The sequence below is a fragment of the Euleptes europaea genome, chromosome 7 (assembly GCF_029931775.1).
Source record: "Euleptes europaea isolate rEulEur1 chromosome 7, rEulEur1.hap1, whole genome shotgun sequence".
Lineage (NCBI taxonomy): Eukaryota > Metazoa > Chordata > Lepidosauria > Squamata > Sphaerodactylidae > Euleptes > Euleptes europaea.
The window spans coordinates 86,457,039-86,584,650 of NC_079318.1; the positions used below are offsets into that span (position 1 = coordinate 86,457,039).

The window sequence follows — 127,612 nt, forward strand, 5'->3', positions numbered from 1 at the left end:
GATGTGAAAGTAAGTATTGCATATATTTCAATCTTTTCCAAAATCTCCTCCCCCAGCGTTGTGTAGTGGTTAAGAGAGGTGGACTCTAATCTGGAGAACCGGTTTGGTTTTCCCACTCCTTCACATGAAGCCAGCTGGGTGACCTTGGGCTAGTCACAGTTCTCTCGGAACTCTCATAGCCCCACCTGCCTCACGTGGTTTCTGTTGTGGGGAGAGGAAAGGAATGTGATTGTAAGCCGCTTTGAGATTCCTTAAAGTAGAGAAAAGCCAGGTATAAAAACCAACTCCTCTTCTTTAAAACTATTGGTTTTTTTCCTGTAACTTCGAAATTTCCCTAAAATTTTACATCTCTGTGCACAGCTCTGAGGAAGCCCCTTGCCTGGCCCCAGTGACATCTTTTCCCTTCTGTCGTGTGGGTGGGGAACATTGGCTAAAGTGGGCTGGGTGTTCCTTTTTGGCATATGCCAAAAAGAGTGGGAGGGACCGATGTGTTGAGGTCATGACAGCCTCCGGCAGGGCTGCAACCAGCTCGTCCCAGCTGTACCCACATTCTAATATTCCCATTTTACAAATGGAGGATGGGGGACAGGAGCTTGGCCAGTGCGCCCCCCGCTCCACCAGTGGTATAGCTGGGATTCGAACTCTTTTCTCAGCTCAGGCTTGCTTCCTCCCCTCTCACCCACTTTCATAGAATCAGAGTTGGAAGGGACCACCAGGGTCATCTAGTCCAACCCCCTGCACAATGCAGGAGATTCACAACTACCTCCCCCCCACACCCCCAGTGACCCCTACTCCATGCCCAGAAGATGGGCCAAGATGCCCTCCCTCTCATGAACTGTGTAAGGTCATAGAATCAGCATTGCTGATTGATGGCCATCTAACCTCTTCTTAAAAACCTCCAGGGAAGGAGCGCTCACCACCTCCCGAGGAAGCCTGTTCCACTGAGGAACCGCTCTGTTAGAAAATTCTTCCTAATGTCTAGACGGAAACTCTTTTGATTTAATTTCAAACCATTGTTTCTGGTCCGACCTGGGGCAACAGAAAAAAAACTCGGCACCCTCCTCTATATGACAGCCCTTTGAGTACTTGAAGATGGTTATCATACCCCCTCTGTCTTCTCCTCTGCTGCTGATTCTCAAGCCTGTCAATTCAGAGCCACCACTGCCAGTCTCCAGCTCACCCCCAAGGACTCCGTAACCGTCCCAACGTGTAGCGTATTTCTCCAGCCTGTTAACTTTTGTCAGCTGCCTCACTGCCAAAGACGCGCTGTCTAAAGTAAAAAAAAACAAAGCACCAAGAGCGTCTGTCTGCTCTGTTTCCTGATGTATGTTTTTTTCTTCTGTGTGTTTGTATATGTTTGCAATATAAATTTAAATCCGAGACAACTTTTACTTGACAATGCAGCATGGATCTAACCACCCTGTCTTAAATTTTAGAACTGTGGCTCACGAAAGCTCATACCCTGCCAGAAATTGTGTTAATCTTTAAGGTGCTACTGGACTCTTGCTCTTTCCTACTGTCCATGATTATATCAAGGTTGTGGAGATACAAGGGTTCTGCCTCTGAGGCTGGATCAACATTTGGCAGCTGTGTGAAGTGGTAGAATACCACTGTCAAGTGTTAGCCAATAATACGCCATGCAAGTAGAAAGCTTTACGCAGAGAGGATCTAATCACCCTGTCTTCTGCCCCACTAGAGTTCAACTTTTAGGGAATGTTTAACATGGGGAAGCACTTATTTTTTTAGCCCCCAGCATTATATGGAATTGTGAAGACCTTAGAAGATTAACAGAAGTCTGACTTGTAAGTCTCACTCCAGCCTCACTCACTTGTAAGCCTCACTCCAGGAGCCAGCATAGCATAGTGGTTAAGAGCGGTGGACTCTTAACCTGGAGAACCGGGCTGGTTTCCCCACTCCTACACATGAAGCCTGCTGGGTGGCCTTGGGCTAGTCACAATTCTCTTGGAACTCTCTCCGCCCCACCTACCTCACAAGGTGTCTGTTGTGGGGAGAGGAAGGGAAGGCAATCGTAAGCCAGTTTGAGTCTCCTTAAAGGTAGAGAAAATCAGGGTATAAAAACCAACTCCTTCAGATACACAACAGCTGGTTCAGGTTCAATGGGTGGGGAGAGAAATCCTACACACTCAGAGGTACTCTGGTTCTTAAGTGGGCTACATTATAAGAAGATTACATTATACATATGTCATATTGTTCTAATATTGCATGTGTTTGTGGTAGGGGAGTGGTGCATAGGGCATATAATAGTCACTTGGCTCTTTCGGCAGATGGGGATTGCAGATGTGGCTTTCTGTGAATGAGAACCACAGGCATACAGCTTTCTGAATTTTTTAGAAGCCAACAAGTCTGAAAGCATTTAATCAAATTCACTGCCATGCAGCGATTGTCAAAGACAGGCATTAATCTGACTTTAAAGTATGTGTGTTTGGGGAGGGGAGAAATCAACCAAGTCGATCAAGATATTGCCAACTACACACTAGGCACCATTGAGAGAGTAGAGACATACTCCTGCAGCAGCCTCAGAGGGAAAAAAGAATCAAAGAATGCATTTGTGAAGCTAGCCTCCATTTTTGTAGGGATGGTGTGGAAAAACATCCCTGTGAATTTTCCCTTATTGTACACCCGTTGTTCTTCACCGCCCTCAACGCTGCTTTCTCTCCTCTTACTTGGAATATGCCTCCTTCTGGCTTATCACTTCCCTCGCCCAAGAAAAGAAAACATGAGCCATAAAGTTTGCAAAAACAGCTCTTTATCGGACAAAGTGGCTTAGTACCCATAATGCATTTCAGCCTGATGACACCCAAATGCAGCCAACTGTCCGTCTCTTCAGCCTTCCCAAGATGTTAGAAGGGCCCTCAACAGACTCTAAGCTGACCCCAACACTTTTAGCTTTCTCTTGAGAGGGAACAACTCCACAACCATCTTCCCTTAAAACATGCTTGTGCTGAGGGGCCAAAGCAAGATGCCGGGAGCTCTGGTTCAAGCCCTCTAAGCACTTCCTCCTCCATTAAGAAGCGTGAGGGAGGGGGCTTTAAAATTTTACACCCCTTCCATACCACCTTGCTGTTTCCTTCCACTGAAACAGCCCCACAGAGCCACTATTTGCTCAGCTGAAGCAAATACAGGTAACATACAGCAGGCCTTACCATTACCTCAATGGAGCATACAGCAAGGACAAAAACCAGCACAGGCGAAAAGGTTAACCCCACCTCTCCCCAATACCATGGCCTGAATCCAAATTGCCCAGCTATTAATTACAAAGAAAAACACTTTGTGAACAGCAGCAAGGGGACTTCCCATCACCACATCTGACTGCAAGAATGCCCATTCACTCACTGTGTTAGGTCATCAAAATGGGGGCAATTCCCACCCCAAGTGAGCCAGAAGGGCTTTTCTTCCAGACTAACCCCACTAGCGGCAGAGGACTGTCCTTCTGTGGCAGACAGCTCATCCCAAGTTTCAGTTATAGGTTGGTCCAGAAGGAGAAGCATCTCTTTAAGCTTCCCGTTTCTGGCCATGCACCCAGGTACTTTGTACCACCGCCTCCTCCTGATGCTACGCTAAAGACCAAGTGTGCGGTTTCTAACTGATACTGTAGTAAGCCAGATATTTCCAAGTACATTAAAACCAACCACACACACAAAAAAGCAATGCAAATCTTAAAATCCCAGTGAATAGTGTTGGGACTAGCCAAAAGACTGGAAATGTAGAACAGCGGTGTTTACTATGCCTGTAAAAGAGTCAAAATCTTCCAAAGAGCTCCGCTGTAGACCAGCAGCCGATGTTCTGAAAGGCTTATTTTAAAGACACTGGCTTCCAAGGGCCCCGCTACGCTCCCTCAAGCTTAGACCCTGAACAGCATACATTGCTGCCAGTAACACTGTTTTAAGACACGCTACAAAAAGAACGTGTCCACAATGGCAAACTCAGGAAAAGAGATTTCACAGTGCAAAGACCAGCTTTAAAAATGTGCGTTTTCTACTCAAAAGTGGCCATGTTACAATTGTTTTTTTCCTTAAAAAGTGGATGACAAAAGCAAGTCTTTCCATTATAGAAAATACGTGTACACTATCCTTGCTTTTTAAACCAATCCATTAATTCCCTCTTCAAAGTGAGGATGCCCTCTAAACTCCTATTCTTGATCTGCAGTGAAGCATCCTCTCCTCCACCCCCACCCCCCATGTAGGATGTGCACCTTTAAAAGGAAAGAAAGCACCCACCACCCATGAGAATCGTGGCAGCTTGCAAGAAACCATCACTTAGCCCAGGGAGGAGGCAGGTTTTTGAAAGGTGCATTGATACTGTAGAGGAGTATAATGTAAGAAGGGCTCTTTCTCTAATGAGTGAGAATCACCACCCATAACAAGCCTCCCCTCGAATCCGCTCCTGGTTGAGTCAATGAAAAGCTATTATCTAAAGCCAGCTCAACCCATGCTACTTGAGAGGCTCATAACTACAGCCCCCTCAACAACTGTGTCCAAGTGACTCCTTGACGTATCAGGTCGTGGATCATTGCAGGAAGACTTCAGAGAGCCTAGAAAGGGCTTTGAATGGAAATGTGATGGTTACAGAATGTGGCATCCCCTCCCTAATACCCATCACCCAAGAGGCAACCCAACATATGCACTTTGCCCACTGTCGAGACAAGCCTCCCCCTTCAGAAAGATCCCCAGGGGTTTACATGCAACATAGCAGAGGAGAAGTAGATCCACTCAGGCAATCCAGTTTTTAAGAGAAGATGGGTGGTATGGTCAGAGAGGCAGAAACCGATTTCAACCAGATCATATCCCAGGCACACCTCGGGGCGGTCAGCCAAACATCTCCTGTGAGGCGTAGGTCATGTACAGGAAGCCGTCTTCATCTTTGTAAGTTGAATACACTTCAAACATTGTGGATGACATGTTAACCATACTGCGGTTATTATCAGCCAGGAAGTAGAAGGCTTGTGTGGGGCCGATGGACATTCTGTTTCTGGGGAGGAAGAGGAGCAAGAAATATCATCATGTCTTATGCTACGAGAGTACGTTGTTTTTCTTCTGTAATATGCCTAGAGTCTCAATGAGAAAGGCAGGCTATAAATATATAAAACAAGGCTTGTAATCATACCAGTTCTCTTACCCCACCCTGTGTGTGATGAGATTCTTCCTCTCCACCAAACTAGAGTCTTTTAAATCCCATTAATAAACCTGCAGCTTATACCAGGCCCCACATACAGTGTGGAAATACTTGCAGCCTACCAGATACTTAACCCCCTGGGTTCTACAACCTGTTGGGGCCATCTGGACATCCCATTTCTTCAGGATAAAATCACAGCGCCCAAAGCAACATGCCCAAGTGAATGCAGATTTTCAAAAGGAAAACGCAGAAACACTTGGAGTTTGTGGACACAAAAATAAGCACTATTCATTATAAGTTATCCTTCCTACCATCCCACATAGCAGGCTGATGTTCTGTTCATAATAGGATGGGAGAGGTGCAGTTTTGGAGAATAGCACCTTGGCTAAGACCACCCAACATGTTAACTGCAGAGGAGAAATTAGAGTTGGATCTGAGATGTCTTGACCTGGATAGCCCAGGCTAGCCTGATCTCATCAGATCTAGGAACATAAACAGGATTGGACCTGGTCAGTATTTGGATGGGAGACCACCAAGGAATACCATGGTGGCAACACAGAGCCAGGCAACAGCAAACCACCTCTGAACATCTCTTGCCTTCCAAAACCCAACAGGGTTTCCATAAATCGGCTGCAACTAATTTTGTGCACGTACCAGGTACTCAGGTCCAACTCGAATTACAATACTGTAAGCCACCATTATTTTCTAAAGGAAGTTTTTGCCTATTTTATTATGTGCTGTGGAACAGAGGCAGGATAATGCTGCTGCAGTGGTCTTGTTTGTGGGCTTCCTAGAGGCCCCTGGTTGGCCACTGTGTAAACAGACTGCTGGACTTGATGGGCCTTGGTCTGATCCATCAGGGCCTTTCTTATGAAGTGGAGATCTTGAGGTAACTGCCATGGAATCGCCAAAGCCCACAGAAAGGAAAAGTGAATCAAGAAGAAGAAGAGTTGGTTTTTATATGCCGACTTTCTCTAGCACGTAAGAAGAATCAAACCGGCTTACAATCACCTTTCTTTCCCCACAACTGACACCCTGTAAGAGCCATTGTGGTGTAGTTATCCTTCCTACAATCCCACATAGCAGTGTGATGTAGTGGTTAAGAGCAGTGATTTGGACTCTGATCTGGAGAACCGGGTTTGATTCTCCACTCCTCCACATGAGCAGGGGAGGCTAATCTGGTGAACTGTATTTATTTCCCCACTCCTCCACATGAAGCCAGCTGGGTGACCTTGGCTAGTCATGCTCTCTCAGCCTCACCTACCTCACAGGGTGTCTGTTGTGGGGAGGGAATGGAAAGGTGATTGTAAACCGGTTTGATTCTTCCTTAAGTGGTAGAGAAAGTCAGCATATAAAAACCTACTCTTCTTCTTCTACTACTAAGGTAGGTGGGGCTGAGAGAGCTCTAAGAGAGCTGTAACTAGCCCAGGGTCACCCAGCTGGCTTCATGTGTAGGTGTGGGGAAACAAATCCAATTCGCCAGATTAGCCTCCGCCACTCATGTGGAGGATTGGGGAATCAAACCCGGTTCTCCAGATCAGAGTCCACCGCTCCAAACCACTACACCACACTGGCTCAGGAGGATTTCTCACCAATACAAGAGGCTTAGGTTTATAGCCTACCTTGGGATCTAATGCAGTTTCGCAAAGCCTGTAAAACCGAGATGTTATGCCAGCCTATGGTTGAGGGCAGCGACAGTATGTAAGACAACAGGCTGCCTCCCCCCCTTTCACTATTCAGTACCAACTTTGATTCTGATTGGGGTATTGATTGCCTCCCCAGACTTGTGGCAAACCTAAGTGCCAATGATAGGTGCCAACTAGTTTTAGTATTGGGATTTTATTGGAACATTATATGTTTATCATTTTATATTTTACTGTAATGTATTTTAAGTGTTGTGAGCCGTTCTGGACCCAGTCTTAGCTGGGGAAAGAGAATGGTATAAGTTTAATAAAATAAATATTCAGCTCTCAGGGGGGCTAAGTGAAGGGTAAGGCTGGAGGGGTGCAAAATTCAAAATAACTCAGATCATCTAAATGCAGCATTAGGATTCGTGCTACGTCAATCTACAAAATGAGACAACTGCAAGGTTCTATGAACACCTGTTAAAGCAACAACAGCAGATGTCAGCACTGCTGGACCAGATGATGACCAAATTTGATATCTCCACCCTGCCAGCAACTCAAAACAGGAATGAAGTCATAGAAGAGTCTGAAGATGTATTCCCAAATATTGCAATGCTAGAGAGCTCTCTAGCTGAGGAACAAGAGAAAGAATACACAACAGACCAAACTCCAATAGCTTTGTTGATACCAATGGAGCTGAATGTAACTGATCTCTTCAATTTGCTTGACGGATGGTTCAATACCTACTTGGACAGGAGACCTGTTGGGATCTTCCTTTAAGAACTGGATGCGGAAAACACAGCAACTAAGACACGCCTCGAAGACTTCTCACTTTTGGAAGAGAGCTTGCTAACAACCCTTAAGGACCATCTTCGGTGTTTAATGACAATGATGAAAAGAAGGAGACATTGGAAAACTCGGATGAAGGAACTAGCTTAACTGACTTTAGTGTCTTATGTGGTGAAGATTAACAAATGGAATTGGTTAAAAGGACAGGCCTTATGGATATGGATTGTATTTGATAATAAATTTACTAGTAATATTTTATTGAATTGGTGTTAGGGAGGATGGGAGAATTCAAAATGAATTAAATTTCTTAATGGAAGTAATTAATGTTACTTTGTTTTACTAATCCTTTCATTATTATATTCTTTTCTTTGATTTTATTATATTATAAGATACAATTAATTTCTAACCCTTTTTTCTTGTTTTCTTGTTTCTTTTTGTTTTCTTTTTTGTTACAGTAAGGGATAGATAAATAATGGAAATAAATATTAGGATTAGAAGTTTTATGCAAAAGATGATACAAATATATTTTCAGATAGAGGAGGGTGTAGGGGAAGTCAACTTATGTTTGAATGTAACAATCTTGGCAAATGTTTTTTATCTATTCTGCTCTTTACTGTTTGTTTGTATTGTTGACATATGTTTTTAATAGTTTAGAAAAAAATAAAAAAATTGTATTCAAAAAAAAAAGGATTCGTGCTACGGATAAACCGGTCTTACCGGATAATTGAGACAAACTGGCCCATAGTGAGCTCTTCCGGAACAAGAAATTTGACCTTGTTAATGACCGGCAATATTTTCTCCTTGGGATAGCGCTCAAGGATCACCTATAAAATAAGAAGGATCACAGAGATGGCTTGTTCAATAAACCCAGCAGTCCAGCTCACCCAATACTTTGGCTCCAGCAGTGGAGAACCTCATGCCTCTAGGATGCTCAAGCAAACAGAGAATGGAATGAGTCTTCTGTTTGCCCCCACCATGACCCACAGGTATATTGTTAGCAAAGAAAACACCAATTCCCCCCCCCAAATATTCAGCAATTATCTCCCCATATTTGCCTGGCCCAGTAGTTGTACCAGTTACTGCAACTGGGTTTTAGGAACCAGCAACAGTCACAAACAATTGGTTTCAGAGTGCCCAGGTACAGCTGTCAAGCTTCTGGGTGGGTTTTTCATCACCCATCCCTACCTACAGGTTATCTGTAATATTTCACTTATCAGATAAAACACCCCAATTCAATCTAGACTGAAAGGTGAACAGAACACAGAGATGAGGGTTGAAGGGAATAAATCCCATTGAAACGTCTCCTGGAAGCATCTGGAGAGCTTAAGACACAAGACAGTACCTTAAAAGGGAGTCTCCACCTGTGTTATGAAGGTCAACAGAAGCACGGTTTTAGTAAGGGGTGGGGAGAAATGCCCCCTTCCCAAGTATCCACCCCCAATATTTCAGTAATTGTGACTCTCTGTACGCTCAGGAACCCACCTGCCCTGCACATATGGCAGAAAGGAGGGGGTTGGAGGAAGGAAGCATCCACCCCAAAGCCGACAGCACTCAAGCTCTTTCTTAGAATCATAGAATAGAATCATAGAGTTGGAAGGGACCACCAGGGTCATCTAGTCCAACCCCCTGCACAATGCAAGGAATTCTGAACTACCTTTCCCCCCCACACCCCCAGTGACCCGTACTTCATGCCCAGAAGATGGCCAAGGTGCCCTCCCTCTCATGATCTGCCTAAGGTCATAGAATCAGCATTGCTGACAGATGGCCGCCTAGCCTCTGCTTAGAAACCTCCAGGGAAGGAGAGCTCACCACCTCCCAAGGAAGCCTGTTCCACTGAGGAACTGCTCTGTTAGAAAATTCTTCCTAGTGTCCAGACAGAAACTTTTTTGATTTAATTTCAACCCGTTGGTTCTGGACTTGGTTATGCTAATAGCTCTGGCTAAAGCAGGACAATAGTTTACCATCTCACACCCTACTGGAAGGTGACAGCCAAAGGGACAAAGAGGGGAACAGCATAATCGCTATAATATATTTTCTTCTTCCTGAAGCAGGAAGATCAACATGACCTCCCCAACCCCAAGTAGGATGGGCTCCCCAGGGTAGTCTACGAATTTTCAGGACACAGGATCAGAGGAACATGCCTCTTTTATTAGCTTCTTTGGAACACAGGCAGGACAATGCTGCTGGTCTTGCTTGTGGGCTTCCTGGAGGCACCTGGTTGGCCACTGTGTGAACAGACTGCTGGACTTGATGGGCCTTGGTCTGATCCAGCAGGGCCTTTCTTATGTTCATGGACAGGCATACAGGCAATATAGGACTGAACTTTGATTCAGGGACTCCATCATGTCCATGTGGCAAGGGTCAAAGGGGAGAGGTCCCAACCTTGACAACTAAGGTAGCGATCACCTTTAAAATGCTGCAGCTACAAATAATACTAACCTGTCCTACTTAAACATCACTTTGTGGAAGCACTGTGTGTAGAGAAAGGGGACTCTTTGTTTTCACCTGTTTCTTTGTCCTTTTGCTCACCCTGAATGCCTTCCCTGGAGCATAGTCCCTTGAAATTCCAAAGCTGCAATAGCTTATAAGAGCAAAGTGGACAGGTGCAGCAACTAGGTACAGTTTCTAACTGACAAGGCAGGTACAGAGTGCAAGACATGCAACTCTATACAGCCAGAGATATTCTCAGAGTCAGTGGTGGCAGCAGGAGTTACCCAGTTTGTTTTTGGCACCCCTGAGAGTGAAGGAAAGGGGTGGCAGCATCAAACAGTTGCTTGGGATGTTTGCAGGGTTTTCCAACTTAAGAGGGACCAACCTGGAAGAACAGGGGGTTTTGTGAGCCCATTTCTTCACAAGGGGGTCAGAGTACAGAGTAATCTTAGGGGGAAAACCCTGACTTGTCTGTTAATTGCACCACTCTCTGGATTTAAGCATCCACGGCTTTGGCCATGTTGAAGACAAGATCTATTAATAACAACAATTCCTCAACACAGAGAGTTAGTAAAGAAGACGAGGAAGAAGAAGAGTTGGTTTTTATATGCCGACTTTCCCTACCACTTAAGAGAGACCACTTACAATCACCTTCCCCACAACAGACACTCTGTGAGGTAGGTGAGGCTGAGAGAGAGTGACTTGCCCAAGGTCACCCAGCTGGCTTCATGTGTAGGAGTGGGAAAACAAATCCAGTTCACCAGATTAGCCTCTGCTACTCATGTGGAAGACTGGGGAATCAAACTCGGTTCTCCAGATCAGACTCCACCGCTCCTAACCACTATACTATGCTGGCTCTAAATCTTACACTGTTCATAGGAACAGTCCCCTATGAACAGACATGGGGAGGGGGAGTTGTCCAGTGCAACTTGAGTGAAAAGTTCTATTTAATAGCCTTTTATATTGGGTCTCCTACCACCAGAGCAGGTTTTCAACTCCCACCCCCAGTCTACAACTAAATAGAGTAGACCCAAACCCACATACCGGTAGTTTGTTGGGAAACTTGATCCGAATAGAAGCCACTTCACTCTTCCTAGCGGCTGGAATACAAAAAGTAAAGCTTTATCAAGGGGGGGGGGGAGAACCTCCCTCCTTCAGGTTAATTTTCTATCCGCAAGCAAAAAGGCCACAGAAAACTTATCACAACCCCCACCCCATAGTTCACTGCAGCCTCTTTAACCAGCAGGGAGCGCTCCCAGCTGGAAGAAAACCCAGTCTATTTAAAATTAGGAGCGTTTACACTGGCGGGGGGATTCCTTACCAAAGCATTTTCTGTGTTTGAATGAAGGGCGCGGGTCCATCTTACCTAGAAAAGGGGAGACCAAAGAAGCCCCCCCCCTTTCTGGGAGGAGAACAGGAAGGAAAACAACAAACGCTAAATACAACTTCGCCAACAACTTTACTGTCGCTTAAACAGCGCAAGAGGCGACATGGGAGGCGGCGATTCCCAAATCGGGACCTCGAAAGTTGCGTTGCCGGCGGGCGGAGGCAGAGCGCGCGGGGGGGGGATTTTCCGCCAGGTTTGTTTTATAGTCCTCAATGCAACTGATGGCATTAGATCCACACCTGGTATAAGGAGGCGGCCTTTCTTCCGCCATCGCACGATTAACTGTTGGAACGCACTGCCGCAATATGTAATGACGGGTGCTAAAGTAAGTGGGTGAAAAGAGAAATAGACAGATGCCTGAAGGGGAGCTCTCTCGACGGCTATTGATCGTGATAAATAGAATCGTCTGAGCTCCCGGTCGGTATAATAACTGAGACACCAACTTGCAACTCGGGAAGTCTCTGGTTTGAATTGTCTCTGCGGTTTACTCATTTGGCTTTGGGCAAGCTATTGGCTATCAATCGCAGGCACTCCATCTGCAATATGGGACTACTAGCGCTGACCTACCTTACAGGGGTGTTGTAAGGATTACACTTGTGACCATTCAGAAGTGCTCTATAAATGCTAAACTGGAGAAGGAAGAGGAGGTCGTGCTATGAGGGAGGGCAATAGTGTTCTGATCCAGAAAGGAAATTTTAGGTTCTCCTGGAGGTTAGATGTATTAAGGGCCAAGGAACGTCCGTAGTCAGAGGCAGTGTACCTGAGGAAGTGTCTGGCCGATTGTTAGAATGCCAGATGGATACTCTTGAACTCTGGTAACATCACGTTGAAAGGAGTTCCTCTGGCCAATCCTGTGATGCCTGAGAACTGGGAGGGATAGAAATATATTAACTAAATAATTGTGATCTCTGCTAACACTTGTGCCAGTGTGGTGTAAGGGTTAGAGTATCCGACTAGGATCTGGGAGTCCCAGGTTTGAATCTTCACTCTGCCATGAAAGTTCACTGGGTGACCCTGGACCACTCACTTTCTCTCTCTTTCAGTCTAACCTACCTTGCAGGGTTGTTGTCAGGATAGTCTGGAGAAAAGTGGGTATAAAGGAAGAGCAGGCCATCAAAGGCACGGTTGCCAACTGTCCCTTTAACAGAGGCTTAAAGGTATGTGATTTACCAGGTTATTTTATTTATCTCCCCTTCATGAAAAGCTTCAGCTGCCCAATTCAACACATTAAACCTCTATTAAAGGGACAGGACATTTTTCCTCCAGGCCTGTTGGCAACCCTAACCCATCCCTTACTGGCGATCAACTTTATCATCATGGAGGTTCCGTTAGCTACCCTTAGCAAAGGACCACCGCAGGTTCTTCATTCTATGATGCTGGAGAAATTCTAATCTTGAAGACATATGAACATATGAAGCTGCCTTATACTGAATCAGATCCTTGGTCCATCAAAGTCAGTATTGTCAGACCTGCAGCGGCTCTCCAGGGTCTCAGGCAGAGAGATCTTTCACATCACCTACTTGCCTAGTCCCTTTAAGTGGAGATGCCGGGGATCGAACCTGGGACCTTTTGCATGCCAAGCGGATGCTCTGCCACTGAGCCACAGCCCAAAATATAATGTACACATGAAGCTGCCTTATCCTGAATTAGACCCTCAGTTCATCAAAGTCAGTATTGTCTACTCAGACTGGCAGCGGCTCTCCAGGGTCTCAGGAGGAGGTCTTTCACATCACCTACTCGCCTGGTCCCTTGAACTGGAGATGCTGGGGATTGAGCCTGGGACCTTTGGCAAGCCAAGCAGATGCTCTACCACCGAGCCACGGCCCTTGGATTTTTTTTTTTTTAATAAAGCCCCTTTTTTTTTTGAAAGGGGTCCAAGAAAACGACCCTGGCATTTCAAGGCCATCTGGCGTATTAGGCTCGCCGGCTCTCTTTTTGCAGGGGAAACTTTTCTTCTTCTTTTTCTTTTTTGACTCTTTAAGAATGTTTCGTTTTATCTCGTCGGAGCCAATGAGAAGCCCGGAAAGCGGGGAGGGGGGGGAAAGAGAACCTGTCTCCACGTGACGCTTTCAAACCCGTCCCCTTTGTCTGAGCTGCTGTTTTCCCCTTGGCCGCGCTCGCCGCAAGACGCGGAGTCGCAGGAGCGGCGGGCCGGGGCTTCTCCTCGGGGCCGGCGGGGCGACCCTAGCGGACCGGCCGAGCTGCCCCCACGCCCCTGGCCGGCTTCCCCTCCCTTGCCTCCCCGCGGAGAGCCCTCCGAGGGTCGTGGCCGGCAGCTGCCGCCTCCCGCCCGCGCTCCTCCGGGGCGCACGCCGCCGCCGCCTCCCCTGGCCGGGGTGGGGGAGCCATGGCCCGCCGGGCCGTGCCTCCCTCGCTGTGGTCCGGCAGCGAGCGGCTGCGCATCGGCGAGCGCCTCCAAGCCAGCCTGGCGGGGCTTTTGGAGCTGGAGCTGCTGCGCGAGACGCAGAGGCGGGTGGTGGAGCGCGCCCTGCAGGGAGGCCGGCAACAGGTGAGGCCGGGGGGGGGAGGGGGGGCGGTCAAGTGTGGCCCGAAGGGAGGCAGTGGCCAGTGTCTGGGGGGTCGGGGTTCTTGCAAAGCGAGGGGCTCCCTGGGTCTTGGTCCGATCCAGCAGAAGAGTTGGTTTTTATATGCCGACTTTCTCTGCCGCTTAAGGGAGATGATGCACAGTGGGGAGCCGTGTTAGTCTGTCTGCAGCAGCAGAAAAGAGCAAGAGTCCAGTAGCACCTGAAAGACTAACACAAATATTTTCTGGCAGGGGATGAGCTTTCGTGAGCCACAGAAAAGGGCAAGAGTCCGGTAGCACCTTAAAGACTAACACAAATATTTTCTGGCAGGGGATGAGCTTTCGTGAGCCACAGCTCACTTCTTCAGATACAGCTAGAATGTGAATCCATCTGTCTTTAAGTAGAGGGGAGTGAATTCAGACAAGCGTTAGTATGTAAACGTTAACAGTATGTAGATGTAATTCACCGTGGGTCGCCATGTTAGTCTGTCTGCAGTAGTAGAAAAGAGCAAGAGTCCAGGAGCACCTGAAAGACTTAACAAAAATATTTTCTGGCAGGGTATGAGCTTCCGTGAGCCACGGCTCACTACTTCAGATACAGTATCTGAAGAAGTGAGCTGTGGCTCACGAAAGCTCATACCCTGCCAGAAAATATTTCTGTTAGTCTTTAAGGTGCTACTGGACTCTTGCTCTTTTCTACTACTTAAGGGAGAATCAGACTGGCTTACAATCCCCTTCCCCTCCCCACATCAGACACCCTGTGGGGTAGGTGGGGCCGAGAGAGCGGTGGCTAGCCCAAGGTCACCCAGCTGGCTTCATGTGGAGGAGCGGGGAAAACAACCCGGTTCGCCAGATTGGCATCCGCCGCTCATGTGGAGGAGTGGGGAATCGAACCCGGTTCTCCAGCTCAGTCCACCGCTCCAAACCACCGCTCTTAACCACTACACCACGCTGGCAAGGTACTTCCTATGATTTCTGGCTCAAGAATGTACTCCGGGTCGCATTATAGAGACAAGTTGTGTTTTAACTTCTGTCTCCGCCAGGGAAGTGAGCTATAAATGACTTAAAATGCTAACAGTACAAAACAGCAAGAGTCCAGTAGCACCTTAGAGACTAACACAATTTTTGGCAGGGTATGAGCTCATACTCTGACAGAAATTGTGTTAGTCTTGAAGGCGCTACTGGACTCTTGCTCTTTTCTACTGCCAGTGACGGACTAACGCGGCTACCTGGCGTTAAAATACTAAATAGTTCTTCAGAGATCTCAAGAAGGAATCCTTGGTTTGCTTTCACTTCACTTCACTGGGCCCCTGAGGGGGTTTGTAGGCTTTTCCACACATGAGTGCACCGAGCAAAACTGAGATCAGCCCACCCTTAGCCTAGAGCAGAAAATAAAGAGTGTGGTGTAGTGGTTAGTATCTGGCTAGGATTTATAAAACCCTGGTTCAAAGCTCCTTTCTGCCCACGGAAGCTTGCAAGTCACATACTCTCAGCCTAACCTGCCTCTCAGGATAAAGGGGAAGGTGAGAATGTTGTAAACCGCTTTCGGGAACCCATTGGGAAGAAAAGTGGGGCATCTATAGAGTAAATAAAGACTGCGGTTTTAGCAGCGAGCCGCTAATCCCAAGTGAGCTCTTACAGAAGCTCATGTTGGAATAAACTTGCAGCAAAGAAATATAGTTCTGTGTTGAGTTATGGGTTGGGTAGGGTGCCTTGCGGCATAACAAGGAAAGCAGTCCCTGCCCCAAGGAAATTACAAGCTGAGGTTTCTCACTGGGGTGGTGGAGAGCTAACCGCAGCAGGAGGGAGATGAGGAAGGTAAACAGCGGTCAGCAGAGGAATGTGCAGAATGTGCGTTCGTTTCAGAAGTTTTGCTGGGGAGGGAGGAATAAGCGGTTGGAATGGTGGACTGGCTGGACATTGCCTTGGTTTGGCCGAGGCCCTTGTGTTTGGAAGCGAGATCGCTTAACGCAGGCTAGTTAAGTCTCATCTGTTATAAGATCTTGGGGCTGCATTCTTAGTTGGTAAATATAAAATGAAGCAGGGAGTCTAGTTTAAAAAAACCCAACCTAAGTAGATCACACAAGATCAGACTTCGTGGATCCCAGGTTTAAAGTGTTTGTTTGGGTTTGTGTATGTATGTCAGTAGGTGATCAATGTGGGGAGAGGAAGGGGCTTTAGAGGGGCTGCAAGAGAGATTGGGGAGAGGGTCAGCGGGGTGCAGCATTCCCCAGGAGTAGTAGGATTTCGGATGCGATGATGAAGACGAAGAGTTGGTTTTTATATGCCGACTTTCTCTACCACGTAAGGCAGAATCAAACTGGCTTACAATTACCTTCCCCTCCCCACAACAGACACCCTGTGAGGTAGGTGAGGCTGAGAGAGCTCTTAAGAGAACTGTGACGCCCAAGGTCACCCAGCTGGCTTCACGTGTTGGAGTGGGAAAACCAACCCAGTTCACCAGATTTGCATCCACCGCTGGCATCTATGGACACCAGGCTGGCATCTAGGGACTCAAGCAGAGAAGAATAGCCTCTAGGGTGCTGCAAATGAGACAGTGGGAATGTAAGTGGCGGAATGCGGAGGCTACAGATGAGAAGGGTGATATGGGGTGGTGGAAAGAGGGTCTGATTTTACGATGGGGGGAATTCGGTTGGGGACAGAAGGGTCTGGTTTGTAGAACTGGGGCATAGCGAGCACCTGAGCGAGGGCTGGAATGAAAACCAGGAAGATGAGACAGGTGTTTGGAGTGGGGGAAAAGAGGTTGTGAATGCCAGCGTGGCAGATGGGTAATTAATATGCGAGACAAGCTTTGGGGAGGAGGGGGGACGGTGCAGGAATCGGGATTGTCAGAGCAGTGTAGTATGAGAGGGACAGAAAAGGAGGAAATGTGGGGGGGCTCAGCTGTCATGGTTCTCAATGACAGTCCTTCCCAACCTTTTCAGTATGGTGAAAGTACAAATTTACATGGCATGGTGACCCATCCAGGGCCAGCCTGAGTTTTTTTGCCCCCCAAGGCAAACTCTGACTTTGTCAGGGGAAGGGCTGTGGCTCAGTGGTAGAGCATCTGCTTGGCATGCAGAAGGTCCCAGGTTCAATCCCTGCCATCGCCAGTTAAAGGGACTAGGCAAGTAGGAGATGTGAAAGACCCCTGCCTGAGACCCTGGAGAGCCGCTACCGGTCTGAGTAGACAATACTGACTTTGGTTCTTGTAGGTTATCCGGGCTGTGTGACCGTGGTCTTGGTATTTTATTTCCTGACGTTTCGCCAGCAGCTGTGGCAGGCATCTTCAGAGGAGTAACACTGAAGGACTGTGTTACTCCTCTGAAGATGCCTGCCACAGCTGCTGGCGAAACGTCAGGAAATAAAATACCAAGACCACGGTCACACAGCCCGGATAACCTACAAGAACCAATGAACTCTGACCATGAAAGCCTTCGACAATACTGACTTTGTTGGACCCAGGGTCTCTTTCAGTATAAGGCAGCTTCATGTGTTCATGTGTTCACTCATCTAGCCCAGCACTGTATTTTTCTACAGTGGCCGACCAGGTGTCATTGAGAAACCCACAAACGTGGCGCAAAGGGTGCAGCTGCCCCCAAGCAAGTGGCATTCCATTTCCCCCTCCTTCCACCTACTACTGGAAATTTACTAGTTGGCCGTACAGATTTCCCCCACTCGTAGTTGCAAGGGGAGGTGGAAGGTCAGAATGTGAGATGTTAACAAGGAGGATGGGGGAGAGAAAGAATGACGCAAAGGACAGGAGTAGCCACTAGGGAGGGCTGGCCTCTGATCCACTTTCAGAGGCTTCACGACCCACTTTTGGGTCCTGACCCAGAGGTTGGGAAACGCTGCTCAGTGACATCAGAACGATTCCATCAAATACCCGCAAGTCCATGCTGTTGCTGGCTCATCTGGGACAATTCCTGCCCCTAGATACTGTAGTGGCAGCCCGAAATGTGTTAGAAGGCACTCCAAAAAAGTAGGGGGAAATTGGCCCTTAGCACCTATCTTAGAGGTGGGCCCTTGGAGTTTGGTCGGGTTGCTTTTTTCAGCAGTGCAGTGTAACAGACAGCTGGAATAGCTCGTGAAAGAGTGTGTGCCTGACAAAGATCCATGTGTTACTCGAAAGTTTGCAGAACTGACCCAAGAGTCTAGTGGCTCCTTGAAAACTAACATGTTTTATTCTAGCATAAATTTCTGTAGGACTAGAACAAAGACGGCTGAAGTCCCTGAAAGCTTAGCCTTTCAGATGTCACCAGGCTCTTGTTTATTTTTGTTGCAACAGATGAACACAGCTGTGTGTGTTAAGTGCCATCAAGCCTCTTCCGACTCATGGTGACCCTATGAATCAGTGTCCTCCAAAATGTCCTATCTTTGACAGCCTTGCTCAGGTCTTGCAAATTGACGGCCGTGGCTTCCTTTATAGAGTGAATCTATCTCTTGTTGGGTCTTCCTCTTTTCCTGCTGCCCTCCACTTTTCCTAGCATGACTGTCTTTTCCAGTGACTCTTGTCTTCTCATAATGTGACCAAAGTACGACAGCCTCAGTTTAGTCATTTTAGCTTCTAGGGTCAGTTCAGGCTTGATTTGATCTATAACCCACTGATTTGTTTTTTGGGCAGTCCACGGTATCCGTAACGCTCTCCTCCAACACCACATTTCAAAGGAGTCTACTTTCTTCCTGTCAGCTTTCTTCATTGTCCAGCTTTCACACCCATACATAGTAATAGGGAATACGATGGCATGAACTAAATCTTGGTGGCCAGTGACACACAGCTACTCTGGAATTATTTCAGTTGAAATACTAGTAGAATTCTTCAGATTTTGTTTGTTTGGTTCAGAGCTGCTTCCATCAAATCAGTACGTTTATCGCATTCATTTTCCAGTATTAGTTGGATGAAAGAGACATTGAAGGAATTTATTTGGGATTCTCCCAGGGAGAAGAAAATGATGCGTTAGGAATTTGCAAGTGTTTGAGTTGCACAGAATTCATAAAGGTCATCCTGATGAAGTGTTCTGTGTCACCTGAAAATGTGTCCCTGTGCACAAGATGAACTTTTGTTTGTCTTCAGCTTAGGGGCTGGTGCACTTACTTGTTAGGCATTGCCAGTGTGAGGTTGAAGAAATACCTGTAATTGATCCTGAGATACCATTTTTATTACCCGTCTGTTCTCTCTCTCTCTCCTCTCCCCCCCACCCCATCTTATCTTGCTATTCTCCTTTGGCCATATCATGTTGGAAGGAGATCTTCTGGCTATATAATGTGGTCTCTGAGAACAGGGAATTCTGTTCCATTTTGGCAGTTGTGAGTATAAAAACAAGGGAGGGGGGAGTTCTGGATTAATTAACACAGAATCCCTTTTTGAAGGAAAGGTGGCAGGAACCGGCTATAGCTTGTGGTCACAAAACACACAAGTCCTTTTTATTCTTCACTTAAACCTGAATCTCCCTTGGTCTCAGGGAGATGCCAGGAAAATTTCTGGCCTTTGTCATTTCAATGAAGAGAGACAATTTCTTTTCTTTTTCTTGCTCACAGAAACCAAGGTGCAACCTGACACCAACAGTACCCCTTTCTATTTACTTGCCTGAGAGAATTAAGCCCAGGAATTCTGGCAAGAACAGGCCTTAAAACCCCCACCTGAAACATATTTATTTTTTCTCCCCTCCCCACCTCCTTTTCTATTTTGTAATATCCAACCTGATGAAACTTCTGGTGAATTCAAAAGCTTGTGCACTGTTTTGTGTTCTTTTGGCTGGGCCTAATAAGAGGTATTTTTAATTTATTTATTATTTTAATTTACATTATTTATAGTCCCCCTTTCTCACAGTGACTTGAGGCGGATTGCACATAGTGCCAGTACAATCACATAGTGCCAGTACAATCACAAAAAATGGGATATACAATAACCATTGCATTAGCGATTGTAGAAGAACTGAAGCATAGCAGAAGTAATCACACAACACAAGTGGTACAGAAATTACATATAGGATCCTACTTACAACAAGCTACACACAGCAGTATAGACCACAGTCCTTAATCATTTATCGAAGCAAGTTTGTAAAACTATTTTGGGCAGTGCAATATTTATCACCTGCGCAGAAGGGTAGTGGCCAGCGTGGTGTAGCGGTTAAGAGCAGTGGACTCTGATCTGGAGAACCGGGTTTGATTCCCCACTCCTCCACATGAGTGGCAGAGGCTAATCTGGTGAACTGGGTTGGTTTCCCCACTCCTACACACGAAGCCAGCTGGGTGACCTTGGGCTAATCACAGCTCTCTCAGCTCCACCTACCCCACAGGGTGTCTGTTGTGGGGAAGGGAAGGTGACTGTAAGCTGGTTTGATTCTTCCTTAAGTGATAGAGAAAGTCAGTATATAAAAAGCAACTCTTCTTCTCTTGAATAGTTCGGTGTTGCATGGTTTGCGGAAGGCCGGGGAGTGTTTTTAGGATTCTTATTTTACAAGAGCCAGGGATGATGTCATAACAATTTAAAAGGGCACATGGAGAAGCTTTCTTACACTTATTGAACTTGGGACTTTCTGCATGCCGTCAGTGCTGAGCTATGAACCTTCTCCAGTTCTCCAAGAGCCTGAGGCAGGGGCTTTTTCCAGTCCTGTTATTTGATCTTCTTTAGAAGAAGATGTTACAGATGGAAGCCGGGGCTTTCTGCATGCCAAGCATGTGCTATGCCACTGGGTGATGTGCCTTTAATTCTTAGAGGGTCCCGAGATCCTTGGGGATCAACCTGGGCTTCTGCAGAGATGATCTTTCTCCTGACCCTTTCCCTAGCTTCCACATACCAGGCGCTTACTGGACCGTTTGCATTTCTCTTCCCAGCTGTGTCAGAGTTCCTTTTGGAAATAAAATCTCTTCTCTTGTACAATCCCCCCCCCCCAAGCAGGGAATACTAGAAGAAAGGCATTTTGGGGAATTACTTTGGCTTCCAGGCTGCTGTTTGAAGTCTGGGAGTCAGAGGCTGGGTCCTTTGCCCTATGGCTTGGCTTGTAAGATGTGGGCGTTGGCTGGCCGGTCCCCCATGCTCAGCCAGGGAGAACAGAGCAAAACAAAACACCTGTTGTTCATCATATGCACTTCCTTCTTGGCACCTCTCCTGCCTTCAACTCGGTCATGGGGGAATGAGCCACCTGCTGACGCGGGCACTCTGTTGTGCGCCAAACGGTAGGGAGAGAGAGATGCAAACTCTTGGAGAAGAATGCCCCATACTCATGTTCAATGTACCTGCCCCTTGAATGTCTTGCTTTTTCATACTCTCCGGTCTTCCGGGAACCCTTCTCAGATTACCTGTTAAGAAACCCTTGAATGCTTGGCTTGTAGGGTTGCCAGCTCTGGGTTGGGAAATATCTGGAGATTTTGGGGGTGGAGTCTGAGGAGGGCGGGGTTTGGGGAGGGACTTCAGTGCCATAGGGCCCAATTGCCAAAACAGCTATTTTCTCCAGGGGAACTGATTTCTATTGCCTGGAGATAAGTTGTAATAGCGGGAGATCTCCAGCCACCACCTGGAGGTTGGCAACCAAACAAAAGGGCAACTCAAGCTCTTTAAACATGCATGGACTTATATTGCAAAAGTTACCAATTCTCCAGAGTTACGCAGTGTTTGCAACTAAGATTCACATGAAACAAACAACAATATTACATACAGAATTACAAATATCCATTATGGTTTGTTTCGTGAGAATCTTAGTTGCAAACACTGTGAGTAACTTTGGAGAATTGGAAACTTTTGCAATGTAAGTTCATGTATGTTTAAACACAGTCTGAGTTGCCCTTTTGTTTGGTTGTCATTACGAGTAGTGCAACTATAGTTCCACCCATTTATTTTTGTGAATAGGGAGGGGCCGTGACTCAGTGGTAGAGCACCTGCTTGGCATGCAGAAGGTCCCAGGTTCAATCCCCGGCATCTCTAGTTCAAGGGATTAGGCGAGTAGGTGATGTGAAAGACCTCTACCTGAGACCCTGGAGAACTGCTGCTGGTCTGAGTAGACAATACTGACTTTGATGGACCAGGGGTCTGGTTCAGTATAAGGCAGGTTCATGTGTTCATGTGTGAATAACCATCTGGAAGTTGGCAACCCTAATGCCTTGGGATCCCTTACACATCACAGAGGATTCTGGGTCCCATTCCACAGTATGGTTCTTGATCCAAGCAAGTCCTAATGGGGCCTTGCTGTCTCACTGCAGGATCTGCGCATAGCAGAGAGAGCTTGCTAATGATGGGCACGTTTGTGCTCTCACTGAGAAGCCCTGAAGGGTTTCCTTTGAGCCTCAGGGTTCCCCAGAGCACGGTGGGAACACCAGCACGTTACGGTTAGCGTCAGGAGGCTCAGAGGGGAGGCAGGTTTCCTGGCGCAAGGCAGTTGGCGTTGTGCTGGGCAGCTTGTACAAATCCAGCATGGAGCTCCCACCTGTCGCACGGGTTCAAAGGGAGCAATTACCATAAACAGCTGCCTGTCTGCCAATTGCTTGTTGCAAAAGCAGACGCAGGGGCCTGCTTTGGACTACAGTAAGGGGCTGGTTTGCACGGGGCAGCTCTTGCAAGGCTGGACCCCTTGCAGTTGTAGGTGGAAGAAGGCTTTGCCTGTTGAAGGGCCCCATTGCATATATTTTAAAAACAAAACCCACAGCCCCCTGAATGTAGAAAGTTTGGCGTGTCAGGGAACGGTCTTTTCCTTGACACACTAGATTTCTATGCTGTGGGGTGGAGGTCATATTTTATAATTTTATTCATTTCCCTGATGGAGACCCAAACCAGCTTACATCGTTCTCCTCTCCTCCATTTTATCCTCACAACAAAAACCCTGTGAGGTAGGGTTAGGCTCAGCGTATGTCACTAGCCCCTTGTCGCCCAGCAAGCTTCCGTGGCAGATAGGGTTGCCAGGTCCCTCTTCGCCACTGGCGGAAGGTTTTTGGGGCGGAACCTGAGGAGGGCAGGGTTTGGGGAGGGGAGGGACTTCAGTGCCATAGAGTCCAATTGCCAAAGTGGCCATTGTCTCCAGGTGAATTAATCTCTCTCGGCTGGAGATCCGTTGTAATAACAGGAGATTTCCAGATAGTACCTGGAGGCTGGCAACCCTGGCAGCAGAGTGGGGATTTGAATCTGGGCCTCCCAGATCCTAGTCCAACACTCTAACCACCACACTGGTCTTGACTATGGCACACTTACATGGGGGAAGTATGCTGTTTTGGGATCCCTGCCTTGCAGTCTGACATGGTACAGTTCAGCAGGAGCTGAGTGGCTTGATCATTCTGTTTGTATAGCTCTGTTCTGATGCCGCCTGTCTGTGACGAGGTAGCCGTGGGGAAAGCTTTGCTTATGTGGCTCCTAGCCCATGACAAGCTAGCTGTGGCATGAATGAGACTTTTGATGTTGTGGTTATGCGGCTGCACAGGCGGGTCTTGAATCTTTCGTTGTTACTTTCTTTGTAGTCCACCTTTCTTGTTGAGACTCAAGGTGGATTACAAAACTAGAAAACAATGCAATAAAAGTCAGCGTAAGACCTACCATGTTAGGCTGTGGCCAATAAAGCCATACCTTGAAGAAGAAGACCTACCATGTTGCAGTAAGCAGTGTGCCTTCCTTAAAAATATGGAGTTGACTTTTACAAGTCCTCTCCCTCCCCCGCCTTCTCCCATTCTGTGCTGTTTGGTAATACATGGATGATAAATGCTGTGCATTTATTGCACAAGAGAAAACAGAATATTCTTAAATAATGAGTCTTGCCCTCCCCAGGTGGGCCCTCTTCTTTCCCCCCTCCCCTCTTAAACTGAACAGCTTTTATGGGGAAAATGAATGCTTGGACAGATGGTGGCTGCCATAAAGATCTCCTCCCTGGGAGGGGAGAGGCCGTGCACACCCGCGAACCTAATCATGTATAAACAACTTTATCTTCCAGTCTGGCAAAGCAGGGTGGTGTTTCTGCAGTCCGGGGAATGTGTGAGTTTAACATTAGGGAGGGTTCCAGGGTTGTTTGCTTTGGGGGGGGGAGAGGATTGTTCCAACAACTTGGCTTAGGAGGACCTTTTATCTGTTTGAAGGTGGAAAGACTGGAGGCATGGCCGGTGGGATAGCTTGCACTATTAGAAGCAACCGCAGGCTTCGTTCTCCAGGGTTTTGACCCATTGTGTGGCTAGGGTTGCCAACCACCAGGTACTAGCTGGAGATCTCCTGCTATTGCAACTGATCTCCAGCCGATAAGAGTTCACCTGGAGAAAATGGCCGCTTTGGCAGTTGGACTCTATAGCATTGAAGCCCCTCCCCAAACCCTGCCCTCCTCAGGCTCCGCCCCAAAAACCTCCTGCTGATTACGAAGAGGGACCTGGCAACCCTATCTGTGGCCTTTATGGATTCAAGGAATGTAAAAAGAGCCCTAGCGGATCGGACCCAGGGACAAGGGGCTCCAGCATCCTGCTTCTGGGAAGTTTTCAGGAAGGCAGATGGAGTCCATCCTGAGCACCAGGTATCCGGCTTCCATCAAGGTTCCATTTAGCTATTGTGAATCATGGCTACTGATAGACAAATTCACGAATGGTCTAATGACATTCTACCCTGCCTGTCCTCCAAGGACCTCAAGGCAGCAAGCATGATTCTCTCTTCATTTTATCTTCACAACAACCCTGCAAATTAGTTTTAGAGGGTAGCCATGTTGGTCTGCAGTAGCCCCTTTGTTGTGCCTAAAAAAAGTTACCCCAGGTAGATCTGATCAAGGATAACGCACTGGAGATCAGGAAGTACCTGTACTTTTTACAGCTTACTATTTAAAGTTACCAAGTTTAAACAGTACAAGCTGGGATCAAAATCTCTCCAGCCGAAACCCAAAGAGTCAGACTGCAGAAAGAATCACATTGCTGTTTAGAATTGCTCAAGCTTTATAGACTTCTAACAATAAGGATACTTTTCTGTTTTTCCCATGGCATCATTCTTGGCTACTGAGATCAACAAGCATTTCTGCAAAGCAAAGTCTTTTGCCGGGACACGAAGGTCTTTGTAATACATAACGCGCTAGCAAAGTAGAGGAAGCCACTGTGTTTTGGGAGGTTGCAACATTGAGGAATGTTAGTGTATTATGTGCTTTATGCAAACTAACTAGAGAGAAAGAGAAAAGAAAGGAAGGAGTGGTGGTTCTTGACACGCATTTATCTACACGGGTGTCATGTCTAAAAGGAGGATTCCTGCACCTGTTTATGTACACAGGGGCAGTTAATAGTGCCACAGGTAAAATACCTTTATTTGGGGCACTTCACCTTAGAGACCAAAAGGGAGCTTTGACTCTCGAAAGCTCATACCCTTAAAATCTTGTTGGTCTGTAAGGTGCTACTGGGCTTGAATCTATCTGTGAAATAGGTTAGGCTGGAAGTTTGTGGCTGGCCCAAAGACACCCAGTGATAGCGTTGCCAACCTCCAGGTACCAGCTGGAGATCTCCTGCTATTACAACTGATCTCCAGCCGATAAGACGATAGAGATCAGTTCACCTGGAGAAAATGGCCGCTTTGGCAATTGGACTCTATGGCATTGAAGTCCCTCCCCAAACCCCACCCTCCTCAGGCTCCACCCCAAAAACCTGCTGGTGGCAAAGGGGGACCTGGCAACCCTACCCAGTGAGCTTCCATGACTTGGGTTGCCAACTCTGGGTTGGGAAATACCTGAAGATTGAGACCTCAGTGGACCATAGTGTCTACCCTCCAAAGCCACCATTTTCTCTAAGAGATCTGATTTCTGTCACCTGGAAATCAGTTCTAATTGTGAAAGATCTTGAGGCCCCATCTGGAGGTTGGCAGCCCTATCCGTGACAGATTAAGAATTTGAGCCTGAGTCTTCTGAGTCCTGGTGCAATGTTCTCACCACTATACTACACTGGCAATCCCTTTAAAACCCATCTCCTTGTCAATAGGGAGCTTATCTGGCAGCCGCGAATCTCCGTTGGTAGTTCTAGTGGGGTAGTTGTGTTAGTAGGATTGCCAGGTTTTTAGGGTGGAGCCTGAGGAGGATGAGGTTTGGAGAGGGGAGGGACTTCAATGCTATAGAGTCCAGTTGCCAAAGCAGCCATTTTCTCCAGGTGAACTGATCTCTGTCGGCTGGAGATCAGTTGTAATAGCAGGAGATCTCCAGCTAGTACCTGGAGGTTGGCAACCCTATATGTTAGTTGTGGCAAAACCCAACTAAAGTCCTGTGGCACTTTAAAGACGGAGCTTTCATGAGGTAGAGCTTAATTCTTCAGCTACAATAGGAGAAATAAGCCACCTAACCTCATGAAAGCTCCTACTAGAATGAATGTCATTAGTCTTTAAGGTGCCAGTAGACTTGTGTCTCAGTTGGTGGGCCTGTTGATGGTTCTGAGCCCCAGTGCCTACCCTGGCAGTATCAGTCATGAATCATGATTAACATGGCCTCTTTATTCCTGATGTGAGAACGTCAGGCTAAGTTTGCTGCTCAGAATTGGAAGCCAGTCTGTCCTGGTCTTTATGTCCTGTTTGGGTGACTGACGCTACCTGATTTAAAAATTGGGCCTAGGGCCCAAAGTGCTATTTTAAGTGTGGCCAAATAGGATCTTTGACTTTAACAACAGACTCTTTTCCTCCTCCCTAGAAGAAGAAAGAATCTCGACTAAATTCTCTCTCCCACCGTTTCAAAAATGGTTGCATGTTTTGATGTGGCTAAATGATGGGAGGTTACTGGTTGAGAAACACATACCAACCGTGGTGCCCTCCAGTGCATGGAACCCACTGCATGTCTCTTCTGGATCTTGGCCTTTAAAACCGAAGCCATCCTGTAAGGCGAACATATATAGTAGCTAAGTTGTTATTAAACAGCCTTAACAGGCCAGGTTCCTGCTGAACTACGCACCCTACACTGGTGTTTGTGGACTGCACCAACACATTTTCTGGCTATGCTACGAATTTGTGCATTTGGCCCTTACAATTGATATAATTTATGCAATTAAGATTCGAGGTTTGGCTTGATTGTACGGTATTTTTATACTCATTTTTGTATTACAGTCCAGATTGGTTTCCAGTTCCTGCTTTTCAATTTAGGGGGTTCCCTTACCATTTTTTAGTTCCAATTACAAATATGTAGAACCAAGGTTGTTGGAACTGGAGTTGAGTTACACTGGAGGCCCACATTTTAATAATCCTGTAACCTTTTTCTCTCCACTCAGCCTTGGCTCTCCTTATCTGTAAAGTGGGAACAATAATTGATCAAGTTCACAAAGTTGTTGTAAAGGCAAACAAGTTAGGAGATAATCGTAAAGCAATTTGTCTGTTAAAAAAAGCCATGAAGTAAAACTGCTTGTCTGTAGGTCCCCAAGGAAGTGTTTCTGTTCACCCAACGTGTAATTAACTTATGGAATGTATTGCCGCAAGACAGGATACTGGCAGCCGGCTTTAGATGGCTTTTAGAATTGGATTAGACAAATCCATGGAGGATGTGTCTGTCGGCTATTAGCCTAGAGTTGCCAGCCTCCAGGTACCAGCTGGAGATCTCCTATTATTACAGCTGATCTCCAATATAGATCAGTTCACCTGGAGAAAATGGCCACTTTGGCCATTGGACTCTATGGCATTGAAGTCTCTCCCCAACCCTGCCCTCCTCAGGCTCTGCCCCCAAAACCTCCCGCTGGTGGCAAAGAGGGACCTGGCAGCCCTATATTAGCTATGAGAGTTAGGAATGGATCCTCCATGTACAGAGGCAATGTATTACTCTAGCGGCTGGGCTATGCATCAGCCCTCAATTGGAATCTTGCAGCTTCTGTGAACTCCCTGGGAGACCTTAAGCAGGAGAGAAATCTCTCAATCTCATGGTGACTGACAACAGGGAAGGCTGTTTTCTTTGCGCACTGCTTGTGGGCTTCCTGGAAGCATCTCACTGGGGCGATGTCAGACACTAGATACTAGACAAGGTACACCTTTGGTCTGATCCAGCAAGGAGTACTTTGATCCCTTTACCAGGAGGAACAGATAACGGCGTGGGGATGGCTGCTGCCTTCATGCCTGGGTAGTGGGCTTCCCAGGAGCATTTGGACAGCTTGGTGAGATTTAGCAAGGCTTCTTTCATTCTGACCTGCTGTGTGGTGGTTAAGAGAGCCAGCATGGTGCAGTGGTTAAGAGCGGTGGACTCCAATCTGGAGAACCAGGTTCGATTCCCCACTCCTCCACATGAGCGGCGGACACTAATCTGGAGAACCGGGTTGGTTTCCCCACTCCTCCACATGAAGCCTGCTGGGTGACCTTGGGCTAGTCACAGCTCTCTCAGCCCCACCTATCTGACAGGGTGTCTGTTGTGGGGAGGGGAAGGGAAGGTGATTGTAAGCTGGTTCGATTCTTCCTTAAGTGGTAGAGAAAGTCAGCATATAAAAACCAACTCTTATTATTATTATTCGTAGTGTTCATGAAACGATGGTGGTATCTTTATGATCACGTTCTTCAAACAGTGGTTCTTGCAGGCAGCTGGATCACTGGCTGTTTTTGGTGCTGCCAATTCTTTAAAAACAAAATGCCGCAGTGGAATACATTCGAGAGAAGTTCAGTCCCGCTGTCCTATTTGGGGATCGTGGCTTTTGAGGGAGACCCATGCCGCCAGCACAGAAGTCAAACGTCGCAGGTTGACAAAACGGCAGTGCTTGAAACAAAATACTGGAAATATTAGCTTGGGGGGGGGGCGCGGAGGCCCGGCTGAATGGCCGCTTGGCCTCCTCGCACACGCGTGGCCCGCCGGCCACATGGCACGTGCGTCTGCCGGGCTCTCTCGGCGCTTGAATGCCTAACCAGGAGCCCCCCAAACAATGGCAACAGCTGCCTGGCTTAAGAGAATAAAGAATGGCCTAGAGAAAGGAGAGGCCCTGGGGGTTCGTATTTCACTCCTGCTGCCTCAGCACATGTGCCTTTCTTCCCCCCCCCCCTCGCTCTTGTTGAGGCAGCTGCCTTGGCTGGTTGTAGGGGGAAGGGAACCCTCCATAGGCATGTTGTAACCGCTGCCCCTTCACCGCCCCATAGAGATCAATAAATCTTGCAAGCTGGGCCAAGCTGCTTCTTGGAGACCAGGTGCAGTTAGGAAGGAGGGGTGCCGGCGTGCATGGAGATAAGTTTCGGCATGTCTGCTCTCTGAAGTTCTGCAGCCACTAATGCCTGGGATTTTGGGATCTCTCGCATCTCTGTGTGGCTTAAGAGATCTGGATAGGTTTGGGGCTTGTTTCACTCCTGGATTCTCGCCAAACCTCAGTGTGAGCTAACCTCGAATGAAATCAGAATTGTTTGGGCTGTTCATTACAAAAGCTGTACGTTTATGTAGAAAGAATAGATTAGCAACAACCTGTGGCGCATGGATGATGGCAGTAAGGGTTGGATCCCGCCCCACAAAGAAGAGGGCCAGTGTGGGGTGGTTAGGAGCGGTGGACTCTAATCTGGAGAACTGGCCTTGATTCACAACTCCTACACATGAGCAGCAGACTCTAATCTGTAGAATTGGGTTGGTTTCCCCACTCCTCTACATGCAGCCTGCTGGGTGACCTTGGGCCAGTCACAGTTCTCTCTGAACTCTCTCAGCCTCACCTGCCTCACAAGGTGCCTGTTGTGGAGTGGTGAAGGGAAGGTGATTGTAAGCCGCTTTGAGACTCCTTAAAGGTAGAGAAAAGCGGGGTATAAAACCCAACAAATCTTTTCAACTGGTAGTGGCGCCTGGCACCCAGCACAAAGAGCCTTTTTGAGTCAGGGGACCAGGCTGCTTGGGCCAGGAACAAATGTTGCCATTAGCCAAATAGATCTGTGAGTATGTTTTTGCGTCATGCTGACTGCCATCATATAACTCAGTGACATATTCTCCAACTATCCCTGGTAAATCACTATTCTTCTGTGGTCCCTGTTTTTGTTTTTGGGATGAACATCTTACTAAAATGTTGCTTGGGTGAGTGGCTGGAGAACATAAGAAAGGCCATGCTGGATCAGACTAAGGTCCATCAAGTCCTTATGGAGAAGAATAGGCATGCATCATGATGACTAGTATCCATTTTTACTAGTAGCCATGGACTGTCCTCTCCTCCATGAATGTGTCCACTCCCCTCTTAAAGCCTTCCAAGTTGGCAGCCATCAGATCCTGGGGCAGGGAGTTCTACAATTTAACTATGGAGGTTTAGGGTTCAGCTCCCTCTCCAGGGTCTCTAGGGTTCCCCAACATTGTGCCCATGGGGACCATGGTGCCTGCCAGTACTTCTGGTGTCCACCAAGCTTTTTAGAAACTAGATGGGGTCTTTGTAAGGCAGGGCTTGTTGTTGGATGCCCTCCACCTCCTGTGGCAAAGACTTTGGACCACACATAAAGTTAGGGTTGCCAAGTGTGGGTCGGAAAATTCCTGCAGATCAAGGGGTGATGCCCAGGGATGGTGGGGTTTCAGCAAGGGAGGGACCTTGGTGGGGTATAATGCCAGAGAGCCCCACCCTCCAAAGGAACCATTCTCTCCAGGGGAACTGATTTCTGTAGTCTGGAGCTCAGGTGTAATTGGTGTGGGAGATTCCTGGAGATTTGGGAATGGTGCCTGAGGAGGGAAGTGAGCACAGCAGGATGTGATGCCAGAGAATTCACCTTCTGAAGCTGCCGTTTCCTCCAGGGGGACTGACCTCTGTGGTGTAGGGTTGCATCGTGCTACTTTGTCCCCCCCCCCGTTTTGCTCCCGCCACTCCACTGAGTAAAGGTGGGAGCCAGAATTGTGGGTGTGGGTGGTTGCAACAACATGGGGGGCAACTTGGTAAGTCTACTGTGGTCTGGAGATGAGGTATAATTCTGGGAGAACTCCAGGCCCCATCCTGAGGTGTGTGTGCGTGTGTGAAGTGCCTTCAAGTCGCTTTCGACTCATGGTGACCCTATGAATCAATGTCCTCCAAAATGTCCTGTCTTTGACAGCCTTGCTCAGGTCTTGCAAAGTGTGGGCCGTGGCTTCCTTTATTGAGCCAATCCATCTCTTGTTGGGTCTTCCTATTTTCCTGCTGCCCTCAACTTTTCCTAGCATGACTGTCTTTTCTAGTGACTCTTGCATTCTCATAATGTGCCTGAGGTGGGTAACCCTAATCATATGTGCTATGGGAGTTCTGTGCTTCCAAGATGTGTGTAGCCCCCCTTCAGATTTGGTCTGTGATGTGCATGGTAAAGGGGCTTTGGCTTATACCATTTCTCTGACTGGCACAGCTAGGCTTGCCAACCTCCAGGTACTATAAACACGATGTGTACTGATATAAGGTATGCAATCCTAAAGGAAATAATACTCAGTACACAGCCACTGATAATATTCACTACTGTAATGACAACATAAACATCAATGTGTATACAAGTTACCAACTTTTCACATTCAATAACCTATCTTTGGTTGTCAATTCAGTTCACGGTGATCCTGGAATCAGAAAACACTGTTGGTAATAAGTGAAGCGTTCCGGAGGGATGGTTAATGTATGTTCAAGCAAAAATTGCCCTGTTGCAATGGAAAGATGCACACGGAGTTGCAATCAGCTGGTTGGTCTAGCCAATCACGTAGCTGAAATCTCGCTTGCTGGATCGGGTAGCTAGCCTGGATCTCTCATCTGCTGTATAAGCTAGCGTTGGATTTTTGAGTTGCTGGTGCTGTGCATCCCAGACAATGATAGTTGCACGTAGATATTACAAAATTCCGGTATATACTTGTTTCACATTGACTTGCTTCCTCAGACTGTGCAATTAAATCTACAATATCAATAAACATATTAGCATGCTAATCCACCCATTTAGTTTACACCCATTAAGTTTAAATGTGAACAAAACTTCTTACCTGACTGCAATATTGCAGTTCATAACATGACTCCTAGTCCTTATGATTAGTAACTAAGTTTAACATGCTCTTAAACACATTTACAGGTGTAAATGTTTAAGGCTACAATTGCTAGTCTGTGTACTGTGTACAATAATACACAGTATTATTATATCAGTGGCTGTGTACTGAGTATTATTTCCTTTAGGATTGTAAACCTCCAGGTACTAGCTGGAGATCTCCTACTATTACAACTGACCGCCAGCCGATAAAGATCAGTTCACCTGGAGAAAATGGCCGCTTTGGCAATTGGACTCTATGGCATTGAAGTCCCTCCTCAAACCCCGCCCTACTCAGGCTGTGCCCCAAAAACCTCCCGCCGGGGGTGAAGAGGGACCTGGCAACCTTAGGCACAGCTGCTGTTACCCCACTGGAGATTTACATATAATTATAGCTACATGTAGGTTTCCCCAGTGGTAGAAATAGTGGTTCCATGGGGCTGGAGTTTGAGAAAATGGTTTGCTTAAGCCCACTTGAGGAATTCACAACAGAAGCAAGGTCTGAACCAGGGACCTCTTGACTTATAGCTCAGCCTTGTAGCCACTTCACTGGCTGTAACCTGCTATGTTTACCTATTTGGTAACTTGCCACTTGGAAATCAGCTGGCACATGTGGAATTTTTGAACGTATATGTTTAATGTGTGTTTTTGCATCTCCTCTGAACAAAAAAAAAATTCTTAAGAGGGCTTGCAGTAGAACACAAACATTATAAAGACAGTTTGTAACCAGTAAAGATGAAAGTGCATAAGATTGCTACAGTTTTTTAAGAATTCCAAACAAACCAATAAATCCGGCGGTTTGGCAGTATGACCACAGTACTCAAAAACAGCGAGTAAAGAGGTGAGGAACGAACTGTTAGTTTGGGGAGAAGAAGAATCTTTCCAGCAGAGCACGTTTGGCTCTTTGATTCCTACTCTGAATAAGTACATAATGTACTAAAAAGTAATGAATTTGTACTGATGAAGGGCTCACAGGCTTTTTATCAGTCGAAATTTACGTCAAGGGAACAGCAGGTTTCTTTCTCATCTCAGATAGGGGCAGGACATCTAGGGTACAGTTCCTTTGCATGTACAGTAATACCTCTTATTCTAGTGCTGCGTTTAGTTGGGCTGGCTATGGTGGTAGGCTAGGGAGGACGAAGCAGCCAGCTTCCGGGTTGTGCGGGAGCCTTCTTTAGGTGGGAGGAAGAGTGCTGTGTGGCACCAAAAGCTTGTCAAGTTTTTGTTTATCCAGTCAAAGTAATTGCATTATTTTGAGCTGTAACTTAACGTGGGTGTCTCTTGAAAAATTCTGAATTGTATACCTCTAGGCTATAATTTTTTCCAAGCCACTTCAATATATGCAAGTCTGAGCAGCAAAGATTGGACACAGGCCAAGGGTATCCTCTTCCTTTGGAGAATATAAAGAAGAGCAAGAGCTGGGCTGGTTGGTTGCAGTCCAGGTGCACAGTTCAATGACTTGTTAACACTGATCTCCTTGCTCTTTTCCCCCTACTTCTTCCATTTCACCCCTACCTAGGGTTGCCAGGTCCCTCTTCACCATTGGCAGGAGGTTTTTGGGGTGGAGCCTGAGGAGGGTGGGGTTTGGGGAGGGGAGGGACTTCAATGCCATAGAGTCCAGTTGACAAAGTGGCCATTGATCTCTATTGGCTGGAGATCAGTTGTAACAGTGGGAGATCTCCAGCCACCACCTGGATGTTGGCAACCCTACCCCAACCCCAAGAGTGCTAGGCACAAAGGTTGTATATTTGATAGAACTGAACCAAACATTGGGCTCGATCCCACGGATCTGTTTCACCATTAGTAGAACATATCTGTGGGATCCAACCTGTTCTACCGAACCATGCCTTGTGCTGATGATAGCTTAGAACCAAAACATGGTTTGAGTTTCCAAACACAGAAGCAAACTGTCATGTCATCTTTTATTTTCTTCATGCGCGAACCTCTGCAAATTGATGGCACTTATTCTGGGTTGGCAATTTAATGATCACTATTCTGGCCTTTGCCATAAATAAATTTATTCATTCAATTTAGTGATCACATAAAACCATACATAGCCTGCAGGCCCCCTTCAAACTATGGCTTCTGATTCTGGCCTGCCAGCCATTTGTAAACCATGGTTGGTCAGTTGGGACATTGCCCCTAACCATGGTTAAGCATCCTTGGCTATGGCTTGGCAGTGCCTGAACCGAGTCTGTGTTTTGTTAGGCAATTTGATCCATCCTTTGCCTCCTCACATCAGTCCCTGACTATGGTATTATATGACTGTAAGGTACCTGTGCACTTGTTGGGTATATTAACCCATCCATTCCCCTTACTTATGACTTTTGGTGTTCACTGTCTCTTACAATCAAGCCATGCTGCTTCTGCTAAACTCCCTTTCCTTGAAGTGATCATCACCCCTTTGCTTAAATCTTTATTCTGGTTCCCATTAACTCTGACCCAATATTAAGCATCTATTCCTCATTTTTAAAGTTCTGAACTTACCTTGCCCCACCTGTGACTTTGTCTTCTGCCTTCTTTTCTCTCTCTTGTGCACAAGTTCAACTGTCTTGATCACAAAATGGACACTCTAAGATTGATCCAAGAGCCAGCATGGTGTAGTGGTTAAGAGCGGAGGGCTCTAATCTGGAGTACCGGGTTCGATTCCCCACTCCTCCACATGGAGCCTGCTGGGTGACCTTGGGCCATTCACAGTTCTCTCAGAACTCTCTCAGTTCACATGGAGGCAGCCAATGGCAAACCCCCTCCGAACGTCTCTTGCCTTAAAAATCCTGTGGGGTTGCCACAATTCAGCTGTGGATTGACTGCACACATACACACAAGATCGATCCAGCTAGAACAAGTATTTTAAGCAGTATTAATTTTCAGTGGAAGAGGTTTGTAACCTTGTGTTTACTCAGAAGTAAGTTTCACAATATTACCTCCAAAATAAGTGTACATTGAACTAGAGATATAACATTTCTGGAAATTTTGAAGCCAAGAGCTTTTGGAGTAAAACTTTGGGGTAAATTTAAATATATGCAATATTTACTTTCCTATCAAACCTAAACCTCTTATTGATTTAACAACATACAACATGCATAATTTATAACTTAGTTTGCATATAAATTTGTACTATATGGCATCTTGATAGAATTTAAAAGTGTAAATGTCTTTGTTTACTATAAGAAAAAAAGTCAGATGTACCCAGTACTTGAGAGGATGTGGCAAACGGCTGTACCCTGTGCTCCCATAAAACATGTACCTTTATTTTTTGCCATTTGAGAGGTAAGAGGAAAAAGCTCAACGGTAGAAAAAATTTCTATAATACTTTGGACAGAAATTCTCTCATACAGTAAAAATGTGTAGGAATCCTAGCATATTTGGATATTGTTATAACATTAAAATTGTTAAACACATTATAGCATAGTAATTGATGTCACATTTATTATTCACATTTAAACAATAAACATATTCTTGAAAGTATGTTGCCTATATCTACTGCACTCATAGGAATTATCTAATGCTGTAGACTGTCTTATATAAAAATATTCATACGACACATTTTGAGTACAATCTTGCCATAAAAACCATTTCAGTAATAGGCTTTGCTTGGTTGAGAAAGCCGTTCCAACAGAGCTTGCTTGGGTCAGTAGCATGAAATGTAGATCCTTTTAGCCTTTCCTTACCACTCAATCTGATGCAAAGTTTGCTTGTGTGATCCTGCCGAACAGGAAGACGGAAACCTCCTGGGGAGCAGTGACCTGCCGCCTGCCGTCAAGCTGGACCGCAGCAAATCCGAGGACCTTCTCGGGACGCCCAAGAAACCCTGCGTTTCCTACAACTCATCGGAGAACATTGAGGTAGCTTCCAGAGCACTTCGCGTTCACACAGGAGAGAGATCTGACACGGGCTGCCTCGGGTTACGGATGGTCAGCGAACAGCTTTTCTTCCCCAAGAAAGCTGGGGTCAACGGAGGAGATGCCCAGGAGATCATGGAGGCAGACTCCCGGCCCAGCTCAGGTATGTCTGTCGCAGGTTTGGAACCCAGTGGCCGAAAGGATAACTTCTTTCTTCCTCTTGGAGCAGGCTTAGGATGACATGGATGCGGGAGTCTTGGTTCTGGCTGTGGATCCTTGAGCTTTTGCTGTCTGGAGCTCTAAGTTGTTGATATTTTTAATGTTTGCTTTTAAATTGGTGAATGCAATTTATTGTCCCCCTCATGCAGTCAAATTGCTAGCACAGAGAGTAGGCGTGTCTGGGGACATCCTTCACTTATTATTAGTAGAAGTGGTTTATGTGATGCTTTTAAAATGCCCCACATGCGTTGTCTTGTAATCCTTCTGTCAACCCTGTCAGCAGGGCTGTGGCACCACAGGAGAGCATCTGCTTTGCATGCAGAGGGTCCCAATTTCAATTCCTGGCATCTCCCGTTAAAATCATCAGGTAGGAGGTGATACAAAAAACTTCCTCGTAAGATCTTGGAGAGCTACTGCCAGTCAGAGGAGACAATCCGGACCTCGGTAGACCAGTGGTCTGACTCAATATAAGACCACTTCATGTGTGAGAAAAGTCAGAATTATTGTCTGTGCATTGATGCTGATAAGGTGTGGCTTGCATAGCTCCTTTTGGTCCCCCTTTGGTGGGAAAAGCAGAATATAAATATTTAGGTAAATAAAAATGAGACCACCAAGTCAATTCTTATTGAGAATTGAACCAGGCATTCCTGATTAGTAGATCATTCATAGCCAGTGTGCTACACTTTCTGTCTGGCATAGTAGTAGTTGGATCATAACAAGTCACAGCCCTCTTCCTTTCTTTGTCCCCAGCATCCTATATTCAGAGGTAGATTGCTCCTATACATGGAGGTTGTATTTCACCACCATTGCTAAATAGTCATTGGCAGACATCTGCCAGATGATTTTCTTCTAAAAGCCGTCAAATCTAGGTTCCACCTCACCATATCTTGTCATCCCAACTCTCCACAATTTTCAGGGTTTTATGAGACCAGCGAGATGGGCTCCCTTTCGGACTCCTGTGCCTCCGTTCACAGCGATGGGCCCGGGGACTCACGCTGCAGTGTCGGCTCCCTCTCTCACCTGCCAGGCCTTCGGGAGAGCAGCTTTATCCGGCCGCGCTCTACAGATGAGGCTGCTGTCCGTCTCCTGGACCTCCAACTGCAGCGATTCACGTTGGCAAATGCTCCCGGGGCTGACAGTAGGAGGCCCGTCTCGACAGGTGAGGCCATGTTTGCGTAAACAGCTAGCTGAGCTGTCCTCTTTCAGCCTCTGCTCTGTTCTCACTAAGAGGAGTTAGATGTGAGGCGTGAATAACGGTATGGACTTCTGTTAAACAGGAACATAATCAGGCCTCAACATGGGCCACAATTCTTCAGGAATGTAGGGAGAAAACAGAATATTATCCTTGGACTTCAGCTTCCTGACAGGCTCAGGTTTTTAGTCCTTGTAGCTGTCGAGATGTTTCTTGGAAGGGGTCCCCAACATGGTGCCTCGGGGTGCCATGGCACCCAACAAGCGTTTTGGAAACTGGGTGGGGCTGAGTGGAACTTTTGCCCAGCTGGGCATCTGATTGGCCATTGGAGATCATTATTGGCTGTGCAGGTTCAAAAATAAACATTGTGTTGGCAGCAGCTGCCACCACAACACAGGGACCTTCATTGCAGGACTGAAGGCAAGATGTGTGTGAGAAAGAAAATACTTTTGAACAATACGTTCATTTTAAAAGGCGAACTGTTAAGCACAGCTTCTGCCTGAAATGTTGAAGAGTTTTGTGGTTGTACCAGGGTTGCCAGGTCCATTTTGTGGTTGTACCAGGGTTGCCAGGTCCTTCTTCCCTACTGGTGGGAGGTTTTTGGGGTGGAGCCTGAGGAGGGCAGGGTTTGGGGAGGGGAGGGACTTCAATGCCATAGAGTCCAATTGCCAAAGTAGCTATTTTCTCCAGGTGAACTGAACTCTGTTGGCTGGAGATCAATTGTAATAGCGGGAGATCTCCAGCTAGGACCTGGAGGTTGGCAACCTTAGGTTGCAGCAACCACCTTTTGTCGAAGGTGCCTGGAGGCTCAGAAAGTTTGAGGACCTCTAATGTAGACAATCCCTAGTGAAATATTAACAACTGATTTAGTATTAGTTATTTCTTTAAATATGTTCTTTCTCTGATTTTATGCTATGTTGCTGCTGTGAAATTTCCAGGCCGAACTTTTTCCTGCAGTTCATAGTTCTTTCTACCTGGAAGTTTATTTTTTTTGCGGGGGGGCATACCTGGTTATTTTATCCTCCAGTTTATTTTAACAACAACCGTGTTAGGTAGGTTAGTCTGAGAAGAGAGTGACTGGCTCAAGATTTCCCAGTGAGTTTCATGGTTGAGTGGCAATTTGAACCTAGTCTGACACACTAACCACTACACCACGCTGGCACATGTAGTCCTGAGTCTAAGGTTTCCCGCTGTCACTTTCTCCCAAGCAGGGCTTTTAACAGCTGAGTGACGAGGCAGAAATTCTGCAGGTGAAGCTTTTACTGCCAAAGGGATTCAGTGACAGAATGGGGAAGAATTAGGGTCTCCATCATGTTTTAATTTTTACCTGATTATCCGTTGCCTTGATTCTGAGGCTAGTACATTGCTGTACACAATGAAGTATTGGCAAAATCACAGCAACGTTGGCCCGACAAGAAGGATGTAAAGTTTACAGCATATATAAGACAATGAAGGTTAAATACTAATATGCTATATTGTCAACAAAAAGAAATGGCTGTATACAGGGTTTGTGGCACAATCCAAAATACACAATGCAGATATGATTGTAATACTTACAGTCCATGAAATACAATGTCTATTAGTCCATCAAATGTAATTCCCAGAACAAAAGTCACTGGAACGATGGTATGCAATCATTGGCAACGCGATCCCATTGCAGAATAAATCTCAGGTGCGATCTAACAGGAATCTGGTATTTCCGTGTTTCGCTGTCCCTTCTTGTGCCACGAACCTTACATATATAGCCATTTCTTTTTGTTGACAATATAGCATATTAGTATTTAACCTTCATTGTCTTATATATGTTGTAAACTTTACATCCTTCTGGTCGGGCCAACGTTGCTGTGATTTTGCCAATACTTGATTCTGAGGCTGGAGCTGGGTTTGCGTCCAATTTGCCGTCGCCCGTTCTTGTCCTCACCGCTTTTTTTATCATCTTTGGCTTGCAGGTGACCTCGAGTTCCTCTTGGGCCTTGGGGACTTGTCCCTGCCGTTTTCGAAGAACCCGAGCCTTCAGCTGCCGCAGTACAAGTCAGACCTCGTCTCGCGGAACACCAACGAAATCTACCACTACCCCAGCCCTTTGCATGCCGTGGCTTTGCAGAGCCCCCTGTTCACCAGCAGCCTCTCCCAGAGCTCCTCTCAGGAGGAACTCGATGAGGGTCCCATGGAGCTTGCCCAGGTCACCTCCCCAGAGAGAGAGCCCTCTTCCTCCAAGGAGCAGCAGAGGGCTCAGCTGGACCGCTACATTGCCAAACTGGTGTTGCGGTTCAAGTGCCGTTCGGCGGTGAATAGGACAGAAGTGGGATTCCTTGCCGGAAACCAGAAGAGTTTATCAATGTTGTCTGTCTGCAGTTCTGTGCTGGGTGCCGGTCAACTCCTTGCCTCGGCACCAGGGTGGAAGATCAGGCGGCGCATCTCTACCTGCTCCCATTTTCGCTCCCCGGAAGGCTCGGAGGGGGCGCGGGATTCTCAGGTCTTGGATGGCCAAGGAGACTTTGCCACGTTTCCAGAGATCAGCTCCATCCAGTCCAGCACCACCAACCTCTCCAAGGCTAGTGAGCCTTCAGTAATGTCCCTCCCCGATCCACTCCCACTATACCGGGAGCCATCTGTAACCTCCTGTCCAAAGAAGCCGCCTGGTGGAGTGGAAAGAGGGGTTCTTGGTTGGGTTGATCGTACTCAACGTTACATCGTGCAAGTGGAATCTCCTGCCCGAAAGGTTCTGTCATTGCCCCAGGCCACCATGGACTTGGACAAGCTATACAAAGGTAAGCATGCTTCCCGAGAATTGGTGAAGACAGCAGAGAGGCCGGAGAAGCCTACAGAGCGGAGCTGGCTAAATCCTCGGGAACTCCTGCGCAAGCTTAGCCTCCGTCGTAAGCCATCCAATCGGGTGGGGAACAGGACCCGAGCCAGCTCAGAAATCAACGTCCATGCTGCAGCGGGGCTGGTATGTCACGGTGACCCTCAGGTCGGCAAAAGCAAAGCGGTCAAGACAAAATGGGCATCTGTCCTAGAGATCTCCAACAAGGCCCCTGGGCGTCATCGGCTAAAAGCTGGTGCCTTCCACCCTCCTCATCCACTGAACCCCCATCTTGCCTTCTCTGCTGACTCTCCGGCATCCTTTTGCTTCCTGGGGGGCAGTCATCTGGACCTGCCGCCCCGGCAGCGGGCTGGCTTCGCCGGCAATGGCTCTGGTCTTGGCGAGGCGGATGCCACGAGCACCATCAGCCTGAATGGTGACTGGATCCTCCATCATCTTGGGGATAGATGGCCCCACGTCTCCACCACCATAGACTCTGCCGACCTTCCAGTGGGCAGCTTCAAGCTTCGTCGCAGTCGCTCATTTAAGGAGCTCAAAAGGATGATGTCCCGCTCCATCAAGGGTACCAGAGCCCCAAGTGATCGCAAGTGATCCCTCTGTCCTCTGGTAATGCTAGAACGAGGCTGGAAGACTGGGTGGGAGGTGGTTGTTTCTTATCCTGTTACGACACTCCTGAAAGGACATCTTGTTTACTGTCACCTGGCAAAGGTTCTTCTTGACTTGGGCAAATGGAGTTGCCTCTTGGGCCGCTTCCTTTCACCCAATACCCAGATTTTTATATCTCCTCCCCTCTTTCTGCTGCATATGTTCTTGCATTGAGACATTGATTCTGATCTATCCGGATACCTGGCTGGCCTAGATGACTGAAACACTGGAGTTCACCTTCAGATATTTCTCAAAAGGATACTCGATGGAAGGAGGGAAGGTCCTGTGACAGCCCTTTCTTAACCTTTCCTCCTACAATGTTTTCAAGTGTTTGCAGCGTATCATGTTCAAGGGCAGAAAGAGACTGGTACAACTATACCCGTTCCTCTTAAAAAGAAATTGTTCTGTCCTACAGTTCTCTTTGCAAAAGGTTACTCTTGGCAGAAGAGATGGCAGAAGAAGGGCTGAGGCCTACACAATTTGTAATCTACAAAGCGCAGTGTGGTTCTCCCCACCCCCTATTTTTCAGTCCAAGAAAGTTAACCAAAAAAAAAGATTTGTCAAACATCCAGCCAGCCAATGTACATGGTGGGCGTCAGGCCACATTTGACTTTGTGATTTACAGATCGAGGAAGCCCGATAGCCGTATCAAAGAATGTACATTTTGTTCTGGAAGCTTTGCAGGAGTTCAGTGTCTTGGCTTCCTGATTGGTGCTTCGAGACTGAAATTGACGCGGCCTTTCCTTGCGCTGTTAATATACCTCCCTTTTCCAATATGAGTATTAATTTGTGTTAGAAAAGCAAACCTCATAATTGCCCCCAATGAATAGCGGCCTTTTTTTGCTTTTACTACTTCTGCCCTTAACAGGCTTTGTCAAGGAACACCGAACCATCTTTGGAAAACTTTCTCTTTGGTATTCCAACCATGTTTAAAGGAAGGGGGTGCTAGATTACCCAAATCCTTATAGCAAAAAGCACCAATTTAACCTTTGTTTAAAAAAAAAAAATCTCTTGCTGTCTAAAACTGTGGGCCTCAATTTTTTTCTAAATGTTAATGTATACTGTTGAGGTTAGACTTTTGTTAAAAAAAAATCAAACCTGGTGTTTCTCCCTCATTGCTGTGAGAAACTGCTAGGAATGTAACAGTGGGAGATTTAAGCCCCTCAGTCTGATGAAGTTCCCAGATGGAGGAGTTATTTTCAGGTGTCATTTAAAGTCCACACCCGACACGAGGGCTTTGTGTATGGTGAGCAATAAATAAAAATTTTGTGCTGCGGTAACCCACGTTTTGGGACAAGAACCTGCTGAATTTGACTTTTTAAGAAATTTAGATTCTGTTGTTTTCAGTTGAAGCCCTGCCAGAAGGGTCAGACTAATCTGAGGCTAAAGCTGAAGGCAGAAGACACAGCCCCAGATTAGTCAAGGGTAGAATGGGCCCACCAGGACTTCTCCCAGTAAATGGCCAGTCTGCCCCAGTAAGGGGCTTTTTAAAATAACCACCACTGTGTTAGGGTTGCCAGCTCCGGGTTGGGAAATACCTGGAGATTTTTGGGGCGGAGCCTGAGGAGGGCAGGGTTTGGGAATGGGAGGGACTTCAATGCCATAGAGTCCAATTGCCAAGGCGACTATTTTCTCCAGGTGAACTGATACCTTATTGGCGGGAGATGAGTTGTTATAGCAGGAGCTAGTACCTGGAGGCTGGCAACCCCAACCACTGTAGCCATCACAGGATTACAGTCTAGCTAGATCAGGGGGCCCTATCAAGTATTCTTAGAAAGTGGGTGTGGCCAGGTGTGACTTTTGCCCAGCAAGGCTTCTGATTGGTCACTGAAGATTTGATTGACTGTGCACATTTTGAAAAACATTGCTTTGGCAGCAGCTTTCAACCACAGCTACAAGGATCTTCACTCTGTATCAGAATTCCAAAAGTACCTGTAGGCTGAAAAAGGTTGGAGACCCCTGAACTATGGAGAAGTGGGATAGTCTTCTGGGTACTGGAGAAACTGTGCAGGTAAACTTTGCACGGGAAGTAGGGGAGAAAGACCTTTTTGCACACCCATTCAGTAGTAGACCCTGTAATGTGATTTTTCATCCCACAATGCCTCAGGGATCCCACTCCCAAAGATAGCTAGTGTTAAGTATCGCTGCCCTAGGAATAACATCATATTTTGCAAGATCTATATCATGCAACAATTAGCCGAAGATCAAGGGGGTGCGTGGGTTTGCCCGCCCACCTGCCTCTCTCTTATATGCTTTCTTATAACTAAAACCACGTTTAGAATACAGACCCTGTTCTGTTCCTAGAAGCAGGTGAGAGGATATTGCAGCCTGGCCTCCTTGCGCCTTCTGAGAACGGTTCTGCATTCCAGCCACCTCTGCTGCTGCTACTGATGGCTTGAAGGGCTAAGCAAATTGCTGTTTACGGCGCGATGCCTGGCACCATGTGGGTAATAATAGTAATTAGGGAGCCTGCAAGATGGTAGTGGGGATGGGATCTGCAAGTCTAAGCCTGTTGTACGGAGGGAGGGGGTTGACTCTCCACTCAAGGAGGTGTTCTAGCTCAGAAGGCTGTTTTCTTTATAGAGTTTGAAGCTCCCATTCACAATTCTGAAGGTGACAATTCATAGCCGAGGCTGCTGTTTCTCTGCATGGGTGGACTGTGCAGAAATTACTCCCGAAAGCCTTGGTGCTCTAATTTTGCTGAATGCTAATTTCTAGTCCCTGTTTCTGACTAAACTGAGGCTGTCGTATTTTGATCACATTATGAGAAGACAAGAGTCATTGGAAAAGACAGTCATGCTAGGAAGAGTTGAGGGCAGCAGGAAAAGAGGAAGACCCAACAAGAGATGGATTGACTCTATCAAGGAAACCACAGCCCTCAGTTTGCAAGATCTGAGCAAGGCTGTGAAAGAGGGCATTTTGTAGGACACTGATTCATAGGGTCACCATGAGTCAGAAGCAACTTGACGGCACTTAACACACACACATTTCTGCTGAGGGTTTTTTAAAAACAAACAGGTGGCTTTCAAAAATGTCCTAAGCTAGAGAATGTATTTCCTGTGTCCTGACTGCATCTTTGTCTCCCCACAGGGTTGCCAACCTCCAGGTACTCGCTGGAGATCTCCTGCTATTACAACTGATCTCCAGCAGATAGAGATCCGTTCACCTGGAGAAAATGGCTGCTTTGGACTCTATGGCACTGAAGTCCCTCCCCTCCCTAAACCCCACCCTCCTCAGGTTCTGCCCCCAAAACCTTCCACCAGTGGCAAAGAGGGACCTGACCACCCTGCCACCCCAGTGTTGGCCCCATGATTTGGGGAGGAGGGAGATCAGCCATATCATCCCAAGTAGGCTACTTAATCTTCAGGTGTAGAAGCGTACAAATTAATTTCAGAGGGGTAGCCGTGTCGATCTGCAGTAGAACTATATTTGAGTCCAGTAACACTTAAAAAAAGGTAAAGGTCCCCTGTGCAAGCATTGGGTCATTCCTGACCCATAGGGTGAGTAACACTTGAGGGAACCACAAAATTTTTGGAGTGTAAGTTTTCGAGAGTCAAAGCTCTTTGTCAGATACTTGACAAAAGGAGTTGACTCTCAAAAGCTTATACCCTGAAAATCTTGTGGATCTCTAAGGTGCTACTGTACAAACGAAGAATGCTTTCCACCACCTTAGGTGTCCCTTACAATATCAGTATAATGGCGCAGTTAAGGACCTTTTGCTGACACATGGCTTCTAGACGTTTCTGTGCTTTTCTTTCCTATTGTTTGCCCCTGAATCTCTTCCAGGAGGGAATTCCCAAAGCCACAGAAACAGCACACTTTTTAACATCCAAAGAACAATGATGATCTCCATTAATTTGAGGGTTCATACCAGAAAAGATGGTCCTCTGATCAAAGGATTTCATGCGCATTATCTTATAAGCCTAGCAGCTACCATGTAGGGTATTCTCTCTGTTGTAGCTGAGGCCCGAGACTACTTAAAGATCTCATGGCAGATGTGAGAGTGAATTCCTTCCCAAATTGCTGCTCAGTTTCTTAAAATTGCACCACAGAGTCTTTGTAAGGTGTGAATTCTGGCATGGAAGACTTCCTGAGGCCAAGAAGCTGGGCATGTTCCAGACCAAGGCGACCCAAGCTTTGGGGGGGGGGGCAGGCTGTGGGGTACTGTTAAAGGGTGGTGGATTGCCTATTATCTGTGTTTGATGAATCACGGCAGAGGGGCGGGAAACGCCGCACGGATATTCTGGGCCAGCCTCGTGTCTGAACACAGCCACTCTTCAAGAAATGGAATCTGTTAATGACATGTCCCTCATCCACCGAGGAATGTCATAATTACTTCAGGCCCAAATGGCTTTAAGGCAGCCTTTATGCTAATTAGGCCCTTTGAGGAAGGAGGGGGAGCCAAGGGCATGTCAAGGTGTCATTAAGAAACCGTTCCATCTTGAAGCCGATTGTAGGGAAACATTCTGAGGAGACATTTTCCTGCTGTGATTCAATATGGCTCCTCCTTTGGACATTTATCTCTGATTTGGTTTTAATCAACGGAATGTTTTTTTTTTTTTTTTTGGCGTTACCTCAGTCTTGTGAGGAAAAAGAGTTCTGTCAGAAAATCACTCTGAACAGACAGTAATGTGGGGGGGGGGACAGCTGGGATTGAAGCTAGAGCCACAGAATGGTTGCTCTTACGGTTTAGGTGATATTGCTAATGGTTGTCGACAGACTTAGGTGTTGAGTTTATCCAGTTTGATTAACAAAGGGCCTCTTGTGGCAGCGAGTTCCACGTGGCCTTAGGAACTGCCAGGCTGGTGCTAGTGTGTTGAAAGCTACATTTACGGGGCAGTAGGCGAAGTCCAAACGGCATACACAGCATTGGCCTTGTGGTCATCCTCTTATGCCTATATACACATGAACACATGAAGCTGCCTTATACGGAATCAGACCCTCGGTCCATCAAAGTCTGCATTGTCTACTGTGACCGGCAGCAGCTCTCCAGGGTCTCAGGCAGAGGTCTTGCACATCACCTACCTGCCTAGACCCTTTAACTAGAGATGCTGGGGATCGAACCTGGGACCTTCTGCATGCCAACCAGATGCTCTACCGCTGAGCCACAGCCCTTCCCCGAATATATAGCCAGTCAGAGCCCAAATAGCTACTCCTAGGGTCCATTTGCTGCGTTACCCGAAACTGGGGCATTCTGGAAGATGCTGTAGGCCAGAGCCGCCACCTAGCGTGCCTCTCCTCCTACACCTATAATTGCATCTACAATCTGTGCACAGTGTATGCTTGAATTTTCTTTATAGTTGCACTGAGTCACTCATGTTACAGTCAATGTATGATTGAAACCCTGGATGTGTCCAGGTAGTGGTTCCTGGTTTCATTTGTAAAGGGGACGCTTGTGAGCACTTTCTTTCAAACAGGTGTATGCCTGCATGTGAGCTTGCTGTAACATGTGAATGGGTCCACACAGGCAGCTGCCAGTAAGCTTAAGAGGACAAAGGCAATATTTATTCCCCAGACCTTGTTGCCTGAAACAAGTGGCGTCAGTAGAAGAGTTGGTTTTTATATGCTGATTTTCTCAACCTTTTTTTTTTTTTTTACAGAGAATCAAACCAGCTTACGATCTCCTTCCCTTCCTCTCCCCACAGCAGACACCTTGTGAGATAGGTTGGGCTGAAAGAGTTCCCAGAGAACTGTGACTAGCCCAAGCAGGCTTCATGTGGAGAGTGGGGGAACAAACCCTGTTCTCCAGATTAGAGTCCACCGCTCTTAGCCACTACACGTCACTGGCTGCACCACGCTTACCATTCCTGATCCAGGCATAGATCTCTGGATCACCTTTTTTTCACAAGTCTGGAGGTTCAAGCATTGAATTCCATCAGCAAATTCTTGGCTGAATGCCCTGATGGTATGCCGACCTGTTCCCCAAACTTAAATGCCTTCTGGTGCACGTGAGTTTAATGCTACTTGCAATAAGAGACTCATTCTGAACAGGTCCTGGCGTGCAACAAAATTGGTGTTTCCCTCTTTGTAGCTGCTGCTTTAAGGGCAATCTGATCTGCAGCCATTCACAGGGTGACCCGTGTTCAGCTTTGTTCCGTGAAAAGCTTCACTTATTGATTTCTGCAGATCAAACCTCTTGGTTGGAAGGGGGAGGAACAGGTCTGGCTGGTTTGTTCCTGACCATCCAGCAGCCTCACTTGAATCACTTGCTCTGTATGCATCTCTCCTGGGAGCACACTGTACTCTGGCCTGGACTGTGTAGCCTGATTTGGGTGAGATACCATTACAGTCTTTTAGGGCACTGGATAGAAATCTGACATTTTATTAAGCACATGATGTTATAGGAGTAGAACAGGGATCGTTAATGAGGTGTGTGTGCTCTGAACCAAACCTCTTTGGCTGCTGTTCTCACTTGCAGAGACTGTCACCATGAGGGCTAGAACCTTGTTTGGGGGATTGAAAAACAGATTCACAAGCAGGCAAATGCCTGTTGTGTTTCAGACTGCTGCACTTGCACTATCCATATATACTAGCAGGCAGGAAAGGGATTACAGGAACGTGCACTTGAACATACAGCACACACCCACAGCAAAACCTTGCTGGTGTCTTATGTGTTTGCAAAGGGAAGGTCACAGAGGGTAGCTGAGAAAAGCAAACAGCCCCCTTTCTCAGCTGCTGCCAAGGGAGAGAAGTATTTGCTTAAGAGCCAGGCGGGAGACAGTGCGTGGCAGGAATGAAGGATGTTTGCTGGGATGCTGCAGCTGGAGAAGGACAGCCAATAAAGAACTGAGAGTCCTGCCTTTACAGAAATGCCAGCTGATACCAGGAGAGGCTATTGTAAAAACTCCCACCAGCTTGTGAAGGCAAAGCTCAGCTTTAGAACCGCCCTCTTTTTTCTCATGGCCCAGTCTCCCACTCCTCTTCCTCTCATGCCTGCCCGCAAACTCTCTTGGGGCCTACACCATTTTCTTCTCCAAGAATCACGCCTTCTTGCAGGGACAGAATTTCTCTGGAGGGGCTATGTGTATTATGGTCCATTCTTTGGCATGTATACTTTGAAAGTACCTATGAATTCAGGAGGATGTAGTCCCCAGTGTACACAACCTGAGTCTGGTAGGAATGTTACCAACCACTCTTCTACTTAAGCCCTACAGAGGGAAGCAACCACCATTTTTGCATGAGGTGGAAGGAGTGGGGGGAAACTCATTTAAGTACAAGCATGCAGTAGAACACAGAGGTGGCCATTCCTATTTTTGCACAATCCAAGGTATCTGCTTCCCAACTAGGTTGCCAAAGAGGTCATGGCCAAGCCAAGCCAACACTCTAGGAAACCGTTGCCAGGAGGGACAAACCACAGGCAAGGCCTAGCCATGGCCACTATGGCAACAGGGCACCAAAAATATAAAGCATCCCAGATTGACCCTCCAGAGCCAAATGGTGGGAGGGGGCACACTAAAAAAATCAGATCCAACGATTTCCTACTAGAAGAAAAACAAGGAAAAAATTCTACTCCCCACTAGGACAGGAACCCAAAATCAGGACACAGGGCCTGTCTTCAGTGGTCTACATGGCCGCAGGCCTTTAGGGTTTTTTTTAACCAAAAGGAATCAAAAGACCGACAGCCAAAATGGAATTCCCAAAACAATTTATGAACCAATGAAGGCAATAACCATCAGGCTGACCCGCTGTGGTTCTTGCTTTAGCTGTAGTGGAGGGAGGGGGCTTTTACAGGATTGCACAATCCATTCCCAATCCATTTCAAAATGGTGATAGTGGAGAAAGTTATCGAGTCCCCCCCTCTCTTCACATCCTCCAAGTCTGAATTGGTTATTAAGCACATTTTTTTCAAGGCATGACATGTCTGAAACCTTCAGAACCAACAACCAGATATAGTCCGTAAGAAAAATGGGATCCAGCCGACACTACATCCAGGTACATCTAGGCAGGAACCATTGCCTCTACCCAAACATTCCCATATAAAGCTGCTTCTCCTTTTGGTGGTAGCTGTTCAGCTGGGACTCCGTCAGCTGCAAGTAACGCTTCACGTTGGCATCTTTCATGGCAAAAGGAGAAAAAGAAAACAACGAAGACTGCTGTTAAAGTGGTTTTGGTCAAACATTTAGAAGGGCAGTTGGGTCGTAAGGAAGTTATCTTGTGTCTCAAGCCCTTAAGTTGCCAGTTGACCACACCTGCTCAAGAAGGGCGAAAACTGGGCCACAAATCCCCCCAGAAGGCGAAAAGGAGGAGGGAGGGTGCAACAGGGCTTACGCACAACTCTAAGAAGTGCAGAACGCCATGGGGTCAGATCCTGCGCACCACCCTGGGTAAATTGCCGGCAGTTTTTCCTACCTCCCGTCCTCCATCATTCCCCTGCAAGTACCAAAAAGGTGATACTGTGCACCTGTATGGGGGAAAAGGTCATGCAATACAGGTGGCTGCAGTGACTAAGGAAAAACAGATTCTCATTCACCAGTGGTGCTACCCCTATGGCAGGGTTCCCCCACTATGGTGCACATAGGTACATTTCCTGGCATACACCAAGTGCTTTTAGAAAGTGGGCAGAGCCAGATGGGACTTTCGCCAGGCAGCGCTACTGATTGGCCATTGGCTGTCCAGATTTTTAAGACATTGCAGCAGCTGCCAAGACAGCACAAGGGCCTTCACTGTACGGCTGGAGATAAGCTGTGTGTATGCAAGGAAATAATAGTAACTCTTCAACATTTCAGGCAGAAGCTCTGCTCGACAGGATGCATTTTTAAATGAGCATAGTGTTTTAAAATTACTATTAGAGATATGTATGCGCTCACTCCCTGAGATCTTATAGTTGGCTCCGCCCCTTTGTGGCAGCCATTTTGCGGCTGGGCCCACCATCCACTCCCAAAATTCTAAAGGTGCCCCCAGGATGAAAAAAGGTTGCCGACCACAGCCTCAGGCATGAGATTCAGGGCAGATGAAGCAGATGGGGTGGTTTTGCTAATCCAGTTCCTCAAGCCTACTACTGCATATAGCCAAAATATAAACCGTACATCACAGGTAAGGTTTTTTTCCCCCCTTTTAAAAACCGTGCCTTATTAGAGTTCAGTAGAGTTTCCACAGGCCAAAAATGTTTGTTTAGTAAATGGATATGCTGCCTCCTGATAGAAGCATTGTTTTTTATATGCCGACTTTCTCTACCACTTAAGGGAGACTCAAACTGGCTTACAATCACCTTCCCTTCCCCGCCCCATAACAGACACTCTGTGAGGTAGGTGGGGCTGAGAGTGACTTGCTCAAGGTCACCCAGCTAGCTTCGTGTGTAGGAGTGGGGAAACAAATCCAGTTCACCAGATTAGCATCCGCCACTCATGTGGAGGTGTGGGGAATCAATCCCAGATCAGAGTCCACCACTCCAAACCACCGCTCTTAACCACTACACCACACTGGAGATGTGAGAAAATCATAGTCCTGCTCGAGGTTGCTTAGGTGAGGCTCAAGGGTAAAGGCATTCTAAAGGCGAGGTGCCACCATTGAAAAGTCCAAGTCTCTGGCTACTTGCTGCCTCACTTCCACAGGCGGAAGAAGAGTTGGTTTTTATATGCCGACTTTCTCTACCACTTAATACTGTCCACCGCTCATGTGGGGGAGTGGGGAATGAAACCCGGTTCTCCAGATTAGAGTCCACCACTCTTAACCACTAGGGAGGGGCTGTGGCTCAGTGGCAGAGCATCTGCTTGGCATGCAGAAGGTCCCAGGTTCAATCCCTGGCATCTCCAGTTAAAGGGACTAGGCAGGTAGGTGATGTGAAAGACCCCTGCCTGAAACCCTGGAGAGCCGCGGCCAGTCTGAGTAGACAATACTGACTTTGATAGGCTGTCTGATTCAGTATAAGGCAGCTTCATGTGTTCATGAGTTCACTACACCACGCTGGATCTTAACTGACTGCCGTTGAGTCTTCTCAAGATGCCATCATGGACTGGGGTTCCCTTATGTTCTTTAACAGCCCCTTTTTAACAAAAGCAGTTTTGCAAGACAGGACCACAGGTTTGTCTGATCAAACGTCCTCCTTCTAGTGCCTCCAAGAAGCCTTTGAGTTCAGTTGTCACTGGTCCCCGGTGATATTTAGAGGCTGTATAATGCAGAATATAGTTTAACATTTTTTCCCTTACCATTTCCATGCTCAGTCTGAAAATAATCATATCCAATCCAATACAAAGCCCCAGATGTGGATCATTAAGTCTGCAGATTAGGGCAACGTTTACATAAATGATAGCTTTCTACAAAGTCAAGGGAAAACCCAGATTTGCAGAAAAATCTAAATATGAAAAAAATAAAGCTAAGGGGACTTCTAAACAGCCCACAAGCCTCAACTTATGAGGGAGAAAACACTGACCACCATTTTGAGGATTGCTTAGCCACCTGATAAACAGCAAATGGCAGCAGTAGAGATGTGAGAAGAGTAGAGAATAAACAAAGCAGCAGCATAGACAAGCAACTAACCGAGGAAGCAAACATAAGAGGTGCCCCTGTGGGATCGGACCGGTGGTCCTTCTAGTCCAGCATCCTGTTTCACGCTGCAGTCAACCAGTTGCTCTGGAGGGCCAAACAGGGCACAGAGGGCAAGGCCCTCCCCGATATTGCCCCCTAGCACTAGTTTCCCTTTAGTCATAATGTTCCCTTTAGTAGCCATTGATGGACCTCTCCTCCGTGAATCACGGAGGAAAGGAGAGAAGACCTGGCTGAGCCAGGCAGGCATGAGCAGCTGTAGAAGCAGCTGTGCCAAAGAGAGGAGCTGGCAGGAGCACAGGTGGGCAGGCCGGTGACTGAGACGATGGGGAAGGGAGGAGGTGGCTGGGAGCCAGCAACAACACAACAGGCAACCGCGGGGTGGGGGGGAGAGGAAGAACAGGTGGCAATATAGGCAGGTAAGCAAAGAAGGAGGAGGGGGCAAAACGGCATTGGTGGAGATAGCAGAGAGGCCATGGAGAGAAAGGCAGCGTGGAGGGCAGAAAGAAGCAGCAGAAGGAAGACAGAACCATCGGGGTAGGATTTCCTCCTCCACCGCAATTTTTGCAGGCCCCCAGCTCGTCAATTCATATGAACAATTTTTCAGTACCAGACCATTCAGCAGTAGTTCCTGTGGGATGATTCATCCAGAGCAAAAGGCCTCAAATATAACCACGATTTCAGAACTCCACAATGGCTGCCTCAAGCTTTGTCCCAACATCTCGCGGTGAATCCTGAAGCCTTTCTCACCTTTGGGCTGTTTGCCGATAGCTTCCAAGAGATAGTGGCGTGCTTTGTCGTAATCCCGCAGGTGGTAGAATGCCACTCCGGCACGATACAGGGCCTTCGTGTTCTCCGGCTGCCTTTCCAGGACCTTTAGACTGTAGTCTTTCACTCGCTCATAGTTCACAGGTTCCATGTGGAGGAGACAGGCTATGTACAGATTAGGGTTGTGCAAAAAGATTTTTTTGGTAAATTTCAGGTTCGGGTTTATTGGGCCCAATTCTTTTTGGTAAACCCAGAATATGCCGAATACCCATACCGGCAAATTTGTATTTCAGCTTTATTTCCAGGTTTATTTCTTTCCGAAGCTCCTGTGGGGGCCTTTTTGGAGGTAGACTTTCCAAATTTTCAGGTAGCTTCAAGGGATTCTCCTTACATGAACCTCGAAGTTTGGTAAAGGTTGGGTCAGGGGGTCCGATTTTATGGGGTCTCAAAGTCCATCCCCCCGTAGAGAAGCATTGTAACTTTACCATACTTCTCTAAGGAGGGGGGCAACCCCTTCAGGACCTCATTAAATCAGACCCCCGTCCCAAACTTTGGGGGTTATGCAAGGCGAGTCCCCTGAAGCTATGCTGCGAATTTGGTGACTCTGCCTCCAAAAGATTGCTCCCCTGGGAGAATTTTAAAAAGAGTTACTTTTCAAAGTCTTTAATGGCTGCTTCCTCTCCAAGGAGTTGTGGGAAAACTCAGTTTCCCATTGCAAGCACTCATGGGAAGGCTTTTCTGTGGCCTGTGGAGCCGAGGCAGCCCGCCCGCCTCCCCCTCCCCTTTCTGGGCTTCCTGGGGGCACTCGGGCCCCGCCAGCATCCTTTCCTCTTCCCTTTCTGGGCTTCCCAGGCCTGGAGCAGTCCCGCAAGCAACTTTCCCCCGTCCCTTTTTGTCTTTCACCCCCCTTTTTCATTCTTTTCTCCCTCTTTCTTTCTCCCTCTTTCTTTTTCTCTCTTCCTCTTTCTCTCTCTCCTATGTTTCACTCTTTTTCTCTCTCTCTTTCTCCCTCCATTTCTCTTCTCTCTCTTTTTCTCCATTTTTCTGGACTGGGGGCTGCAGGCTCACCAGCCAAGGCACCCACCCCATCCAGATCTGGGCTGGCGAGCCCGCTGCAAGCTCGTCAGCCAAAGTAGCCACCAACCCCCCAGCCTAGCTCTGGGCTGCCAAGTCCACTGCGGGCTCACCAGCCAAGGCAGCCACCCCCCCCCAGTTAAAAAAAAAAATTAATGCCAGGGACTAGAGATACAAACTTTATAGAAGACGCATGCAAGGTCAGTTAATATTATTTTTTACTTAAAATTCAAACATACTTAAAACGATAAGGCTGTTAAATAAAATACTCTAAGAATGTTTTGTTGTAAGCTTGTTTGTGTTTCAAGTAAAAAAACCAATATAATTAATTAACTTGGCCTGTGTCTTTTATAGTTCATATCTCCAGTATCTGGCATTACATTTTATTTTATTTATATGGTACACATAGCCTGACCAAGTGACATTTATGTCATATCCGGCCCTCCTAACAAATGAGTTCGACACCCCAGCCTAGAGTTTTAGCTCCCTACTTGTTGCCCCCTCCCCCCAGTTTAGTAGTCCTGGATAATTCAAAGTTCTCATTTTACAGGACAGGAATAATAATTTTTTATACCCCACCCTCCTCCAGTGATGCCGGGCTCAGGGCAGCTAACATCATAATTTAAATACAATAATTACATAAATAAATACATAACGTTTCCACTTCCTCCACACTGTGCCAATTTTCTAAACCTTTATCATGCACCTCCCTAGTTGTTTTTCTGAACTATAAGGTAAAGAATCACAAAGCACCACCATATTATATCAAGAGGCCAGTGATGACCATCTCACAGATGGCCATCTGTCAGCAACACTGATTCTAAGACCTTAGGCAGATCATGAGAGGGAGGGCATCTTGGCCATCTTCTGGGCATGGAGTATGGGTCCATCTTCAGGGGATGTGTGTGGAGGAGGTGGTTGTGAATTTCCTGCATTATGCAGAGGGTTAGACTAGATGACCCTGGGGGTTCCCTTCCAACTCTATGATTCTATGACCCTTAGTGGCAAGAGAATGGTACCCTATACATGCTCAGAGCCGCTCACATTATCAGCCAACCTAAGGGCACATGCATGAAAGGAAATATTCAGGATCTAGGATCTCAGGCGGGAGCGGGGATGGCCGTCAGCAAGACCTAGCATTAATTCGGCATTGCACAGAGACCATGTCCTGCAGCTTTACCGGCAAGATTGTTGTAGCAGTCGCTTTGGGTGCTGTGGAGAGCTTGTTCCTGTTCGAGGGTTACGTGAGGCCTCTCCCCACCAAATTCCTGCAGAGGAGAAGGCACGCTGGGATCCAGCCCTTTCACCTGCAGAAGGGCCCAGTGGTAACGCCTCACGGCATCCCGGAAACGTCCCTCTTTGTAACAGCGATTCCCTTCCTCCTTGAAGCGCTGGGCCTGCTGCAGCCGCAGCTCCATGGTCTCCTCTGAAGAGGCCTGGAAGGAAAATAAAACACACTGTTGGCTTGAAACGGACAAAGCGTTTTCATTTCATAAAGATGCCAACATGCCAGGAACTGCCGTCCTGGCCAAATATTCCAGCATTATCCATCACAGTGTGGGCTGTCAACCACCGGAAAATAGTTGTCCCTGTTAAGCTTCAAAAAAAAAAAGAGTTTAAAGAGAGCTCACAGGCTTCATAGAAGCTACATTCTGAGGCCCAGGAAATCCCTAATATGTGAGGGCTGGTTAAACTTCAAAAAAGAGAGTTTAAAGAGAGCTCACAGGCTTCATGGAAGCTACATTCTGAGGCCCAGGAAATGGGCTGGTTATGTGTTCAGAGGAAAGCACTTTGAACATGCTCAAAGGCACGATGCTTTATTACTCAGTCACATTTTCCAGGGCTGAGTTATGTCACCCGAACATGCTATGTCTAGAGAGCAGTTCTGGACAGGTTAAGCCCTATAAAAGCATTATGGGATAGACACCTTGCATTAAATAAACTAACTGGATACAACTGAACTCTCCAACACCACTTCCTACAAACGACTATCCACAGAGCCCACTCAGGAATACTGAAAAGAACTAAATAGGATTATGAAGGAATCACCCACACAATACAGGAACAGATCTATATAGACACAACACAAGAACCTCCACCGGGCATTTTTTATCTTCTGCCCAAAATACATAAGCCCAAAATAACCCAATATGTCCTACTGTCTTAAGCATAGGCACCATCACTGTAGAGGTGTGTGGATACATGGACGCTATTCTCAGACCTTATGCCATCAAAGCCCCCAGTTATGTGCGAGACACCACAGATTTCCTGAGAAAAGTACAGTTTTCCAGGAAACACTATTTTGGCCACCATGGATACTGAGTCTCTATACACCAACATCTACAAAGATGGACTGAGAACATAAGAAAGGCCACGCTGGATCAGACCAAGGACCATCAAGTCCAGCAGTCTGTTCACACAGTGGCCAACCAGGTGCCTCTAGGAAGCCCACAAACAAGACTGCCGCAGCATTGTCCTGCCTGTGTTCCACAGCACCTCAGATAATAGGCATGCTCCTCTGATCCTGGAGAGAATAGGTATGCATCATGACTAGTATCCATTCTAACTAATAGCCATGAATACCCCTCTCCTCCATGAATATGACTACAAGCTATTGGAACACCATCTCTGACAATACTACGGCCAACCTTGTACCAGGCTCTGCCAGTTCGTCTTCACCCACAACTGCTTCAGATCTGGTGAAGATTTATTTGTTCAGTTTTATGGCATGGTCAAGGGCACCAGCGTGGCACCACAACTTCCCAATATTTTTTATGCTTAACCTGGAACAGCATTTCCTCAGCTCCTATTCGTTAATACCCCCTCTTGTACCTATGACTTACTGATGACATTTTCATCATCTGGACACACGGGGAAGAAGCACTGGAGAAATTTCAACAGGCCTTCAGCCACTTCCACCCCACCATCAACCTGACCATGAACCAACCCACGCAAGAAATGCACTTTCTAGACACCACTGTACAAACACATAATGGAAGCATAAAAACCACCTTTACTGGAAACCTACTGACTGTCAAACTTATCTACATGCCTCCAGTCACCATCTCAAACACACCAAATGATCCATTGTTGACAGTACGCTAGTCACATTTGTTCCCACTCCTCAGACAGAGATTCTTTTAACCACAGGATCTACATGCTTGGAAATACAATACCCACCTGATATAGTAAGGAAACAGATCAAAAAAAGCCAGAATGATACCAAGGTTTAACCTACTACAAGATAGGCCCAAACGAAACAACAATGGGACACCAGTGGTGGTCACATACAGCTTTCAGCTCAAACTGGTTCAATGCATCATTAATGAGCTACCCCCTATGCAAGACAATGTCACTCCTCTCTCACAAGCATTGGGAGACAAACCTTTCCTTATCCACAGACAACCTCCTAACCTTCAACAATTTCTCACCCACAGCAATACCCTTCCTAACATGACCACGGACTCTGGGACCAGGGCCTGCAACAAACCAAAATGCCAAGTCTGTTCCCATGCCAACTCTGACAACAGAATAACCAGACCTAACACCAGTCATACCATCACAGGTTCATTCACTTGTTCATCTTCTCATATGCCAGCAAATACCCTTCCACTCTCTACAGCGGACAAACAGGTCAGTCCCTATACAAAAGAATAAAATATTCCTAAAACCTCAACACTCAAAAACTAGCGGGAGAATATTTTAATCTTCCAAGTCATTCCACTGCTGACCTAAGAGTCGCAATCCTCAAAAAGAGGAGCTTCAAGGGAAAATTACAACATGAGATTGCTGAACTTGAGTTCATTCACAAGTTCAGAACAATGTCTCTGAATAGGGACAGAGGATTCTTATCTCACTACAGATACCAACTTTCTGCCCCCAAGTTGCCAACTTATTTGGGGTAATACTGGATCCAGCATTACTGCTGGAGGAGCAAGATGACGCAGCTGCAAAAACTGCTTTCTTCCAACTCAGTCTGGCCCAGAAGATGGCCCCCTACCTTGATTTGGACGATCGGACCACCTGGATCCATGCAAAGCATAAGAATTAACACAACAACATTAAACAACACAAAAATTTCATAGTAGGACCTTCTTACAGCAACAGATCGTTGCTGTAATAGCAGCGGCTGGACAAACACTTGTCGAGGATGCTCTAGGCTGATCCTGCATTGAGCAGGGGGTTGGACTAGATGGCCTGTACGGCCCCTTTCAACTCTGATTCTATAGTACAAACGATACACAGTGGGATTAATCTACAGTCCACAACCCTTTGTGTGTGTGTATGCCATCAAGTCACAGCTTATGTCAGCCCTGTAGGGTTTTCAAGGCAAGAGATGTTCATAAGTGGTTTGCCATTGCCTGCCTCCATGTGAGCTGAGAGTTCTGAGAGAACTATTAGTGGCCCAAGGTCACCCAGCAGGCTTCATGTGGAGGAGTGGGGAATCGAACCCGGTTCTCCAGATTAGAGTCCGCTGCTCTTAACCACTACACCATGTTGGCTCCACAACCCTTTTTGGATGTAAAGTGCCATCAAGTCACAGCCACCTTATGGCGACCCCTTATGGGGTTTTCAAGGCAAGAGACTAACAGAGGTTGTTTGCCAGTGTCTTCCTCTGCACAGCAACTCTGGTATTCCTTGGAGGTCTCCCATTCAAATACTAACCAGGGCTGATCCTGCTTAGCTTCCAAGATCTGACGAGGATCAGGCTATACCAGGCTGCCTTACTTCCCCCACAACCCTTTACCCCAAGTTTATTTCTGAACCATTTTGTTACAGCACAGCTCTATTTTCTGTTCAAAAGCCCTCTTGAACAATTCAGTTCTGCATAGTTTGCGGAAAGCCAGGAGGGTGGAATCGACCCTAACCTCATCAGGCCGGCCCTTCCAAAAGACGGGGGCCACAACAGAAGAAAATCAGCTTGTGTTTCATAGATTACAGCAAAGCTTTTGACTGTGTGGATCACGAAAAGCTATGGCTGGTTTTAAAGGTAATGGGTGTGCCACTACATCTGATCGTTTTGATGAGCAACCTGTACTCTAGACAAGAGGCCACAGTTAGAACAGAATATGGAGAAACGGAATGGTTTCCAATTGGCAAAGGTGTCAGACAGGGATGTATTTTATCTCCCTATCTCTTCAATCTATATGCAGAACATATAATTAGGAAAACTGGATTAGATTTAGATGAAGGTGGAGTGAAAATTGGAGGGAGGAACATTAATAATTTGAGATATGCCAATGACACTACATTACTGGCAGAAAATAGTGCAGATTTAAAATGACTACTGCTGAAAGTTAAAAGAGAAAGTGCCAAAGCAGGACTACAGCTGAACATCAAGAAAACAAAAGTAATGACCACAGGAGAATTACACAACTTTAAGGTTGACAATGAGGCAACTGAAATTGTTCAACACTTTCTATTCCCTGGCTCCACCATCAACCAAAACGGAGACTGCAGCCAAGAAATCAGAAGGAGATTGAGACTGGGAAGGGCAGCCATGAAGGAGCTAGAAAAGATTTTGAAGTGTAAGGATGTGTCACTGGTCACCAAGACTAGATTAATTCATGCCATCGTATTTCCTATTACTATGTATGGGTGTGAAAGCTGGACAGTGAAGAAAGCTGATAGGAAGAAAATAGATTCCTTTGAAATGGGGTGTTGGAGGAGAGTGTTACGGATACCGTGGACTGCCAAAAAACCAAATCAGTGGGTTATAGATCAAATCAAGCCTGAACTGACCCTAGAAGCTAAAATGACTAAACTGAGGCTATCGTATTTTGGTCACATCATGAGATGACAGGAGTCACTGGAAAAGACAGTCATGCCAGGAAAAGTTGAGGGCAGCAGGAAAAGAGGAAGACCCAACAAGAGATGGACTGACTCAATAAAGGAAGCCACAGCCTTCAGTTTGCAAGATCTGAGCAAGGCTGTCAAAGATAGGACATTTTGGAGGACTTTCATTCATAGGGTCGCCATGAGTCGGAAGCGACTTGACGGCACTTAACACACACACACTACAGGGAATGCACTGTCTCATATTTCCGCTTAGTCCCAGATGCCCCACCCTGGTGATTGTATTGTCTTATTCCGTGTCACCCGCCCTGGGTCCCAGAGAGAAAGGCAGGCTATAAATAACATAAATAAAAAGAAATAAATGTGCAACTTAAAAAAAAAAAAAAGCCTGAGTGAGGCAGATCAGAGCTGTGAATATTGCACCGGAGGAGGCTGGGGCTGCATCTCCAGATCAGCCCCCATTGCGCTACCGCTGTCATCTGCAACGGGACGGTGGCTTGGAAAACCCAGTTGCGAACGGCGGCTATAATGCAACCACGGTGCAATATCCAACGGTGCGCGGGGGTGCAACCGGGGCTAACCGAGCTTTGCAGGAGCAAAAGAGCGGGCGATTGCAGCGATCCTGCAACCAACTCTCTCTTCAACAGACCCTCCCGCAACAGATCACAAACCGGGTACCTTTGCTGCCGCCATCGGGGTCAGAGGAGGCGGCGGCGGCCGCTTTGCAATCCCATCACCGCTTTGCCTACCCGGCAGCGGCCACCGCGCCCCCACCCTGACCTGGAAGGAAAGGGAGCTGCCAGCCCGGGGAAGCGGCCAGGGAGGAGCTTCGGCAGCACGTGGGGGGAGCCCCAGCCTTCCTGCTCCCAGGAAGGGAGCGGAGCAGCAGGAGGAAAGGGGGCAAGCAGAGCGGAAAATAGTCCCTTTTGCTCCATTGCTCTTGGTGCAATCCTTCCTCTCTGTCTCCTCCTGCAGTTTGTTCGTTTTTCATAGATTTTTTCCCCCCGAGGGAGACTTAGGAAACGGGAAATTGTCGATGAAAGAATATTCGCCTGTAAAATCATTCTCCTACTAGTAGAAAAGAGCAAGGGTGCAGTAGCACCTTAAAAGGCTAACAAAAATATTTCCTGGCAGGGTATGAGCGTTCGTAAAATCGTTCTACTAGTAGAAAAGAGCAAGGGTCCAGTAGCACCTTAAAAGGCTAACAGAAATATTTTCTGGCAGGGTATGAGCTTTCGTAAAATCATTCTCCTACTAGTAGAAAAGAGCAAGGGTCCAGTAGCACCTTAAAGACTAACAGAAATATTTTCTGGCAGGGTATGAGCTTTCGTAAAATCATTCTCCTACTAGTAGAAAAGAGCAAGGGTCCAGTAGCACCTTAAAGACTAACAGAAATATTTCCTGGCAGGGTATGAGCTTTCGTAAAATCATTCTCCTACTAGTAGAAAAGAGCAAGGGTCCAGTAGCACCTTAAAGACTAACAGAAATATTTCCTGGCAGGGTATGAGCTTTCGTAAAATCATTCTCCTACTAGTAGAAAAGAGCAAGGGTCCAGTAGCACCTTAAAGACTAACAGAAATATTTCCTGGCAGGGTATGAGCTTTCGTAAAATCATTCTCCTAGTAGAAAAGAGCAAGGGTCCAGTAGCACCTTAAAGACTAACAAAAATATTTTCTGGCAGGGTATGAGCTTTCGTGAGCCACAGGGCTCACGAAAGCTCACACCCTGCCAGAAAATATTTTTGTTAGTCTTTAAGGTGCTACTGGACTCTTGCTCTTTTCTACTACTGCAGACAGACTAACACGGCTACCCACTGTGAATTACATTCTCCTACTGTTCACCTAGTGTTGTGTGTTAAGGGCCGTCAAGTCGCTTCCGACTCATGGCGACCCTATGAATCAAAGTCCTCCAGAATGTCCTGTCTTTGACAGCCTTTCTCAGATCTTGCAAATTGAGGGCCGTGGCTTCCTTTATTGAGTCCATCCATCTCTTGTTGGGTCTTCCTCCTCTTTTCCTGCTGCCCTCAACTTTTCCTAGCATGACTGTCTTTTCCGGTGACTCTTGTATAATGTGACCCAAATACGACAGCCTCAGTTTAGTCATTTTAGCTTCTAGGGTCAGTTCAGGCTTGATTTGATCTATAACCCACTGAAAGATTTTTTTGGCGGTCCACGGTATCCGTAATACTCTCCTCCAACACCACATTTCAAAGGAATCTAGTACGCCAGCTAAACTTAATTATTCAGCTTTGCCAAGTATTATTACTATGTTGGTCTTTATTTATTTAGGGAGATTGTAAGCCGCCCCTCCAAAGTCCTGCTTGAGACAGCTGGCGAGTTAAACCAATCCCATAAAATGATCAATATTGGTTGTCTTACTGCCGTGTTTTATATCCTGCAATCCACCTTGGGTCTCAGAGAGAAAGGCATAAATCAATTAATGACAATATACACACAGAATTAATTATCAATATAAAAACTAAAACCAGCCATTAAATTGAGTGCCCTAAATTTAAAAACAAACCAAGAAAAACCATAAAATGGACCAAGGGCCAGAATCAGACCATAAACCAGATAATAATAGAAAACCCCTTAGTTTAAAACCTGGGTGAAAAGACATGTTTTAGCCTGGTTCCTAAAAGGTGAGTGCCAGGCACACTTCAAGGCGGCTGGTGTCCCAAAGGTCCTTGCATGGTTTACTGTGTGATAAGGCAGTGATTGTACGGCTGGTACAACCTGAAGAGTTACACCCTTCCAAACCCATTGAAGTCAATAGTTCCAGAATGATGTGATTCTGTTGAATATTGCAGCAAAATAAGGTACACTCCTTTGGAACGGAACAAAGCTTCCGTTGTTATGACACCATAGGATTGCCAGGCTAGAAAAAGCAAACGCGAAATGAGACTTTTACTGGAAACTCATCGAATTTCAGCTTCTATGGACGTTAAATACGTGTAACATTTTTGCCTAAAGAAGGGCGCATTCAGCACTGCTTACAAGTGTATGAAAGTGACTTGAACACACCTTTGTATAGAATCACATGAAACATGAAATGTGAAAAAAAGCTGTATGCAATTGACTTAAGGACTGCAAGCATAAGGAAGTTTGTATAATTCTATAGAATACTTGTATACTAAATTGTTGAAGATTACTGCCTTGTTTAAAAATTGATATCAGGCTTAAAAGCCTTGTTTAAAAATTGCCATAAGTGTTCTGCATTTGATTTCCAAAACTTCCAGGTAGTAGCTGGAGATCTGCTATTACAACTGATCAACAGCCGATAGAGATCAGTTCACCTGGAGAAAATGGCTGCTTTGGCAATTGGACTCTATGGCACTGAAGTTCCTCCCCTCCCCAAACCCCGCCCTCCTCAGGCTCCACCTCAAAAACCTCCCGCCAGTGGCGAAGAGGGACCTGGCAACCCTAACCACAATTAGGGTTGCCAGCTCCGAGTTAGGAAATACCTGGAGATTTTGGGGGCGGAGCCTGAGGAGGGCAGGGTTTGGGGAGGGGAGGGACTTCAATGCCATAGAGTCCAATTGCCAAAGTGGAACTGATCTCTATCAGCTGGAGATCAGTTGTAATAGCAGGAGATCTCCAGCTAGTACCTGGAAGTTGGCAATCCTAACCACAATGCTGTGGGAAAGTGGGAAAAGCCCTCTGCTTTCTAGTAGCATCACACCTGGGGCAAATAACCTCTGTGGAAAAGATCTACATTGTACAAATAAGTCAGATCCACAAGATCAAACAGACAAAAAAGATGTTTAAAATTGTAATATTTAGATACCTGTGGGTGAACATTTTAACCTTCTAGGGCACTCTACTGCTTCCTGCTTGTCAAAGGGAGAATCCATTGTGTAGCTGCTAAATTAGGATCCAGTCAGTGAGTTCAGTACTATCTCTCCTCCAGGTTTGCATAAGGATTTGGGAATTCTCCCTCACTAGATTCAAATAAATTAGCAAAAGCCACTCTTTACAGATGTTAATAGTCAGACAAATCTCTACATGGTTTCCTACTTTTCTAATAGGACCAGTTTATCATGTTTCACCCTGAACTACTTTCCTGGATTAGGTTTGAGGTTAATCCTACTTTGCCTCTTTGTCAACAGTTAAGTGTGGTCCTCAATCAATGAATGCATTGATTGCATCTTTTGATTGCTTCTTGTTTTAAACCAGCTTCTCTTTGCTTGTACCATTTCCCTCCCATCTTTGTTGTTTGCAGCTTTAAGTATAATGTAAATGCATCTGCCTCAGGCAATGGCAAACCACCTCTGTTCACCTCTTGCAGGAATACAGCTGAACATCAAGAAGACAAAAGTAATGACTATTGGAGAATTACACAACTGTAAGGTTGACAATGAAGATGAATTTTTAAAAAGATTTTCTGTTCCTTGGCTCCATCATCAACCCAAAGGGAGACTGCAGCCAAGAAATCAGAAGGAGATTGAGACTGGGAAGGGCAGCCATGAAGGAGCTAGAAAATATTCTGAAGTGTAGGGATGTATCACTGGCAACCTAGATAATTCATACCATAGTATTCCCCATTACTATATATGGGTGTGAAAGTTGGACAATGAGGAATGCTGACAGGAAGAAAATTGATTAATTTGAAATATGTTGGAGGAGAGTTTTGTGGATACCAAGGACCACCAAGAAGACAAATCAGTGGGTTCTAGATCAAATCAAGCCTGAATTTTCCTTAGAAGCTAAAATGACTAAATTGAGGCTATTGTACTTTGGTCACAATGTGAGCAAACAAAGTCACTGCAAAAGACAATAATGCTTGGAAAAGTTAGAGGCAGCAGGAAAAGAAGAAAACCCAATATGAGATGGATTAACTCAGTCAAGGAAGCCATGGCCCTTAGCCTGCAAGACCTGAGCAAGGCAGGAGGCTGAACTAGGTTCCCTGTTCCCAGTTCGTTCCGTTCCTTATTTGTATTTCCTAGTTCCTTAATAGGGTTGCCAGGTCCCTCTTCGCCACCAGCAGGAGATTTTTGGGACGGGGCCTGAGGAGGGCAGGGTTTGGGGAGGAGAGGGACTTCAATGCCATAGAGTCCAATTGCCAAAGCAGCCATTTTCTCCAGGGGAACTGCTCTCTATCCTCTGGAGATCAGTTGTAATAGCAGGAGATCTCCAGCTAGTACCTGGCAGTTGGCAACCCTATTCCTAAATTATATTGAGGACAATTTAAAAGCTCAGCACCCCAAAAGAAAGTTTAAACCACCACATATCATACACCCCCCAATTCAGGGGACTGTGCCCTCTAAGGGGACAAATGCTGGTTCCTGGTCCAAAGTCCAGTTCTTGTGCCAGCTGCTCCCAAGTGGGGTGCCCCCAGGACAAATGCACATACAGACACTGGGGCCCATGTCCCCTTGGAGGGCAGAGTTCCCCAAATGTGGGGGTGTATGACATGTGGGGGTATATGACAAAATAAGGTCCAAACCTTATTTTGGTGCACAGAGCTTTTAAATTGTCCTCAATATTTGTGGTTAGATTCAGGAACTAGGAAAAGCGAATAAGGAACTGGGAACGAGGAACGAACTGGGAACTAACTTCAGCCTCCTGGCTGCAGGTGTGATTCTTATGGATATGTTATTCTAAAATGACTTAGTTTAGATTACAGTGGAAGTGAGCTTTCTTCTCATGTTCTAGAAGTGTTTTGTTTTTATTATCGTGATTTAAAACAATAACAATTTAAAACAATACTGTTTTAAATAATATTATTAAAACCAGTTTTCTATTGCATGCTTTGCTGTGGTCTTTTTCTTCAGCATGTAGTGTACCCCTAGGGTCGCCACCTGCAGGCTGGGAAATTCCTGGATATTTGGGGGTGGAGCCTGAGGAGGGTGGGATTTGGAGAGGGGAGGGACTTCAATGCCACAGAGTCCAATTGCCAAAGGCCACTTTCTCCAGGTGATCTGATCTCTATCAGCTGGAGATAGTTGTAATAGCAGGAGATCTCCAGCCACCACCTGGAGTTTGGCAAACCTGTGTACCCTACCTCTTTGTATGCTGTGTAAGTTGCAGGGGTGGGGACATGGCATTGGCGTTGCATGGTGAAGGTCCCCGGTTCAATCCCTGGAATCTCCAGTTCAAAGGATCAGATGGGAGGTGAAATGAGAATGTGGCACAAGGTTAAACCAGTCCAGTGTATAATTTTTTTCTTTTTATTTTCTTTTAATACTATTTGTATTTTATATTTCTTTTTTTTCCTTTGTATTTTTTCTTTTTATATTGTATGTTTGGTTAAAAATTTAATAAAAATTATATTAAAAAAAAACCCAGTCCAGTGTGTGCTATGTATCAGCAAACACACACATTTATTTGTGTAAGGAATTTTTATGCCCTCTCCAGAGTCCTGCTCAAGATGGTTTACAATTAAAATAATAACTCATCAATATAAAAACAAGTTATTGAAAGAAGCCCAGAGGCATGATATAAAACTATCCATAAAACGGCTGGAAGGATAAAACCGCTAATGATTAGCCTGGGTAATAAGAAATGTTTTGGCCTGGCACATAAAAGACATTAACGTAGGCACCATGCTTAGGAAATTGCTGGATATTTGGTTGTAGTGCAGAGTTCAGGCAGGAGAAGGAGCTCAGCAGGGACAGAAAAAAGGCAAGGAGGAGACTTGATAGAGGTTTATAAAATGGTGCATGGCATGGAGTCGACGGAGAAGCTGTTCTTGTTTTCTCATAATGCTAGAAGCCTGGGTCATCCACTGAAGTTGGATGGGAGATTCCAGACAGACAAAAAGAAGAATGAGTGTCTAGTTAATTTGTGGAACTTTCTGCCACAGGATGTGGTTATGGCAGGCAATTTGGAAGACCTTAAAACGGGAGTGGACAAATTAATGAATGAGCAGACTAATAATGGCTACTAACCAAGATGGATATCTGCTTCCTGTAGTACCAGAGGTAGTATGCCTTCCAAAGTGGCCACTTTCTCCAAGGGAATTGATGATCTGTCACCTGGAGATCAGTTGTAATCCCAAGAGATCTCCAGCCACCACTTGGAGGTTGGCAACACTACATGGCACCAAGGGAAACATTGGCAGGGATAAAAAACAAACAACTGCCATAGCTGTTGGGAAGAAAAGAAAAAGGGTGGCTCTTGTTTTGCCATGGCAAGTTGCATTGCAGGTAAAAACCTCAATAGGTGTGGTTTCCTCTCACATGGGAATGCAGTGTTGACAAAATTACAGGGTTTGGAAATTTGCATTTCTGCCTTTCACACACGTGTTCAAAATGCAGAAAACTGGTGAGGTGAGATGTGGAACTAGTTGTTTTGGAAACTCTCATTTTCTAGTAGCAGGTTAAGAACAACATGGCGCCTTCGGAACGGAGGCGCAGGCAGAAGCTCGCCCTCAAGTGCCCAATCACAAATAAGCGTTGGCTGTTTCTGGGCAGACTAGCGCCGTATTCGTTGCGATTGGTGAGTTTTAGCCAATTACAAAAAAACCCAAAGGACTGCCTTGTTACTGCCCTCGGGGGCGTTTGCTACCAGCCTAAAATCTATTGTGCACATAGGCCGCAGCGGCAGAAACCAGAGAACGCATGCGCAGAGCCCACGCAGGCGTATAAACGCTGCGGCCAGAGCCTATCTCTTTTGCGCCCTGGGGGAGGGGTGGTGTTTTTTTAAAAAAAAGGGGAGCGCCAACGCACGCTGAAGTACAACTCCTCAGAACACGCACGCGCAATTCCCCTCTAGTTCTCAAAACGCATGCACCGCGGTCTTGCGCGTCAGGGGGCCCGCGCCTGCGCGACGCGGCCTCTCCTCCCAACCGCCGTTCCCTGTCCGCCTGCGCACCAGCCGGCGCCTGCGCGGTAGAGTCGAGGCCCGCTCCCCGGCGCAGGCGCACTTTGCTGGGCGCGCGCGCGCGGCTGGGTCTGTACGGGAGGAGGCCGCCGCCGCTGAGGCGGGCGAGCGCGAGGGGGGGGGAAACGAGGAGAGCGCGAAACTGCGCAGGCGCAGTGCTGTCGGCGAGAGAGCGAGCCGGATAAGCGCCTTTCTTGCCGATTAGATTTCCCCCCCTCTCTCTCCTCGCTCTCTTTTTCCTCCTCCTCCTCCTCCTCCCTCCCCCCCTCTCCTCCTCCCTCCCCCCCTCAGCGGAGCGCGCGCGCCATGGACGTGAAGCGGCTGAAGGTGACGGAGCTGCGGGCCGAGCTCGGGCGGAGAGGCCTGGATTCCCGCGGCTTGAAAATCGAGCTGGCCCAGCGCCTCCAGGAGGCCCTGGACGCCGAGATGCTGGCGGCCGGGCCCGACGAAGGCGGGGCGGAGTCGGCCGTGGCGGCCGGGCAGAGCCTCGCCAGGGCCCGCTTGGCGGCGGGCGGCGGCGGCGGAGAAAACGACGACGACGACGAGGACGAAGAAGACGAGGAGGACGAGGACGAAGAGGAGGAGGACGAGGAGGCGCTGCTGGCCGACGAGGAGGAGCAGATGGCGGCCGAGCCGCCGCCAGCCGCCGGAGAGGGCCAGGCCCTGCCTCAGCCGTCCGGCGAGCAAGGCGAGGGCCAGGCCCAGGCGGGCGGCGGCGGCGGAGTCAACGGCGCGCAGCCGTCCCAGGAGGAAGGCGGCGGCGGAGGCCCCAGCGGGAACGAAGCGCAGGGAGACGCCGAGGACAAACAAGGAGACGAGCAGGCGGGTAAGGCGGGAAGGGAGCCGGGCGGGCGCTGGGGGGTGGGTGGGGGGGGAGGAAGAAGCTGCAGCCCTCCCCCCTCGGAGGGGTGTTATTAAATCCAGACGCACCTGCACACGCGGGCAGGGCCGAGGCACCGTTTCTTCCCTTTTATTTCAGGCTCCCCGGACCCCAAAGGTCTTTGAGCGCAACGTGCATCGGATAAAATATTTTTTTTAACATTATCGATTATTAAAAGGTGCAGCGGAAGCGACTTGGGCATCGTTTCTACGGGGGTGAGGGGAGGAGGAAGGGAAGCGGCTGGCGCTTCACCGTGGGAGCTTTTCGGGCGTGATCCGTCCCTCGTTTTCCCCTCGTGGTGAATTTCGTAATGCCAGGCAGGGTGGCCGTCTTGCCGCCTGAACCTCCTCTCTCCCCCCCCCTCAAAAATGCATCTTTGCCACTCGATAGAAAGCCCTGTTGGGAATTCGGCAGGGGGCATAATTCTCCCAATAAGCGGACACGTGTTTTGCATGCCGACACCCAAATTCTATGTAAAGTGGCTCAGGAGTGAATCCCGATTAGCGCCCCTCCCCAAATACGGGGGCATAGGGGTTGCAGCTTTACAACGCGAGCCTAAAAGATTCGCTGGGTGTAGACAGGAGTAACTCTGCAGAGGAGTGCACTTCTAGGGTATTGCAGCAGAAACAAAACACGTGTAAAAGATGAATCAGTATTAGTGTGTGAGTTTTTTAATATAATTTTTTATTTTATATAATGGGATACAGAAACAAAAAAGGGTTAAAAAGGAAGAAGACGAACACATGTCTGTCCAAGCGTTAACAAAGTAATATGTTCATACATCAGCTTCAGTCTCACCCTTAAAATTCTAGAACTATGTCTGAATAGTGCCCTATAATTATTATGCAAGTTTTTGTATGGGGGGGAAACGAAACAAAAAGGGTTTTTTGCTGTACTTGTAACAGCTATCTAGTTTATTTTCACTTTCCATCTTTATAGCTTCTATAGGGCTAGTCATGGTTCAGACCAGTAGTTGTGTATTTATTTGTTGCATGCATAGGTCCTTAGGGTTTACTCCCAAGCAAATATACATAGGATTATCGTGTGCTTACAGCCAAGTCCTCTTAGTTCAAAAGTAAGTGAGGCTAAATAAAGGTAAGTATACCTTTTATCAGTGACATAGAGCAAAAAGTATTGTGGTGTTTTAAACTCTGTCTTTAAGGACTTAAAAAAAATCTTACAGGTTGTTATAGTAACTGGAAGGATTATTTCTTCTGTGCTGCTCTCCTTTACTTCCATTTTCTTTCCCTCTCTTCCTCCCCTCTGTCATTTTCTCCTGGGTCAAATGTTAGATGGTAAAGGCTTCAGGACTTGGCTGTATCTTTTAGCTGTGAAGTTCATGGGCTCTGGTGCTATAAGAGCAGCTAGGACCCAGAAAGCTCCCAGTTCAAGTCAAGCTTCACTCACAGGTGTCTCGGGGCAATGCTGCTGTTCTCTTAGGGCTGGCTTGCAGTATGGGAGTATTTGTCTTGAAAGAGTGTTGTAGGTCTGGATTTACAGAGATGATGAGAGAATCAGCATGAGGTACTGGCTAGAATTGTTGGACTTGGAACCAGGGAAGGCTGAATTTCAGATCCCGACTCAGCCTTGAAGCTCCAGGTGCTGTTGGCCTCTCTTACTGTACAGGGTTGTTGTGTGGATGATGGGGGGTGGGGAGAAGAGGATATACATCACCTTAAGCTGCTAGTAGGAAGTATGTTATAAAAATGTGGTGTGGTATGTAGTGTAGTGGGTAGAAAGGTTGCCTGGGCAGCTTTCTTGAATTTAATCTAGTAGAAATACTTAGCTTTTTATGTGATGTGTTTCAAATGTTCAAAGTGCTCCACGTTATCTCAGAATGGAAAACTGTCTTAAAAGATGGTTCATCATTGTCCTTCCCATTTTACTTTCCTCTGGTGGTCTAGTGAATTGTCGTAATCAAGAGAATTTGCAGCATATGTGAAAATTGAACTGGAAACTTTGTGGCTCATCAGTCATATTCTTCACTGATACTTTGCATCGCTGCTGTAAACCACTGTAAACATTTCTGATAGGTATTTGATGCAGTAGGTTTATATTGGTCTTGAATAGCTAGAGGGTGGAGCAAAATGGTTCCACTCTAGTGCTTCTCAGATCCTAGGTACCTGTTCAGAGAGAGCAGGTGATCACACTGTTGTTTCATCTGACAGGTGTTTGTTTTAATATAAACTGTTCCAGTTGTTTGTAGTGTAGCATACTGCCGTTTTAGAAAGATGGATTCAAATTATATCAATGTAAATGTTTCAGTTGCATCTCTCATTGCATGTGGGCAAAGACCTGTGAAATTTAGGGTTATACGTCCGATTTTTCTTGGCTGTGGTACTTGCAGAAGTTTCACTACCACAGAGTAGAAATTCCATATGAAGTCTTGAGAACAAAGCTTTGGTTATCATAAATTGGCTATATGAACTGTGTTTGATTATTTAAAAATTTAGAAGTTAAATGGTTAAGAGCAGTTTTACGTGTTGCTTCCGAGTCACGTGGCACCTTGCTGCAGTTTTCAAATGCTCTTAATATACTTGTCTGGATGTACTTATGGTAGGAAAATAGAAGATGCTTTTATGAACAGCGTTCTAAGTAACAAGTATAGTATTGATGTGGAAAGGGATATTAAATTTCTCTTCTACTGTGTCTTTGTGAAATAGACTATCAGGAATAATTCTGATACTTATCATAAACTTCATTCTTTTTAAAAATTGAAAATGTAATGGTTTCTATTCATGAAAAAATTGTGGCAGAATTAGTGACAAAAGGAAGAAATGGGAAGTGACTGTAAGGCACACAATACTTAATTCTCTGGAGGTTTTTGTGTTTGGTTTTGTCACATATCACCCTGCATTGAAAATCTGACCTTTTTATTTTATTGGGGGGGGGGTGTACAGAAGGAAAAAATGCAATTAAATACAATGCAATTAAAAGGACAAAAATGCAAAAACAAATCAAACAGATTGCATTGCCATGCTTTTCAACGCCATTGTAAAATCAGATAGTTACCCAACAAAATCTGTCCTTGATTTGCTGAAGTTCTGAAGTCTAACAGCATGAGGAAACTTCTATAAATCATTGTGCATAATCTGGGGGAGAATTCCACTCTTGTTGCATTTTTTTGGTGGCAGAATGCACATGGAAGTGGCCGTACAACTTTTTAAAGTTCAGCTGCTTCCCACTTTCAAAATCAACAGATTTCTGGGTTTGAGTTTTTTTTATTCGAGCAAATGTAATACATTGTGGTAAAAAATGTCTTCCTGAGTTTTTGCACAGGAAAAGTGAAATGAAGCGTTAAGTTGTCAGTAGGTTAGCCTACTGCAATGGGCTTTACTGGCGAGCACTAATTGTATTTATTTTCTTCGTTTATGCCTCACTTTTCTTCTTAGCAGGTTCTCAAAGTGGGTTACAGCATCCTCCCCTTCACTTTATCCTCACGACAACCCTGTAAAGTGGGTCAGGGTGCGAATGTGACTGGCCTAAGGTCAACCAGCAAGATTCCAAGGCAGAATGGGAATTCAAACCTGGGTCTCCCAAAGCTTAGTCTGACACTCCAGGCACTATACCAGCTCTCACCATATTAACCTGACCACAGACAATGTGTTCAGAAGGATAGAAAAACAACTCCAGCTTGGGTTCAAACTTAGGTATCAAGAAACATTTTTGCCTCCACAAACATGCATTAGCTTGGTGACATATTGCTACCCAACAATATTTGCTGTAGGGCACTGAATATACCCCAGGTGCAGTTTGTGGAAGTTTTTTGGGTTGCTGCCACAGAAAAGTCCTGCCACATGACCATAGTGGTGATGGTGGTGGGGGGGGGAGTTTTTGTTACTTCATCTTCCAGGCCTTGCATAGCATGAATTGTTAAAGGCTGGCTAGAAGGCCATGTGGGGCTGGCTTGCAGTGATTGTTTCTGTTACATTAAACACCAAGGACTCTGCTGTAAGAATGCAAGATAAATACTTTACGGGTGTTCTTCTTCATGGTAGAAGTGATAGAATAATTTTTTGGTGACTTTCAATAAAATCTGCTTTTTAATCCTTTATTCTTTTCGCAGTAAATGAAGATGATGAGAAAGCAAAGCAGGCTGGTTCAGATGGAGAACGCCGTGGACTAAAAAGACAGCGTGAAGAGAAGGAAGAGCACGGCCGTGCCTATTATGAGTTCCGAGAGGAGGCATATAATAGCCGGTGAGAAGTACATCGTTTTGAAGGCCAGAGTACATACTTAAGTGACGTAACTATTCTGTGTTAAGTATAATATCTTTCTCCAAAAATGGGACATGCTTAGCTGGGTCATACCAAGGATGTGCACTTTGCAAAAATCACAACAGTTACCAGGTACTTGATGTTCCACCAAGTATTGTCCAGTGGTCCACCAGTGAATTGCAAAACTACCCTTTTCTCTGCATTAGGCAAGCTCAGGTAATCAAGGAAATTTTTAGTACTAAGTTGGGAAGGCATCTTGGTTTCATGAGCTGCTTTTATTTAAAAAAAAGTGGGGGAGAAATAGCTTGACTTTGTATTTCTCACAATGCTTTATCCTGTTTCAACTCCTGCATTTCCCAGTTCTGCATATTTTCTTGAAGACAGTTCTCCTTTATTGTGAGGTGATGTTCCATAAAGCATTTGTGTACCTCTTAGATTGTGGGAGCTTTGTGCAGTATCCTTTGAGCTAACATTGTGAATTAACATTTATTCAGGCAGAGAGATTGGAGGCTTTATAATTTATTTTTTCCTATTGTTTCCCATAGTAAAATAAGCTGAGACTCATTCTTTGATCTCAGAATACAAGAAGCGAAAGTAAAGAGGCAGCAATGTAAAATAAGCACAGTAGATGGAGAACAATTGTGGCATTTTGTGCTAGTTTCTTCGACATGGCAGTTTATGTGCTGGATGCATTTTTAACCTGATCATGTTGATGGTTCCTTCCTGTGCAATGCAGATCCAAATCACCACCACCACCAGAAGAGGAGCCTAGAGAAGAAGATGATGAGAATGCTGTGATTTTGGACACCTGTACGTGTTTGTTCCTCATAGTATCACATCTGTGTAGTGATCCAAGAAAATATAACTTAATGAAAACCAGCGTGATGCAATGGTTTGAGTTCTGGGCTAGTCTCGTAAGATCCCAGTTCAAATCCCCACTGAGCCAGCAAGCTTATTGCTTTACCTCCTTCACAAGGGGTTTGTAGTGACAGAACAGGGAGCTTTTTGGAGGAAGGGGGTGATAAAAATTTGAGAGAGAAGTTTGTGCACAAGATTGGTCTGTTCAGTGGATTTCAGTTGTATTCCTTGTCACAAAAAGTAATGGTGATCTGCCTTCCGATGACTCCATGCCATTACAGTAAAGAAAGCGTAGGTGAAAAATGTACGGTGTTGTAATTATGCTTAGAATGGTTTGTGTCAGCGCTTCCCTGAGTGGGTGGTTACAGTGAATGTAATTGTTGATATAGAAATACCGTTTGTGCTTTCTTATGATGTGAGAGGCCAAGAGAGAATCCAGTGAAGTAGAGAAGGAAACAGGAATTAGCCTCATTGTTTCCACCAGCTTGTGAAGAGAAAAAGCTACCTGAATTGCATTTAGTTTATTTGGAGAGAATGACTTTGACTGGGTATTAACCAGTTGTTTAAAGGTTCACAGGAGTGTCAGTTGATCACTGAATTCAGTCTGGTATCTTACTTAGTTTTCTTCCCTTTTATAGGGCAGTGCTCATCCATGCCCAAAGTTTTACTTCTGGGGCTGTTTTACAGCATTAAGCGGGGGGGGGGGGGACCTTTTGCATTTCCCGGTTTTAAATGTCCGTTGTTCTCATCTCTCTCACAGATACGTCTGACCTACACTTCAGAGCCACCAAGGACCGTTACGGAGGGCAGCCGTTGTTCTCTGAGAAGTTCCCCAACCTTTGGTCGGGGGCGAGAAGCACACATGGAGTGACAAAGGGGAAAGTCTGCTTTGAGGCAAAGGTGAGGAGGCTTTGTTCTATGAAATGCACATTAATGCACATTAAGTCATTCTTTTTAATGAACATTTTGCAGCAAATGCTTCTGTGAGTCAGGGCGCGCACAGCATCAGATGTATAAAGTATTGTCTTCAGCTGTAGATGTCTGTACAGTCTGACATGACATGAGTACAAACAGAAAGAAAGGGGTGGGAAGAGGTTACTGCAAAATAAAGTTAGTAGGCCAGGCTGCGTAGCTATGTAAGATATGTTACGTTATTACGCAGAGCTCTTGAAGGCAAGAACTGGTCAAAAGGAAAATGGTCCCCTCAGACTGCATGAGGACCACTCTTGACCAGCAGCGAATTGGCAAATAAGTCTATATGTGAACAGTGTGCACAGGCCTGAAGAAGGACTTAACTTTGTCCTTTAGTAATACGGGAGCCAGACCGATAGAATTCATATGCAGATTTGACATTAACTTAGTTGCTTCCCCAAGGGTTGTTTTCCCCTTTGAAAGTTTTGCTGAAGTATGTCAGCTTTTAAGCGCTAGCTGGTTTCTGAGTGTTTCCAGACATTCAGCCGATAGCATGCGACCATTTGTTCTCCTGTGTAGAGACGGCTGGTTTGGCCAGTGTAAATGGTAAAAGGGCGTTGCTAGCACATGAGTTCTTTGAAATTTTCAGCAGAAAGTGTGATCTGAGTCATTTAGATTGACACACAGTGCATTTATCTGGACCAATTATGTTTTGGGGGTGCTCATGAAAGAGAGCACTGGGAATGGAAGAGTATAGCACTCCGGCCCCTTCCGGATCTCTGTGTGTGTGTGTGTGTGTGTATGCATGCGGGGGGGGGGGCATTTTTAAGAAAATGTAGTAGTTATTTAAGTTGATGTTCTTTCATTTTTTCCCTTTAAGTCTGTACATGTGTAGCTCTGTGGTCCATTTTATTTTATTAGTGTCTTGCCTTTCCTACATTAAAAAAAAGTGGCTTAAATGGAGTCTCAAGTAGCTTCTCACAAAAGTTTCTGACAAAACTGGTTTCAGCAAGGTTATCATGTTGTATGCTGACAGCCCCGGCACTGGGCAGTAATGTGGACTTTGCAGGGAAATTTTCTAATTCAAACTTAAATAATATTAGCAAAATTTAAATTTAGCGATAAAAGGCAAATACACCATGTACAGGCCTGGACATGAAGAAGCACTGGGGTTTGTCTATGCTTCATATCTCACATTTAGCCCTTCTAACATAACTGATCTACAGCACAACAGATATAGTCTATATTTGTATAAGGGGGCAGAATGTTTTCTTTTAAAAAATAGCTTCAGAATATTTTGTGGAAAATGTTCCAACCCACAGCACTGTTAGTGTTAGAAACAGCACTGTTTCTTTTTATTTATTCCCTGACGCTGACCCTGAGACGTTCAGAGAAACATTGAATTTAAACAAGTGGCGATGTACATAAGCAAAATACAATTAATAGGATCCGCATAAAATCATGTCCTGTGTAAGTGCTACATCCAAGGGCTGTCTCACTCTGTGGCTACGGTCCAAGAGCCCTTTGGATTGTGCCGGAAGTCTCAGGCCTCTGCCCATGCCCAGTGTTATACCCACAAACTGGAAGGAGGCAGAAACACAGCTGCAATACTTGGCAATACACTCCTCGGTGTTTCCCTTTTCTGTGGATTTATGCTGTAGGATACTCAACACAAAACTCATCTACCACGATGTCATTTCAAATGGCTTTATTAAAGTTAAAATAATGTATTACTATACAGCATTCAAGAGCTCCATGGCGCAGAGTGGTAAGCTGCAGTACTGCAGTCCAGGTCTGCTCACTACCTGAGTTTGATCCCAATGGAAGTTGGTTTCAGGTAGCCGGCTCAAGGTTGACTCAGTCTTCCATCCTCTGAGGTTGGTGAAATGAGTACCCAGCTTGCTGGGGGTAAAGGGAAGATGACCGGGGAAGGCACTGGCAGACCACCCTGCAAAGGTCTGCCTTGGAAACGTCAGGATGTGACGTCACCCCATGGGTCAGGAATGACCTGGTGCTTGCACAGGGGACCTTTACCTTTATACAGCATTCACTATACATTTGGTGAAACTTGACAAAACTGTGGCTGTTGTGCCTATAATGTAACCACTTTGAAGATACGTTATCTTATAATAGTAAACCAGTTTAGCATGACTAAAGCTCCACAGCTGAACTTTGTAGTCATTTTAGTAAGAGGTCATGCACATCTAGAGCTATTAATGCCCAGAACAATAAGGCTTTTTCACCATAACTTTTCTAATGGAAAAATTGGGATTTATGGGGGAATCTCTGAAATAAAATATACTGTAGACATACAGTATTTTCAAGATTATTTTGTTTAAATAGAAATCATTTTGGCAAACCATTAATATGCCATAATGTGTTTAATGATAATACATTATTCAGTGTTCTCCAATATTATAAAGTTTAGCTTAATGTCTTAACATGCTGGCAGTGCTACCTGTTGAGATTCTATGAGAGTTTCTGTCAAAACACATTTTGTTTACTATAGAATTATTTTCTACTTTCAAGTTATTTATTCCTACCTGTCAGGTGGCAATAAGTAAAGATTCATGTTCTATGATAGCATAGTACAGCAATTTGCTACTTTCTCAAGTATTAACATTTTTCTTATAGAAAATGAAGGTATTACTACTTCAAAATTCATAAATATGTCAAGTAGTACAATGTTAAATGCTAAGTTACAAATTATGCATTTTGTGTTGTCAGTGAAAGAAGTTTAAAGTTCTGCATATATTTCAAAATTTCTCTTTTATGGGGGTCATTTCCCCCCCCCTCGGGCTTCAAAATTTTTGGAAATCTAAATTCTTATGCACAACTGGACCCTACTGATGTTCTGCTGAAGAAAGCCAATATTTCCCTGCTGTCACTTTCTGCCAGCACCCTCTTGTGATACCCCCTCCCCCAAAAGGGGGATAAAAAAAAAAGATAAACATCCATGTGGCTTGTAGGGGGTGCTGTGAGGAGAGCAATTGGGCAAATTACCCCTCTTCGGTTAGTGGAACATCAGTAGGATCCAATCTGTAGCCTCTTGGCAATATCACAACAAAACAATACTTCAACTTTTTTGTCACCCCAAAAGGAGTACTAACACTTTTTCTATTCAGAATGTCTGTAACACAGCTCTTATATAAGTAAACACGCAAGTATGAAACCCTACACTCTCAGGGCTTGTTCACTGCACGAATGGCTGCTTTTGCAGGGATGCCGTCCAAGGCAGAGCCGGCCTGATTGTTGGTGTGTTGTCCCCCGTCCCCCCAGAGCACCCTCTCTGAGAAGACTCATTTGTGGTTAATAACGAAACTGAAGCCAACAGTCTCCTTGCAAATAACTATAGCTCCTAAGCAGTATATACAGCCCTCTGATTTAATGTCGTCTGTAGGTGTGGGGAGAGAAAATAAGGGCTGGAGCTCCCCCCCCCCCACCTACCAGGGGAAGGGATTGTAGGCTTGCCCTTTAAGGTACCTTGCTCTTCAACAATTTGAGTATGGGGCTACTGGAAACCTGCAGCTGGTGAGTGGTGAGAAGGAGGCAATCTGTGCATGCACAGGGGTAGTTCCAGGGCTTAGCACTGGAGTTGCAAATATACTCCTTGGCTGTGCCCTGGTGAGGTCTTGGTACAAATTAATTAAGTAGATGGGTAGCTGTGTTGGTCTGTTGTGTCAAAACCATAAAGTAATCTTGTGCCACCTTAAAGACTTAACTGGTTTATTGTAGCACAACCTATTATGGCTAGAGCCTGTTTTCATCAGATGCTGAAGCGAATCCTCAGTCAGCATATAAGAAATACACAGACTGATAAAGGGTGAAAGTTTGTGGGGCCATGAAATGTAGTGAAACTGATAAGCATGGTGACCATTCACAGTAACTGAGTTAGTTTAAACCCTGGTTAATACAACTAAATCTACTGTTGGTTTCATATTCAGCAACTCTCCATGCAACAATAAATTTGAAGTCTTTTTTGGTGCCACAAAAATGTTTGTTTATACGGGAGGACGGCAGTTGAACCCATTAAAATGCCCTTGCAATGAATGAATGAATGTGGTATTTCAGTGTAGACGGGAGCTGGTAGATATGGGGGGGGAGTTTTCAAAGATGGCCGGTGATACGTAAGAGTGGTCGCTGATTAGCTAACCTCCATCCCATCCCGCCGTCGAAGTGGAGCCCAGCCCCTTGGTTTACTGCGGAGCTGGGTGACATGAAGAGGGCCGGGAGACGTCTAGAGCGGCGTTGGCGGAAAACTAAGAGTGAAGCCGACAGAGCGTGCTATAGAGCTCATTGGAAGACCTATGAGGCGGCGCTGACAGCGGCAAAGAAAGCCTACTACTCTTCTGCCAATGAATCAACTAGTTCGCGACCAGCTCAGTCGTCGAAGGTATTTAGGCACTTGCTGACTCTTAAATCTGTGCCATTAAACTCAGGAGCAGGTGATAAATTGTGACCCTTTTGCAGATTTTTTTGCTGTTTAAATATATCTCAGATTGGATGCTGGTTGTGATACAGTCCAGACAGAAGAAATGGGTCCATTTGTAGATCATTTTGACCCAGTTACCTTGATGGATGTTGACAGTATCTTGGGATCTGTGCAAGACAACACTTGTGCTCTTGATCCTTGTCCATCCTGGTTGCTAAAACCATGTAAGGACCATATTAATGAGTTCTTGATTTCCATCGTAAATCCACTGACTCGGGGTGCCATCACTCCAGAAAAATGATGTGGCCAATTATCTCCTGGTCTCTAATCTGCCTCTTCTGGACATGGTGATTTAGAGAGTGGTTGTGGATCAACTTCAGGTCTTCCTGGATGACTCATCTGCTCTGGACCCTTTTCAGTATGGTTTCAGGCCAGCCTGTGCAGTGGAGATGCCGCGATGGCTTTAATTGATTATCTCTGTCTAAATGTAGACAAGGGCCCCCTACCGCCTCTTTGTTGATCCTACTGAATTTATCAGTAGCCTTTGATATGGTGGCTCATATACCAGATTGTTGAGACAGTTGGAAATAAGTAAGTTATCAGGGGATGTGCTTTGGATTGGTGTAAAAGGTTCATTATGGATCACACTGAGAGGTTGCTTTTGGAGGCCATCAGTGTGGGATCTGTCCTGTGGGGTTCCACAGGGAACAGCCCTGTCCCCCATGTTATTCAGTCTCTTTGTAAAGCCCTTAGGATAAATCATTTGTGGTTTTGTAGTTGGCTGTCATCAGTATGCTGATGACATTAAGCTCTGTATTTCTTTATCCAGATCCACTAGTAATGATGTAGAGGTCCTGAACCAGTGCCTTTATTTTTGTGGCTAAAGATGAATGAGTTGAAAGTAAATCCTGATAAGGTAGAGTTAATGTTGGTTGAGAAGGTCTTGAAGAAAATTGTTCTTCCCTCTTTTAGTGGGGTCCAACTGACCCTTGTTGACTCAGTTAAGAGCCTAGGGTTTATACTGGATCTAGTATTAATGCTGGAGAAGTACGTTAATGTAGCTGCAAAAATGTATTCTTCCAGTTTCATTTAACCCAGAAAATAACCCCCTGCCTTGACTTAGCGCTGATCCACATGACCAAGGCTAGACTATTGTAATATACTCTTTGAAGTCAACTTGGAGGCTCCAGTTTGTATAGAGTGCCATGGCCCCATTTGCTACTAGGCAGAGCGTGCATGTCATGCCAGTTCTGCATTCACTCCATTGGTTACCTGTCAGCTAGCAGGTTCAGTTCAAGATTCCGGTTAAAGCCCTTTATTTTATTGCCTTGGACCCACCTACTGCCTTTTCCGCTCTGCTGCGACAGCTTTGCTCTTCTGAGCAAAGTTGTCTTGAGGTGCCACCCTGCAAATGGGTAACATTGGCAACTGCCTGTTCACACGTGTGTGTTCCTTGTGGAATAGCCTACCTGAGAAGGTCGGAAAGGGTCCCCACACTTGTTATTTCACAGAATGTGCAAAACAAATGTTCAGGAGGGCTGTTTTATAAATACAAGGGGGGTTAAAACTGTGGTATAAGGGAACAGCTCAAGAGGTTGCTTTTATAAGGAATAAGATTGCAGTTTATTATATGTATCATCTTGCTTTTACTGCATTGTCTTACTTTTGTAACCCACTTTCTGCATTATGGTGTGTCATGCCTTAGACAGTCTCCCCCCCCCCCATTATTTTCCAATTCTGTAATGCTAGTCCTACTGGATTGTCTATTGGATGTCTTATGCTGTCTGAATGTTTTAAAGTGTTTTGTAGTCTGCCTTGAGTCGCAGTGAGGAATATTCTGTATTTACTGTAAAGTATTCCAGGAAGCTATAGGTTACTTTTCATGCACCTGTGCTGAGCTGTCTAGGAAGTAACAGCTGGGAGTGGCAAGATTGTTCCCTGATTGGGGAGACAGTGTGTCTTGAGCTGGCCCTCCATCCTTCATATTTGAAGTGGAAGGCAAACCTCATTTAGGAACTTGATGCATAATTGTTAAGACATCCAGTTGGCAACATCATTTTCCATATTGTGTGTGTCTGCAGAATCACACAACACTTTTAAACTTGAGATTGAACATTACCAAATCTATTCAGCAGTGCTGCACCCATCAGGTCTATCTTTCCCGACCATCCATTTAACTCCTCCCTGGCCATTTCATGGAATTGCCATCGTTGTCCAAGCTATTGCACATTCTAGGCTTTCTGTGGCTGTGCCTCCATGGTTGCATGACTTCAGCATGTTTGGAAAAGGAAACGTAGACCCTACACGTACGTGTGGGAGAGGTGACTTCGTTTGCCAAGGAGATGAGGTCAAGATCCGCAGCTGAGTTTCCTGCTACGCTGTAAAATAACTACGGTGCGACCACTGTGGCAACTGCTCAGAGGTGCCGTTGCTCACATTTGAAGAGCTGCCAGCAGAAGGAAAGTAACAAGAAATTTATTGTTCCTACCTGCAGACAGAACTCAGCGGTGGCTGTGAGGAGGACGCTTCCGAACTGGCGTGGCTTTAATTGCTTTAGGTGGAGGGGAGGAGCAGTGTGAGAAGGACCTGTTCGTGAAGAGCAATGTTCGCGTTGATATTTAAATATAATTCATTGCATCATAGCAAAATTCTGCGGGGGGTGGGTGGGTACTGGCCTAGGTTGGGGCAGCTGTCACTCCTAGACCTGTTTTATAGCGTTCTACCAGATGCATCAGGTGGCCGCTCTCCCTTCCTCTGTCTTAGGTGGCACAAAACCTCCCCCTGAAGGAAGGCTGCACAGAGACCTCACTGCTTCGCATTGGATGGTCTGTTGACCTCTCTCGCACACAGCTAGGTAAATAAAAAAAACATCCTCCAGCTCAGCTGAGGTGTCGCAGTCGTGCAGGCCGCGTTGTCCAAGGCGCAGCTGCAGTAAGTGTTTTGCTCTCTTCTAGGTGAGGATGAGTTTTCTTATGGCTACGATGGACGAGGGTTGAAGGCTGAAAATGGGCAGTTCGAAGAATATGGTCAGCCCTTTGGGGAGAATGATGTGATCAGTTGCTTTGCTGTAAGTTCAGTAAGAGAGGCCTTGTGCCAGCTCTTGAGGGGCTTCCTTGCCATTTTCAAAGTAGGCTGGGTTTGGGGAAATGTGCTCCTGGGCAACCAAAGTTGTAACTCCTAGTTAACTCCTGCTCCTTCCCATGGTCCAGTACCGTTCAGGGAACCCACCCTGTATTCAGCCTACCATCGTGGACATTTGCCCTGATGCTACTTACGAGTGTGTCCACATAACTGGCTGTGTTGCTGACCAGGGCTGCCAAAGGCCAACTTGTTGTGTTCCAAGGCTATTAGAACATGGCTTCAAAAGCATGTCTCTGTGGCTGCTGTGTCTAATTGCCTCTGGAGGGCGTCGTTGCTCATGTGCTTCCGTGCCTTGTGTTGTAGAACTTCGAAAGCGAAGAGGTGGAGCTCTCCTTCTCCAAGAACGGGGAAGACCTGGGTGTGGCCTTCCGGATCAGCAAGGAGTCTCTGGGTGACCGAGCTTTGCTTCCGCACGTGCTGTGCAAGAACTGCTCTGTGGAGCTGAACTTTGGCCAGAAGGAAGAGCCTTTCTTCTCAGTTCCCGAGGACTACGTGTTCATTCATGCTGTCCCCGTTGAGGATCGTGTGCGCACCCCTCTGCCGCCCAAGACCACTGAGGAGTGTGAGGTAACGTAGGTTTCTCTGTTCTGTTTATGGGGATCACCTCTTGTTCTGTACGGGCCCTCTAAGCTGTGCAGTGTGTATCCACAGTTGTTACTTCCCCGTCTACCCTTCCTCCTCGGAGGATAGGCTTTGCTACTGGGTGGTATCTTTACCTTCCAGGCAAGGCAGGTGAAATATGACTCTCATGGACTGTGGGTGGAGTGGACACTGTTCTTCTTGAGTCTGCCTGCAAGAAACAGCTGGTTCCCATGCGCCTCCAGATTCTGGAAGAATGTTCATTAAGGGAGAAAAACCTTGTCTACTATTCCCCCCACCCCAATTTTTGTGCTCCCACTAGAGTTATTTGTGAGAAGTAGAAGTATCTTTTGAGAAAAGATGGAAGGTTACAATTGGGCTTTTTAATAGTGTTTTTTTTTAAAGTAGATAAAAGAGTCCTTCTCTCCCTTTATTTTTATTGCATTTATATGCTACCTTTCTCTGTAACGGGACCCAAAGTGACTCACATTGTTCTCCTTTCCTCCATCTTGTCTTCCTAACAACCCTGTGAGGTGGATTAGACTGACAAATAAGTAGTTGGGCCAAGGTAAGCTTCACAGCCGAGAAAATGTGAAACTCAGGTCTACCCTGCCCTAGCACAATGCTCACTCTATCCCAAGGGTCAGTAGAAAAGAAAGATATATTATCTTCCTGTTTAATGGTTAGAATAATGTTGACGTCTCTGTCTGTATTCAGGCAAAATTGAAGCTTTATGGTGACAGTGCTGCCTTAATGGAGTTGTGGCGGCTGCTGGCATGGTTCGGCAGGACACTCCTCACACCGCTGTTCTTAGTTTTTTGTTCTGAATCTGGGTTTTTCTCTCACCCATTCTAGGTGCTGTTGATGGTTGGGCTGCCTGGGTGTGGGAAGACCCAGTGGGCGCAGAAGCACACCCAGGAGAATCTGGACAAGCGCTACAACATCTTGGGGACGGATGCTGTTCTTTTCCAAATGAGAGTAAGCAGCCAGAGGTTGTGTTCAAGTGAGGAGACCTCCTCAACCTGGCTAGATGGACCCTGTAGCAGAAATGCTGGCTTTCTCGCTGGTTGCTGTTCACTTTCCTCTGTGTTAGCCACAGCGGGAAGTTTGGGCCTTCTGATATTGATGGCGTGTTACCATTAGATAACAAACTGAACAAAGTTAGTCATGTTAGCCAATATGCTGAATACGTCTAGAGCATGTACAGGAATTAATGCTGTAGATTGTTTTACATAGAAATCTTTGGCTGAATAAAACCTTGTATTTAGAAACCTTGAACTCAGTCCAAAGGCAAAATATTTCACAGGGAGGGTTTTTAGTGCTTTCCAAACCTTCCTATTTTTCTCATTGGGGGGGGGGATGGGTGTATTCCCCCAAACATGCCGCTTTGCTCCTGGGTTTTCACATTGAGATGACGCTGACAGCATGTTGGGGCATGTCTGACATTGCTTTCCTTGGTTAACTGCTCCTCTCCATATTCCCTCGTTAGACAAGGGGGCCTGAAATTGAAGAACTGGACACCAAAGGTCAAGATCAGCTAACTCAGCAAGCTGCCCGTTGCATTAGCAAGCTGGTCCAGATTGCCCCCAGGACAAAAAGGAACTTCATTCTTGATCAGGTACTGTATTTTATAGCCCAGTTCCACCTCCTAGGAATTACAGGCAGCCAGTTTGCCCTGGCAAGAGAAATGTTGAGACACAGAAGCAGTCTCTCCTAAAGGGATTATTGTTTATGCCTCAACTAGCAATCACATAACTGCTTGCCCATTCATTTCTTTCACTGGCTCAAACAACCATTTTTAGGTTGCCTGCATTTGCACCCATTCCAGGACGGGCCGGCAGACTCTAGTTGTAATTTCAGAGATCAACTGGTGGAACTCTTTCCCACTTGATCGCTCAGGTCTTCAAGCTGGCTAGCCAAAAAAAGTGGGGAAAAAACCTCACTTGCAATGTATTAGAAAGGCACACTGGTCAATATCTATGAACACTATAGCTGAATATTACCTATTATTTTTAAAGATTGCTGGAATAAGAAAGGTCTTGATGGCTTCATGAGCCTGCAGGGAAGGTGACGTGTGGGTCTATCTTGGGGAAAGGGAAGTTTTGAATTGTGAAGGAGGAGAATAGATTGGTATGTGTGATTATAGCATGGCCTAGAACAGTGATGGCAAACCTTTTAGAGACCGAGTGCCCAAACTGCAACCCCAAACCCACTTATTTATTGCAAAGTGCCAACACGGCAATTTAACCTGAATACTGAGGTTTTAGCTTAGAAAAAACAACTTCCCTGGACTCCCTGCTGGGCAGCGGGGAGTCCAGGGAAGGGGGCAGGGCCTTTGAACTGCTCCACGCTGCCTGCAAAAACTGCATTAGAACAAAAACTGAATTAGACCTAATATAGATGGGAACCAGACATCCATAGTGGTACCTTCACATTCAGAGGCAGTCTACCAGTTGTGGGAGGGCTGTATTCTCCATTCTTGAGGAAGTCCTGGAGAGACCTAGCAGGCATTTGCTGGAATCAGGAAAGTTTTCAGGGAGGGACGGAGGGAGGAAAAGGAAAGGAAGAAAGGAAGGAAGAGCTTTCTGGCCAGGGAAAGAAGGGGGCTTCTGGGCTGGTGAGTAGGGCGGCAGCCACCTCGTGCGCCAAGGAAAGGGGGTTTTGGTGGGGAAGGGGGCTTCTGGGCCAGCATGAGAGGCAGCTGCAGCCTCGCAAGCTGAGGAAAGGGGCTTCTGGCGGGGGGGGGGAGAATGAGGCTTCTGGGCCGGTGCGCTGCCACCTTGCGCGCCCAGGAAAGGGGTTTTGAAGGGAGAGGGGCTGCAGGGCAGCTGCCTTGCGACCCAGGAAAAGGGTTTTTGCCCATGGAAGGCACCGAGGGAGAAAGGGAAGGGGGCTGGAGGGTCGCCTCGCGAGGCGGCAGCCGCCTCGTGCGCCCTGCAAAGGGTTTTTTGGCCGGGAAGGGGGGGAGGGAGAGGGAGAAGGGGGCTGGAGGACGACAGCCGCCTCGTGCACCCTGCAAAGGGTTTTTGGCTGGGGAGGAGGGGAGGGGGAGGGAGGAGGGGAGGGGGAGGGAAAAGGGGGCTGGAGGACGACAGCCGCCTCGTGCGCCCTGCAAAGGGTTTTTGGCTGGGGAGGAGGGGAGGGAGAGGGAGAAGGGGGCTGGAGGACAACAGCTGCCTCGTGCGCCCTGCAAAGGGTGTTTTGGCCGGGGAGGAGGGGAGGGGGAGGGAGAGGGAGAAGGGGGCTGGAGGGTGGCAGCCGCCTCGTGCGCCCTGCAAAGGGGTTTTTGGCCAGGGAGGGGGGGAGGGAGAGAAGGGGGCTGGAAGACAGCCGCCGCTTCGTGCGCCCTGCAAAAGGGTTTTTGGCTGGGGGAGGGAGAGGGAGGCTGGAAGACGGCAGCCACCTCGTGTGCCCTGCAAAGGAGTTTTTGGCCAGGGAGGGGGAGAGGGAGAAGGGGGCTGGAGGGCGGCAGCCGCCTCTGCGCTCTGCAAAGCGGTTTTTGGCTGGGGAGGAGGGGAGGGAAAGGGAGAAGGGGGCTGGAGGGGGACAGCTGCCTCATGCACCCGCAAACGGTTTTTTGGCCGGGGGAGGGAGAGGGAGAAGGGGGCTGGAGGGCGGCAGCCGCCTCTGCGCTCTGCAAAGGGGTTTTCGGCCGGGGAGGGGGGGAGAGGGGAAAGGCTGGGCGGCGGAGAGTCCAGGGAAGGGGGCGGGGCCTTTGAACTGCTCCACGCTGCCTGCAGGCAGCGCAGAGCAGTTCAAAGCTGGCGGCTGGGAGGGCGGGGGCCCCGCCGCCCAGCTGAGCCGTGTGTGCCAGCAGAGAGGGCGACGCGTGCCGGAAATGGCACGCGTGCCATAGGTTCGCCAACACGGGCCTAGAATTATGCTGCTGAGCCTGAAAAGCTTTTAAGCAGAGCCACCTACTTGTCCACATATTAAAAAAAAAAACCCACTGGGAAATAAAGAATGGAGTTACAATCTGCATGAGAACTGACAAACTTGGGAGGAGTTGTTTTTAATTTCCAGGTAGGTGGGAAGGCACATCCCTTATCGCCACACTTGTATTGGGCCTACCACATTGTTGTGTTGGTAGAGGTGAAATCTCTGCATGGGAGTTAAATATGTAGGGCAGGAACCCTCGAAATGGTTGAGAGCTAAAGAAAGTTCCAGAAAAGGACAGATTCTTAAGGAGTTACAAGCATCTTTCCTCTAAGAGGTTAATACTGTTAGTACAAAAAGGACATGTAGTGGGTAAAGGTCCCCTGTGCAAGCACTGGGTCATTCCTGACCCATGGGGTGATGTCACATCCTGACGTTTACTAGGCAGACTTTGTTTACGGGGTGGGTTGCCAGTGCCTTCCCCAGTCATCTTCCCTTTACCCCCAGCAAGCTGGGTACTCATTTTACCGACCTTGGAAGGATGGAAGGCTGAGTCAACCTTGAGCTGGCTACCTGAAACCGACTTCCATTGGGATCGAACTCAGGTCATGAGCACAGCTTGGACTGCAGTACTGCAGCTTACTACTCTGCACCACAGGGCTCTAAAGTAGAGGGTACGGGGTATGAAATAGGGTTGAAAAAGTGTAACTGGCACGAAAAGAGAAATTAATCTCATTTTATACCATAATTTGTAGTCACGCAATGAAATTGACTGGAAGGCGAAAGAAAGCTCGGTTTGCAAGGCCAAAGAAAGCTCTATCATGTTCGCTGCATAATTAACACATGAAACATATCACAAGATGTAAGGTCTAAAAAGATCAGACAAATTCATGTGGCTGTCCACCGTATTAGTTGAAAGTGTGGAAGCTCCATAGTTGGGAGTTGTGGTTTGGTTTCTGCTGAGCCATTCCGCTTATGGTGGCGCTCCCCCCTTGTGCAAGGAACCTTCCTGTGACTCCAACAGTAAGTAAAGCGCTACTTACAGTGCAACAGATCAGTGGGGCCCGTCTTCAGGCCCTTGGGCGCAGATGGAAAGTGTGTCCTATTTATCTTGGCAGCCTTCTAGCTGGGTGCTGTTGGAGACAAGAATGCTGGAGTAGAAAGACCTTTGGTCTGATCCAACAGGGGTACTTAGGACTGCAGCAGCCCTCTGCAAATGAACAATTAAAATTTCACATTTGAGCCAAATTCCTGGTCAGAAGCTAGGCTGGGGAGAATTACTTTCCAGACCTCATTAGCTGGGTGAGGTGGCGTAACTGCTAGAAGCCATGTTATTGTGATTGTGGCTTTATGGCTGTGTGTGATGTCTGTTCTGCCCAAGTGTGACTATGGGAGTTTTTTTGTAATTGCTCTTGGCCCTTAGTGGACGATGGTGGTGTTTGCATTCCTAATATCTGTCTCCTTCCTCTCAACAGTGTAATGTGTACAATTCTGGCCAACGGAGGAAGCTGCTTAACTTCAAGGGGTTCACACGCAAGGTGATTTTAATTGTCCCCAACGAAGAGGACTGGAAGCAGAGGCTGGAACTGAGGAAGGAGACGGAGAAGGATGATGTGCCGGAGTCTGTGATGCTGGAAATGAAAGGTGGGCTCAGCCAAGGGTTTGGGGAGAAACATGACTTGGGGGGCCGGCAGTGGAGTCAGAGGTTTCCTTCCCCACTGAGCAGCAGGGCGGCCCAAGAGTTCCCCTCTTGCCTTTTCATCTTTTCTTGCTGTTTTCTTCCTGATCTCAGCCAACTTCTCTCTTCCGGAGAAGTGCGACTACATCGATGAAGTCCTGTACCAAGAGCTTGCAAAGGAAGAGGCTCAACCCCTGGTTACCAAATATAAGGAGGAGGCCAGGAAACTGCTTCCGCCCTCCGAGAAGCGAACAAACAGGCGCAACAACCGCAACAAACGCAACCGCCAGAACCGCAACCGTGGTGGGCAGGGATATGGTGAGTCTTTGCAAGTAGTGAGGACCGTGGTCTGGAGGTTCTCCTGAAATGCTGTCCGCGTACGCTGCGGGCACATGCCCCAAGGGAAGCGTGTGCCCACTGCGGGAAGGCTGGATTTCCCAGGTGGCACCCCTGTTGGGAGTCCGCTCATTTCTTTGTCTCCTTGCCTTCCAGATGTGCTCTTCTCCATTGGCGCTTAATTGCCTTCAGGGAGGGAAATGTCCAACGTGCTTAGAGCACCTGGCTGTGCTAGTCCAGTTATTTTTGCTCGTGTTGGGACTTAAAAAAACCCATTAAGTCACATGGTGCAGCTTCTTGCACTGTGGAGTGAACGCCCCATATTGAGGTTGTGCATCCTTTTGTAGCAAGTTGCCCTTAAACCATATGGAAAGGCAGAGTAAGAATTTTTGAGGAAAAAGGGGAAAAGATCCTCTGAGCCTGCCTGGTGGGGCTTCACTTATTTGACTCACCTTCACCCAGTGTACATTCCCCACCTATCCTTGCTCATCCCAAGGTGCCCATTTGACAGCTGTCCGCTCTTTTGTGGCTTCTGTGTTTCCAGTTCCCATTTTGGGGCTGCCCACTTAAATTGCTTTCCTTCCTATATCGTTCCTCTGGGCCTGGCGCTTCTGCTCCTACAATCCAGGGCAGCAGAAGCTGAATGGAAGAGACTGTTGATTGGGGCTTGTTGCCGCAAGCAATTTTGGAAACGCTTTCCCAAATTCCTTTTGGTCCTTTAGCCAGTAAAGAATTCTGTTTATCTGAACTGAATATGCCATTAGTTCTTTTGTGTGTGTATCTATATGTGTCTGCTTCCTGGGCCCTTCATTATCTCTACACCAGATTGTAGCACAGCACTCACTGGAGTATATAGGCTTTTGTAATACTGCTGCATAGCCTGTGTTCTGCGCACCACCTGCTGCTGCTTCTTGCTCAATGACAGGGCTCCCTGTACTTCGCTTCTGCTGAAGCCCATGGCAGGTGTAGTTTCTGCAGCAGAGAAGGCAGTCCCTTGTAGTGGATTTTGGAGAAAGCTGAAAACTTAAAACGGTCACTGAGAGCCTTTTTTTTTTTCCTTTTTAGCAGCTCAGCCCAGGCAACCAAGTATGCAGCACCCCCCCGGGCTGCTGTGTGAGTAGCATACCGGATCTGTGGGAATTGGGGTAGGGCAGGGAGGCGGGAAGGGGGGTTGTGCCACCAGAACGTTGCTTTGGGGTAGAGGATTGGGAGGAGCTGGGTGGGAGAAATTGGGTTGAGGTCATGTTTGGGAAGAAGTTTGCATTGTCTGTATGTTGCCAGCCTTTGTAGGGATCTCCCCCGGTGGCAGAGTTAGGAAAAAGTGTGAGGTTTAGGCTGGCCAGCAAGTTCCAGTGAAGCTTATGCTGATAGTTGCCATATGCAGATATATTATTGTTCTTTTGCATTCTTGCTCTGTTCTTTGGAGAAAGGTGATGGATGGCAGCTACGCTCCCCCCCCCATTGTCCCTAAAGTTTTCTAAGCCATAAACATGTGCTGCTACCTGGGGTGACATCAGGTCAGCTAGCAGCTTGGCTGCAGCAGAAATTCTTAACTTCATAGCTGAGTTGACACCACTATCTCGCCCCCCCCCACTTTTCAGCTGGTGGACAGCGCCGAGGAGGATACGACAATCGGGTTTATGGGCAGCAGCAGCAGCAGCAGTACTGGGGGCAGCCTGGGAACAGAGGTGGTGGTGTAAGTATATCCCTTCAGCTTCTCGTACACTAAGCAGGCGGCAGCAAAGAACCTGGACATTAATTACTGTGGCTTCAAGGGGTATGGTGCCGGTGGTGGGGAAGCCACTTAAACCCACTTGAAAAGTTGATGCTATGAGGAATAGATGTGGGATGCTCTGTGGACTGCACAGGGCTGAACATGCTGTATCCCACAGGGCTACCGCAACTTCTATGACAGATACAGGGGGGACTACAACCGGTTCTATGGACGTGATTATGACTACAACAGATACAGAGACTACTACAGGGACTACAATCGGGAGGTAAGAGGCTGCAAGACACTCTTAGATAGATTTGTGTGCCTTTCTGTTGAAAACTATATCCTGGAGATAATTGCGGCTAGAATGGTCTTTCGCTTTTGGCTATGATAGCGCTGCAAGGGAAATGTTGACTCAGCCTGAAGAACAATGCCTGTTCTTATAGAAAACGTCCAGCCTCATAAGGTACCCTCAAGGTATTTTATGATATAAAACAAAGTAAACGAAATAACAGCACAGTGATAAAAGCAATCAGCACCAACATTTTCACTGCAAAATACCAGTCAGTAGCAAGAGGAATAAAAGCAGCAACAGAAAATGGGGACGCCAGGGCTAACAAATAAAATGATCTGTCACTAAAGCTTGAAACTCGAAAAGGATAGCCTCCATTGAATTTCATTAAAAAAACTTCCTGCTCCTGCTTCCCTCAATGTATGCTACCTGGTTTGATCTGTTATTGCCCTTGTTGAGCTCTTTATCTGTTGTGCGGCAGTAAGATAGCAACATGCTTCCCAGAGCAAGTTGACAGGGCAGTACGTCTACGCATGATGCACAGACTTGGCCTCAAAGCCGTACCTGCCAGGGACAAGGATAGAGGTGGCAAGAACAAAAGAAGCTGGAAGAATCGGCTCTGCTAAGGAAAGAGAAAGGAAACAGACAGCAGAGCACCCACATAGAATAGAAATGGCTCCTACTCAGCCATCTGGCAGGGGCCTGGAGATTTGTAATTACAGATGACAGATCAGTTCCCCTAGATAAAGTGGCAGCTTCAAAGGGTGGAATCTTTGGCATCACATCCCTGCTGTGCATCCTCTCAGAGTCCCCCCCCCCCCAAATCTCTAGGAATTTCCCAAAAGTAAGAGTTGTTCAGCAGTGGGGCTGCTTAGGGAGGTTTTGAGCTCCCCCTCACGGACAATCTTCAGGCAGTGGCCAGACAAACACAGATCCCACATTGAGCAGGGGGTTGGACTAGATGGCCTGTATGGCCCCTTCTAACTCTTATGGTTCGACGTTGGCCATGTACAGGCGATACAACCATATTTGTTATCGGCTATGCTTTAAAACCATGTTTCCGGGGCTCACAGTATTGTTTAAGAGGTGTAAGAGGATGAAAGCCTTCATGAAGTAGGCATAATATGTGGCAGGTGTACTTAAAAAAAAAAAAGAGGCTATCCAGAGTGTGGTATGTGCCAGTACTGAAGGAAAAGAGGGCTTTAGGGATCCACAAAAAATGCTTTAATCAAAAATAGGGGTTCTCGGGTTGCTAAAGTTTGGGAATCAGAGATTGATGTTTTAAGTGCTTACTGTTTAAGGTTAACCACTTTTGAATGCTTTGTAGCTGAGAGGTGGAATGGAAATCCCTCAAAATAATCACTACTTCCACTGTCTTTCCTTTTAGTGGCAGAACTACTACCAAGACAGAGACCGATATTACAGGAACTACTATGGCTACCAGGGGTACCGGTGAAACCCCAGCGATCTTCACCCTTCAGCCAAGCAACGAGATTCTACTGAGGGGGGAAGTGTCTTGTAATTTTCCCAAGATGCAACCAATGGAAACAGGGCTGTTGGGAGAGAGGCAGCAGGGGTAAAGGGGGTGGGGGTGGGGGAGGTTTAAACAAAAATTGTAAATTTTTTTTTAAAGTTTGTTGAAAGAATATTGTCTTATTCTATAAAAAAACAAAAAAACATTTCAAACCTAGTTTAGACATTTGTAATCAAAACATTTGCGCGAAAAGGAAAAGCAGCACCTAGCGGTGCCTGTGATTGGACAGGAAAACATTACACCATAGAACAGCTGGACTGGCAGTCAGGTGGGGAGGGGCACAGAGCTGAGAGATGCTCATTGACAGGGGCATAGGTGAGAGAATGCTGGGGGAAAGGTGGCTCATGCAAATGGGGGGGATGTACATTTTGACATCTTGTAAAAAAAAAAACTAGGGTTCTTGTGTGCCACTTTGCTTTTTGGCGGGTGGGCAGTGACGTGAATCCTATTCATGCCCGGTGAACAGGGTGACGCCTTCCATTTGGAGACCCAGAGAAGGAGGTCATGGTGTTCCCTTTTCCTCTCAGTGTTTGGCCTGTGTTTTCAGACAGTGAATTGCTGGGAGGCCTGTTGGGCATTGTGTGTCCCAGGCCAGAGGCTTCTCTTGAGCCTCTCCCTACTCCCCAGGAGTCTTCCTTAACCCCCTTAGTGTGATACTATGATCCATCTAGCAGAAGGAAGTCAGAGAATTTGGGTTGCAAAGTCCCTTCCTTGTTTTCCGTGGTTGAAGCAAGGCTGCCTTGGGGTGTCCCCCTGCACATGTACCCTTCCCCCCAAAGCTTAGCTGGCCCCTTTCTCTGTGTAGCATCTGTGCTCTTGTTAGTGGAGTGGAAGGAACATTTTTTCTCAGGGTTTCTGCAGGATCTTCTCATTGTTAGCACCTAACATGTATATAAGCTAAATTGTGCAAGCATGTAACCGTCACCTTTTGAGGAGCTTAACGCTGAGAATAGCAACATTTTTTTACAGTTAGTGCAGGGGGGAGCGAGCTGGGGGGGAGAAGACACAGTTCACTCAATGGTTGTGGTTTTGATAAACTTGGTAGGCTCTGTATATAGGAAACTAGGTGGGAAAGGGGGCAGAAAGGGACTATGATTATTTAGGGGGTGGGGGAGAGTTGTGCGTGCCCCTTGCTTGAAAAATGTTAACTTTCCAAAACCTGGCCCTTGGTGAAGTTCAGTTTTCAGAAGGTTTGAGGTGTGTTCTGTCGGCTTCTGTTGAGAGGCTCCCCCCCCCTTCTTTTTAAATTTGTGTGCCCAGTACATAAAATGTCCTTTTTTGGTGTTTGTCTGATTACATGGAAGAAGAAAATTATCCCTTTTCAAACAGCCAAGTGGGTTGGTTCAGTGGCTGGTATCCTTTTCTTGCTTCCCCCCCCCCCATTTTTTTTCAGGTGGTAGGGAAGAGAAAATGGGTTTTGTTCCGCATCCTGAAACTTAGGGATCTGATCATTAATTTTGCTTCCCCATCAAGTCTTTTCCACAGAACAAAAGGAATGGGGGGGATTTCTATGACAGGATGCCCTTCTTTGGATGTGAATGGTATTAACATCCCCGGTTTCTGGATCCAAGGAGTCACCTGCTTAGCTAATTGTGTCTGTTTCTCCTGCTACAGGGACTGAAGATTTGCCTCCGTTCCTTGTGATTCACTGTTTGAAATTCAAACTTTTTAAATTTTCTTTTAAAAATTTGGGTTTTGTTTTTTTAAGAATACTCTCGAAAGTCTTTGTAAGTTGCTCTGTCTCCCTCCCCGAGAGTGCTAATTTCCTGCATCCCAGCTGGACAAAAGATTGGGGGCCTGCCAGCTCCAGAAGGCATTGATCCTTAGATAAGGGGGCAGAGGGAAGGGGAGGGCAGCTGCCTCCCGGCCCTCTTGCCCTTTCTCAAAACATAGGAGCTAGAGAGAAGCAGGATTCTTCTGTCTCCATGCATGTGTGTATTCGAGAATGTTTGATTGTGTGACAACTGTTTTTATAACAAAGTTAAACTGGTATTTTAAACGCTTCAGGCCATTAGAAAATATTCTTCTGGGGAAGAACGGGGAGTGGGGTGTGTGTGAGAGAGAGCGAGCGCAAATATCTTCAGTAGCTGAAAACTCGTGTGGGTGCGTGATGGCTTGATGCTATGAAATGTTGATTTGGGGTGCTCTTTCCAGCATAACAGCACCAGCAGCCTTGATGTAAGCAAGCAGGTCCCCGGGTGTGTCTTTCAGGTTCACAGGAGGCGGAACAGGCACCTGGGCCCAGACTAGCTTCGACACCTTTGGGAAGTTGCTGCCACAGTTAAATGAGAGCTACAGTACTTTTCTCTTTCCTGGGGGGGGGATGACTAAAACTGTCGCATCCTAGACCATCAGAACAAGAGATCTTGACGACTTTGGTAGATGTCTTCTTTTTTCTGCACATTTTTGTTTAAAAAAAAAAGAAAAAATAATTAAATGGGAAAAAATTACAAAAAAAAAGGAAATCCAGCCTGTTTAAAATCTGTTAGTGTTTTTCATGATTGTATGTCTTAGTTGCTGTAGATGGAAAGCTCGAGCGAAACGGAGGCTGTAAATGTTTTTACAAACTGTAAAACGTTTAAGTGGCCAGTAAAAAGGGTTTTGCCATTGAACATGTAACTGTGTGGTTGTTTACATCTGTAACTTTCTTTCCTTAACAATTCTGGCATATGTAGGTTGATAAACTTCCATTTTTAGAATAAATAACCATTCGCTTGACTCCACATCGTTCTGTTGCTGCACTGACCTTCTTCGGTGTCGTTATGCTTTTTGCTCGTCTTTTTCTCCCCACCCCCAATAAAAAAAAACCTGAAAAAGACCAAAGCCAACTGGACCTTACTTTTCATTCAAGTTGACATAAGGGTGAAATTCTACTGGGATCCTGCACAGCTCTGCCCTCTTTTTCAGCTATTTGAATGAGGCTATAGCAGTTTTCCATTCCTGTACAGGCTCTTTTCCTGGGCAAGGAATCTCTTGTGCATGAGGAAGGATCCACTTAATTAACGGAAGAGATCTATACCCGTAAAGGTCCCCTGTGCAAGCACCGGGTCATTCCTGACCCATGGGGTGATGCTCACATCCTGACATTTCCTAGGCAGACTTGTTTACGGGGTGGTTTGCCAGTGCCTTCCCCGGTCATCTTCCCTTAACCCCCAGCAAGCTGGGTACTCATTTTACCGAACTCAGAAGGATGGAAGGCTGAGTCGACCTTGAGCCAGCTACCTGAAACCAACTTCTGTTGGGATCAAACTCAGGTCGTGAGCAGAGCTTGGACTGCAGTACTGCAGCTGACCACTACGCCACGGGGCTCCCTTCTATAATCAGTGTGTTTCATAGATGCCCCGAATGTGAGAGACCACAACCACTTTAGGGGTTAGGCTTAAAAAATGGAAGTAGATTCATTTACATCCCTGGATTAACAAAATGCCAATTTGAGGAGTATGGGGTGAGATGCTGGCTGGGTCTCTGTACAGCAGAGTAAAGGTAAAAGGTAAAGGTCCCCTGTGCAAGCACCAGGTCATTCCTGACCCATGGGGTGACATCACATCCCGACGTTTCCAAGGCAGACTTAGTTTGCGGAGTGGTTTGCCAGTGCCTTCCCCAGTCATCTTCCCTTTACCCCCAGCAAGCTGGGTACTCATTTCACCGACCTCGGAAGGATGGAAGACTGAGTCAACCTTGAGCCGGCTACCTGAAACCAACTTGTCAGGATCGAACTCGTTAATATACCAGAAAATACAAATTCCAGGGTTGTTGGGTTAATACAGCTGAATATAGTATGACTGTTCTGTCCAATACAGCTTATAGCTTCGGAGTTTTTAGCACTATCATGCTTTAAAATGGACCTCTGTGAATTTTTATTGACCACTATGACAACTAAATGCTTCTGTCAGTGGAAGAAATGTTATCTATCTCCTGTATCTATCTCCTTCAGGTGCTCCTGGACTCTTGCCCTTTTCTACTACTGCAGACCGACTAACACGGTGACCCACTGGGAATTACCTTCCGTGCATAAATGGCCATTATCACAGCCCAAATTATGCACTTTCAATGCACTTTGAAGGTGGATTGTACTGAGTGAACCGCTTGCAAACGATCGTTAAGGCGCACCGAAAGCGGACTGGAAGCGCATTAGCTGGGCCGTGCGGAAGCGTTCCCGCGCGCGGCCTCTCAGTTGACGCTTAGGGCGGCGCCACGCTGGGCTCTCCAAAGACGCTGCAGGCGCGGGCTGGGGGGGAGGAGGAGGAGGCGGAGGCGGGGCGCGCCGCCATTTTGGGTGCTGGCAGAGAAGCCGCCCAGGCCGGCGCCATGTTAGGCTCGGCTTTTCCCCTTTCTCCGTCGCCGCGGCTGCACATGGCGGGAGCCGGGAGCGGCCTGCTGAACGGCGGCGGCGACGGGCCGGAGGAGAAGCGGCTGCGGGTGGGGGCCGGCCCCCCGGGGAACCGCGTGACGGTGGTGCTGGGGGCGCAGTGGGGGGACGAGGGCAAAGGGAAGGTGGTCGACCTGCTCAGCCTCGACGCCGACCTCGTCTGCCGCTGCCAGGTGAGCAGAGCAGGAGGAGGGCTGCTGGGGGCGCTAGGCCGCGGGGGCGGGGGGGGGAGGAGGCTGAACAAACCCGAGAGAGGAAGCGGTGCAGGTAGGGTTGCCAACCTCCAGGTAATAACAGATTACACAAATGCATCACTATGCTTGTTCCTAAATAGGTTTGGAAATCAGCACAGTCAGGGTGCAAAATTACAAAATTATTATTAGTGATTAGGACAAATTGCAACAAGTGCTATACAACAAATACTTATCCTAGTACTATAATGCATAACAGTCACTCGATGTCAGCCATTCAGGTGTACAATTATTCTTATAAAGAATACTATAAAGATAAATTGCGTATTTGCGTCTGTAACACAAAGAATAATTTGTCCACCTGAATGGTTGACATCAAGTGAATCTTATGCATTATAGTAGTAGGATAAGTATTTGTTGTATAGCACTTGTTGTAATTTGTCCTAATCACTGATAATAATTCTGTACCCTGACTGTGCTGATTTCCAAACCTCCAGGTAATAGCTGGAGATCTGCTATTACAACTGATCTCCAGCCAATAGAGATCCGTTCCCCTGGAGAAAAGGGCCGCTTTGCCCATTGGACTCTAAGGCTAAGGTCGCCAGGTCCCTCTTCGCCACCGGCAGGAGGGTTTGGGGGCGGAGCCTGAGTAGGGCGGGGTTTGAGGAGGGGAGGGACTTCAATGCCATAGAGTCCAATGGCCAAAGCGGCCATTTTCTCCAGGGGAACTGATCTCTCTTGGCTGGAGATCAGTTGTAATAGCAGGAGATCTGCAGCTGGTACTGTCATGCCCAGATATAAGGGCTGGTTTAGAACACTATGTATTCATACGCACACACATGGAAGCTTTGGGGAAGTTGGCATCCGGGAGCCATGAACCAACAAATCATGCTCTCTGTGCCTGGTGCGGCCTTTCACCAGTAGAGAGCTCTGAATTACGTTCATCTTCAGGAATGTGGTTTCTGGTTACCAGGCTCACAAGATCAGGCACTCACTAAGTGACGCCTTCGGCCAATATCTATAGGTTATGCTAATTAGAGTGAAGTAGACACTTAATGTGCATTGGTGCTTTTGTGTATCAATCTGCTTGTCAGCAGCCATGGGCCTGCCCCATGCGAATGCATAAATGATACTGACTTTCCTTTGTTTCTCTGGTGAGTAACTCTGCATCTTATTTGTGGGTTATTTCACTCCCAGGGTCTCTGTTTAGCTAAATAAAGAACTGTCGCTCTTTTTAACTTCCTCCTAGTTGTCTTCATTGGACTCTATAAGACAACTTGGCACTTCAGTACCTGCAGGTTGGCAACCCAGGTGCTAAAGGTTGATTCTCTGGAGCAAAGGGAGAGAGTGGAAGGTGACGGTTCCTCGGCCCCAACCCCAAATGTCTTATGTCTCTTTGCAGGGAGGCAACAATGCTGGCCACACAGTTGTGGTGGGTTCGGTTGAATACAACTTCCATCTCTTGCCGAGCGGGGTTATCAACCACAGCGCCACGTCGTTCATTGGTGAGAAACTGCGCGTGCTGGCCACTCTTGTGAAAGGCCGCGTACTCCGGTGCGTCCGATAGGAATCCAGATTTAAAACCTCACTTTAGCTGCCACCAACAAGTCCTGCATAGTTTCTCCACACCACCACTCATGTTTCTTCTGCTGCTGCAAGTTCTCCTGCCTCTCTTTTCTTGATAAATCTTGACGGCGCTGTCCAGTTGTCAGAGCATCTTCCTTACACAAGATTTCCCCCTCTGTTTCCTCCAGAAGGGTTGCTTATCTCTGTGTTATTTCACTGTCTCAGGAAATGGTGTCGTCATTCACCTGCCAGGACTCTTTGATGAAGCTGAGAAAAATCTTAAGAGAGGGCCAGGTGAGTGACCCCCCCCCACCTGTAGCTGTCTCTGAGGGGAGGGGGAATCGGGTTAAGGAGGAATCGGGGAGGAGCTGATAGAGGGAATGCCAGGTTGTTGTCAGAGTCGCGATTATGAGTTGCAGAGTTTGGTCTCCAGAGCAACATCCAGTGTATCCATTAGTTTTGTGAGAGTACCAGCTTTCTTTTCATTAACAAAAATGGTGATGGTATGTAGATAGTCAGTGCAGGCTTGATTTGACCTATAACCCACTGATTTGTTTTTTTTGGCAATCCACGGAATCCTAGAAGCTAAAATGAATAAACTGAGGCTATCGTATTTTGGTCACGTCATGAGATGACAAGGGTCACTGGAAAAGACAGTCATGCTAGGAAAAGTTGAGGGCAGCAGGAAAAGAGGAAGACCCAACAAGAGATGGATTGACTCAATAAAGGAAGCCACAGCCTTCAGTTTGCAAGATCTGAGCAAGGCTATCAAAGATAGGACATTTTGGAGGACTTTCATTCATAGGGTCGCCATGAGTCGGAAGCGACTTGACAGCACTTAACACACACATGTAGATAGTAGCTGTTATACGGCATTCTTTAGAAGGACTGATACACTGCATGTATGGTTTATGTTCTGTATCAAAGTGTTTAGTAGTTTTTTGTGTTTTTGTTATATAATATATATATGTATGTATGTACGTATAAATAAAAGAACAGGTTCTGGGGTTCATCTGGGGTTCAAATTTAAAAAAAATTCCCCACCTGTCAAATAAAGCTGATTTTTTTTTTAGTTTTCAATGGTAGAAAATTGCATCATATATGGGAATAGGGTTGTAGTTTATTGTATGCATCAATCTTGCTTATACTGTACCATCTTCTACCTTTTGTAATCTATTTTCTGCATTGTTTATGGTATGGTATGCCTTCTTGGCTGAGATAGTTTTCTGCAACCTTGGTCCTACTGCGTTGTTTATTAGATGTCATATGCTGTCTGAATTCTTTTTATATTTTGCAATCCATCTTGGCCCTGGCCTGGATGGCCCAGGCTAGCCTGATCTTGTCAGATCTAAGAAGCTAAGCAGGGTTGGTCCTGGCTAGTTCTTGAATGGGAGACCACCAAGGAATTCCAGAGGTGCTATGCAGAGGAAGGCAATGACACACCGCCTTTGTTAGTCTCTTGCCTTGAAAACCCTACTGGGGTTGCCATAAGTCAGCTGTGACTTGACGGCACTTTACACACACACAGTCCTTACACACACACAGTCCATCTTGAGTCCCAGTGAGAAAAGTGGGCTGCCAATGAAGTTAATTAATCAATTTGACCTTCAGAGTTGGTGTGCGGCACATGTTGAATGAAGTGATGGAATAGTTCTCACGAATTATTCTTTCTCCATAGGTTTGGAAGGTTGGGAGTCTCGGACAGTGATTTCAGATCGCGCCCACCTTGGTGAGAGCCAGTTCCAAAGGCCCTAGAAGATGGGTAACAAGTAAAAGAGGGGGTTGGCCTTTCTCCTCTGACATCTTCCCTTTTTTTTCTGCACCAGTGTTCAATTTCCACCAGGCTGTGGATGGGATCCAGGAACAGCAGAGACAGCTGCAAGGTGGCAAAAAGTAAGAAGGTCTTGGGTACGCTGGAGGGTCTCGCATTTTCTCCCGAGTAGAATCTGGGAGCTTTGGGGGAGGAGGCTTTGTTGATTGATATCCTGCCGTTCTTCCAAGGAGCTTAAGGCTGTTTACACATATTTTATCCTCACGACAGCTCTGAGAGGTAGGTTAGGCTGAGAGGGTATCACAGGCTGAAGGTCGCTCACAATGCAATCCTAAACAGAGTAACACCCTTCGAAGCCCCGTTAGCATCCATGGACTTAGAAGGGTGTAACACTGCTTAGGATTGCACTGTTACCCTATCGAGTGGCACACAGAGGATTTGAGCCTGGCTCTCCCCGGTCCTAGCCCAGCGCCTGAACCACTAGGACGCTGTGGATTTCACCTTGTGGTTAGGGATGGAGGGTGAGGGTTTGGCCTACTGTTGTTGTTAGTACAGATACTGTGCCAGAACAACAGAATACAACACGGCACACGAAATACTAAATACATTGTAATTTGTTTGATTTTATCCTGCACTTTCTCCAAGGGGATAGATCATGATGGGTAGCCATGTTAGTCTGTCACTAGCAGTAGAAAAGAGTAGGAGTCCAAGTAGCACCTTAAAGTCTAACAAAATTTCATCTGAAGAAGTGAGCTGTGGCTCACGAAAGCTCATACCCTGCCAGAAATTTTGTTAGTCTTTAAGGTGCTACTTGGACTCCTACTCTTTTCTCCAAGGGGTTCAGGCAGGTGTACAGGAGAGGAATTAGTTCTACACACTGGGTCAACAGGCTGTGAAATGCGAGATCTGTAACATTTCTGTGCAAAGCTCAAAGGTGTATATTAGATAAGAACAGGTACATTAGGACACAGCTTTAGAAGTCGGGTTGGAGGAGTTACGATTGTGTTATTTCCAGTTGTCGCTATCGTGAACGGTCGCTGCTCTTATTATTTGAGCTTGCACACACATCTGTCAAATGCACTGAAAGCCAGCGTTTTGTAGTGGTTAGGAGTGGTGGTTTGGAGCGGTGGACTTTGATCTGGAGAACTGGGTTTGATTCCCCACTCCTCCACATGAGTAGCAGACGCTAATCTGGTGAACTGGATTTGTTTCCCCGCTTCTACACACAAAGCCAGCTGGGTGACCTTGGGCAAGTTACAGCTCTGTTAGAGCTCTCTCAGCCCCACCTACCTCACAGGGTGTCTGTTGTGGGGAGGGGAAGGGAAGGTGATGGAGAGCCGGTTTGATTCTCCCTTAAGTGGTAGAGAAAGTCGGCATATAAAAACCAACTCTTCTACTTCTTCACTGCAGCTTCTAGCCCACAAAAGCTTACACCACAATCAGTGGTTCTGTCCGGAGCTGCAAGGGTGTTGTTATCATTGTTGCGGTTGTTGTTGCTGCTGCAAACTAACAGTGCAACCCTATGCAGAGATGCTCCAGTCCAAGCCCACTGAAATCAATGGGCTTAGACTGGAGTAGCTCTTCTTAGGATTGCACTGTAACATGGCTACCCCTCTGTAGCACCGTGCAAAGCTCTGCACAAGATATAGAACTGGTGCCGCCCTTGTCCAATAGCCTGAGGGCTTGTCAGCATTCCTTGTGGAAGGTCTAAATATTTGTCATGAGTAATGAAGAGGGGGAGCAGTTGCCTTGATATGTAGAGAGAAGGAAGTTGCCCCAGCTGTTAAGGGATATGGAGGCAGAAGGTGTGGAAGGAGACAAAGAGGACTATTGGAAGATTAGCTAGTAAGGAGGGTAGTTGCAGGAACAGAGAAAGGAGGGGAAAGAATGCTCAGAGACAATAAGCATCTTAAACTTGCTTGTGTCCCTTTAACTCAGTGTTCAGTCCCCTGCTCTTCCCCACCCCTGGTGGGATGGATTTTTCTTACCTCAAGCTCTGTGAGCTCTCCCTAGAAGCTAAAATGACTAAACTGAGGCTGTTGTACTGCAGTCACGTGAGAAGGCAAGACTTATCAGAAAAGACAATAATGCTAGGAAAAGTTAAAGGCAGCCGGTAAAGAGAAAGACCCAGCATGGGATGGATTGACTCTATCAAGGAACCCAAGGCCCTCAATTTGCCAGACCTGAGCAAAGCTGTTAACAGTAGGATGTTTTGGAGGTTACTAATTCATAAGGTCTCCATTAGTCGGGAGCAACTTGATGGCACTTGATACACACACACACACTCAAGCTGTGAAGGAAGATGAATACTTTCTGGCTACTTGGATGTTAGCAGTGCAAACAAAATGTTGTCTTTAGTGGCTTGCTAGGGTAGGCATCTGGTCTGAACACCCACCGTAAGCTGCTAGTGACGTGCTTTTTTTAAAAGCCCAATAAGAATGGCAGAGCATAATTGTCAATATTAGCCGGGGTATCCCCCACTCTGTTCTAGGGGTTTCTTTGGCAGTTATCATTTCAGACCCTATTCCTTTTGCAGCCTTGGCACAACCAAGAAGGGGATCGGCCCTGCGTACGCCTCCAAAGCTTCACGGACTGGCCTGCGTATCTGTGATCTGCTGGCAGACTTTGATGAGTTCTCCAAGAAGTGAGTTGGGAAGGCAGAGAATCTACGAAGGAGGGAGGGGAGTACTGGGGCCCTGGAGCTGGGAGAGGAATATGAAATGTCTTGCTCTGGATGAATCTTGTGAGGCCAGATTCAGATCTAGGCTTGGTCCTAAAGAGCCTTGGGAATCTAGCAAACTTTCCTGTATCAGATCAGTAATCCCTCCAGGCCCCATTTCCCCACATTTGCTCCGTTTTTCTCTTCCCCCCAACCCATGTTCTGCCTTGCCTTGCCTTGCCTGCCCACTCTCATCTTTTCCCATTTCACCTCCAGGGTTGAACTAAAGCTGCAGCAGCCATTTTGGATTATCAGAGTTGCCTAGGCAATCCAAAATGGCTGCCCAAATCTTGTGAGGAAATCTTGGTATTCTTTAAAAAAAATTATTTTCTCTCTTTTCCCTTTTATCGTTTTACAATTTTAAGATTTTTCTGCAAACCAGGCTATCCCCCCAGTTTGTGGAAAGATCTCCCTCCTCTGTTAAAGGCCCTAATCTACAGATTTAACAATCCTCATTGGGCTCAGATATAATGGTATAGATTGGTGTGAATTAGACTGTTTCTGTACTAGCCAAGGCCTTATTATTCTCTAGCTTTTTTTACTCCTTGTCCCTCTCCAAGGCTGCCCTGTTCCAGTGTCCCTTTGTTCTGTATTTGGCATGTGCCACTGTCTGAGAAACCAGGTCAGCTCTGATTTTGGCCTGGAGAAACAATTGCCGTTACCTGCCTCAGTCAAGACCAGCAGTTGTTCCCCTGTATTCCTGGGCAGATCCATGACAGTTTGTGTTGGATTGCGTGGGGGTAGATTGGGTTGGGGGCCATGACAAACCTGTCCTTGAAGAGGTAGATGTGCCATCCTTGTGTGACTGACTCAGCAGTAGTGCCTCTGTCTCTCAGGTTCAAGGTCTTGGCTCAGCACTACAAAGCGACATACCCAGCTCTCACCATAGACACGGATGGTGAGCTGCAGCAACTGAAGGTGATTGATGGGCGGGAGAAGGGGCGGCACCGGTCCTGGTCCCTTTGTCAACTGGAAATCGTACTTCCCTGCTGCTTCTGAGATACTGCTGGATTGCGCTGCTGCAGTGCATCCCAATTCAACCTCTGCTCCAGATCACAGCCTGGTCTTACCATCCTTTCAGCTCCCAAATGTACAACAGGCAAACTGTGGTTTTATAGCTGCTTGGCGTAGGTCTGCTTTCCACCTGATCACTGCTCCCATTTCTGTGGCACTGTGACCTCCAGAGGTAGAGCACGTGCCACTCGCTGTAGCGTGTCAGTACAAACCTCAGACTGTCTCAAATGGTGGTTTCTGATTCTTTCTGTAAACCACGGTCAAATCAGACTTCACACCAAACTGTGGTTTTGCAAGCTCCTTGCAAGCCATTGTGTGTTAATTCATTCAGCCTCCTGAGCCATGGTTTGGCGCGATGTCTGGATGGAGCCCCCAGCGCTGCTGTTCACAACCACATGGATTGGAAACTTCCTCTGCCCAGTGCCAAATTCCACAGTTAACTGCCATAGTCAGTTCATCCCTTCCTTTAAATAAATGAAGCACGGAGCTCAATTGTTTGGAATTTATTTTGGTTTTTTATTTTATTGGCAGGAATATGCGGAGAAGATCCGTCCGTTAGTGAAGGATGGTGTTTATTTCATGTACCAAGCCCTACATGGTCCGGCCAAGAAGATCCTTGTGGAGGGAGCAAACGCGGCATTGTTAGACATAGATTTTGGTAAGCAATCCCCCCTCATCGCACATTTACCCTGCTATACATACTACTTGGCACAGGCATGCCGTCAGATTCAAACCGCATAGTGTGTTTATGCTGAGAGGAGGAGAGCCTGTTGAACGGTTACATACTCCGACAAACTAGGTCCCTGGCAAAGGATGTGGACTGTATAATGCTTGGATAACCCACTGTGAGAGGGTCTCTCTGGTTTAGCCATTTGTATTTCAAACTCGCTCTGCCAGACGCCTTATCAGTCCCACTGTTTACTTGCTGCTCGGTCTTTTACTGCTGTTTCCCCTCTATGTCTAGTTTTTCTTCCAAGCAGCAGAAGCCTTGGAATAAAAGCAGTTCCAGGAAGACAAGGTCCCTCTGCTTTCTGCTTCAGAAAAAAAAAAACTTTACCTACTGCAGAGAGTACACAGGGGGCTCTCAAGTTGCCTGTATATGCGTGCAAAGAAATGGCATTACATCATCAGACTTTTTTTTCCACGTCAGGTCACAGCCAACTTATGACTGACCCCGTAGGGTTTTCAAGGCAAGAGTCGGTGGTTTGCCACTGCCTTCCTCTGCATAACGACCCTGGACTTCCCTGGTGGTTTCCCATCCAAATACTGACCAGAGCCGACCCTGCTTAGCTTCCGAGATCTGACAAGATCAGCCTAGCCTGGGTTCTCCAGGCCTGGGCGCACATCAAATACAATGCAGAAAGCTGGCTTCATGTGGAGGAGTAGGGAAACCAACCCAGTTCACCAGATCAGACTCCACCGCTCCAAACCACCGCTCTTAACCACTACACCACATTGGGAGGATCCCCTTTTTTTTCTTTCTGGGGACCACCAGGGATTGAATTCAGCCTGTCTCCTCAACCAGTCCCTTCTCCCATATCATCTTCCAGGCCCTGGTCCAACCTTGCCTGCCTTTTCTCTCTCCCCAAAGGTACCTACCCCTTTGTGACCTCCTCCAATTGCACAGTGGGGGGCGTCTGCACTGGCCTCGGCATCCCTCCGCACTACATCGGCAAGGTGTACGGCGTGGTGAAAGCCTACACTACCCGGGTCGGCGTCGGGACATTCCCCACGGAGCAGGATAATGTGAGTGCGCCCTCCCCCTTCAGGGTTGCAAGGGCAGGGTTTCGGCAGAGGATCCTGGGCGTAATAAATTCGGTATCTGGTTTTCTCGTGAGCTTGATGGATGCCCCAAGAGGAGACGATCAGAAGGTCGGACCAGAACCAACAGGTTGAAATAAAATCAAGTTTTCAGATAAACATTAGGAAGAACTTCCTGACAGAGCGGTTCCTCTGTGGAACAGGCTTCCCTGGGAGGTGGTGGGCTCTCCTTCCCTGGAGGTTTTTAAGCAGAGGGTAGATGGCCATCTGTCAGCAATGCTGATTCTGTGAACTTAGGCAGATCATGGGAGGGAGGGCAGGAAGGTTTGTATCAGCGTTTGGCTCTCATGGCCCTTACATGCCCAGGGTAAGGCTGATTGCCACTTTGGGGTCAGGAAGCAATTTTCCTCCAGGCCAGGTTGTCGAGGGATCCTGGAGGTTTTTTTACCTTCCTATGGGCATAGAATAGGGGGTCACTGGGGGAATGGGGGGCAGGTAGTTGTGTATTTCCTGCACTGTGCAGAGTGTTGGACTAGATGCCCCTTGAGGTCCCTTCCAGCTCTATGTGTCTGTGTTTCTACGTTTGCAGGAGTAGGGGAGGTTATACCTAAAACAGCTTTCTAATTTTGGACATCTTTCAGGAGATAGGAGAGCTGCTGCAGTCCCGGGGGCGCGAATTTGGTGTGACCACGGGCCGGAAGCGCCGCTGTGGCTGGTTGGATCTTGTGCTGGTGAAATACGCCCATATGATCAATGGATTCAGCGCGTAAGCCTCTCCCGTCCTGCATCAGCCTGGGTGTCTCTCCCTTTTCTCGCTAAACTGCCACATTTTAAGATTCCCCAAGAAGGCTTGTTTCTTCTTAAGCAGAGTTATCCTTTGCAGCAGTACTCTGTAGAGCCATAGCACCATTGACTGACTGAGGCAAAGAATTGGGCACTCAGTAGTCTTCGGTTGCCCTGACCTGGATGACCCAGGCTGGCCCAATCTCATCAGATCCAGGAGCTAAGCAGGGTATGTTTAGCCTGAAGAGGAGAAGACTGAGAGGGGATATGATAACCATCTTCAAGTACTTGAAGGGCTGTCATATAGAGTATGGTGCCGAGTTGTTTTCTGTTGCTCCAGAAGGTCGGACCCGAACCAACTGGTTGAAATTAAATCCAAAGAGTTTCCGTCTAGACATTAGGAAGAATTTTCTAACCATTAGGAGCAGTTCCTCAGTGGAACAGGCTTCCTCAGGAGGTGGTAAGCTCTCCTTCCCTGGAGGTTTTTAAGCAGAGGCTAGATGGCCATCTGTCAGCAATGCTGATTATATGACCTTAGGCAGTTCATGAGAGGGAGGGCATCCTGGCCGGCTTCTGGGCATGGAGTAGGGGTCACTGGGGGAGGTAGTTGTGAATTTCCTGCATTGTTCAGGGGGTTGGACTTGGTGACCCTAGTGATCCCTTCCAGCTCTGTGATTCTAGGGTTGGATCTTGTTAGTATTCGGATGGGAGACCACCAAAGAAGTCCAGGGTCATTATGTAGAGCCAGGCAATGGCAGTCCATCTCTTGCCTTGAAAGCCCTACAGGGTTGCTGTAAGTTGTCTGCAACTTGATGGCTGTTTACACCACCAGTCAACAGGGCCCTGACCCGGATGGCCCAGGCTAGCCCGATCTCATCAGATCTTGGAAGCTAAATAGGGTCGGCACTGGTTGGTACTTGGACGGGAGACCACCAGGGAATTCAGGGTCGCTACGCAGAGGCAAGCAGTGGCAAAACCACCTCTGCTTGTCTCTTGCCTTGAAAAACCCTGCCGGTTCACCACAAGTCAGCTGCAATTTGACGGCTCTTTTCACCAGTCAGCTTTTCGCTCTGTTCACTTAATGAGGGACTTGGGGTGAAGTGGAAGAGAGTGCCAGGCTAACGAGGCCTTAATAGCTTGCCTTGGGGGAGGGTGGAAGCGCTGTCATCTCCTTAAAGGCAGAGATATTTAAAAAGGAGAGAAATCCCAGCTGTATCTCTGCTCTTCTCCATTACTGGGGGAGATTGTTGTAGTGGAATATGGTTTTCCCTTAACCGGTCTCGTTGCATGTTTGCAACCCCCCCATAACTTTCCCCTCCCCCTCCTCCATGTCTTCTTCATAGCCTGGCAGTGACCAAGCTCGATATCCTGGATACCTTTGAGGAGATCAAAATTGGTGTGGAGTATCGACTGGACGAGAAACGCATACCTTATTTCCCAGGTGACCACCATAGGGGGAAATTCTCTTTGGTAGCCGCCAGTGGGTTGGAGGGGGCTCGACAGCTTTCGCGGGTCAGATCCGTATGGGTTTGGAGGCCCATACGGATCCCTTTGTTTTGGAGGCCAGAGAATGAGATTTTAATTGGCGACGGGCTTTGCTGTGGTTAACACAGAAAAGAAAGTGCAGCTTCAAACCATGCATAATTAACTTAGGGAAATTACTGTTGTGACCGTGGTAATGGCTGTTGGGATTAGACAGGTTGATAAGGAGAGGAGAGCTCTTCAGAGGCTTTTAGCTGCAGTAGCTAAATGGCCCTTTCATATTCTGAGGCAGTTTCCTTCTGAATACCAGTTGCTGGTGGAGATCAATTAGAACGTAAGAAAGGCCCTGCTGGATCAGACCAAGGCCCATCAAGTCCAGCAGTCTGTTCACACAGTGGCCAACCAGGTGCCTCTAGAAAGCTCACAAACCAGACAACGGCAGCAGCACCATCCTACCTGTGTTCCAAAGCACCTAGTATAATAGGCATGCTTATCCGATCCTGGAGAGAATAGGTATGCCTCATTTCTAGCATCAGTTTTTACTAATAGCCATGAATAGCCCTCTCCTCCATAAACATGTCCACTCCCTTCTTAAAGCCTTCCAAGTTGGCAGCCATCAGCACATCCTGGGGCAGGGAGTTCCACAGTTAACAGTAACAGCTTCTGTCCCCCCCCCCTCCACAGCAAACCAGGAGCTCCTCAACAAGGTGACTGTGGAGTACAAGACACTCCCTGGCTGGCAGTGCAGCACCGAGGAAGCACGCAGCTTCGGCGAGTTGCCCCCTCAAGCCCAGGGCTACATCCGATTCATCGAGGATTATCTCGGGGTGCCAGGTGAGCATAACCGCCCCTTTTTGGAGACCGGAGCGGCAGCAGTTGGAGAGTCGCTGCCTGGTTTTTCAAGGTTGCCATCCCCCAACAGTGTGGGGCCAGAAGCTGTAGCTGGGGTGCTTGGGCCTCAGTCCAGGTTCTCACTGCCCCCCTCCCCGATTCTCTCTTTCTCTCGCAGTGAAGTGGGTGGGAGTGGGAAAATCCCGCACATCCATCATCAAGCTTTTCTGAGCCTGGAGCCGTATCCTGGTCCCGGAAGAAGACGGTGGGCCCTCCTGCCGCCACCACACACATTTCACGGACCAACCAGCAGCAGAGGGCAGAAAGGACGGGGATGGGGTAAACCTTCCTCCTCCGCCCCCCAGCTTAGCCCTTCCTTCCTCAGGGCAGCCTGTCCTGTCCCCTTCCCTTCGCTCGGAGCATTCCTCACTCTCTATCCTCTGCAGAGACTTGTGATCTCACCCCAGCCAATCCCTCCCCTGCCCCATCACAGAGCCCGTAGGAATAGTTCAACCCTTGCCATTCATCTCCGCTGCCTCTTTGCCATCCTGGAAGGGAGAGGCCAGTTGTCACCCGGTCCTTTTGGATGGCTAACACACTCCATTTTCCGCTTCTGCGTCCACGTGTCTGTCTGCCCACCACATTTCGGGTCAGCCACGATGCCAAACCGTACAACGAACCAAGCCGGGAAGGAATGTTAGACTTGATTACGCAATTCACTCCTCCCGCGGCACAATCCAAATTTGTGACTTCCTCTTTTGTAGCCCACAATATTTTGCCAAGGACTGCCAAAAAAACAAATCGGGTTATAGATCAAATCAAGCCTGAACTGACTCTAGAAGCTAAAATGACTAAACTGAGGCTATCGTATTTTGGTCACATTATGAGAAGACAAGAGTCACTGGAAAAGACAGTCATGCTAGGAAAAGTTGAGGACCAGGAAAAGAGGAAGACCCAACAAGAGATAGACTGACTCAATAAAGGAAGCCTTGGCCCACAATTTGCAAGATCTGAGCAAGGCTGTCATAGATAGGACATTTTGGAGGACATTGATTCATAAGGTCGCCATGAGTCGGAAGCGACTTGACGGCACTTCACACACACACACACACACATTTTGCCATTACATCCGAATTGGCAACTTGTTTGCTGCACTGGCCCTGCACACTTTGATTTGCTCTTCTGCTGGCAGTCCTCGTTTTCAAGGCAAATGCCAGCCGTAGTTTGTTGGATTCGGTATCATGGCAACTTGTGCAAAATGGGAAGTAACAAATTGAATTGTTGTGAGGGAGGACTTGAGCTAGCCCAGGGGCCCACAACATGGTGCCCACCGACACCTTTCTTGGCGCCTGCCAAGTATTTTAAGGTTATTTATGCATGGCGGTTTCCTCACAGTCACCCTGCCGACTACTTTGCGGATTTGTTTTGATTATGCTTGCATTTTCTGACCGTCTGAGGTAACCCATCTCTCCCTGCGTGCTTCCGTGTGTTTTGCCTGTTGTCTGCATTTGTGTTTAGCCAGCATCCAGAAAACGTGGGGGAAATGCGTGGAAAGAGCACGGCGACCTCTGGCGGTTGGAAAATGCCAGCATAATCAAAGTAAAGCCCCAAAGTAACTGGCGGGGTGACCGCGAGGAAAGAGCTGTGCATAAATGTCCTTAGAAAGTGGGTGGGGCTAGTTGGGGCTTCTGCCCAGCAGGGTTTCTAATTTCCTGTTAAATGGAGCTTCTGCCTGAAATGTTGAAGAGGTACTATTAGAGTTATATATAACCTCGCTCACTGACATTTTACGGCTGGCGGCTTCCTGTGTCGGCCGTTTTGTGGCTGCGCCAGTGTTAGAATTCCAAAGGTGCCCCCTGCAGGCTTGAAAAGGTTGGGGATTCCTGAGCTAGCCTAAAGTTGCTTCACATGAACACATGAAGCCGCCTTATACTGAATCCAACCCTCGGTTCATCAAAGTCAGTATTGTCTACTCAGACCGACAGCGGCTCTCCAGGGTCTCAGGCAGAGGTCTTTCACATCACCTACTTGCCTAGTCCCTTTAACTGGAGATACCGGGGATTAAACCTGGGACCTTCTGCATGCCAGGCAGATGCTCTACAAACTGAGCCACAGCCCCTTTGGGGCTTGTTTCTGCAGTGCCAACTAAGCATTTGGTTTTACATCTGAACCCAAACCATATAGGTTGCTGGTGATTTTCACCTGCCTGCCTCGGTACTCCAGGGACGTGGTGGTGCTAAGTATGGGAAACCCCAACACAACTGGGCGGTTTTACCTCTCCTAATAATGAAGCGATCTGCGTAATCCGCTGTGGGGGGAGGATCCCGATATCCCTTCCCTTGTGCTGCAGACCATGTCTGCTCTCTCTCTCCCATAATGTTGTGGAGAAATATATGGCTGGTTTTGATCTCTGCATTTCACAAAAGTCCAAAGCTCTGTGATTAGAAATACTCATGCAAACTAAGCCCTCTCCCAGGCAGGGCCTGGTTGAGGGGGTATATTGACTGTAGAAGCGCTACCCAAAATCACCGGAAATCTTTCCCCCATCCATTTTTTGTGATTTCTGAGCCTTAATCAGGACAAGAATTTTATTTTTAAAAACGGAAGGAGCGATTTTTTTCAGGGGCGACAAAATGCCCGTCCGGCACAATCCTACTTTGCACAGCGTCACTCCTCCCAACCTGACATGTTTATTTCTGCCGCTTCGAAAGGGAACTTCCTTTATATTGTCATGTTGCCCTCACGCCTGAGGCCCAGCGGGGTTTTCTGGGCATTTCTGCCAGTTTTTCACTGTAGACGATTAAATATCAATAAAGAACAATGAATTATTTTATCACTAGGATCTCTGGCGCCCCGGCTCAGAGCAGTGTGTCTCAACGCCACTTATTTATGCTTTGCTGCGGGAAAGGATTCTTTCCCCCTTGCCCCTCAAACGGGTGCATTCAACTCTGGGACTTTCCCCCGTATTTTTTAGGTTTAGCCATCTTAATCTTAATCCGGTCCTAGAGCTAGAAGGAACAACGGAGAGCTCAAATTTGGAAGGAAAAAAACACCTGATCAGTAGCAGTAAAATTTTGCAATATCATTTCGAAGTCTCTGAATCAGCTTTTGAAACCTGGCATCGGAGTCATGCAGCGCTGCTTTTGTTTAGGCAGCCATCGCTTTGCTGGCAAAACCAGAGTTTTGGCCATTTCAGTCACCACCAGTTCAAGCCCCGAAATTCAATCACTACACCCTTTGTCTTGCCGGGTGATAGTCTCACACCACATTTTTCAGAGAAGAGTTTTTTTATACCCCGCTTTTCTCTACCTTTAAGGAGTTTCAAAGCGGCTTAGCAATCACCTTCCCCTTCCCCACAACAGTCGCCCTGTGAGGTAGGTGGGGCTGAGGGGGTTCAAAGTGAACTGTGACTGGCCCAAAGTCACCTGGCTTTGTGTGGAGAAGAAGAGTTGGTTTTTATATGCCCACTTTTTTCTCTACCACTTAAGGGAGACTCAAACCGGCTTACAATCACCTTCCCCTCCCCATAAAAGACACCCTGTGAGGTATGTGAGGCTGAGAGAGCTCTAAGAGGGCTGTGACTAGCCCAAGGACACCCAGCTGGCTTCGTGTGTAGGGGTGGGGAATCAAACCTGGTTCACCAGATTAGCATCCACTACTCATGTGGAGGGGTGGGGAATCAAACCTGGTTCACCAGATTAGAGTCCACCGCTCATGTGGAGGGGTGGGGAACTGAACCTGGTTCTCCAGATTAGAATCCGCCGCTCTTCACCACCACACCACGCTGGCTCGCCATGCCTTGGTGTTGCCCTCCCTCCCACTCCCATCAGCCCCACAACACTGACACGGTTTTGTGATTCCCAGTTTTAATTTAATTATTTTCTGTGCTCTCTGGTACACGGTGGGGTGGGCATGACCAGCCCAAACCTCCTGGGCCCTGGAGTTGGGATACCCTGAACATTATTGTGGGCGGGGGGGATGGAGGAGACAGCTTCAGCACCTCTGATTAGGAGCTAAACTCCATTGAAGGAGAGAGTCAAGGCTTGTGGGGGGGGCAGGTTCACTTTACAAGCGAGTCGCTGCGTTCGCAGTTGGTGACAGGACACCCCCCCCCCCAGACCATGGCCGCTGTGAGACTCAGTGGAGTGGGGGCTTTTCCTTCTTCGGAGGGCCTGGCGCTGTCTCGCAGAGGACGGGTTTGTTGTGCTGGATCAAAGGGTGTGACAAAGTATCCACAACTGATGGGGAGCCTGAAAGGGGAAACGGGTGCCAGCTTCCTCTCCCCCACCCCGCACTGGCGGCCCACCAAGTGGCGGTTCCCGAGATACCTCGTGTCTTCATAGCCCTAATTCCACCCTGATGTGGTGCTGAGTATGTCCAGAGAGGGGGGGGAAGGGGAGCAGGCGAGATGCCCACTGGGCCCGGGGGGGGGGCTGAGGATGTGGGGCAGGCGGAGCTCAGAGCAGGGCGCAGAAGAATTTCTTCTCCCGGAAGGGGTTTTCGGAGGTGGGCACTGGGGTTATGAGGGGGTCTTCGCAGGCGTGAGCGTCGCAGTAAGTCATCAGGTCAGCCGCCGCCTTGGAGACCTGGAAGCAAAGAGGAGGAGAGAGACTGAAGAAGTCCTGGGACTGTCAGGCCGGCCCAGCTGTTGAAATGAGAGACAGAGAAGGCAAATGTGGGTGTGACGTTTTGGTTCTGTCGCTGGACTTCTGGAGGCCACGTTCCCACCCACACTGGCCATGACCATCACTATGCGGCTAGCATCTAGAGATCTTAGTACAAAACAGGCTCTCTCTAGCCCTTTATGCTTGTATATTGCATTGATTCATGCCATCGTATTCCTCATTACTGTGTATGGGTGTGAAAGCTGGACAATGAAGAAAGCTGATAGGAAGAAAGTAGATTCCTTTGAAATGTGTTGGAGGAGAGGGTTACGGATACCATGGACTGCCAAAAAAACATATCAGTGGGTCTAGATCAAATCAAACCTGAACTGACCCTAGAAGCTACAATGACTAAACTGAGGCTGTCGTATTTGGGTCACATTATGAGAAGACAAGAGTCACTGGAGAAGAGTCATACTAGGAAAAGCTGAGGGCAGCAGGAAAAGAGTTGACCCACCCCCAAAAAAAAACCAACAAGAGATGCATTGACTCAATAAAGGAAGCCACGGCCCTCAATTTGCAAGACCTGAGCAAGGCTGTCCAAGACAGGACATTATGGAGGACATTGATTCATAGGGTCGCCATGAGTCGGAAGTGACTTGACGGCACTTAACACACATTGTATTGAAAGTTGCATTATTCTATTACCTTTTTGATCTCATCCTCCGACTGCAGGGCAGTGTAGTTGGTTTCCCATCTTCATTTTATCCTCCCAACAACCCTGTGAGGCAGGTTTGGATAAGAGAGCGACTGGCCCCCTATGCTCTTTGTGCCTAAGTGGGGCTCTGAAGCCGGGTCTCCCCAGCCACAATCTGTCTCTAGCCACCACCCTGGCCTACAGGAGGCGCTGGAGTTCCCAGCTGCTGCGGCGTTCTACCCTTGTGGGTGCACAGAAGCTCTTGTGGCTTCGGCAACCTTGCACGGAATGAGTTGCATCTTCATCCCTCTGGGCTGACTTTGAGGTAGGCCCAAGCCACACCAACTCCGCCGCAACCGAGAGAGTGCTGCCTAGGGGTTGCCAGGTCTCTCTTCGCCACCGGCGGGAGTTTTTTAGGGCAGAGCCTGAAGAGGGCGGGGTTTGGGGAGGGACTTCAATGCCGTAGAGTCCAATTGCCAAAGCAGCCATTTTGTCCAGCTGAACGGATCTCTATCAGCTGGTGGTCAAGTTGTATTAGCAGGAGATCTCCAGCTAGTACCTAGAGGTTGGCAACCCTAGCGCTGCCTCTAGGGTCTCAGGTGCGCCAGTACTCACAAATTTTATACAGACAGACTTATTAGAAAAGGTAAGCACTGCATCATTCTTGGTAGCAGAGCACGTTGTGGGGAATTCTTTCTGGCAACACTCTTCCTCAAGAGAAGCTGCTGACAATTTTAGGACAGTTAGATTTAGGACTGTTAGATTAAGAACATAAGAAAGGCCGTGCTGGATCAGACCCAGGCCCATCAAGTCCAGCAGTCTGTTCACACAGTGGCCAACCAGGTGTTTCTAGGAAGCCACTAACAAGACGAGTGCAGCAGCACCATCCTGCCTGTGTTCCACCGCACCCAAAATAATAGGCATGCTTCTCTAGTCCAGTAGCACCATAAACACCAACAAGATTCTCAGGGTAGAAGCTTTAGAGAGCCAAAGCTACCTGTTTGGCTTTGAGTCTCAAAAGTTTACACACTGAAAATCTAGTTCTCTAAGGTGCTTCTGTACTCGAATCTTAACTGTTCTTCTGTGCAGACCAACAAACACGGCCTGCCCTCTGAAAATGACATTTTAGGAGTTACGGATTGGTTTGGGTAGGATAAATACCGGCCCTTGCCGCATGAGGGAGCATCTATACAACCTATTGATTACCAGATGGCCATTAACACACACACACACCCCAAAAAACTTGTTTTTGAATAGGTTAAAATGCAATTCTTCCGGATCACAGCTGCCCACTGTGGGGGGGAGTGGCTGTTTGGATCCTTCTACAAACGTGCAGCAGCTGAGCATTCTTGGCACAGGAGCTGACTATAAGTTAGAAAGGTTGCAGCCTGTTCAGCGGTTCAGGCCATGCAAAGGGCTCTCTCTAGCTTCTTGCGGAACTGAGCAACAATATCTGGGCTGAGAGTCATGACGGTTAAGCAAGACTGAAATTGGCTTACATTAGGAATGGTGACTTAGAATCATAGAGTTGGAAGGGACCACCAGGGTCATCTAGTCCAACCCCCTGCACAATGCAAGAAATTCACAACTACCTCCCTCACACACACCCAGTGACCTCCCACTCCCTGCCCAGAAGATGGCCAAGGTGCCCTCCCTCGCATCATCTGCCTAAGGTCATAGAATCAGCATTGCAGACAGATGGCCATCCAGCCTCTGCATAAAACCCTCCAGGGAAGGAGCACTTACCACCTCCCAAGGAAGTCTGTTCCACTGAGGAACCGCTCGAATGCTTACTCTGAATCAGGGTGGGCTGGCTTCAGTCCTCTATGGGCACCTCCCCCCCTCCCCCATAAAACCCAAATCCTCTGATCCACTTACGCATGTTAAATTTACAAAACAAGGCTCCATATTAAGGGCAGCCAAAGCTGGCTTGGGACATTCCTGGAGATTTGTGGCTGGTGCCTGGGGAAAGCAGAATTTTGGGGGCGGAGGAAGCTCTGTGGGGCTGTGATGCCACAGAGTTCGTCCACAGAAACTGCCATTTTCTCCGGGAGATCTGATCTCAGTAGTCAGGAGATCAACTGTAATTCCAGGAGAACTCCAGGCCACACCTGGAAGTTGGCAGCCCTACTCCATTCCTTCCAGCATTTAATGCATAACTAGTCTCTTCAACGCTCCTCTAGCTTAAGGACACAATTCTGTGTTGCTTTTCATTAAAATAAATTGGCCAAGGAACTTTACCAAACTGAGAACTTAGAATATGAGACCGAAAGCTATCAAACGGTGGAAGTACAGTGAAATAATAGTTGTTTTTTTAAAAACCTAATTACCAAAGTGTTGAAAAGGGAATGTTTTATTTGCCTTTTTGGGAGAACAGGATCAAATCCCCCCCTCCCAAGGAATGACCTGAGGTCACCACAGCAGAGATCCTGTTTTCAAGGGACACTGCGGAGAATCTACGTCGTCTGTATACTGCCATGCTTGCCAAGAGGTGTAGAGAAACCGGCTAAGCTTGCAAGCCTGTTAGCACCAGCTGAAGTGTCAGCACCATTAAATCCGGGGGGTGGAGGGCCGCCCTGCAGTGTACAATGTTTCTGGTCCAGCCATGATAAGGGAAGTAGCCGCCTTGCCTATTCCTACCTTCTCTCCCCCCACCCCTTCTCCCTTTCATACCTTTATCCTGCACATACTGGCCTCGATCTTCAGTTGCTCTACCATCTTCCGGGCCTGTCCGATGCTCATGGTGCTGTTGACGGGGGTCTCGCCCTTCATGGCGATGCTGCAAAGGGCACAAGGTAAGAAATTGGGGGCGGGTGAACACATGAAGCTGCCTTCTACTGAATCAGACCCTGGGTCCATCAAAGTCAGTATTGTCTACTCAGACCAGCAGCGGCCCCCCAGGGTCTCAGGCAGGGGTCTTTCACATCACCTGATTGCCTAGTCCCTTTAACTGGAGATGCCGGGGATCAAACCTGGGACCTTCTGCATGCCAAGCAAAGGCTCTACCACTGAGCTACAGCCCTTCCCCAAGTGAGAGAAATTGTGGCTGCCACTTAAAAAAAAATTAGACAAATTCGTGAAGGAGGCTGTTAATGGCTATAGCTAAAGTGAACCTCCGGTCTACTTCTGGATGCCAGCAACTGGGGACAACTAATAGGAACTGTTTCTTTCATGTCTTTTTCCTAAGCTCCTTGTAAGTACCTGGCAGGCTACTGCTGGAAATGTGATAAGAACTTAAGAGCCCTGCTGGATCAGACCAGGGATCCATCTTCTAGCCTAATGTCTTGTTTCACCCATGGCCAACCAGTTGCCCTGGGAGAGGCTGTCCCCTGATGTTGCCCGCTGGCACTGGTATCCAGGGGTTTACTGCCTCTGAATGTGGAGGTTCCCTTTAGTCACCATGTCTAGTAACCACTGATAGACCTCTCCTCCGTGAATCTGTCTAATCCCCCTTTAAAGTCATGCTTATGGCCATCACTACCTCCACTGGCAGGGAATTTCACAATTTCATTACTCGTTGAGTAAATAAATTTTTCCTTTGGATCTGTCCTGAATCTATTGGCCTCCAACCTAACTGGGTGCACTCTAGTCCTAGTGTTATGAAAGGGGAAGAAACTGCTATCTGTCCACTTTCTCCATCCAATGCATACTTTTATAAGAAGAGTTGGTTTTTTATATGCCGACTTTCTCTACCACTTAAGGAAGAATCAAACCGGCTTACAATCACCTTCCCTTCCCCTCCCCACAACAGACACCCTGTGAGGTGGGTGGGGCTGAGAGAACTGTGAGAGCTGTGACTAGCCCAAGGTCATGTAGCTGGCTTCGTGTGTAGGAGTGGGGAAACAAACCCAGTTCACCAGATTAGCCTCAGCCGCTCATGTGGAGGAGTAGGGAATCAAACCAGTTTCTCCAGATCAGTGTCCACTGCTCCAAACCCCCGCTCTTAACCACTACCCCATGCTGGCTCTCTATCATGTCGTCCACCCTTAGTCATCTTTTTTTTGGATCCTGAAAAGTCCCAGCCTTTTCAGCCGAAAGTTGCTCCATCCCCTTAATCGTCTTGATTGCCCTATCATTTGATACATAAGACCATATTTAGATTCTTAAGCAGACAGATTCAGCATTTGAAACCTGTTAAAAATACACCTCTTCGTCACCAAAGTTGACGTTATAGTTAACTCAATTAAAGCAGATAAACAAGTAGAAGGAGGGCCAGTAATTGTTATTGGCGGTGTGGCAAACGAAACAAAAAGTCCTCACCTGCTTGTGAAGGACAGTAAAAGAGAGAGAGAGAGACGATTCTCCTTGGGGAGGAAGTTCCAGAGTTACGGAAACTCCATGCTAAGACACAGTGTGCTTTTGATACCAAATACTGGGGATGTTTGAGATCGAAGTGCTATTTCCTTAATTGCTAGGGCTGCTAACCTCCAGGTGGTAGCTGGAGATTGTGGCGAGAATTTTTATTAAACATTGGTTTGGCTTAAGAAGAACCAATTTTATTAATCTGTAGCTTAGAAGCCATATGAAAACCTAACTTTTAGCTGACCCCAGCTCCAATTAGGATCCTGACCTTAAAGGGCATAAGGGATTGCATTACTTAGAGTTAATCACCCAAAACACATTGGATGCCCCAAACTATGTTTGTGATAGCAAGGCCATTTGAACAGGCAACAAATTGTCTGCTTACGTAGGGGGGGGGGATTGTTTTCTGTACACTGGTTGACGGACAGAACAAGATTTATCAGAGACCTGGACATGGGAAACTTATTATGGAACAGGATATTTCCAAACAACTTATAGCCATGATTTGTGAAAACTCATCTGGAGAATTTGAAAGGAGGTGGCCGTTTGAGACCCTCTCTCTCGGTTTAGGCTATAAAAGGCTAATCCAGTTGTCCAGTCTTCGTCCTTCTCAGGGAGAGACCATTTCTGTCTCTTCTTTGGAACAACCTCAGAGCGCTCTGATAATTGTTTGTTGGTGTGTCAATTCTGTGTGGGTTTGTTAAGTTCTGTCTTATATATTTACCTAACGTTGTTTTCTTCTTTGCTTTATATTCTCTTGTAAATACAATAAACTGCATGTTTTACTGATACATGTTTAATGTGATGTTTGAGAAAAGTGTTTGTGAAAAGTCTGTCTTTCCTATCACATTCTCTGGACTTCACTTTTGGTGAGTAAAGCAGGCAGGGAAATTCCAATTACAAAAAGAACCGAGAAAAGGGAGAAGGGAAAAATTATCCTAACAGAGATCTCCTGGGATTACCGCTGATCTCCAGGCGACAGAGATCGGTTTACCTGGAGAAAATGTCCGCTTTGGGAGGTGGACTCTATGGCATTATACCCCATTGAAATCCCTCCCCTCCTCAAACCCCACTTCTCAGGCTCCACCCCCGAAATCTCCTGGTATTTCTCAACCCAGAGCTGGAAACCCTGTCGCCTGGCTGGGGGCTTCCTGGAGGCAGAGCATCTCTACAGCCACTCTTGGAAACAAGATGCCGGACTAGATGGGCCTTCGGCCTGAGCCCGTAGGGCAACTCATGTCTTCAGTGATGTAGCCCTTGAAGGGCCCAGTTCTTAAAGCTGCCCCACCCAATACACATATCTCCACAGGCCGCTTCAGTCTACATTCTGATATATCAATCAATCAACTTTTATTAATGTTTTAGTCACAGACTTTAACAATGTTCAGATTAAAACCATACAAAATATATAACCCACAACACCCAGAATTACATGAATAAAATTTGTAAAATGTTACAGACAGTTGCGAATATACATATTGTTGCTGAAATAAATGTTATAGGTTCCCCTAAAATATTCTTTCTGTGGCAACTTCGGAGCCTAATTTCAAATAAATTTCTTCCTTCACTTAGAAGCTAACATGATAAAAAAAAAAAGCCATACTAAGTGTGATCTTAGAGTTAACGTCTGCCATTAAAAATCTAACTCAGTCCTCAACTGTATCTAATACATCTGGGATATGCTGGGTTAATTTAAAACAAGCGGAGTCGTAAAATGGGCAACTAAACAAAATATGTGGGAGATCCTCTATCGCAGGGGTGGGGAACCTTTTTTCTGCCAAGGGCCATTTGGATATTTATAACACCATTCACGGGCCGCACATTCTGGCCCTGCCCCTTTTAACCCCTCCATTATTGCTGCTTCTGCCCCTAGCCCTCTTGTAATACAGAGGAAATACGTTTCTCCACAACCCAGGTGGGAAAGGGTTAACATAGTTTCTTGGGCGGTCCTAGCAGCTCCATAGCTAATGACTCTTCTGCAAGGGGGAAAGAAGGTTCCTTTTCTCGGCAAAACAAACTCACATCAGCCTTAAATAGAGGATATTCCTGGCTGCGGGAGGGGGTGGATCGCCAGTCTTAGATCCTTGTGAGCTAGAGATCTGCCAGGACCCACAAAGGGCCAGACCAAATGAGTTCGCGTGCCTTATACGGCCCCCGGGCCTGACGTTCCCCACCTTTGTTCTATCGAACCTGTGGAACAGGGACATCACTCTAATATAGTTTGTCTCCGAATGAGAGCCAGCAACGTCATGTAGCGATTAGAGCAGGGGTCCCCAACGTGGTGCCTAGGGTTGCCAGGTCCCTCTTCGCCACCAGCAGGAGGTTTTTGGGGCAGAGCCTGAGGAGGGCGGGGTTTGGGGAGGGGAGGGCCGTAGCGTCCAATGGCCAAAGCGGCCATTTTTCTTCAGGTGAACTGATCTCTGTCGGCTTGAGATCAGTTGTAATAGCAGGAGCTCTCCAGCTAGAACCTGGAAGTTGGCATCCCTAGTGGTGCCTGTGAGCACCATGCCGCCCGCCAGCATCTTTTTCTGGTGCCTGCCAAGTGTTTTTAGGAAGTGGGTGGGGCCAGGTAGGGCATTTGCCCGGCAAGGCTTCTGATCGACTATCGGAGATTCGATTGGCTGTGCAGATTTTTTTTAATGTTGCTTTGGCAGCAGCTGTCACCACAACACAAGAATCTACGCTGTGGTATTGAAGTTAAGCTGTGGCAATCATAGAATCAGAGTTGGAAGGGACCACCAGGGCCATCAAGTCCAACCCCCTGCACAATGCAGGAAATTCACAACTACCTCCCCCCTCCACACCCCTAGTGACCAGAAGATGGCCAAGATGCCCTCCCTCCCATCATCTGCCTAAGGTCACAGAATCAGCATTGCTGACAGATGGCCATCTAACCTCTTCTTAAAAACCTCCAGGGAAGGAGAGCTTACCACCTCCCGAGGAAGTTTGTGGCTGACCACGCCTCCTGGCAGCCACTTTGTGGCAGCCACTTTTTTTGTTGCCACGCCCACCATGCTGTGTCAGAAAGGCTGGGGACCCCTGGATTAGAGTGTCAGATGAGGATCTGGGAGTCCTGGGTTCTCCCCTGGGTGGCTTTGGGCACTCTCTATTTCTTTTGGGCCACTCACTCACTCAGCATAACCTACCTCAAGGGTAGGGTTGCCACTGCCAGCTCCCTCTTCGCCATCGGCAGGAGGTTTTGGGGGCAAAGCCTGAGGAGGACGGGGTTTGGGGAGGGGAGGGACTTCAATGCCATAGAGTCCAATTGCCAAAGCAGCCATCATCTCCCGGTGAACTGATCTCTATCGGCTGGAGATCAGTTGTAATAGCAGGAGATCTCCAGCTAGTATCTGGAGGTTGGCAACCCTAAGTAGAAGGTTGACTTGCTGGTGATTCTCCTTCAAAATGGAGGATAATCCCAAGCTGCTAGCACCCTCAAGGTTGGCAGATATTTTTACAGCAGAGTTAGGGAGCTCAGAACTGCGCTACAAGGCGGGTTATGCTGCAAATGCCTCATTGAAATTGTTTGTAACCCCACCTCCCTTCCCATTGCACCATCAAGTGGGTTTTATTTACTGTTGTTTATTACATATCAGCACGAAGCAGCAAGCATGATTCCCCCCTCAGATCTTATTTCCACAACAATCCTGTGAGGCTGGCCTGAAACAGAATGACTGCCCCAAAGTCACTTGTTGCTTCATGGCTGACGGGAGATTTGATCTGGGATCTCTTTGGCCATAGTTTAACACTCCTAAGTACTATAGTGGTTAGTTGGTCCAGGTCAGCTAGTAGTATCCATGCAAACAGGGATTCAAATCCTGGCCAAAGACTAGTTTGCTGACCACTATACCAACTCTGCTCATAGCCTTTTGTGTACACGCTGCAGTTGTACTAGAATTGCATCATAGCCAAGGCCTGTAGGAGTAATAGGACAATGCTAAGCATCTATCCTGAACCCAACAGTGTTTTCTCCCTAATAAGTCTGCTTAGGACTGAAGTCTAGGCCCCTGTTCACACAAGGTTCAGGGCATGTGTGCTCATGACCCTGAACTCCCTTCTGTTCTACCCATCCTGCCACATATACAGCCTCCACACTAAAGCTGTAGGTAAAATGCACACTAACTGAACCCCAAATATTAGCTCACAGCAGGGCTGACTGGGGGGAGGGATCCCTCACTTTCACGTGCCTTAATTTGAACCTGAGGGTTGTCTTTTAAAAAAAGAAAACTTGGGTCACAGGAAGTAATAAATGACAAGAGGGTCTCTGGGCACGGCCTGAGTGTTTTTCTCACACCGCTAGGGAGAAAGGATTCCTGGTCTCAGGGTCTGGCTGCCAAGCTTGCTAAAGCCCTAGCAGTCCTCCGTTTAGAAATTAGCCACCCATACAGCCTGCAAAACGGTGCCAGCATGATGGTGTTCAACCTCGCAAGAGAGTTGTTATGATGGAGAATGCCAGGAAGTATTTCCTTCCCTTTGAGCAGTAGGGTGGATTGTAAAACTAACAGAGGTAAGCCCTTTTTTGGGTTGTTCTTTTAAAATCAACCCCTCTGAGAGTATTCTACCATCCTGTGCTCCCCTCCCCCTTTAAGGTTTTCTTTTCAGGGCCTTGGCTCCCATGCTATCCACAATAACATATTCAATTTATGCTGTGTGGTGAAGCTTAATTTCCCCCACTAGGTTTTTTTTTTCCCTAGACAAAGAAGCTGGGGCCTTTTTCATGTTTAATAACCCCTCCCTCATGAAGAAGTGACCACCTCTGCAAATGTACCTAAGCTGTACCCAGTTCTCCTGCCCTACCCATCACCCTCCATATGCCACATTCCTTTCTCTGCAGGTGCAAAGCGAATGGGTAGAAAATCCATTGGGCAGGGAGGGGACATTAGAAATGTAGAAATCATGGCAGTCCCAAAGTCTTGGCATCAGAAGACAGAACAGCAGGACGCCTGTTATTTTTCACATACACCCATTTCTCTATCTCCCTTCCCTCTTCTGCCATAAATGGCAGGGAGAAATCTCTGCTTTACAAGCCCTTCACAGTTACCTTCTGCTTTTCCCAGTCCCTCCCCACCCCCTGCCATTCACAAGCTAGGAAATCTGAAATTCCTACTGTGCTCTGGTGAGAAACACAAGGCTGTCATTGCTCCCTTGCTCCCGACTCCTTAAGTCTGCCCTTCGCATCCTTTTAGGTCTCTGCCCTGAAGAGTCTCCATTTGCCAAATAACTGCACCAGCTAAAGCCACTGACCTCTTTTGGTGATTCCTGCTGGAAATGAAGATATGGAGGAAAATTTCAGGTTTCAGTCTTGGGTGGATGATCTGGCTGGTGGGAGACTCTTCCACCCACTTGCCTGGTTGGTAGAGGAAGGGAGGGGGGTATTTTTCCCCCCACAGCACCTTGGCTGCCGTTCTCTCCCCTCCCTGCTCTTTGATGATTCCACACTGGTGTCTCCCCCCACCTCTTCCAGGATGGAGCTTAATTCAATGGACCGGTTGGTACCTTGAGGATGCTACAAGCCACTTAAGGCTGGGAACAAACCATCTCTGTGGCAGGGGTGGTGGTGAAGGTGCACAAACCCTGCTAAGCCTCTTTCAAAAAGCAGCTGTTTTTCTGGACTGAGAGGGTCTGATCACCACGTGGGAGAATCTCTTCATTGGGGAGACTGAGAGGTAGGCAGTAGCATACGAAAAAAATAGTCAAGGAAGGGTTTTTTTGAGGACTGACACCCCCCCTCGTGTAGGTAGTGGTATGAGCGCATGAGAACTGCAGTACAGTGCCTGCATCTCCCTTTCATTTGGAAATCTGACATCAAGGCATTGCCCAGACCCCCCCCTGCACACACACTTTCTGATGGACATCAGCGCCCCAAACTGCTTCCTTTCCTGTTGGCATGTTGCGGTTGGTGATGATGGTATTCTCTCTGTGCATTTGCACAGAAATGGAAAGGCAGTATCTGAGAGCTGCTTTTCAGTTCTAGGTGACAAAGCATTCTTTGCAACTTGGAAGCTCAGGTCCTCGTTTTAGGAGGACAAAATGCCCTTAGCCCCTAATATTAAAAACAAAAGTGGGGGACAGATAGGATGTGGGGGAGCATCTCATTTTCCACTCCTCCACTATGTACTCTTTCCTGTCCCTGAAAGTCCCCTTAGGCTCTCCCCTATTTCTGCTTCCTTCTCTCCTTCCCACTCACTAGCCAACCTACTGTCTTCAGCTTCGTTTCCTTCCCTCCCTCTGGCAGACTCCACCCAGGAAAACTACAGCCAAATCATGGTGCTGTCACCAGCCCCAGTTGCACAGTGGGGAATCTGCAGGGACTTGTGGGCCCCCAGGTAGGGTTGCCAGTTCCCCCTGTCTCCTCCCATGGAGCTGGGGTGGGGATCGTGCCCAGTGTGATTATGTCACTTCTGGTTAACACCCGGAAGCACCACATCGTGACGGGCCGCTTTACCGCTCAACCCCACAAACGCTAGAGTGGCTTGTTGTGATGCAGCGCTTCTGGGTGTAAACAGGAAGTGACGTAATCATGTTGCACTTGGCCCCCACTTCTGAGCTGGCCAATGGATTGGCGGGTAATTGCCCGCCAATCCAAGAAACCTGGCAACCCTACCTCCAGGGCACTTCACTTTCTCATGTACCCCCCTCTCCACAACGTTTCCTCTTTCCCTCCTCCTGGCAGCCTCCGTATCCTTAACTTTCCCTGCTTCCTTCTCTCCTTCCTACCCCCAGCAACCACACCTTTATCTGCCACTAACTTGAGCTATAGTTTTTATTTACTTCATTTATGCCCTGTCTTTTTTCCAAAACGGGGACTGAAAACATGAGGGCATCATTCTCTTCTCCGCCATTTTATCCTCACAAGAACCCTGTGAGATAGGTTAGGCTGAAAGTTTGTCACTGGCCCAAAGTCACCAAGTGAGTTTCCCCAACACAATGGGGATTTGAATCTGGGTCTCCCAGATCTCAGTCTGAAACTTTAATCACTACATTACACAGGCTTTCATGAGGTGACTGCAAGCAGCTGGGCCTGAGTAAGTCATGCAAGCTGTATGACAGCAAGTAGCTGGTGGCTGCTGGTGGGACTGGCCCTGGTGAGTCCTTCCTTAAAGGCAAAACACAACACTGGAAAGGGCCTGCCTCATCCCCCACATTTTTTGACAGAAACCAAGGCTTGAAGGGTGGCGATACTGTTGTAGTTGCCTAGAAACAGCCGCTGAGGGTATTTGTTTCTTAAAGCTACAGGTGCTGCTTCTATCATTTTGTAGGGTTTTTAACCCCCAATTTTTTTGTAAGATTTCAGGTTTTTCTGCAAACCTCGTTTTTTCAGGTTTGTAGAAAGATCTGTCTTCTCTGTCCATAGTTCCACTATTGAGATTTAAGTATCCACAAACAGGGCCATGTTGAGAAGTAGATACATTGATAATAGTACTAAATACTTAGCACTTTCAGGGTTCAAAAGCTTCATGTAAACTATCTTCTCATACCAGCCTTTTAAGGTAGGCCAGTTTTATACCCTCTATATTGCACATGGGAGAGTTTAAGGCTGAGACAGCATAGCTTGTTTAAGGCTACTTAGTAAGTTTGTAACAGAGGCAACATTTGAACTCCCCCCCCCCGCACCAAACACTATTATCTTGGCAACTGTGCTACACTACCCCTTTGCCTCAGCCCCTCCTCTTCTGACCCCCCCTTTCCATTATTCCGGAGTCACTTTGATGTAACGGTTACCTTGTTACGCAAGGATCTGGGAGCCTTGTGTTCAAATATCTGCTCTGCCATAAAGGTTTGCTGGGTAACTTTTAGCCAGCCACACACACTTTCTATCACAACCCAATCTATCTTACAGGATTGCTGTGAGGATAAAATGGGGAAGGGAGAACCAGGCTGGTATGCTGCTCCAAGCTCCTTGGAGACCAAAAAAAGTAGTACTAGATGGAGACTTTAAGCTCCCTGGGGCAGAGTCCTTTTTGTGCCTGTTACTCTATAAAGCACCACACTGATGGTACAAAATGGAAATATTGCTGAGCCCACCCTTCATATATTACAAATACGGAGTACATTCCAGTTCGCAATCCATTGAGATTAACCTACTGACATCACCAAAGCAATAGATCACAACACAGCACACACAATATTTGTGGACAGACTTAAGAGGGAAAGAACCATTCTAGAAGCAGCCATGCCATTTATAGTAGGAAGGAAGCAGAACCTGAGAAGAGACCCAGGCCCCAAAACCTTGCAATGGAGTCAACGCTACCATGGAGACATACCAGAATGAAGATCATTCTGATTGCTTTGTCTGCGATGGGATGGGGGTGGGCGGGCAGGGAAGCAGGCACCTCGGATTGTTTAAAATGAAGGGGGGAGTTATTTAGACGAGGGTCCAGTCATCATCTGTGTGGGACTAGTGCAAACTTGTAACTTGCATGCGCTGAAAGTTATAATCAAGTTATGCCTAACTGCTCATTTGCATAGAGGCGCTCTTTTTTGCACTGGAACTGGTAACTTGCATGTATCCTGTCTGGTGAACTCATCCCTACAATCTCATTGGGGCTACAGGTTGGGGAAGTGTGATGAGGGCATTGACACACTGATGGGTGTGGAAGCCAGTGTGGGGTAGTGATAGAGTGCCATAAAGTCAGATTTGGGCAGCCTGGGTTCAAATTCTGCATGAAGATGGCTGGATAACTGTGGGCCAGACTGTCAACCTAACCTACCTCGCAGGATTGGTGTGAAGATAAAATGAAGAAGCACGTATGCCCCACTGTGAGCACCTTGACAGAAGAGTAGGATAAAAATGTGCTAGACAGACAGATAGGTGCATTGCCCACTGCACCCGTAGTGCTGTCAGTGGGGTAGAAATTGAGGCCCGGCACCTGGTTTGGGCCCAGCTGGCTGTGATATGGGAGGTGACAACCGGGGTATATATTAGTTAGAGTGCTGGACTAGAAATTGGGAGCCGGATTCAAGTGACCGCTTTGCCAATGAAGCTCAAGGGGTGACCTTGGCTCAGTAATTGACCTTTTATGCATGGGTTGTTTCTGTGGCGATAACCACCAACTACTTTGGGGCTTCGTTTTCATTATGCGCATCTTTCCCGACCTTCAGAAGTCACTCCGCTCTCTCCACTGCGTTTCCTGGATGCCGCCAGAAACAGCATCCAGAAAACGCGGGGGAAACGTGAGGAGAGAGCAAAGTGATTTCTAAAGATTGGAAAAGACGTGCATACTGAAAACAAGTCCTAAAGTTAAATAGGCAGCATTATGATAACGGGCTTGGAGCCTGGGCTTCACCGGATTCTGGTCAGGCAGGAAGCCTCCGTTTTGGTGAGCCTGTGGACACTTTTTTGATTTGAAGACTGTGTAGTGGACACCGCCACAAAATGTCTGTCATGAAAGGTAGGACCGGTCACAAAATGGCTGCCTAGATGGGGGGATCACAAATTGCTGGGAAGTTCCAAGCTAAGCATCTTCCTGTAGGGTTACCAACCTCAAGGTGAGATTTGGCGTTCTCCCAGAATTATAACTAATCTCCAGACCAGAGATCAGTTCCCTGGTGGAAATGGCAGCTTCGGCAGGTGGACTCTATTACCACTGACCTTCCTCCCCACTCTAAACCCCACCCTCCCTAGGCACCACCCCTGAATCTCCAAGAATTTTCCAAGCTGTAGGTCTCTTCTTCTGGGAAGAGATGCTTTGGAGAACAAAGTGGGCATCAAGCTAATCGATGGTGGGCACCAATGCTGCCTGCAGGTGCCATGCTGAGATTACTGCGGTAACATATACTCATTCTCCTCACTCCCCCATCTCATTTTTGAGTTCTGCTTCAGACACGTCAGCTAACTACAGGATATTCCCTAGGATAATTTTTCTCTGTTATTGTAACTCTGGGTTCTGAGTTCTCACTGTTATTAATCACAGTCCAGATGACATTCTTCTCAGCCCATTGTTTTCCTGGTCGTTCTCCCAGGTCTTTCACAGGTTGGTTTGTGGCAATGTACTTTACCTTAAGGGCAATGGCAGTGCAAGTGGCACCTATGTGGACTATTATGGCGCTATTTTCTCATCCTGCCAGGAGGAGGAGTTGTTTGCTGAGGTTAGTCATGGCCTGACAAAATATAACTTGTATCCCAGCAGGACCGGCATTTCCACTTGGCCGCACCTTCCCTGCCTTATGTAACCACTTTGCCATCTATCCCAGCAACAACTGTGCTAACCTGGCTTGCAAGATCTGCCATTACCACTGCAGTTAAAAGCCTGGTTGTTTCCCCCCACATACATTTTGCTACACACCTTTGAATCTACAGGACTAATCATGAAAACTGCGGATGGGTCCTATTGCCTCATTTCTATTGAGTGTGCTTATGAACCTCACAGTTCGCTGCTAAGCAACAAAAGGTGGAAATTCTATTCCCTTTTATTTTTCCTATATTTTTTCAAGGATCCTTTTCCCAAGGGTAGAAATGTGTGTAGCATCTCACTATGCAGGTTCATAAGCGTGCATGTGTAACCTGCTTGGTAATAAGGAGATGCTGTGCAATACCTGTACAGACATTCAACCAGAAAAGTTTGAAGCTGCGCGTGTGTTATCTGTTTAGTAAAATGGGGGAGTGGTCTTATTTGATCCTGCCTACATGTGACATCAGAGCCCCCATACAAAATACCCTACTTCTTTCCATAGTTGC

General features: G+C 47.1%; 6 protein-coding genes across 8 annotated transcripts; 3 read left to right on the forward strand and 3 right to left on the reverse strand.

The window, feature by feature from the left end:
- Positions 1 to 4,816: 4,816 nt before the first annotated feature.
- Positions 4,817 to 11,353, reverse strand: LOC130479933 (microtubule-associated proteins 1A/1B light chain 3C-like). Its single transcript, XM_056852284.1, has 4 exons — positions 11,299 to 11,353; positions 11,022 to 11,077; positions 8,265 to 8,371; positions 4,817 to 4,989 (listed from the first exon to the last, which is right to left on the reverse strand). The coding sequence occupies exons 1-4, from the start codon at positions 11,336 to 11,338 to the stop codon at positions 4,827 to 4,829; spliced, it is 366 nt and encodes a 121-aa protein (XP_056708262.1). The 5' UTR covers positions 11,339 to 11,353; the 3' UTR covers positions 4,817 to 4,826.
- Positions 11,354 to 13,711: 2,358 nt separating this feature from the next.
- Positions 13,712 to 40,398, forward strand: LOC130480838 (dapper 1-A-like). Its single transcript, XM_056853461.1, has 4 exons — positions 13,712 to 13,873; positions 35,444 to 35,732; positions 36,705 to 36,947; positions 38,930 to 40,398. The coding sequence occupies exons 1-4, from the start codon at positions 13,712 to 13,714 to the stop codon at positions 40,396 to 40,398; spliced, it is 2,163 nt and encodes a 720-aa protein (XP_056709439.1).
- Positions 40,399 to 48,352: 7,954 nt separating this feature from the next.
- TTC9C (tetratricopeptide repeat domain 9C) lies at positions 48,353 to 59,265 on the reverse strand. Of its 2 annotated transcripts, none has more exons than XM_056852280.1 (4): positions 59,251 to 59,265; positions 53,957 to 54,212; positions 51,685 to 51,867; positions 48,353 to 48,505 (listed from the first exon to the last, which is right to left on the reverse strand). In XM_056852280.1, the coding sequence occupies exons 1-4, from the start codon at positions 59,263 to 59,265 to the stop codon at positions 48,411 to 48,413; spliced, it is 549 nt and encodes a 182-aa protein (XP_056708258.1). In that variant the 3' UTR covers positions 48,353 to 48,410. The 2 variants fall into 2 exon arrangements, with proteins under 2 accessions (XP_056708258.1, XP_056708259.1); XM_056852281.1 differs by having other exon boundaries at positions 59,244 to 59,257.
- Positions 59,266 to 66,661: 7,396 nt separating this feature from the next.
- Positions 66,662 to 91,112, forward strand: HNRNPUL2 (heterogeneous nuclear ribonucleoprotein U like 2). Of its 2 annotated transcripts, XM_056852273.1 has the most exons (14): positions 66,662 to 67,221; positions 71,342 to 71,474; positions 72,229 to 72,302; positions 73,111 to 73,250; positions 80,458 to 80,548; positions 80,649 to 80,761; positions 81,139 to 81,402; positions 82,270 to 82,392; positions 82,904 to 83,032; positions 86,766 to 86,934; positions 87,083 to 87,286; positions 88,906 to 89,000; positions 89,197 to 89,304; positions 90,698 to 91,112. In XM_056852273.1, exons 1-14 carry the CDS (start codon positions 66,702 to 66,704, stop codon positions 90,764 to 90,766), a joined length of 2,232 nt encoding a protein of 743 aa, XP_056708251.1. In that variant the 5' UTR covers positions 66,662 to 66,701; the 3' UTR covers positions 90,767 to 91,112. The 2 variants fall into 2 exon arrangements, with proteins under 2 accessions (XP_056708251.1, XP_056708250.1); XM_056852272.1 differs by lacking the exons at positions 88,906 to 89,000; positions 89,197 to 89,304; positions 90,698 to 91,112 and adding an exon at positions 77,440 to 77,655 and having other exon boundaries at positions 87,083 to 87,337.
- Positions 91,113 to 95,197: 4,085 nt separating this feature from the next.
- LOC130479926 (adenylosuccinate synthetase isozyme 2-like) lies at positions 95,198 to 107,609 on the forward strand. Its single transcript, XM_056852275.1, has 13 exons — positions 95,198 to 95,386; positions 96,807 to 96,909; positions 97,196 to 97,264; positions 98,649 to 98,699; positions 98,797 to 98,863; positions 101,278 to 101,385; positions 102,297 to 102,378; positions 103,006 to 103,132; positions 104,066 to 104,220; positions 104,877 to 105,001; positions 106,362 to 106,459; positions 107,185 to 107,334; positions 107,510 to 107,609. Exons 1-13 carry the CDS (start codon positions 95,198 to 95,200, stop codon positions 107,560 to 107,562), a joined length of 1,377 nt encoding a protein of 458 aa, XP_056708253.1. The 3' UTR covers positions 107,563 to 107,609.
- A 4,159-nt stretch (positions 107,610 to 111,768) lies between these two features.
- Positions 111,769 to 115,407, reverse strand: GNG3 (G protein subunit gamma 3). Its single transcript, XM_056852287.1, has 2 exons — positions 115,306 to 115,407; positions 111,769 to 111,917 (listed from the first exon to the last, which is right to left on the reverse strand). The coding sequence occupies exons 1-2, from the start codon at positions 115,402 to 115,404 to the stop codon at positions 111,789 to 111,791; spliced, it is 228 nt and encodes a 75-aa protein (XP_056708265.1). The 5' UTR covers positions 115,405 to 115,407; the 3' UTR covers positions 111,769 to 111,788.
- Between the last annotated feature and the right edge of the window lie 12,205 nt (positions 115,408 to 127,612).

What these genes read in the sequence shown, in the direction of transcription:
- LOC130479933 (XM_056852284.1), bottom strand. Translation starts at nt 11,338, where the DNA reads ATGGACCCGCGCCCTTCATTCAAACACAGAAAATGCTTTG. An exon ending in CAAACACAGAAAATGCTTTG is followed by an intron (nt 11,078 to 11,298) that starts GTAAGGAATCCC and finishes TTTGTATTCCAG; the next exon opens with CCGCTAGGAAGAGTGAAGTG. An exon ending in CAGTTTGTCTCAATTATCCG is followed by an intron (nt 4,990 to 8,264) that starts GTAAGACCGGTT and finishes CTTCCTCCCCAG; the next exon opens with AAACAGAATGTCCATCGGCC.
- LOC130480838 (XM_056853461.1), top strand. Translation starts at nt 13,712, where the DNA reads ATGGCCCGCCGGGCCGTGCCTCCCTCGCTGTGGTCCGGCAGCGAGCGG. An exon ending in TGCAGGGAGGCCGGCAACAG is followed by an intron (nt 13,874 to 35,443) that starts GTGAGGCCGGGG and finishes CCTGCCGAACAG; the next exon opens with GAAGACGGAAACCTCCTGGG. An exon ending in AGACTCCCGGCCCAGCTCAG is followed by an intron (nt 35,733 to 36,704) that starts GTATGTCTGTCG and finishes CACAATTTTCAG; the next exon opens with GGTTTTATGAGACCAGCGAG.
- TTC9C (XM_056852280.1), bottom strand. An exon ending in CTGCTACAACAATCTTGCCG is followed by an intron (nt 51,868 to 53,956) that starts GTAAAGCTGCAG and finishes ATCTGTACATAG; the next exon opens with CCTGTCTCCTCCACATGGAA. An exon ending in TATCGGCAAACAGCCCAAAG is followed by an intron (nt 48,506 to 51,684) that starts GTGAGAAAGGCT and finishes TTGCCATGAAAG; the next exon opens with ATGCCAACGTGAAGCGTTAC.
- HNRNPUL2 (XM_056852273.1), top strand. Translation starts at nt 66,702, where the DNA reads ATGGACGTGAAGCGGCTGAAGGTGACGGAGCTGCGGGCCGAGCTCGGG. An exon ending in GAGGAGGCATATAATAGCCG is followed by an intron (nt 71,475 to 72,228) that starts GTGAGAAGTACA and finishes TGTGCAATGCAG; the next exon opens with ATCCAAATCACCACCACCAC. An exon ending in CCTCTCTCGCACACAGCTAG is followed by an intron (nt 80,549 to 80,648) that starts GTAAATAAAAAA and finishes GCTCTCTTCTAG; the next exon opens with GTGAGGATGAGTTTTCTTAT.
- LOC130479926 (XM_056852275.1), top strand. Translation starts at nt 95,198, where the DNA reads ATGGCGGGAGCCGGGAGCGGCCTGCTGAACGGCGGCGGCGACGGGCCG. An exon ending in GTGAGCTGCAGCAACTGAAG is followed by an intron (nt 102,379 to 103,005) that starts GTGATTGATGGG and finishes TTTTATTGGCAG; the next exon opens with GAATATGCGGAGAAGATCCG. An exon ending in ATTGTTAGACATAGATTTTG is followed by an intron (nt 103,133 to 104,065) that starts GTAAGCAATCCC and finishes CTCTCCCCAAAG; the next exon opens with GTACCTACCCCTTTGTGACC.
- GNG3 (XM_056852287.1), bottom strand. Translation starts at nt 115,404, where the DNA reads ATGAAGGGCGAGACCCCCGTCAACAGCACCATGAGCATCGGACAGGCC. An exon ending in CCAGTATGTGCAGGATAAAG is followed by an intron (nt 111,918 to 115,305) that starts GTATGAAAGGGA and finishes CTTTGCTTCCAG; the next exon opens with GTCTCCAAGGCGGCGGCTGA.